General features: G+C 43.5%; 2 protein-coding genes across 9 annotated transcripts in view; both read right to left on the minus strand.

Moving 5' to 3' along the window:
• Positions 1-5,943: 5,943 nt before the first annotated feature.
• PSEN1 (presenilin 1) lies at positions 5,944-74,339 on the minus strand. Of its 6 annotated transcripts, none has more exons than XM_029598709.1 (11): positions 74,218-74,339; positions 71,511-71,620; positions 62,541-62,773; positions 52,427-52,568; positions 50,668-50,735; positions 49,251-49,471; positions 43,929-44,027; positions 34,066-34,152; positions 32,947-33,123; positions 13,521-13,639; positions 5,944-10,574 (listed from the first exon to the last, which is right to left on the minus strand). In XM_029598709.1, exons 2-11 carry the CDS (start codon positions 71,562-71,564, stop codon positions 10,419-10,421), a joined length of 1,356 nt encoding a protein of 451 aa, XP_029454569.1. In that variant the 5' UTR covers positions 71,565-71,620; positions 74,218-74,339; the 3' UTR covers positions 5,944-10,418. The 6 variants fall into 6 exon arrangements, with proteins under 6 accessions (XP_029454569.1, XP_029454566.1, XP_029454570.1 ...); XM_029598706.1 differs by having other exon boundaries at positions 71,481-71,620; XM_029598710.1 differs by lacking the exon at positions 74,218-74,339 and adding an exon at positions 74,043-74,176.
• A 19,175-nt stretch (positions 74,340-93,514) lies between these two features.
• RBM25 (RNA binding motif protein 25) overlaps positions 93,515-144,179 on the minus strand; it is a 287,767-nt gene continuing 237,102 nt past the window's right edge. For all 3 annotated transcript variants that reach the window (XM_029598715.1, XM_029598714.1, XM_029598713.1), the window contains exon 18: positions 93,515-100,588. In XM_029598715.1, coding sequence (XP_029454575.1) covers positions 100,496-100,588 — 93 coding nt within the window. In that variant the 3' untranslated portion in view covers positions 93,515-100,495. The remainder of the gene's footprint in view (positions 100,589-144,179) is intronic.

Raw genomic sequence — 144,179 nt, forward strand, 5'->3', positions numbered from 1 at the left:
CAGAATTAAAATGTCAAAACCGGGGTTCAAACCCTGTCACTGTGGAAAAAGAATGTCGGTCACGGACGGACATGACCGATGTTATCAATGTCTCGGACCACATCACAATAGAGAGAATTGTGAGTTTTGCTCTAAGATGTCAACTAGAGCATTAAAACAAAGGGCCTATAGGCTTCAGGAACTTTTTGCCTCACGAGATCCATCGGAGGCTCATTCATCGCCTGGCCCGCTAACGTCATCAGCTCCATCGAAAAAGAAAACTTTGCCGTCTGATCCTAAGTCCTCCACTCTAGGAGGTAAGGGAAAAACAAAAAATCAAAGGCCAGTGGGTTCTCAAAAATCCCCAGTGCCTATAGAGCCGCAACATACCTCATCGGAAGAGGGACCCTCGGCGCCGAAGACTTCTACACCTATGGCGCTATCTGCGCATACTAATATACCGGCGCCGAGAATGGAGTCTGCGCGCAACCTACAGCTTCCGGCGCGCATGGCGCCGAAGAAACCACCGCGCGGAACAGTTACGCACACGGCGCCGGAGAAACCTGCGCATACGGCGCCTACTATTAAGAAACGTATGCGCATGGCGCCAAACACATCGGCGCCGCATCAAAAATATATGCGCATAAGACCACAACTGCGCATAAAGCTACTTCCGCGCACAGATATACAAGTGCGCATACGCGCATAATTCTACATCTGCGTGTAAGCATATATCCACGCATAAATGTAACTCAGCGCATAGACCAAAATCTGAGCGTGAAAACCATAATTATTCAATTAGAAAATTAACAACGAGCTTGAAGCGAAAACGATACCCTTCACACAGCTCTGCTCCAGACACTGAAACCACGGATACTGATACATCATCTGATGACTATCACAAGTATTCAAGTCACTCCCACCGTACTAAATTACCAAAGAGGAGTGCTACATGGGAGATAAGTCCTTCAACTTCTAAATCATCTCGTAAACCTACCACCTGCTCAAAAAGAGAAATAGTACAAATATTTTCCTCTAACACCTCTTCAGATTCGGAAGATTTAAGGAATACTTCAGTCAATAGACTACAAAAAGATAGGGAAGTTCCTACAACTTCACCTCAAACAAGTATCAAACAGCAACAAGACAGTTGTATGGTAATGCCATCTCATACACGAGAAGCATTTTTTCAACTGTCTCAATCTTTAGCAGAGTTTTACGAGACGTTTCAATCATCATTCAAAATGACTAATATTGCTGTTGACAATGCTACGAAACAAAGCACAGTCTAATGAAGAGCAGTCGGCACAACAGACATCTCCCATGATAAACCAACCAGCCTCGCCAACTCATATCCATGAGACATCTTTAGATTCTCCTTCAATACTAACATCACCATCATCATCGGTTGGATGTCTCTCAGATCTGCAAGACCACATACAGGAGCCATATTCCCCTCCTGAAGACCTTACATACCCAAAATTCCTAGAAAAAATGGGTACCATTCTACATCTAGAAGTCCAAAAAGAAACAGACCCTAGGGCAGAAACCCTCGGTCTTCTAAAGATTTTTGATACTCAGGTGGAACCAACTTCTCTTCCACCACAAGATATCCTGCATTCAGTCTTACAAAAATCCTGGGAGGCCCCTTATACAATAGCAGCCGTTTCCAGGAAAACAGACATAAAATTTCATATGAAGAAAATGTCACTATACACTCTACCACAATTGCCTCACGAATCAATTGTAGTAGAGTCGGCGATGCAAAAGTTCAAGAAAACAAAGTTGCATACCACTTTCCCACCAGGGAAAGACAACAAATATTTAGATGAGTTTGGCAGGAAAATATACCATAACTCGATGTTAACTGCACGAATTATGCAACATCAGTTCTACATGGTACAATACCTCTATGAGTGCATGCAAGCTATGAAAGGTATACATTCCTCCGTTGCGGAACATATAGCTCAGCCTCTTCATGACATGGAAGAGTGTTCGACACCTCTTGAGGTCAATCTACGAAGCACATGAAACATCATCCAGGGCATCTGCAACAGCCATTGCAGCCCGCAGACTAGCATGGCTACGTTCAAGTTCGATACGGGAAGACTTGCACATGAAACTAACAAACCTCCCATGTACAGGAGATAACCTATTCGGAGAGAAATTCCAGGACGCAGTAAGTAAATTAAAAGATGAAGCTCTAGCAGTACAATCGCTAACATCAAATCCTATTTACTCGACTACACGTCGTTATGTGGGATCTACTCGTAGGCAACCATATGCCAGAAGCCCCTATAGATCTTATCAATCTTTTCATACACAGTCATACCCTGCCTACCAGCGTCCTGCTCCATTAAACAATACCTCAAATTAACGAAGAGGTAAACCACGTAACCAGAGACAGCAGGCACAACAGCCGACTACTGCAGCAAAAGCGACGTCATCTTTTTAGTTACTCAGCCACCACCACAACATCAAGCTCCTCCAGGCAGAATTCGTGCTTGCCTGACAGCCTGGGAAAGAATAACATCAGATCAATGGGTTCTGGAGATAGTACGTCAAGGCTACCAACTCCAATTTGTAACAAAACCCATATTGCCTCACCTTTCCACACTCAAGATTTACAGTTCCCATCCACAACTGGGGGAGGAAATTGCTTTACTTCGCAAACAACGAGCAATTCAACAAATCCACCCACACTCCAAATTAGCAGCATTTTATTCCCCATACTTCCTCATACCCAAGAAGTCGGGGGGCCTCCGACCCATACTAGACCTAAGGGAGTTGAACAAATTTCTCACCAAGGAGAAATTCAAGATGGTATCGTTGAAGTCAATTCTTCCACTCATTCAAACCAACGATTGGATGTGCTCCATCGACCTGAAGGATGCTTACACACACATCCCAATCCATCCATCCTCGTGGCGTTACCTGTGCTTTCGCTACAGCCATCAACACTACCAGTACAAAGTTCTTCCCTTTGGGCTATCTGCTGCACCCAGGGTATTCACCAAATGCATGATAGTGGTGGTGGCTCATCTCAGGAAACAAGGTATAACCATTTTTCCATATCTGGATGATTGGCTCATAATAGCCTCAACTCCAAACGTCTTGCTGGATCACCTCCATCAGGTGATACACTGTTTGCAAGAACTAGGGTTAGTGATCAACTTTCAGAAATCACACCTACAACCAACTCAACAGTTGCAGTTCATAGGCGCATGCCTGGATACTACGTGCAACAGAGCGTACCTCCCAAACGACAGAATATCACATTTCCGTCAACTTCTACACACCTTGAAACATACTCAGAGGCCGTCAGCAAGACAAGGCTTGGTAATTTTGGGCCATATGGCAGCGGTGAACTTCACGGTTCCCAACACCAGGTTACATATGAGACGCCTACAATGGGGTCTAAAGCGCCAATGGAAACAGCATTCACAACCATTGACGCAGAGGGTATCGCTGACCGCAGAAATGAAAAAAGATATAGCATGGTGGCTCCTAGATTCCACCCTGTCCAAAGGAGCCTTGTTCAGCCCCCCATCTCACAATGCAGTCCTCACCACAGATGCGTCTCGCAAGGGATGGGGTGCACACCTCGAGATTTACGAAACCCAAGGGTTATGGACGATCTCAAAACAGAATCTACAAATAAATCTATTGGAACTGAGAGCGATTCGCAATGCATTGCGAGTCTTCCAAGACCACCTGAAGGGACGCAGGGTCATGATCTACACAGATAACCAAGTAGCGATGTTTTACATCAACAAACAAGGAGGGTCCGGTTCATGGTCCCTCTGCAAGGAGACCCTGACAATCTTCGAACACGCTCACAAGCATTGCATACATCTACAAGCAACTTACCTACCGGGAGTTGCAAACACAAGAGCGGACAGACTAAGCCGCATCTTTCATCCCCACGAATGGACACTCAATACAGAAATAGTCCAGGACATATTTCTGCAGTGGGGGACACCTTCCATAGATCTCTTTGCAACAGAGATCAATTCTCAAGTTCCCAAATTCTGCTCGATAAGACCAAGCCAATTCAGGATTGCTCAAGATGCCTTCCTCATTCTGTGGACGACAGGCCTTCTGTATGCCTTTCCTCCCATACCTCTCATAACAAGAACAATTCAGAAGTGCATAGTGGACAAAGCTCAACTGATACTCATAGCCCCAGCATGGCCGAGGCAACCATGGTACAGTTTCCTACTTCGACTATCCATCAAGGATCCAATTCTATTACCGAATCGTCAAGATCTTCTCAGCCAAGATCAAGGAACACTACTACACCCGCTACATTCATCTCTACACTTGACAGCTTGGAGATTGAAAGGCTCCTTCTGACAGAACAAGGAGTTTCCACTTCAGCACAATTCATTTTGTTACAATCAAGGAAACTCTCAACCAGGAAAAATTATAGCTATAAATGGAAACACTACTCTGCCTGGTGCACTTCCAACGGTGTACCACCATTGGACTGCTCCCCGGAATTGCTCATTGATTATCTTCATACACTATATGTAGCTGGTCTAGCAACATCATCCATCAGAGTTCACCTCAGCGCCATAGGCGCCTATCATAGACCAATCAATGACATTCCTATATCCAATCACCCATTGCTGACTTGTTTCATGAAGGGTTTAACACACATTCGTCCTCCGGTATCCAAACCTCCAGTTCCATGGAACCTCAACATAGTTCTGGAACAGCTCATGCTTTCTCCCTTTGAACCCATGAACTCAGCACACATTAAATACCTCACCTGGAAGGTGGTATTCCTGGTTGCAGTAACATCAGCACGAAGAGTTAGTGAGTTACAAGCTTTGGTCCATTATCCTCCATACTTGCAATTTCATCAACAGAAGGTAGTTCTACGAACTCACCCATCCTTCCTACCGAAAGTAGTTACCCCATTCCATCTCAGACAATGGAATTACCAATATTTTTCCCTAAACCTCATGCAAACGATAGGGAAAAGCTACTGCACACACTGGATTGTAAGAGAGCTTTAACACACTACAAAGAAAGAACAAACTGACTCCCGTGTTTCTCAACTCTTTGTCTCCTTCGACCCGAAGGCACCTGGATTACCAGTGGCTAAACGTACCATCGCCAGTTGGATAGCGCAGTGCATAAAATTCTGCTATGACAAACAAAATTTACATTTACAATCTACTCCTAAAGCTCACCAAGTTAGAGCAGTAGCAACCTCCTTAGCACATTTGAATGAGGTGCAACCCATAGACATTTGCAAGGCAGCTACATGGTCATCACTGCATACCTTCACATCTCATTACTGCCTTGACCAGCAAGCAGCCACTGATGCGAAGATAGGGCAAGCAATACTGCAATCTCTATCCTCATCTCCACGGTGACTGCCACACTATCAAGGATCACGTCCAAACAATTATATCACTACTGACGTGATCAAGAGCTTGGGACTCCCATGACAGCATGGCTAATTCAGCCCTGCTATCGACGGGAAAAAGCAAGTTTGCTTACCATAAACGATGTTTCCGTAGATAGCAGGATGAATTAGCCATGCTGACCCACCCTCCTCCCTGGCAGTCACCAAGTCTTCGACTACAATACAGCTTAATCACAGACTGAGGAGATTCCGTTACTTTCCTGCGCGGGAACACACGCGCAGCCGCAGAGAGCAAAGCTCTGTTCTCTGCTTTGACAAGCTCCGCCTCCCGGGCCTGATTGACAGATCCCATAACAGCATGGCTAATTCATCCTGCTATCTACGGAAACATCGTTTATGGTAAGCAAACTTGCTTATACTGTTGCTACTTACTTTGTATTGATTAATTTTGGAAAAGGCATGCTATAAAATGCTGCAACTAAATTATAGCTACTGCTGTATACAGTTATACACATTGCATCAGATGAAAAAGAGAGGACTTATGCTTCCTTTATTTGAATAATCTTCAACAAATGAAGGCAAACAATTATAAAATAACTATTTATTCAATTGTAAGGTGGTAAAAAAAAACAAACCCTTGCCTATATATAGCCAGTTACAAGTATTTAGAAACCAGTGCATCTAATTAAAAAAAAAAAAAAGAATGTCAAAGAAAGGAGCACTATTTCGAGTCCCGGTACCCATATCTATTTATGCATAAGTTACTGGCTACAAGACTAATATTACTTTCATACCATAGTCATTCACTGCAGGAGCTGTGACACAGGTTGCATCTAGAGACATCTTGTTCCATGTGCCTGCTCGTGTACTTTAGAGATATGCAGTTCTAGGTTAGAAGATTTTGATACTGCAGAGTCCAATTCAATACGTTTACATTACATAAGCTGCTCCACTCGCCTCTAAGCAAATCTTTATCAAGAAACAGCCAGACAATTCCAGTCATATGCACTAAACATGAGTCCATAGTTTGGTTTATAGCACACATCTGTAGGGGCCTGGTTGCTGTTTTCCTTCTTCTTAAATACACTCAGTACAGATGGTTTCAGCTTCATGTGCAGGTAGGACAGCTGTATAAAGAAATTTTGCTAAGGACAAAATTGTAACATCCAATTAACATTTATCAGCTGTTCAAACAGAAAAGTTGTTCAACTTTATACGTACAAACTTTTAATTCAAAGGTTTTCAAAACAGCACACCTCGAATACTGATCTGCTAGAAAAAAAAACGGAAACAATTGACTACTGCCAACTGCAACAAAATACAAATGAAATTCAGCATACTAAGAGTAAATGTGTTCTCACACATAAGCACAATTTTTTCAGTCACAGGGCAATGTACATAATATTCCTCCTAGCACCAGAATCAACAGTACTATGCAGAAATCAACCTTAAAAATCAAGCCTAATGCATCTTCTATTTATCTATAAATAGAAGAAAAGACTTCTTGATTAGTTTTTTATGGAGCATTCTAGTAGCTTTGTTAGTTCTAGAGATAACTGAATTTTCTCCAAGTTCATATACCTTTTACGAATCAGCAAGAATATGGCAGATATGCATAAACCTTCAAGATCACATAAAAAAAAAAGAAAGAAAAGAGAACCTACATGGCAGCCGAAGCTTATGGACAACAAGATTTTTATTCAAATTAAATGAAAATATGATGTAGAAGGTATCACAATCTGCTCTGGACAAGCTAACAAGCTGCAATATTGAATGTTTTCTCTAAGAATTCACATCATGTAAATGAGACCACATAGCTGCTCCCAGGCCTTGCTGGCTACCTTAAATGCAGTAAAGTTATTGCTAGAGCAAGTAGATAAAACATATAGCTAGCAATCTGGAATGACTGCAGATTTTGGCTGAAACCAACATTCGCCTGTAGACTTCTACTACTGCCCTGGTTACATCCAGAAATCTTACTTGGCAGCTCATGTGTTAAACTGGGCATTTATTTGATTTATATTCTGCTCTTCAGTACTTCGAAGCAGATTACATTCAGATACTGTAGGTATTTCCCTAGTCCCCAATACTTTTGTTTTTCGTGTGCTGTTTTTCTACGCATGCAAATAGTCTCCATAGAAAAACAACCCACAAAGTTCTGCTACCCTAAATTTATCAAAATAAAAATTATACCTCATAGAAGTGTAGTTTGGGGGGGGGGGGGGTGTGAAATTTGCCCCAAAAAGCAAAATTTTGTACATAGTTTACCTACATACTAAGTTAAGGAGCTGCTTTGTATTGCAGCAGCTCATTAACTATTAATTTGAATAAAATTTTGCACATAGAAAACTATGCACAAAGATTTATTACATGAGAAGCCTAAAAATGTGTAAATTGGGCTTCGCAGGCTATCACAAATAACACGCACAATTTCCAGTTCTTACATGCGAAGCTGAATTTGTGAAATTTTATTCTGCTTAGTACATTGGCTTCTTGGTTTATTACTTCTATTTATTCAGTCTTGCTTAAAGCATTATTTTTATTGCCCATTTGGAGATGTAGAAATGCTTTTGGTGTGCAGGTACAGACACTGTGGAACAAGTGTGCACATGTGTGGCTGTATAGTATCAACATTATAAGCTCTCCACCATTATCTTCTGCAACAAAGATAGAAATTAAAACAAAGCAGGAGTAAAACAAACCAATATTTGTCTACGGGGAAAAAAATCAGTAGTTTTCACTTACAAAAATGGCTGAAAATTCTTTAAAAAGCAGCTGGGTTTCTAACCATTTGCTTGCTATAATATTTTAAAAAAAAATGTTATCAGCATAGTTGACTGAAGGCTCCACCCAATATGGTTTTGTTCAGATGTAGAAAGACCTGCTTTCTAAAAAGATTGGTTCATGTTAGTTTACAGAAAAATACACCGTAATTTCTCCATTACAAATCCTGTGGAGAATAGGACTAGAACAGCAATGCAAACCACTAGACCAGTAACAAAGTAGTCTGGACTATTTGGACCCTTGCATAAATGTTTGATTTAAACTGAAGACCACTGCAGTAATGCTTGTGACCCTATAACCCAGCATATTCACAGGCAGTTTTAAGAATTTAAGAGCTCTAAGAAGTATGAAAATATAGATTCACTTTCATGTCACAACTCTGGCGTAGTCTAAAAAGGTGACCAATAGATGGAATACAAACCAGTGACGCTTTTCCACTGAGCTGCATTTGGCATGACTGATGAAAAAAAAAACCCCCCAAAAATAACATTTAATGCAGAAATGAAAATTCATTTTGGGGGGGGGGAGATTGTTTCCATCATTGAAAAGCCCCCCACAATTACTATAGATCTGCAAGTTTAAAATCCAGAACTTTCTGCAGGTGTTTCATTTCCCCCCCACTAAGTTCACAAACCCCAAAGTCAAGAATGTGCATTGTCTGAAAAGCCAGTATTCAAATGAACACAGACCCAAGCCTGTGTTCCACCAGGAGCTACAAAATTCCTCTAGTAGAAAGACAAAAATTAAAACAAAGTTCTTGAAGGAAGCTAGATAGTGGAAATTACATTCAAACTAAGTAGTAAGGTATCTGACCAATAAAAACACTGAAGGGTCTCTCAGGCAGGGAATTCCTCTTATCTCTCAGTCTGGATTGTAGCTTTTAACTTACTACAATCAGTATGCCTGCCAACACAGAAGTTTCAAAGGGCATTGATGCTGTAGCACTGACAGAAAAGTACCCAAACTATGTTTTCAATCAAATCCAAGGGCTATTTGCACCTTCTTATTTCACTGCTGCCATGCACGTGAATTCTCATGAAAACATAAGCAGCATTAGATGAAAAATGCTTAACGCTACCGTTATATTCACTATATTCCACTGAGGAATTTCATTTTGAGCCGGGGAGAAAAAAACCCTCATATACAAGTCCATCTTCTCTTTCAAGCAGCAGGACTGTAGGTTCTCATTTCTTGTTCAGCATCCTCTACAGCTTATTGTCAGCCCAGCAATTGCAGAGGAGAAAGCATTCATAGCAGTAGATTTTATGCAATTATGGAACTATGAACCCGGTTTTGTCTTCCCAAGAATGTGTGTCTGTTCTTGAGGTGCGCCGAACATAAAGCCCCTAATTTCTGGGGTAAAGGCAGTTATCAGGTGCACCAAGGGCCACTCTGGTTCTGTTCATGGGGGACCCTGCAGGCAGGAATGATTTGCATGCCATTAGCTTGTTTTAGCTGTGCATCCCAGTTCTTGTGTACAAACCTAACACTAAATTCAGTTGTACTGCACAAGCAGCAAACTTCAGTCAAAGCCTCACCTTTCCTCATCTCTCTCATTCCTCTCTTTCCCTCCAGCTCCTCTCCTTCCAAATCCCTCCCCTCCCTTTCCCCCCACTAAACTATAACCCTTATTACAAAATAATGTAGATTTGTTGGCATCCAACAAGTTCAACTCAACGCTGTTAGTCAGGAACCTTCCTGGGAATCACACTACTGGCTTTCAACAGGTTCGCCCAGAGGTAGATTATGGCCAGTTTCCTCTGAATATATCATTTGTAACTTATTCTTAAAGCCATCCAGTTCTCTTAACTTCAGCTGTGAACCAATAAAAAAGTTATTAGGAGAGAAAAAAGTTGGAAATGAAAACAAAAATAAAAAAAACTTTAGTAAACTAAACTGTAGCTGTTATGGAGTGTAATTGATATTGATCTGTTGGTGCATATATTTTCCAGTTTCTATATTTTGAGGTGGGGGAGTGGCGGTTTAAAGCACATGCAAGCTGATCGGGTTAGAACTTGCTGGTAGAAGCACTAATTGCTTTCCCATAGACTGAAAATTGTTTTATGGACATCTTTTGAAAAGGAGCTATTCAGTGGTCATTTTATCTAAGGATAGTGAGAGAGACATTCAACAGTTCAGGCTGGAACTCTTGAGTATGAAACTTCTGTGTTTCTCTTTCATTAGCGAGGAAAGTTCTTTTCTTCCAGTTTCTCGGATTTTATATAGTAAGAAAATTGTTTTTACAATATTCAGTAAGTGTTCATTGAATTGAGAGCTAAATATAAAACTGGTGAAATGCCAGCTGGTCCATAAAGGGCTGCACCAGGTTGTCTGTAGCAAAGTAGAACACCAGGCCAAATGTGATTGAGATTGGAAGGGCTGGCAATGCCTTCTTGAAGATGGCTAGAAGCAACAGTGTAAGGCACAGACCCTACAATAATAAAAAAGAAAAAACACCAGTAAGAAAAATATATAAAATAAAACTCATCCATGAACTAGGAAAAAAAAAGTGCCTTTTTTTTTTTTTTTAAATAATCAACTTTATACAATCATAAGTGTTATTTTTAAAATTGTCACTTGCTGTGTAAATGTTGCTGGGTAAATAAGTTAAGCTAGAAGACAGGACCATAAGAAGACAATAACCATTCTGTGGTGGGGGAGAGGAAGGGGTAATACAGCATGTGTCAGTGTCATGTACTCTGGTTCTGTTCAGACAAACAACAATATTGTCATCCTAGATGCTGCATTCTCCATTCCACTTGCCTTACCTTTTACCCAATTTCCATGATCCCCCATCACCCAGGGAAATCACACATCTTTCACCCAAACAGCATAGGGTTAATTTTAAGGCTGGCTCCATAAGTGCAAAGTCTGCAGGTGCTTTTTACCTGCAAAATTTGCACCAATATACTTTCACTTTGAAAATTATCCCAGGAAAAGTACCCGCACGCATTTACACCTAACTTGTGCCGGTAGTTTTCCGGAGAAAAATGATGTGCAAGCTTTGGAAAATGCCCAAGAATGCAGGTAATTCCAAACCCCCTCTCCAATGCTGCCCCTGGGAATGTCTCTTGCCACTGTGAGTAAAGGTACACACACACACACACACACAGAGCCTATGGGTGTACTTTTGGCCAGATATAGGGCAGGCAATATTCAAAAAGCCCATTTCTGCAAGTAAAGTGCTGTTTCAACCATGGCAATGGCTATAAAAATCAGCTTTATTACGGAATGTGCAAGTCACTTCTAGCACAAAATTCTTCCAGCATCACAACTCAATTAAATATGCAGGTAAAACTGCACAACACCTGTCACCACTTTATCCCCTACTTCTTATACTCATACTGAAAAGTCACCAGCTATTCATCGCATGAGCTTACTCAGGGCCAGCTTTCAGGCTGGGCAATCTCTGTGGTGTCACAGGGTCAACTATTAGAGGGCACCGGCCCCCCTTCCTGAAGAAGAGCCACAGGTCCTCCCTCCAATCGGGTCCCATGGACCAGAAGGTGGTTTGCTGCTGCTTTCCATCACCCCTCTGCCTGCAGGGTAAATAAGCTTTTGCCACGTGTTGGCCTTTCCTCAGCGGCCCAGCATGCTGAAGTAGTGCTGCTGCTGCTGCCACTGCCACCACCCTTGCAGAGTTACTGGGCACAGCACTTCTAAACACTGCTTCCCGCCACTGGCATGTCTCTTGCCCCTGTGCGATTCAAATAGTGTACCATGTGGGAGAGAGGCACAGGCAGCAGCAGTTGGAAGTGCCAGTGTTGCTTTCCTGTCAGCAGTGGCAGCACTTAAGTCCAGGAGACCGGGAGGGAGAAAATATTTGGCAGAAACTTCTTCACCGGGTGGGTGGAGGGAAGGATGAAAGAAGAGGTGGGGGCAGGGATGGAAGCTAAGAGTGAGGAGGGGAGGAGGGAAGGTGTTGAGGCAGGGACAGAAGAGGAGGAAGGGGAGAAGGACATAAGAGATGGGGTATGGCTAGAAGGTATGGGGGGGGAGGGTGCAGTGATGAAGCTATGAGGGAGGAGGGGAGGATGGAAGTTAAGAGCAAGGCTGCAGGTGGTAGAATATGTGAAGCTGGTATTTTTCACTAGGGGGATGGGGGTGCCAATTTCAAGTTTTGCACAGGGCACGTGTTAGTCCAGAGCTGGTCCCTGAATCCACTACCTATATATTGACCCCCAGAAGAATGCCACCATCATGCTGCCCGACAACCAGGCATTCCCTCTCCAGAACAACCCTGGCTACTATACTGAACAGCCAGTGACCCCAATAAGCTAAGATACCACCCCATACCTTTCATATTCATAAAATGCACAGGAAAGAGGGTAACTCTTCAGACTTCTTGCAGCACACTGTTGGCTTCCCTGTGCAACCTCCTCTTTTTATATTTGCCTGTCCACCCTGTTGTCCCTGAAAGGAAACTTCACCAACTACCTTTCCCTCCTTGAAGCCTTGACAATTGAGCTACTGCTCACAAGTTTCAAACTTGTGCTAACTGAACCCTTTTTATGTCTATACCTCCCATATTTAATGTATTTATTTTAAAATATTTGTTACCTGCCCTTCCTATGTTCAGGGTAGGTTACAAGATACACATATAATTTAAATCACCAATACACTAAAAACCTCATAAGTCACTTCCTTAAAAACAAAGACAAAGGTGTAGCATGCGGAAATATTCAGGTGAAATACTTAAGATTCACATTTACTTCAACACTGTTTAACTCTTATCTTCTCCAACAAACCCACTCACCATTACTTCATTAAGAATCATTAATCATTTGTATTATGTTATTTATTTATATTTTTTTATCTATATTTTTAGGGGATAAGTTTCAAATCCATTTATGCACATAAAACAATTTCATGCGTTTAAATAGCTGCATTAAAATAGCCTGGTGTCGAATTCATGGTGTGCATAACCCATTTACGTGTCTACCTTTTATACAAACTGAGCAGAGGCCTTCCAGGGAGCAGAGCTGGGGCAGCGTTGGCACTTACATGCATAGCTTTTTGATTTTAAAGAGGTGGTGTAACTTTACACAAGTGAATGTGTGCGTATACTTGGTCAATTACCTGAGTATTTGCAGTGTGAACCTATATGCATTTAAGTTTCCTTTGAAAATACTCCGTACAGTGTAAGTGTGCAGGTGGGCTGTTATCAAATTACCCTAATCACACAACCTCTCTTCCACCCCCATCCTCCAAACCTCCCATTATCATAGCCCAAGCTACCAAACAGTGACAAAACATCCAGAGTTATTCTTGCCTTGCCAGGGGGAGCAAGATAGTGGAACCTCCCCATTCCCCTCTTTGGCTCAATATTCCTTCTGCCTTCTCTGCCTCAAATCCATACCAATCAGACTTTACTTACAATTAATATGGCTACAAAACAGGCCAGTGTTGTGTTCCAGTCGCCGCTGGCTGTTGCAGATGCCTTGCCTACCAGAACACTGTAGAAAATGAAGTCTCCTAAACCAAGTTTCACTCCCCCTGTGGAGGAAAAATGCATAAAATGTCAAATACAGAACATACAAAAAAAAATAAGAATGAAGGAAAGTGGATGCAAACAAAAGGAATTTTCGTTAGTCGTTAATTTAGCAGGAATTACTGAGACATCAAACATCATTCCTCTGCCATTACACAATCTCACAGTACTTTGAATGCCCTTGTAACGTGTCAAACATATGGTACTATATACACCCATGCAAAGCACTGCAATAATCAGACAGGCTAATATGAACAAATGAAAGGAATATTGATAAAAAGACAATAAACCGATCCCAGCCAACCCAAGTCGCCTGGATCTTCTGACAGGCTTCCAAGCTGTCTGTTCCTCTTCCCACCTGGCCTATTGGGTCTTCCAATGACAGCCGAAAGGCTGGGAGCAGCAGGGAGGTGGCATGCTGGGCCACTGCTGCAGAGTCTGAACAATCAGCTACAGCCCCTCCCCTTTTATGCTGTAAACCTAAGCCTAGTGGGAGAGGACTTGGAGCTGCAGGGACACAGACACAGGGAAGGAGAGCATTGCAGTTCCTGGGCTGACCTAGAGGGACTTCCGTTGCTCCAACAGTTTTCTTTCTACATTCCCCCATCTGGCAGCCGGTGCCCCTTCCTCTCCCTCCATATATACCCTTTCAACAAGAAACCTCTGAGTCACTATAGATACAGAAATCAACCTCAAAAAACACAACATCACCATCAAAGACAGATTCTTCAAACTCCAGACCCTCAAAAGACTCAAACCACTCTTCTTCCCACACGATTACAGAACCGTTCTCCAGACCTTACTATTCTCACAAAGCTTGATTATTGCAACTCCCTTCTGCTTGGCCTCCCTGCCACCACAATCAGACTGCCTTAACTACTACAAAATGCAGTAGCCAGATCCCTCACAAACAGAAAGAAATCGGACCACATCACTCCCATCCTCAAGGCCCTCCATTGGCTACCCATCATCTTCCGAATACAACACAAAGTCCTATCACTCATCCATAAGTCACTCCACAATGACAAATTGAATTGGTTAAGCACGCCCCAACAATACCACACACCGCAACGAAACCTCCGATCATCCAACACTGGTCTTCTTCACATCCCCACCCCAAAAGAAGCACATCTAACCATAACAAGAGAACATGCACTGTCCATAGCTGGACCCTCACTTTGGAACAACCTTCCAGCACAACTAAGATCTGAACCCTCAACATAACTCTTCAAAAAACACCTAAAAACCTGGCTCTTCCGACAAGCCTTCCCCCAATGATCCTTTCCTTTTAGCACCTTACTCCTGTCCAATCCTTGTTACACAGTTTGGCATGCTGATTATGTTCATGACTTTTCTTTATAAGAACTCAAAGTCTCACTAAGTTATATTAGAAGAGATTTGCATTCACTTATATTTATTATATTCTATTTTTTATCATGTTGCCTCGTTAGAAATACACAAGAATTTAAGTTATTATGTTGCATAAGAAATACGTTTCACTGTAAGAAATAAGCACCCCCGCTTATTTCCTTTCCGTTATCTGTAAACCGATGCGACATCACTGATCTAATGTCGGTATATAAAAATATATAAATAAATATACTCTCTGCAATGCAGGAAGATCTGCTCTAATCACTGCTGACAGAGGAGAGGGCTGCGGGACATAGTGACTGCTCACATTCATTATCCCTGCATCTCATCTCACCATGCGGCTGGTTTGGAGAAAGGCTGGGGGAGGGGAAAAGAAAGGGTAGAGCAAAGGCAGAAGACAAGACATAGGGTTTCATGAAATGAAACGCCAGTGGGACGACTCAGAACCAACATCAGGAAATATTTCTTCACGGAGAGGGTTGTGGATGCCTGGAATACCCTTCTGGAAGAGGTGGTGAGGTCGAAGACAATAAATGAATTCAAAAGGGACTGGGATAAACACTATGAATTCCTGAGACTGGAAATGAAGAAAACGGTGCATGGGGCTAACCTGCACAGAGCGGCATTTACTACCCTTAACAGAATGTATGGGGGTAACCTGAATGGAGCGGCAATTCGCATCATTATGTATCTTGCTGGGCAAATGGAACATTTAGTCTTTATCTGTCGATATTGTTATGTTTATGATTGATGCGCTTTCCAGACCTCTGAAGAAGGGACCTGGAAGGCCTTAAAACCTCATTTGCTGGTCCTTTAGGTATTATAACCTTTTAAGGACTAAAACTCCAGGTGTAGTAACAGACAGCGTTTTATTTTCATTTGCCCTGCAATGGTTAGCAAATGCGAAAAAGCAGGTCTGACTTAATGGCTCACTAGTAGTGTTGTATATTGTTATGCAGAAGACCAGGGTTTGATTTCCATGCCTGGCTTCTACTCCTAGATACAGCATTGGCAGCCTGCTGGGGGGGGGGGGGGGGGAAGGGGTGCGGACATCAGAAAATTAAAGGGAACATCTCATCCAGACTCACTGTGCATGCATCCCAGGTTTTGGAGAGAGGCCAAGGACTGCCACTGCAATGGATGCACTTTAAAAGGGCATGGGATAAACATGGGGGAACCCTAAATGCTTGAGGTTGGCAATGAAGAAAAGGAGTAACCTATGTTAACTTTAGTGTAACATTTCTGCATGGGAGTAACCTGCACAGAACAGCAACAACTACTCTTAACCGAACACATGGGGGTAACCTGCATGGCACGGCAGTTCCTTTCATATGCCACTTGCTGTGCAGACTGCATGGACCATTTGGTATTCATCTGCCAACTCTGTTATGTCACCATGTTAAGTTGTGTAAGAGGTTAAAAAAAAAAAAAAGACAGGAGTAGTTGTGAACGAAGACTAGTGGCACTTTAGTCCAATAGAAGCTGCTTCCTATTGACCTAGAAGCCCAAAGGAGCAGAAGGAAACTGCCAAGTCAAAAATAAATAAGTAAATAAATAAATAAAAAGCCCAAATATTTCAAATTTGAAATATGTTCCTTGAAAAAATGTGTCTAAACACAGTGTGCCTTTCTCATCATTTCCCTTCTCTATTTTAGTTCGCTCTATTTCTTCTTTTCGTGCCTTTTTTCTACCACTTTTTCTCCTTTCCCTTCTCTCCAATTTTTCTTTCATGCAGTCTTACCCTCTTCTCCCCTCCTTCCAGTCACTTCTTTCCCTTTTAAATGTCTCCTCACCCCGATCCCCCACCCCATGCTAGCACCTTGAAAGGAGTAATGCTGGCCAACACGGAGCAGGAAAGACATCTCCACAGGTTAGCAGATAATAAAGAACAAGAAAGCCAAGAATAAGTGTGCAAAGCCAAGAAGCAGCAGCAGCCAAGCTAATCCCAGCATCAGCTAAAATATTTTGGCCATAGAAAATTTCAGTGCTGATTATGATTTCTATTACATTGTTTGAGTAAGCAGCTGCAGAGCTGACCCATGATTTCTCCAGTATTTTTTCTTGGGGATCCTGCGTTTTCCCTTTACACTATCACAAGGGATGTTAAAATAAATAAATAAATATGAAAAGGCCAGCACTTATTTGCATCAGGCTATCCTATCATGAAGAGCTTTTTTCTTCTTAAAGGGGAAAACTGTATTACTATTCCATCTGCTCCAAGATCTTGAACAGTTTAGTGATTTCCCTACTCCTTAAATGAAGGGCAAGCCCAGGACTGCATTCAGTAAAATCTCCATTATAAGCAGCTCTGAACTATGCATAATTAAAGAGGACCATGATTTAAATGAACTGTTAAGGCTACACAACTGCTTGTAAATCCTGAGAACCCGTGCATACCAACAGTAATTATATCCTCGGTCAAGTCTTTAGAAGAGGAACCTTCTATTAAGAGTTCTGCTGAAATGAACAATGTCAGGAAAGTTTTCTGGGCTTTTCTATCACCTCATTTGCTCAGAATAAGATGAGAAACTAAGCAAGCTACTTCTCCGCATTGCTGTGTTTCTTTAGATTGAAACTTGCATGATTATTACCAGAATAATCTGTTCCTTCCACAGAAAAAGCCAGTTTTGTACTTGGAATCATGACACACCTTATATTAAATACTAAAAATAAACAAAGTTTAGCTTAATGAAGCAATTAGAAGATAAATATTATGTTAACTGCAACCCAACTAGTTGAACCAAATGGTACTAATTCACTCGAGGTGCCCTATCTGGCTTTGAGTGATCTGTCTGAGGCCAGGATAGCAGTACAGAAATTTGAAAAGAAAAATATAAAAAAAAACCCAAAAAAAACTTGAGTGGCATATATGGTAAAGAATTCTGCTTCCATGTTTGATATTTCTTAGGGCACCCCCATTATATCCCCCACCCCACATTAGCTAATAGAACTGGTTGGGCCCTGTGAAGGGGCACTTATTGGACATGACAATACTCCTGAAGGGAATATGGGAGAATGGTGAGTAAATAAAATGCACATAACTTTACAATAGACCGTACTTGTTTAAAAACACTAGTTTAATGATTATAGTGCTAGGAGGTAGTCATATACACTTTAATGATGTATGTGTTAACAGTAAATAATTCCATACAATGGGGACAACTGCAAAGCAAATTCCTCTAGTAAATGCATTAAAGGTCAATAAATATCTTATTCTGCATAGATAATGGGTAGAGCAGCTTAAACCAAAAAACTCAACCCAACAAAGAAATTTGCTTTGGGTGAGTAGGTGAAAGAGGAAGTTAACTTTCCCACAATCTTGAGCTGCAGCCTAGAACCCAAGGCAGTGGTTTGTATTTTTGGCATACACCTCGATTCTCAACTACTAGGAGGCATAAATACCCCATGTTGTCAGGAGTTTCTTCCTGTCCTTGAGGTACATTTGCCAGGTACAGGCATTGTTTGGACAGGAAAGACTTTTTCTAGTGGTTCATGCTTTAATACTAAGGAAAACCGATTACTGTAGTATTCCTGGCTGTAAGACTGAAGGGGTTGCAATTGTTGCAAAATACTGCAGGGAAGGAAAGAAGAAATCAAATCATATCACCCTCCTTCTTCATGTTTTGAATTGTATTTCAATAGAACAGAGTATTCAATTTAAAGTTTGTGCATTGGTCAAGTGCCTATGGCATGCCAAACAGATCTGGCAGAACTGCTCCTGAGATATGAGCTATTGAGATCATAAAGATCTTCCCTAAAGGTCTTGTTAGCAATGCCTGCATAATGAAATACTTTTTTGTGCTTTGGTTCAGTAACTTGGAACTCTATGCCTTTGGAAATATGTTTAAACTGGTTGTTTAAGCAGGTTTTTGGTCAGCTTGTGAGAACCTTTGATAAACAGAGAACTCCATAACAACAACTAGGGGTTAGCTGTCTGCAATGTACTCTGCCTCCATCTGTTGGTAGGGAGATACAACCTACTATATTTAAGTGGTGCAGTACAGGAAGAATCTAGTTTCTCTGTGACAAAAGCAGTGAAACTACACCAAACACATAAGAGAGAACATTGCTAACGAAATTCTCAATTTAGCAAACAAGAAATCCTTGTGATTTTGTCCACCTGTTCAGGAGTACTAAAAACAATTGATGGAAACAGGACAGAAAACTATATACCATATTGAATTTACACTGAATAGCCTTTGTGATATATATATATATATATACACATATATACACACACACACACCTGAGCTATATACTCTGTATAGCCCCAAAGACACAACTTCCTGGGAGGATAACAGAAGGATAGGGGGTACTCCATGAATTTAGCAAGTAACTCATTTAAAACAAATCAAAGAAAATTCTTTTTTCACTCAGCACATAGATAAGCTCTGGAATTCATTGCCAGAGGATGTGGTTACTGCAGTTAATGTAACTGGATTTAAAAAAAAAAGGTTTGGCTAAGCTCCTCGAAGATAAATCCATAAACTGCTATTACGGTATCAATAAGCAATAGTAGCTTGTGATCAATCTAATGCTTGGGTACTTGCCAGGTACTTGTGACTTGGATTGGCCCTTGGAAACAGGATACTGACTTGGATGGACCCTTGGTCTGACCCAGTATGGTATTTATGTTCTTAGGGTCCTGGACTGGTGTAGCAGAGCTCCTGGAAATAAAATTAACAGGCAAAAATGTCTCCTTCAATTTTGTCCTGCTATACCAGACTCGTCCCAACAGGTGGGAAGTACCAATGTCATTACTCAGGGAGGGAGGAAGATAATGCTACTTTGAGAAACAACTAGCTCTGAAGAGGGTATTCCCTTTAGCAGAACTGACTAATCAATGATGTCTTGAAAAAACCTCAAAGATGACCAAATAGCCACCTTATAGATAAATTCTGGTGCAACTACCACTTCCAACCAGGAGGAAGACTGAGCCCTCGTTGAATGAGTCCAAATTAAATTAGGAGCCCTACACACCTTAAACAAATATGCGGAAGCAATGGTGTCCCTAATTCAGTGAGCAATTGTGCCCTTGGAGGCTGCTTCACTCTTCTGCAGCCCCCCAAAGAACATGAACAATTGATTAGTTCTTCTGAATAAGTTAGAAACTTCAAGATACTGGAGGAGAACCTGGTGCACATCCAAAAACTACAGAGACCTGTTTTCACCCCAACATTCAGACCTCAAGAAAGCCAGAAGGGTAACATGCTGATTCAGATCAAATGGTGTCAAAACCTTGGGCAAGAAGAGGGCACTGGCTGAAAGGACACAAAATTGGAGCAATCAGAAAAGGATACCTACAAAACAAAGCTTAGATCTTGGAAACACACTGTACCGAGCAAATAGCCACCAAAAAAACTGCCTTGAGAGTAAGATCCCATAAGGATATCTGCTTCAGTGGCTGGGGGGGGGGGGGGGGGGGGGAATGGGACACAAGGGCCTTGAGGACCAGACTGAGATCTCACTGAGGAACCCAAACTGAACAAGGTCTAGATAAGTAGCTATTAACACCCTGCAAATCTTCCCCCATAACAGGATAGAGTTGTAGCCTGAACTTTAAGGGAACCCAAGGCTAGCCTTTTATCCAGCTTCTGCTAAAAGAAAGCCAAAATGCTAGGGACATCAGAACACCAGAATGACAACAGCCAGCCCCTACAGATCTCTTCAAAGATGTGTCAGATTCCATTATAAGCCAAAGTAGAAGAACTCTTTGGAGTCCTCAAAAGGGTGGAAACACCTGAGGATGAGTAGCCCTTCCTCCTCAAACATGCCCTTTCAAGAGCCAAGCCATAAGAGAGAACAGAGAAGGGTCATCCATGAAAATTAGATCTTAAAATAGGTCCCTGTGAGATGAAAAGGAAGGTCTTCATGGAGCCTCATGAGATCCGTATACCAAGGTCTTAGAGAACAATTGGGTGACTTAGTTGGCTTTAGATTGGCCTCAATCTCTATCTGGCATATAATCTTGCCCACTAGAGGTCAGAGAGGAAACACAAAGTAGCATCGTTTGTAGCCACAGTTGAACTAAGGTTCTATTCTCCAGGAACCAAACTCCTTGCAACAACTGAATAGTAGAACTTTGGTATTCTTGTGATTTGCCATCAGATCTACATGAGGTACTCCCCATTTGGGCACAATAAGTAAAACAAAACTTCCTGACCATGTTCCCACTCTCCAGGATCAAGGCAATTTCTGATTAGGAAGTCTGCCTGCACATTATCCTGCTTGGTAATGTGCACCACTTACAACAGCCAGAGATTTTTCTCTGCCCGGGGGGGGGGGGGGGGGAAGCTTCATCTCCTCCAACAACCCTAGACTCCTGGTGCTGCCCTGTCTTTTCATATATGCTCCTATTTCACATTGTTGGCAAGAACATGGTCTGCTTTTCCTTGAATCAATGGCTGAAAATGTAACAGGGATAACTGAATGGCCCTGGTTTCCAACCAGTTGATAGACCAGATTGATTCCTCGAGAAACTAAATCCCCTGCACCATCTGGTCCAAGCAAATGGATAGACTCATGTCAGTCAAGACCAGCACCCAAGACGGCTCCAACAGACTAACACCCCACAACAGATTTTGAGAGACTGTCTACCACTGAAGTCCTTGACTTAACATGGCTGGAATGGGAAGATTGAGTTTACAATCCTGGACTGAAGGAACCAACGAGACAGAAGAAAATGCTGAAGGGGTCTCGTATGAGTCCTGGCCCAAGGCACCAGATTCAGAGCTGTTGCCTTGGACCCCAAGAACTGCAGGTAGCCCCAAGTCCTTGGAGACAGAAGAGCCACAAAATTTAGGAGTCTCAGTTTGTTTACTCTCTCCGGTGTCATGAAGACGCGGCCCACCTCAGTACTGAAGTGAGCCCCAGATACTCCAATGATTGAGAGAGAACCAGACTGCTCTTTGCAAAATTGTCCACCCAGCCCAAACTAAAACTTGGACCACTAAGCAAATGCTTGAATACCTTCTTGATAAGACTTGGCCCTGATCCGCCATTCGTCTAGGTAAGGATGAACCCTGATCCCTTTTTGCTGCAGTGATGCTACTTCAACCACCACCATGACCTTGGTGAACACTCGCAGTGCCATGGCCAGTCTTAAAGGAAGAACCCAGAACTGAAAATGCTCCTGGAGGATACAAAAACTGAGGTACTTTTGGTCTTCCTGAGAAATAGGAATATGGAAGTAAGTTTCCAACACATGCAAGGAGGACAGAAACTTGTCCTGACAAACCGTCAAAAGCACTGAACAAAGTATCTGCATCTGAAAATTAGAAACACAGAGGTTGGAATTCATCCATTTGTGATTTATCTGAATGAACCATCCTTTCTGGGGAGTCCTCACTTCATTCCAGGGATGAAACTGGCACCAATGCTTTTAGCAGTTGAAGTCACATCAAAGTCTCCATTGCCCTCCTTTTTATGGGAGAGGTGCAGGAAGAGATCATAAAAGGCATTGAGAACAGTGGAACAAAGTTTCAGGGAATAGCCAAGACAGTTCAGTTCTAACACACTCTGGTCTGTGGTAATATAGGTCCACTCCTGGTTTTAAAAAAAAAAAAAAAAGGAAAAAAAAAGCTGAAGGCAACTGCCCCACTGGCATCATGAGAGAATGGACCTGCTGAGCTTCATGGACAAGACTTACTGCCTCCCGAAGAGGCACCAGAGTCAGGCTGTGGCTTGCAGAAGCTACAAAAGGGCTGATCCTTGTTTTATGAAGCCTGAAAACCTCAGAACAAAAAAATCTAACTACTTTCCCAGCCTATATTGCCTGAAGTTCCGAAACGGACCTCGACCTCTTGTGGACTGATAAGAGGAGCATGGCTTAATCAGGAAGCTTCTGAGGCTTAGATTCTTGACTAGCTGACCAAAGCCGGAGGAGCATCCTCATCCATTGCAGAGGCTCGCCCTGGAGCTGAGTCTCCGAAATGGCCATGGAAGCATGGTCCAAAATGGCTGACATTCCCATCAAAACTGCAGCCTTGGAAACCGCAGAACGTGGCAGCCCCAATGCACAGTCAGGAGAAGAAAGCTGCACCAAGCATGGAATGGACTTAGAAACCCTCCTTCCACACAAGGCAATCAAGCACTTGCCGGGAATTTCCGCTGCTGTGATGCAGAAAAGGTACAGGGCTCGGCTACTGACGCAGACTACCTGCAGCCGCAGACCCAACAGCATCTGCCCTTTCCAAGCCTGTCCATATTGCCATCCAAAACCTCCTCGGCTGAATCAACAAATTTGAGGCCCCAGAGCCCTCCTCTAACAAAAGGCCATTTACCCAGCAAATAGCCAGTAAAGAACTCTTCTCCCCCAAAGAGACTGCCTAATCAAAGGCTCAAAGTTCTGCTGTCTTGAACAGCCCGCTCCTCTTTTTTTTTTTTTTTAAATTAATTTCTTTTACTTAGACCTTTAACTCAAAGAAGCAGGGCATAGGGAGGAAGGCCAGGGAACAGGATGATTAGTAAGGACAAATCCAGGAGGATTCTTTAAAGAAGCCAAAGGCAATAAACCAACCTAAAGAATGTTTCTCTCCTTTACTCCTGTTTTTCTCTTTTTTTTTTTTTTTAAAGGAGAATATCCCCTTCCCATTTGGGTTCTATCAAGCCCCCCTCCAGGACTGAGAACTCCTGTTCCTGGACTCACAATAACTAGCACACCAGTGGCCTGGTCCAAAACAGTTTTCAAAAAAAAAAAAAAAAATTGCTGAAGCACCAGTTCTTCCTACCATCTTCTAGAGATAGAGAATACTGGATTCCTCCCTGTGCTGCATTACCTATACATAGTAGTAAAATGTCACTGGAGAAACCAGTGCACTATGTCTCCATCTGCTGGTAGAGGGGTACAATCCACCTGTTGGGACAGGACCAGTGTATCAGGGTGAAATGGAATAAATGATTATGTCAGATAGTGTTAAAAGCAGGTTCCAAATGGGCTAGATGCCCAGGATTCAAGAGGCTAGAAAAAGAAAAACAATATCTGCCAAATGAATCATCATACAGCTTTAACAAAGGCAAATAATTTGCATTATTCTCTCTGTTCTGGGTCCAAATGTCATCTGGGACATTAGAATGAAATTTTAAAAGTACTGCTGTAAGAAAACAAACGAGTACAATCAGGATATTGAACATCTGTGTAATATCTGTGCTTCTTATGGAGAAGCTTTCTTCTGACAGGTCAGGATCCGAAAAGGAAAATTGGTTCTTACCTGAATTTTCGTTCCTGTAGTACCACAGATCAGTCCAGACTCCTGGGTTTTGCCTCCCCTCCAGGAGATGGAGACAGAAGATTTGACAGACTCTGCCCTATATCCTAAGGTGCCACCTACAGTCCATCAGTATTACTCAGTATCAAAGCAGAATGGTTCAAAACCAAACAAACTATATGCAATTAACACATTACCTGAACTGGCTCACTAATCCCAAATGGGAACAGAACCCGTTGAACATTGAACAAAATTGATCTGCAGACCAGAAATAAACAAATGCTGAAGGAGTGGACTCTCCGTTACCTCTATGCATAAAACGGGTGGACTCTGGACTGATCTGTGGTACTACAGGAACGAAAATTATCAGGTAAGAACCAATTTTCCTTTCCCTGTACATACCCGGATCAGTCCAGACTCCTGGGATGTACTAGAGCTTTCTTACCTGGGGTGGGACCTGGAGACGCCCATTTGGAGCACACCTTCTCCAAATCCCCCAGAACCCGGGGCCTGGACAACCAGTCAAGTAATGCCTCGCAAAGGTGTGTAAAGACTTCCACGTAGCCGCCCTGCAAATCTCTTGTGGTGAGACTTGATGGCATTCCACCCAAGACGCTGCCTGCAAACAGGTAGAATGGGCACAAAGTCCAATCGGTAAGGGTATACCACTCAGCAAATACGCTGAACTTAAGCCTCTTTCAGCCAGCGGGCTATCGTTGTCTTAGATGCCATATTACCTCTTTTTGGACTACTCCACAGCACAAAAAGATGGTCAGACATACGAAAAGCATTTGTAACCTCTAGATAAACGCAGCAAAGCCCTGCGAACATACAGCTTCCTTAAGTCTTTAGAAGGGGAATCCGACCGGTCCAGTTCTGGAAAGGACGGGAGCTCCACTGATTGATTCAATTGAAAGGAGGAAAACTACCTTTGGAAGAAAGGAAGGAACCGTCCCCCTAAGGAAACTCCAGAATCAGAAATTCTCAAGAAAGGTTCTCTGCAGGAGCGCCGACACCCTACAAGCAGATGTGATAGCTACCAGAAAAATCACCTTTAAACGTGAGATCTTTCAGCGTCGCCCTTTTTAGAGGCTCAAAGGGCGCAGCACACAGAGCTGTGAGAAACAAGTTCAGGTTCCAAGAAGGGTAGGCTGTCTGCCTGGGGAACACAAGTGCTTTGCTCCCCGAAGGAAACGAGCCACATCCGGATGCACAGCTAACGCTACTCCCTGTATTGAACTGCGTAAACAACCAAGAGCTGCCACCTGCACTCTCAGGGAGCTACACGATAAGCCCTTGGTTAGTCCGGCTTGTAGGAAACAAAATATCCAACACCGACGCCCGGGTAGGAACAACCTCACATTCTACGCACCAAGATTCAAAGACTTTCCACACCCGGACATAAGCGAGGGAGGTGGACGTTTTACGAGATCTCAAAAACGTGTAGCCACTACCACGTCAGAATAACCTTTGCCCCTCAGGCGCTGTCTCTCAAAAGCCATGCCGCTAGACAAAAGCGATCAGCCTCTTCGAAACAGATAGGCCCCTGATGTAGAAGGTCCGGGAGATCGGGAGAGCCCTGTCACCACCAGATTGACCAGATCCGTAAACCAGGACGCCTCGGCCACTCTGGCGTTACGAGGATTACCTCTGCCGGGTGGAGTTCTATTCGCCTGAGCACTTTGCTGATCAGAGGCCAAGGCGGAAACACGTACAGCAAGACTTCTGTCGGCCAGGGAAGAACCAGGGCATCTACCCCTTCTGCGCCTGTCTCCCTGCGGCGACCGAAGAAGCGCGGGGCTTTGGCATTCCTGAATGTCGCCATCAGATCCATGCTGGGTATGCCCCATGTGTCGCATATGAGCTGAAAAGCCTCGTCGGCCAAATCCCATTCCCCAGGATCGAGATGGTAACGACTGAGAAAGCCGGCATTGACAACATTCACGCAGACTATGTGAGACGCCGCAATGCTGACCAGATGCTGCTCCGCCCAGCTTATCTGCTGTGGAGCTTCCACCACCACTGGTCGGCTTTTGGCCCTCCTTAGCGATTGATAGAAGCCACCGTGGTCGCATTGTCTGACAGTACCCTGACCAACTTCCCCTGGAGGAGTGGAAGGAAAGGTCGTAACACTAAAGACATGGCTCTGGTCTCCAGACGATTGATCGACCACTGAGATTCTTCCTGGGACCATTGCCCCTGCATGGATTTCCCCAGACAAACCGCTTCCCAGCCAGAAAGGCTGGCATCAGTGGTAACCACTGTCCACTCGGGCACTACCAAGGGAACTCCGAAGGGTTAAGTTGTCCGAGAGAAGCCACCAACCGAGACTGGACCTTGCAGAATCCGTAAGAGGAAGGGGCAGATGAAATTGCTTGGAGACTGGGTTCCATCGAGAAAGCAAAGCTGACTGTAAAGGACGTATGTGAGCAAAGGCCCATGGCACTAACTCCAGAGTGGAAGTCATCAATCCTAGGACCCTCAAGTAATCCTGCACTCTGGGAGGATGCTTGGACAATAAAAGTCTCGAACCTGTCCCTGCAAATTGCAAACGCACTCTGCGGTAAGGAAAACTCTCCCCTGTTGCGTGTCGAACAGGGCCCCCAGGAATTCCAAGGACTGGGAGAGTACCAGACGACTCTTGGCAAGGTTGACCACCCAACCGAGCGATCTCAGTAGCTGAAGCAGTCTGTGGACCACTGCATGGCAAAGCAACTCAGATTTTGCTCGAATCAGCCAGTCTTCCAGGTATGGATGCACCAAAAATCCTTCACTCCGGAGTTGTGCTGCTATCACAACCATTATCTTGGTAAAGGACCTGGGCACGGTGGCAAGCCCGAAAGGCAGAGCTCGAAACTGAAAATGACGTCCCAGGATGGAAAACCTGAGGAACATCTGGTGGGCGGCCTGGATGCAGATGTGTAGATATGCCTCAGTTAGATCCAGTGATGCCAGAAACTCTCCCTTTTGCACTGAGGCAATGACAGATCGTAAAGTCTCCATGCGGAAGCGGGGCACCCGAAGGCATCTGTTGACCCATTTTAAATCTAGAATGGGCCAAAAGGCCCCCTCTTTCTTGGGTACCACAAAGTAAATGGAATAGCGGCCTCTTCTCTGTTTCGCAGGAGGAACTGGCATAATGGCGCAGAGTTCAAGAAGGCGCTGCAAGGTGTCTTGTACTGCCTTTCATTTCTCCATGTAAGCGCATGTGGAGACTAGAAACTGGTCCCGAAGGCGACATGCAAAATCTAAAGCGTAGCCTTGTCTTATTACGGTGAGGACCCACTGGTCCGAAGTCAATTTGGCCCATTCCTCGAAAAATAGAGACAGTCTGCCCCCTATGACTGGCACCGAGGAATGGAAGGTGTCCCTTCATTGTGGAGACTTCACCCCAGGCACAGACTGGGGGTTACCGTTTCTACCAAAGCATCGGCCTCGAAAGGACTGGGACCAGGACTGCTGTCTGCTCGAATTTTGCCTAAAGGAGGAACTGGTAGACCGGGGCATTCGAAATCTTTGATTCCCACGGAAGTGAGAGAGTAGAAAAGGAGCCCCTTGACTTGGGTCTATCCTCTGGCAATCGATGAACTTTATTCTCTCCCAGGGATTGAATCATGCCCTCCAGGTCCTTTCCAAAAAGCAACTTGCCCTTGAAAGGCAGAGAGCCCAGCTGAGCTTTAGAAGAAACATTCGCAGACCAGTTCCATAACCACAGATGTCCTCGTGTCAAGACAGCCAAAACCATGGACCTGGCCGAAGTCCGCAACAGGTTGTAAAGAGCATCTGCACTATAAGCGACTGCAGCTTTTCCAGGTGGCCCACCTGGAGCGCTTCCCCTTCTGAAAGAATGGCGTTGGCCTGCAGTTGTTGCACCCATCGAAGGCCATTTCTCAAAGAAAAGCTGCTGCACATGGCAGCTCGCACTCCCAGTGCCGAGACTTCAAATATTTTCTTGAGCTGAAGCTCCAACTTTCTATCCTGGAAGTCCTTGAGGGCTGTTGCTCCTGTGACCGGGATGGTGGTCTTTTTGGTGACTACTGACACTGCCACATCCACCTTGGGAACTCTAAGAAGATCTAAAGCTTCCTCTGGCAGAGGATATAGCTTATCCATTGCTTTGCTACCCTTCAACCCTAGATCAGTTGTGTCCCATTCTCTGAACAGCAAGTCAGTAAATGAGAAATGAAAAGAAAAAGAAGTGGTCAGACCCCGCAGTCCCAGCAACAACTGATTTCCTTGTGGGATTCCTCTGGCGGCACTTCGATGCCTAACTCCCCTAGTATTGCAGGGATAAGCAGACCCAGCTCATCCTTTCTAAAAAGTCGGACCACCTTCGGGTTGTCTCCTTCCACAATATGGGAGCTGCGGACTGAATCCTGCTGTTGATCTGCATCCCCGTCTACTCCCAGCGGAGGCTTGGGTTGCAGGGTCTGAAACCTGTGAGGAAGAATCTGTCTGTATGGGGCACCATGGACCGTAAAGGGCGCTTCACTTTTGCAGACCCAGCACTCCCCCCTTCGTTTGGACTGCTTCTGTGAAACTAAAATTGGCACCACAAAAGAAGATTTCTGCCCCAGCCTGCTTTTTCACTGACTTCCTGGCCTTAAAGGCCTTATGAAGCAGCAAAATAAACTCTGAAGAGAAGGAGGAGGAGGAGTCTGAAGCCCCCTTGGGGCTCTCCTCAGACACAGGCGAGGCATGCCCCGTTGGTTCGTGTCCCCCCCCCCCGAGGGCCATTTGCTGCGGGAATAAAGAAGGCGGGAAAATCCCCTCCCCCACTGAGGCTCGCGTCGCTGCTCTGATCGTGCTTAAAATGGCTTCCGTTCCTGTGCTCAGCGAGAACAAATCAGGAGAAGGGGGCCGCAGTCCACTAACCCCTGTAGAAGCTTTGCGAGCGCTCTGCATATCGTCCCTGGCTGCAGCGGAGGTTCCTTCCCCCCCCCCGGGGAGACATGAGGAACAGAGGCCGTCCCGAGAAAGACGCTCATACCTGACATGCTGATCTCTGCGGCATCATTAAAGGAAGAAAAAAAAACCGACCTGGAGCGGTGAAAACTGCAGCGAAACGACCGGCAGCAGCAGCGAGGGAAGGGAGAGTCCAAGCACTGAAAATAAAGATGTTTTATTTATTTATTTTTTACTTGCCTGGCAGCCTTTTATGGGTCCTGGTCCTTCTGGGGTGAGTGAGCCGGGCTCCCTGGAATCACACTTAGCGCTGCTTGAAAGTGGTAATAGGGCCCTCCACCCTTAGCCGCAGCTGCTTCAAGCACCAGGGAGGATGGTCCCCCTCAGGACCTGACAACCCCCTGGGAGGCTGAAGAAAATCTTGTCTTTTTTTTTTTTTTTAAGACCTAAGTTTAAGGTCAAGAAAACAAACTCCCTGCTTTGTCTACTTTTTTTTTTACACTAAGTAAAAAGTACAGACTTGTAGGTTTTGCACCTCCACCATCTGCGGGAGACAGAGAAATACTGGCGGACTGTAGGTGGCACCTTAGAATATAGGGCAGAGTCTGTCAAAACTTCTCTGTCTCCATCTGCTGGAGGGGAGGCAATACCCAGGAGTCTGGATTGATCCAGGTACATAGAGGGAAAACAGGTTTCATGCTTTACAAACCTATCATGTAAAACTCATTCTGGTGATAGAGAACTAAATGCTACAATCAGTTATAAAATATGAGGTTTTACTTTCCTATATAAAGAGAAAAAAAAAAAAAAAAGACCCATGATTTATTATTAATGGTAGAACTTGGCTCTCTATCATCCGAAGTAGTTTTATTGCATGAATGGCTCAGAATTGAATATACTGAAGCCTGCATCTAATCAGTCTATATGGTTCACTTGAATCAAAGAGGACAACAGATTTACATCATGTTCCCTAGGAAGAAATCTGTATCATCACAGCAAGCTATGAAATTTGCAACATCCAGCCTACTGGATAAGATCAAAAACAAACACTTGGGGGGCTAGTTTTCAAAACAATTTACATGCTTAAAACTGGGTTTTATGCGCAGGTGGGCTTTTGAAAATTGTTCCAATATTCATTGTTGAGTTGTCCATAGGTTTTACATGTACAAGTGCACTTTAAGCATGTAAATGGGCTTCTGAAAATTGCTATGATAGTATGTTACATTTACTTGTATAACTCCTTTGAAAATTACCTCCTAATTAACTGAAGTATGCTTCAATTACTTGAATATGCCTTTTATTTACTTATTTCTTTGTCCCAGTAGTTTCCTTCTCTTCCTTTCGGCTGAATTGGAAACGGTAGAGGCGCTCGTGAACCTTCATTCACAACTACTCAGGCATTTTCCCTGCTGTTTTTATATCCCACATGCAAGTGCAGGGACTCTTCTTTGCTGGGAGGGGTATGGCCACAAACCAGCTAATGTGGACCGCTAGCAGCTGAGTGTTAAGACTCCCTCTTTCCCAGCATCCTCAAGCCCTGGCTGGCACAGTGACTCAAATGCAGGTCCTTCTCATGGCAGGTCACAGTACTTGCCACCAAACCACTGGGCTGGCCCTCTCTTTTTAGTTTTAGTGAGATTAATCTTTAACTATTAAAATAAATGTTTCCCCTCACCCTCCTTCCCTGCCTGTACAAGGAATAACACCCCCCCCCCCTGTTTACTATAGACCATACAAGAAAATGTAGAGTTGCACTATTTGTGAAAGCAGGGAAGAAACTGAAGATGAACGGCAGTAGTCTATTTATAAGCCATCTTAAATAGTGGATATTGCTGAAATGAATATTCAACCAGTAATTGAATATATGACAACTTTCTCAGTAATTCACAGTTTGGAAGATTTGAAATGTTTACTCCAGAGTCTTAGGTTTCTACCACATAACAGCTTCAGAAGCTGGGGCAGACATATCTGCATTAAGTGCATGTGAACTGTGGTCTTGGGGATCCACAGAACAAGCTGCAACAACCCCCAAACGTTCTGTAATTAAAGTCACAAGGAGTCAAATATACTTCTGCACACCACTGTTCAAAAAGGCACCCTTCTTCTGACCAAAGACTGTGCCAACTGGGCTTCTTGCCACAGCAGAGCGCATGTGCAGAGGTTCTGTGTGGATTATCAAACTCACAATCTGGATGACACTCCAGGATTGCCAATCTCCCCCCCCCCCCAAGAACATGGTATTTTTTAAAACCTGTTTCAAAGCCTATATTTATTTGCCAGTTGACTGCATACAAAAGTTTTTCACTGTACTGCTAAAAAGATTACTAAAACAAAGAATAATTTTAATCTTTTTTAACAAGGTTGTCAGACATGATGATGCATTTTAGAGAGGTTACTCAATATCAATGCAAGGTTTATATTGCTCTTTAGACCTCAGGATTTCAGGCAACAATCATTCTAGATTTGTCTAGAGCCATATACACAAGTAGGACCTCAAAATGTTCACATTTATAGGTATCACAATACTATTATAGTATCAGTTAGGTAAAATTGAGGCACAGGAAGGTAAAGTAACTCCCCCAAGATCACACTCTAGGATTGAGAAGCAGTAAGGATTTGAACAAACACTTAATTTGCTTGAAAAGTTGTAAAACCATGTGGAGAACTTGCACAACATTCCTGTGAGACCCCAGTGCTACCAAGTAGAGCCAAAGAAAACCCTTTCAGCCTTCTTTCATTGTACTTTTAGGGATGGCACTGTGGGATTTCAGACTCCTCATCCAAATTCTGTGATCAGCAAACTTTTTTTTTTTATATTCCGCTTTTCACACTTTTTTCAGCATTTCAAAGCGGATTACATTCAGGTACTGTAGGTATTTCCCTATCCCTAGAGGGCTTACAATCTAACGGGCCCATACAGTTAACCTGTCATTGGATGCACGTTTTCCCTTACCCCTTATTCAGTAAGGGGCAGAAAATGCGCATCCAACCCGCCGAACCTAATAGCGCCCTCAACATGCAAATGCATGTTGACGGCTAGGTATTCACGCGCAATTCAGAAAGTAAAATATGCAGCCAAGCCGCACATTTTACTTTCAGAAATTAACGCCTACCCAAAGGTAGGCGCTAATTTCGTCGGGCACCGGGAAAGTGCACAGAAAAGCAGTAAAAACTGCTTTTCTGTGCACCCTCCGACTTAATATCATGGCGATATTAAGTCAGAGGTCCCGAAGGGTAAAAAAAAGTAAAATAAAAAAAAAGAAGGTTTTTGAAGTCAGCCAGCGGCTGTTGGGTCGAAAACTGGACGCTCAATTTTGCCAGTGTCCTGTTTCCGAGCCCGTGGCTGTCAGTGGGCTCGAGAATCGACGCCAGCAAAATTGAGTGTGGGCTGTCAAACCTGCTGACAGCCACCGCTCCGGGCCAAAAGGAGGCTCTAGGGACGCGCTAGTGTCCCTAGCGCCTCCTTTTGCCCGTTTCTACTGCCAGGCCTAATTTAAATACTGAATCGCGCAAACAGGCAAGTGGCCTGTGCGCGTGCGGACTTTACTGAAATCGGCCCGTAAGTTTGTACCTGAGGCAATGGAGGGGAAAGTGACTTGCCCAAGGTCAGTAGGAGCGAGTGTGGGACTTGAACCCTGATCTCCTGGTTCGTAGCCTGCTACTCGAACCACTAGGCTACTTCTTCACTCAAAACCAAAACTCAAAAATAGACCACAGATGACCTTGGGTCCCATTTTAATGACATTACTCAAGTTATAAAAACTGTTACAAAACATCTTTTCCTAAACGAGACACTGCTTATGGCACCCTCCCAGTTGAAAGCTACTCACTCTCCTCAGGATCTTCAGCAGTTGAGGCATTACTCGGGATTGCCTGGACAGCAGCTCGTGATTCCGGTGTTGATTCATGAGATCCTATTGTTTGGTTTCTCTGATTTACCCATTGTGAATTAAAGCCTCCATCATCATCGTCATTAACAGCACCACTTCTTCTTTGGTTTGGTGTGCCTGGACAGAAGAGGACAATATTCTAATATATATAGTCCTATTATGAAGCAGCTAAAAAATGTTTGTTTTCTGTGTATGCATCTTTAACATTTCCTTATAAACATCTGGTTGAGAACAATCATGCAACCAACCTATTGCCACCACAGTATGGAAATACTTTTGCTGCACTTTATGCTGAATACCAGGAAATATTTACATTTTGATGTCCTGGATGTTGATGGCAAACCATTTCCTTGTGGTTGTTCAACTGATGTTTTGCACTGACCCACCAAATTCCAAGTTTTGTGGCCAGATAATTCCAGGGACTCTGACAAAGATTCAATCAATATAGCTTATATGTTTAGTTTCAAATGAAGAGCTGCTCCATCGCTGCCCTCAGATTTTAAATTGCCATAGGCAAATACATGTGCAACATGTGTTTTCCAACTTCCTAGTCTATTGCAGCATCCCAAGCCCACTCAGGGAGCAAACGATCTGAGCTAAGAATTGTAGCCAGGTCCCTCCCACGTGGACGTGCACAGCACTGCCACTGAGCCAGACCCAACAGTAAGCATTATGCTGCCTTAAGCAGACACTCTAGTACTTGCATGGAAAAGCCGACCCTATGTTCTATAACTGCAGCAAGATTTGATCCGATGTGTATTAACTGGGTATTAAAACATGCCTTGTGGGCCTTATGGGAACATATCTAATGTTTAATAACAAAGCAATTTGTTTTGTATCAAAGCAAATTATGTTTACATTCTGATTTTCAGGTCAGCCTTGCCACTGCTTTTCGGGACCGTTTCATCTCCGTGCCAGACAGAGGACATGAAAAAAAAATCTAACCAACAAATAAAACTGAGGAGAATGTTCTTCTGCAATAAGGTTTTCATGAAAAAAAAAAAAAGCTAGCGTTACATGATAGGGAGGTATCTGGACTAGAAAGCCTTCTAAACTTACCTTGTGCAGCATAGCGGGGGCCCTTTGAAGTGGTTTGCTTGGCTTCTGGATCTGCATCTGCCATGTTCACCAGCCAAACCATCGTAGCTGTTAAGGAAAATAAAGCCTTGGTAAACAGAGTAAGATGTGGGAACAAAATACCAATGTCTCCCAGCCATCTTTTCCTTTTAAAAAAAACTGGTGACTAATTGGTTAACCTTTTAATTGTGACTCCTTTAGGTGCTATAAAATTAAAAATAATAAATTAAAAAAAAAAACGCCACACCACACTGGCATTTGTTGATATTCAGATATAAATCAAAATATCCACTTCTGTGTTGGATCAGATTATTTTTCAGTGTAGATGGTCTAAATAATTTAAGTAGTTTTTCCTGCGGGAAAATTGGAAGTAGATAAAACAAGAACTCAATTTTATATTTTAAGGGGGCAATTTTTTTGTGACTCCAGGAGTTTCATCTTACTGCTTTGTACTTTTAGATCAGCTGGAACCAGGGTAGGGATTTGGTGCTATAAACCTTCACTCAACTTACCTGGGGATTTTCCCCCTATTTTATTGCTGCCTCCCAACATACTTCATTTGGTCATTGTAGCGAGGAACCTGGCTAGGGGCCAGGCACTCAAGTTCATTCTGGCCCTGCAATCACAGGCCTTGAATCTGACACTAGATGTCAGCCTTAAGTAATGACTAAGACTGCCACCCTTCTTCAGGGGGACCATGAACACAGCCTCCTCAGCTCCAGTAGATCCAGGGAGCAGAAGACTCAGGGACCTTGCACATGATCACAGGCAGCGCTGCCATGGAGCCACTGGGTCTGCCCTAGGGTCAGGCGGGCAATATTCCAATAGCCTGTATGGTTGCAAATTACGTGCACGCTTTTAATGCAAGTACATTGCGCAGCTTTTCAAAAAGAATTTACCCCTGTTTTTCTTTGAAAATTAGCAAGTACAAAGTGGGCACAATAGCACAAGGACCTTTGAAAACTTGCATGCATAGTACGGTAAACATGCCTACAGGAATGCCTCTTTCCCCCATGACTAAAAGCAGGCACACTGAGCAGATAAGCCCCTGCCCCAAAGAGCCTAAAATCTAAGTGGATACCTGAGGCAATGAGGAAATAAAATGACTTGCCCAAGGTCCTAAGCAATGTTAGTGGAAGAAGTGGGATTTGGACTCTGGTTTTCAGCCATTGCTCTTACTACTAGGCCATTCTTCCTCCCATACAATGCACAATGTGCTAAAATAGGCAGTAAAGTAAAATAGTGGGCTAAAACAATATTTACTTAACTTTACATCTATTCCTGATGCTAATCCTCCTGAATCTTATTCCCTGTCGCAAACCAATCTACTATCAAGTTCACCCTCCCCTATCTCTACATTCTGTCATCTGTACAGAGTTTTCTAAAAAATTGGACGGTGGTGGTTTGGTTTATGATTATATATACAGAATTGAGTACACCCTGGCTGGGGCTTGAAACTCATATATATGAAACCTGCCCTCCGTCTCTTAAAAAAATTTTTTCAGCCTTCAGCAGTGAGGTTGGTTTGGGTCAGACACTAGATCCGCCGACCTCCTGCATGAACAACGCTGGTTTATTGACAAGATTCACAGATTGTGAGCTATTAAACGTTCAAATATCTTATTAAAAATAATTCAAAAAGGGGGTTTTTTGAATGTGAATTGGATTTTACAGTGTGATTCCCCCAAAAATTGTTTTGGGTGCTTTTTGATATTTGGTATCTTTTTTTTTTATAACATTACCAAAATCCATTCTTTCCTTTCTGAACATACTATCAGAGCCCTTATCCACTCATATCCTCCCTCTCCTCACAGGTTTCTCAGCAAGTCATCACTTTCCATTGCAATCTGTCCTAAATTCAGCTGCAGAGCTTATCTTTCGCCTAAGCTGCTCTGCATATGTCCTGCAGCGAGACCGCCTGGCTTTCTGCCCAGGAAGCTGCTTGAGCACGGAGCAAAAGAGCCTTGATGCCCTCTGGAGGTGGCCAACCAGCACCAACGTACGCTGAAGAGATTGCTTCCTTTAATTAGAGAGAAATTGTGGTTTTAGAAGCCTTATTCCCACTTTTTGGGTCCACTCCACAGGACAAAGAGATGGTCCGATAGGCGGAATTCATTCGTAACCTCCAGATATTGAATTAGGTCATGCTTGACATCGAGCCGTCTAAGTTCTCTGGGATCCTCATCAGGGAAGGATGGTAGCTCCACCGATTGATTCAAATGAAAGGCAGAGACCACCTTTGACAGGAAAGATGGAACTGTGCTCAAGGATACTCCCGAATCTGTGAAACGGAGGGAAGGCTCCCCGCACGACAAAAGCTTGAAGCTCCGAGATCTGGCGGGCAGAACAGAATGACACCAGGAAAACTGTCTTCCAAGTGAGGTCTTTAAGGTTAGCTCTTCTCAGCGGCTCGAAAGGAGGACCACCTAGAATCCGAACTCCTTTAGAAACCGGAGTATATCAGGATGTGACGAAAGAGGAGCTCCATCCAGGTGATGGACGAGGGAACCAAGGACTGCCACCTAAACCCTCAGGGAATTGTATGCCAACCCCTTCTCCAGGCCTCGCTGTAAGAAGGATAGTATCTGGACAACTGAAGCGCGACATGGAGATACACCTGTGGATTCACACCAGGCCTCAAAGACTTTCCACACCCGCACATAGGAGATGGAAGTGGAAGCCTTCCTAGCCTTGGTTCAACCCCACTCTAAAAAACATGAAAACTGCCCTCAGGAAAATCGAAAAAGAATGGCAAAAAAACAAGCTGCCCGCAACACAACAGAAATACCGCACACAACTAGCCGCCTACAAAAAATCAATCCAAAACACAAAACGAGACTACTATGGTAAAAAAATAATAAACTCCACTAACAAATCGAAATCCTTGTTCAACATAGTAAATAACCTCATTACAGATAATTGCATCTCCAACGCTTCTATCACCAAAAAAAACCTAAGCCAAGATTTAGCTACTTTCTTTAAGGACAAAATCTCCAAAATTACAGACTCCCTCAACTCTACATCAAGCTTCCAAATGCAAACTTCATCAAATAGCAACTCTCCTTGGCCTGACTTCAGACCTATCTCCATTACAGAAACTGAAAAAATGATTTAAAAAATCAACCCTGCATGCCATGACTTAGACTCCATTCCCACTTGAGTTAAGGAAATTGCTTATCCATTAGCCCCAACAATTGCAGCAATCATCAACAAATCTCTAGAAGAAGGCGAGCTACCTCCCATGCTAAAAATCGCTACAATCACACCTCTTTTAAAGAAAAAAAAACCTCAACCCAGATGACCTTAACAATTACCGCCCAATTTCGAACCTACCCTTCTTTGCCAAATTGACAGAGAAGGCGGCACTGAAACAACTCAACGATCATTTAGCTGACAACAAAATCCTTTATCCCACCCAATTTGGCTTTAGGAAAAACCACAGTACTGAAACCCTCTTACTCAACCTTTCCAATACCATTCTAAGAGGTCTCGAGAACAAAAAAGGATACTTACTGATTCTTCTAGACCTCTCCGCAGCCTTCGACACCGTGGACCACAATCTGCTTATATCTAGTCTTGAATCCATCGGGCTCGCTGGAAAAACCCTAAGCTGGTTTTCATCCTTCCTTAAAAACAGATATTTCAAAGTCTCCTATAACAACATATTATCAAATGCCATCCCCCTCGATACAGGTGTACCACAAGGATCGGCACTCACCCATTTTATTCAACATCTACCTTATTCCGTTATGTCATCTCCTATCTAAACTTGACATAACGTATTACATGTACGCCGATGATATTCAAATTCTCATTCCAATCTCCTCCTCCATCGAAGATACAATGTCTAGAGCCGCCTCACACCTCTATACAATCAGAAACATGTTATTCCAGCTCAAATTGTGTTTAAATATGAACAAAACTGAATGCATACTAATCTCCAGAAAAAACGCCAGGCCAAAAACTATCCCACCTTTCCAATTCGATAATACTCTCATCCAACTCAAAGACAACGTTAAAGACTTGGGCATTTGGGTTGATAATGACCTAAATTATAAAAAACACATCTCTACAAGAACAAAAGAAGGATTCCACAAACTACAAGTAATCAAACACCTAAAACCACTGCTTCACCCCCATGATTTCAAAACCATCCTTCAAGCCCTAATCTTCTCCGGTTTGGACTACTGCAACTCTCTGCTAATTGGCCTACCTAAGTCATCCTTAAGACCTTTACAGCTTCTACAGAATGCTGCGGCCAGAGTCCTGACGGGTAAAAGAAAATCCGATCATATCACACCCGTTCTCAACCAATTACAATGGCTCACAATTGAAAAAAGAATCGAATTTAAAGTCCTCAACAATCCAGAAAGCAATTTACAAAGCAGACTACACAGCACTTGATGACATCATTCATATCCACTATTCTCCACGCACAACAAGATCAACTAGTAAATTACAATTAGTGACTCCATCACTCCCACATGCCAAACTCTCTTCCACCAGAAACAGAGCCATTTCCATCATCGGTCCAAAGTTATGGAATTCATTACCCCAATACCTCTCCGCTCAAGAAAACCCTAAATCTTTTAAGAAAGAACTAAAAGCCTGGCTACTCTGCCAATCTCATAATGTCAGCTTACACAATGATCTCTAAACATAATACCACAGCCTTTCATAGCTTCCTATCATTCAATCCTCCCCACTGACAACGTATCCTGCCTCCTACAGATGTCTACTACTGTTCTACTATTATGATTGAACTCAGTTTAACTCAGTCTTCAATGTACCTATCCTTTGGTATATTTTGCCTTGTTTATATTAATATTATATGACAGTTCTCATCTTGTTAAATGTAAATGTTTTAAATCTTTTTAATGTAACAGGTTGTTATAATTGTAAACCGGAGTGAAGGCAACTCTGCTATACCTCGGTATATAAAAAATGCTAAATAAATAAATGTGCATGTGAGAAGTCAGATCATCCTGGTCCAGCCCCAGAGCACCCTGGGGAGAAGGATCCGGATAGGGGACCAACCTGATTCAGGAGGACCCCTGAGGAATTGCCGCGGACTGTCAATCTAATCACCTTAGGAGGAGGGGGGCCTGAAGATGCATCCTGGCGCTGTTCCAAACTGGCCAACTAAGCATTGTGTAAAAGAAGCACAAAATCTGCTGAAAAAAAGGCTGGGGGTGGAGGTCCCGATGGAGGTCCTGAGTGAGGAATGGTAGGAAGGTCCCCTGGCCTTGGGGTTAACCGGAGTTAAACCAGTGGGGAAGGAGAAAAACCATCGTCTGAATCCTCATTTGGCTGCCTAGGAGCGTCCGGCTCTGAAAACAAAATGGCCGCCGTTCCCGTGCTAGACTGAATCGGGGCCGGCCCCCCAGTGAGCACAAAGCCGAATGTCCAGTCGGCTTCGAGAGATCCTCCCCACCGGGGAGGCACCTCGAACAAATGCCTTCGCTGGAGAGCCGCGTCCTGGGCTCTCCGCAGGCAGCACATCGCTCTGAGCGCAGCATGGGGGAAAGGAAAGTCTGGTAATAAATGAGAAACACCCCCGGAGTCTGGCAGGAGCAGGTAAGAGAACCTCCGCTCAGAAAACAACAACTTGGCTTTTTACAAAAAGCAGAGGAATGTCGCCTCTCTCTAGCGCTACCCCGAGGAAGGCGGAGTCTCAGGGCAGCGGGCCATAATAAGGGGGTAGCTGTTGGACCACCAACATTCACCCCTGGAAGTCAGATAAGCCTGAGAAGGAAGTACAAAAAAACTTACCAAATCTACTCTGAAAAATGCCAGGTAATAGGGAAGTCACAAACCCTTTTTTTTTTTTTTTTTTTTTTTTTTTAAGAAAGGATCCATCCAGACAGTGAAAAAATTTAAGAAGGAATGAGAGAGAGAAATCTAAACTTCTATCCTGCTGTAGCTGAAATGGGGAACCTCATGTTCTGCAACCTTCATCTGCTGGAGTCAGAGAAATACTGAAGGGATACAGATGGCACTCCAGGCTAAAAGAGAGCACCCTTTCAGCTTTTCTCTGACTCCATCTGCTGGAAGGGAGACACAACCCACTGTCTGGACTGATCTGGGTACGTTCAGGGAACTGTGCCGTTTAACATATTCATAAATTATCTAGAAAAGGGAACAAGTGAGAATCAAATTTGCAGATGACACAAACTTATTAAAAACAGCAAAAGTTAAGAAACTGCAGAAGGACCTTCCACGACCAGACTGGATATCTGAATGGTGGATGAAATTTAATGTGGAAAAGTACACAGTGATGAACAAAGAAAAATAATCCCAGAGTACAAGAACATAATGCTGAGTTCCGTATTAAGAGCCATCACCCAAGAAAAGGACTTTGGACAAAAAAACAAACAAGACTGTTGGGCAACCAGTATTTAAGGAAATAAAGAGACATTCATATGTGGAATCAACATTAAATTTGCAATAATGATTCCCAGGTGTAACCATCAGTCTCATAAAATGCCCTTTTTTTTTTGGATTTACACTTGTAGTTAAAAATACAATATGCAATACCCTGAACTTGAGCTTATCTGATTCTAAAGCTCCCAACACTGTCCTGTGTTATGCCACCCCCTACTATTTCTGATTTAGAGTTCAGTCACCCATTGATTACCTCCATCTTTATTAGTCATTGGTTCATTTTATAACTAAATATAGAAGTTAAAATGGCTGCTGTCCTTTTCACTATACAGGAATGTGGGACAAGAGTGGTGGCCTGACAATCTCCCAGAAGCAGAGACTGAAACACAGGACAGTGTCAGTAGCTTTAGAATCAAATAAGTGAATAATACATATTCTTTGTTAACTGCAAGTCAAAATCCTAAAAAATGGACATTGTATGAAACCAATGATTATACCCAGGAATCATTATTGAAAATTCATGTTTATTCTACATATGAAGGTCTCTTCATTTTCTTAAATATTGGTTGCCCAATAGGTCTAACACACAGGTAGACCTGCATTTAAATGGTGATATTTCTACTAGTTAAATACATAATTACCAAAAAGGAATAAAAAAGAGAATATCATAATGCTTTCTATCAAGCCATGGTGTGATCACACCTTGAGTACTGTGCAGCTCTGCTTGCCTCATCTCAAAAGAGACATAGTGGAACAGGAAAAAGAACAGAGAAGGGTGTGATTATCATGCTCCCGGCAGGGGTTTCGGGGAACCGGGAAGGGATCTTGATTTAAGTTGAAAACAAGGGAAAGGAGTGGGGGCAGACTCAGGTCACTAGCATCTGCTGAATTTTTTTTTTTTTTTTTTTTTTTAATTTGGCGGGCTCGTGGGAGATTGGAGAAGGGATCGAGCACGATGCCAACAATTATTTTATGTGTTTTCAGGAGTGGGGGCTGGGGAAAGCCCCAGAGTAGTAGTTTTGTTTTTTTTTTTAGTTTGCAGCCACTTAACCAGATATATGTTGAACATACCTGGTAGAGTGGCAAGTTATCTTGGTACACATAAATGGATAAAACTTTAAAGCTTAACTGATTATATTCAAGCATAGCTACTTAGGTTTTTAAGTTATCCAGCATTCATCGGTATTGTTCTGGGGGTGGTCAGGAGGCGTTTCGGGGAGGAGTGGAGTTAGCCACATAAGTTAAGCAGCTAACTCCGATATACTGAATTAGCTGCTTAACTCTGGTTGTCCTAATTGCCTATGGTTGTGCAATCGCTCTGCTGAATATACCCTGCTAGTTAGCTTGATATGTTTATCCGGTTAACTAGTCGAGCTGCTTGGCAGCTGAATATTGGCATCAAGCTTACTAACATTTATAGAAAACGAGTGAAGAAGGTAAGTACAACAGACAAGATTGGAAAGGTGAATTCCAGAGTATCTCCAGCAATTACACACCAGGGACAAAATACAGTTATCCTGTATTTACATCCCCCCCCCCCAACCAAACCAATTATTTGTTTTGTGGGGGTGGCTGGCAGGAATACAAGTTGCTGCATTTATTTCCTGGTGATTGAATATGCCACACTCCCAGGCAGCTCTCTCTTATCTTCAACTTCTTTCCTCTTCTCCTACCCACTCATCTTCTACTCTCCACTGTCCCTGCTGAAGCATTCCCTGCATTTTGTCCTCCTGGCCCCTGGCACCTTTTTCTTCAACTCCTCTTTCTAACGCTCCTTTTCTCCCACCCACTTTCTACCCCTCTCATCCACTATCTACCACCTCCCTTGTCTGAAGCATCCTCTATACTCCTGGCCCCTGTGACCATATCAAGAGGGGAAGGAGTGGAGAGTGGCAGTAGGAGACAGCGGATGTCTTTGGCTGATGGGGGATTGGGGAACCCCATCATTCCTGATATGACTACCATCTTCTTCTGCTGGCAAGTTTTGAGGAACTGACAGCCCTGCTGATCCTGCCACCTCTTCCTACTCTTCTGTGTGTGTCCTCTCTCACCTGCACATGCTTACAAATTCATTATACCAACTAAAAAATGAGGTGTAGGGGACAACATATCCATATACCAAAAACCTTTGTTAATACTTCTTAAATATTACTTTATATACTTTTTATTCATTTAAAAGGAGAAATGGTAACAGATCAATTAAGGTGCTATAATTTAATTCCCTGTCTCCTGCCTGCAATGGGTTTCAGTATTAAGCACCAGTTCTCAAATCATTTACCTAACCTCTCATTATCATAAGAAAATGTGTATAAAAAAAAAAAGTTTTCCCAACAGTTAACCATGAAGCATTTTCCCCAAAGTGATTTGCTGAAATGTACTGCTGAAAAACAAAAACACTTATCTTGAGTGGTGAAAAGAACCTTAAACACGACTCAACATGGTCCATGTTTCGGCAAATCATAATGGGGTTTAGGCAGACATTTCACACACTTGTTTCATTATAACCAACAAGAAAAAATGAAACACCATTACTGAGAGGTGTTGCTCTTTTGTTCTATTTGTATTTCCATGCTTAGAAATTTACATATGTAACTTTCTCACTGCCTTGCAACTTTTCTTTGGTCAAGAAAGTTATGCTCATAAAGGTTCTGCACATGCACAGATGATAAATAACATGGAAAGACACGATCAGGCACACAAGACCTAAAAACTACCTCTACTTTGCTCTCCCAGTACTATTGAACCAGGCCTCTCGCCTCAGATCTATTAATGCACTAAAAGGTAGTCAATATAATGCTCTCATACAGAAAGTCAGTTTTCCCTTGTATAAATCAGGAGTACTCAATCCAGTCCTACGAGTCCCCCAGCCATTCAGATTTTCAGGATATCCCTAATGAATATATGTAAGAAATATTTGCATGCACAGGAGACAGTGCATGCAAATAAATCTCAAGGCATATTCATTAGCCTGTAGGATTGGTTTGAGCACCCCTGGTATAAAATATACTACACTGAATGAATCTAAGCTTCTAGAGGTGGTTTCAAGAATGAGCTCTAGCTCCTGGTGACACTGCTATGAGCAAATGCACTACAGGCAAAATTTGTTTCTGGAACAGACTATGCTTGGAGCAAGAGGACCTACTAGAATCACTAGATCTTTAGGGAGACAGAGCCCTGTAAAATTAAAATCCAGAATATTATTTCCAACCAGACTTTAAAAATTTGTCTTTTGGTTTTTCTAGACTGCCCCAAATACATCTCTATAAACAGACTCCTGAATGTCAAGGATAACAATATATTTCCTCTTCTTTGCCTTTTCTATTGTGGGACCAGTTACAGCACAGCTGGAATGAGGATGGTCGGCACTCATTTTGTATGCAGATGTTCAGAGAATGAGGGTACAATAGACCAGAAAAGATACTCAACTTGTGCTAGAAGCCTCAAAGACAAAAAACACTTACAAGAGTAAATTAGAGCTGGGAAGAGTGTTTCATTTCTTTCTTGGGCTGTTTCAACCAGCATCCGAAGTGGTCCCTTCGGACACAAGACAGCAATAAGATCTGCAAAGAAAAGAGGAAAAATAAAATACAATTTACACCAATATTTCCAATTAAATATATGAAGGGAATTCAAGAGACAGAAGTGACATAACTATTACATTTCTCTGCTTTCTTCCAAGAAGGCCATGAAGAAAATACCACATCTGTGAGGTTTCCTAGAGCTTTGTAAGACCAGTGCGACTTTAAACCTTCTGAAGAAAGCAGGCAGCCTGAGAGAAGGGTGCAGAGGTTTGAACACACAATTCAATTCTGTGGTTAGCTTTATATAATTAAAGATTAAATATCTTTTGAATATGCTCTTAAAAATATAGCGGTCCCAGAAACATATGACTGACTAAATGTCCACCTACAAAGAAATGACTGCAACAAAACACTTTAAAATAAACCTGACCTATTTGGGAAAGTTTGGGGAGAATTTTTTGAAAATGAAAGGCAGATGATTTCTGAAGAATAGCTCTGAAATGTTCTAAATGTGTGGGCTAAGCTACCTGAAGTGGTATATCACATTTTGTGACCTCTCAAGGTGGGCTGGGTAGAAAAAAAAATAGATAGCTTTGTTCTTTTTCTATTGCAAATAGGTTAAATATGAAACAGATTGTTTACCTTCAATAAAAGATGTTTTATGACAACATTTTCTTTTTTAAAATACAGCACCCTTACCAGTTGCCACAATTTGTAATTAATGCCAGCAGAGTGGCTTCAATTTCACTGGCAATCACAACAAGCTATTACTGACACTCTCTCAGCGGTGGCCAACTCTGGTCCTCCAGAGCCACAAATAGGCCTGATTTTCAGGATATCCAGTATGAATATGCATATGAGAGATCTGCATAAAATGGAGACAGATTTGATGCACTAGCCACTTCTGATCTACTTTCTATTTGTATTCAGTCACTTATCTATCACTATATTTTGGGTCCTATCTCCCAAGCATTTTTCTCATTGAAACAAAATGGAAAACGCTTTAGTGCATCTGGCCCTTCATCATCAGATATGTAGAAATGTGACCTGCTCTGTTTTGGAGGGGAGGGGAATACAGGCAGAGCAGAGAAAATACAATTGCTCCATTGGTTCCAGTGGCTGCATGTATTAATGCTTGGACTAAATTTCATTAACAATATAAGCACTTTGCGGAATTATGCTTTGTATATAAAGCACACAACATAATGTTTTATTAAAAGCATGTTGAGATTACTCTTTTCTGTGCCAGTCCTAGTTATATATATATGAAGAAATGGAGGATTAGCAACTGGATGGCACCAAAAACAGCTTGATGTTTGATTTTAGAAATGCATGTTTCAAGAGAGGCACTAAAATGTCTTAACATCTTTGCATGGGCTTTAGTGATTAAGAAGTACAGAATATCAGAGGTTATAAGGCTAGGAGACAATGAGAGCATTGGTCTGCTGGTCTGAGCATAGGCCTAGGTCGGCAAGTCAGATGGACTGAATCAAATCACGGTGAACCTAGAAGATGTGGTAGGCCTGATTGACAAACTGAAGAGTAGTAAATCACCTGGACCGGATGGTATACACCCCAGAGTTCTGAAGGAACTAAAAAATGAAATTTCAGACCTATTAGTAAAAATTTGTAACTTATCATTAAAATCATCCATTGTACCTGAAGACTGGAGGATAGCAAATGTAACCCCAATATTTAAAAAGGGCTCCAGGGGCGATCCGGGAAACTACAGACCGGTTAGCCTGACTTCAGTGCCAGGAAAAATAGTGGAAAGTGTTCTAAACATCAAAATCACAGAACATATAGAAAGACATGGTTTAATGGAACAAGTCAGCATGGCTTTACCCAGGGCAAGTCTTGCCTCACAAATCTGCTTCACTTTTTTGAAGGAGTTAATAAACATGTGGATAAAGGTGAACCGGTAGATATAGTATACTTGGATTTTTCAGAAGGCGTTTGACAAAGTTCCTCATGAGAGGCTTCTAGGAAAAGTAAAAAGTCATGGGATAGGTGGCGATGTCCTTTCGTGGATTGCAAACTGGCTAAAAGACAGGAAACAGAGAGTAGGATTAAATGGACAATTTTCTCAGTGGAAGGGAGTGGACAGTGGAGTGCCTCAGGGATCTGTATTGGGACCCTTACTGTTCAATATATTTATAAATGATCTGGAAAGAAATACGACGAGTGAGATAATCAAATTGCAGATGACACAAAATTGTTCAAAGTAGTTAAATCACAAGCAGATTGTGATAAATTGCAGGAAGACCTTGTGAGACTGGAAAATTGGGCATCTAAATGGCAGATGAAATTTAATGTGGATAAGTGCAAGGTGATGCATATAGGGAAAAATAACCCATGCTATAATTACACAATGTTGGGTTCCATATTAGGTGCTACAACCCAAGAAAGAGATCTAGGTGTCATAGTGGATAACACATTGAAATCGTCGGTTCAGTGTGCTGCGGCAGTCAAAAAGCAAACAGAATGTTGGGAATTATTAGAAAGGGAATGGTGAATAAAACGGAAAATGTCATAATGCCTCTGTATCGCTCCATGGTGAGACCGCACCTTGAATACTGTGTACAATTCTGGTCGCCGCATCTCAAAAAAGATATAATTGCGATGGAGAAGGTACAGAGAAGGGCTACCAAAATGATAAGGGGAATGGAACAACTCCCCTATGAGGAAAGACTAAAGAGGTTAGGACTTTTCAGCTTGGAGAAGAGACGACTGAGGGGGGATAAGATAGAGGTGTTTAAAATCATGAGAGGTCTAGAACGGGTAGATGTGAATCGGTTATTTACTCTTTCGGATAGTAGAAAGACTAGGGGGCACTCCATGAAGTTAGCATGGGGCACATTTAAAACTAATCAGAGAAAGTTCTTTTTTACTCAACGCACAATTAAACTCTGGAATTTGTTGCCAGAGAATGTGGTTAGCGCAGTTAGTATAGCTGTGTTTAAAAAAGGATTGGATAAGTTCTTGGAGGAGAAGTCCATTACCTGCTATTAAGTTCACTTAGAGAATAGCCACTGCCATTAGCAATGGTTACATGGAATAGACTTAGTTTTTGGGTACTTGCCAGGTTCTTATGGCCTGGATTGGCCACTGTTGGAAACAGAATGCTGGGCTTGATGGACCCTTGGTCTGACCCAGTATGGCATTTTCTTATGTTCTTATTAACTCTCCGTAGCTTTAGTCTTGCACAAGAACTAGGCAAAAGTCTCACTGCCTACTTCTGAATCTTTTCTACAGCCTGACCCTCAACGCACTGTGATGGATGAGTCTTAGGGAGTTTCAGGGAAATATATTCTGGAGAAAGAAAATTGTTTACAATATTGAATAAAAATGTCTGCAACTTTATGCACCCTATACTGAAAACACTCTTAGAACACATTGGCTGGAAAGGTAAAAAAGAATTAAATGTGATAAATTCTGGAGGATTCAATGCTTGGTTATTCTAGATTTCGGGTGACATCAAATTACACCAAAGTGCAAAGCTGCATATAAACTAAAGCCTTAATGACTGCTGGTTTCCCTTGGCTCTAATCTGGTGAGATCTCAGAAACTAAGCAGGGCCAGGCCAGGTCAGTACTTGAATGAGAGGCCACCAAGAACACAGAGGGCTGCAGGAAGATGTGCCAGGGTCCCGGTAGGGGCACTCTTCCTTCCAAAGTAGTACTGAAAAACAACACATCAGAATGGTGTTTGCATAATACAAATAAAATATATTTTCAAGATTTCTTCTTTAGATGCAGAAGAGGAGAAATGAATGTATTCCAAAAAGAATAGTGCTATGTGTTTGCTGAGAAACATCATGGCCAGAAAAGTTGTATATGTAGTTTGTGAATACTCTTTGGAGATAGTAGAAAACAAACAGAAGAGTATGTGATGGATGTTTGCATTCAACATCATGCAAGAACTGACCACCAACCAAAACAATTTACTTTTCCAATTGAGGAAATGGGATTAAGCATAGAATACTTTGTAATGCACAGACTGGACAATTACTTTTTGGTGGACCCAGAATCAGCTGGACAATGGAATCCTATATTCTGCCCTTCCTTAAACTTTGTATAAATGCACTGCTGGTTGGTGCTCACCTTTTGCATTACTTTAATCCTGAAAGAGAAAGTACAGTGCTCTCTAGAAATGGTCCAAATAATTAAATTTTAAACCAAATAGTGTAATTTTTTTTTTTTTTTACCTTAACACACATTCCAAAAACAAAGGCCAAAATAGTCTGGCAGAAGTCTGAGAAAACATGATTATCAGCCTTGCCACCTTAAGGGGATCCAAGCAATCTGCATGTTACAACAAGGTAACATTCTATGGTTTATAACAAGTTACAAGACCAAACAGAGCAGCAGCAACCCAGACAAACCCATTCAAGTGGTTCTTTTTGTTGCATAACGTAGTTTTTTGTTAAGAGAAGCTGTAGCTGTGTTCTCTTGAGAATTAACAGTTCCCAAACAGAAAAATATAACCTACTACTATTTCTAGACCCTGGAGCTGATACAGATTGCACTTCAGAAGCTATGGAAGAGTCAGATTCAAAAAGGAAAACAAGGGAAAGAGAAGGTCCTGGATGTACAGCTGAAAACATTTGAGAAGACAGTGGGATGGGATCTCAGAAAATCTCTAGACAGGACAAACCATTGAAAAATGGGGATCATATCATGCTGAAATGCCCCTTTATACTGTATATTAAAAGGGGTGGTTAGCTGTCTTAAAAACACTATTGTGCAGCCAGTGTTTCAACTGATGCTCACATTTCAGGCGGAGTTTTGTTTGTAAACTTCTGTCTCCATCTGCTAGAGGGGGGGCATAACCCAGGAGTCTGGACTGATCCGGGTACGTACAGGGAACATTTTTAAAACCAATAGTTTTAACAAATGTAAGGAATATCATCATGCAGCCAGTTTTAAAAAGGTAGTCAGCCACTATTTTAAAGGGGCGTTAACTTTTTTTTTTTTTTACTGCATCTTTCAAGACTCTGGTTAGTGCCAACAATCTAGTACAATACTTTAGACAAGCCATGTCTTATCTCACATGAGACATTTTCAGACCAAACCATATGAAATGTGAAATAAGGAATGATGTATTGTTCTATGCCCCAATGGGTAGACTGGCTAAACAACCAATTACACTGTTTTGGTTTTTTTTATTCTTTAGTGAGCATTATGACTAGCTAGCTCAGGAGTACATTCAGGCTTGTGGCCACACATATATGTAGTAATATACCCTACTCTGTGATCTTACCGTATACTGAAATTACAGCCAGAATGAGCCAGGCAGTCCACTCGGGCAGGTACTTAATGAAGACCAATGCCATCAGGGCACTGATCATGATGAGATACGCCTGCTGCAACCGGAGAGGGCCTTTCCAGTGAATACAGATCATCCCCACCACACCAAAGTTCCAGATTATCAGGGCCAGGGTGATGTAGTCCATGGCAACATTATATGTTTTGAACACTTCACTGAGGGGCAAAAAGGGTATGTGTGTTAGAGAACTGCAGAGATTAACAGATGTGCACCCACTTCTCATAAAACAATTATTTTGTATTTTTTTTGTGCTCTCTGCAATGCATTTTTTCCATCGTCTCTTACTTATCTCAGTTGGACACCTTTCTGAATATCAGTGTTTCCCAGGAACCTCCTTGGTCAGAAGCTTCAACATTTGATGCCTAGATAAGGTTGGAGGAAGAGGCACCCTCAGAACTCCAGGTACATTCTTGGGTGATTTTCACCTTCCATTACTGCTCCTCCAAGATACAACTAAAAAAGCTCAATGCTGCTCTCTGGAAAATGACTTCCAGTGCCTCCCCTTACACAGACTACCAGGCAATACCATAAAAGCAGCATCTGATTCCACCCAACAGCTCAGGATCAACAGTGCTGTTCTGCTTGCGGTGTCACTGGCTCACAGGGGCCTGGCTTCAGTTTACATAAGACTTTCAATGCTGCAGTTATTTTCAAATGAATAGAAATAGAACTTTTCTTTAAATCTTTTTTAAATTATTTTTTGGCCCAGCTGTTTTCTGCTTCCACTTTGGGCTTCCATCTCAAATCAGATTCAGCCACTATTTGGCTACAGCATCATGAGCTTTCATTCATAACTAACCATGAGGTTTTTTTTTCACCCTGTTTTATAGCCCTCTCATCTAGCCCAACCATTGCAAGGATAGTCCTTGAGCCACATTCACCTAGTAGCCAAAATCGGATACCTGTCAACCCTAAATCTGGCCAGTAGGTGTCACTACTGAGTGATAGCCAAGACTCCCTTCCCCCAGAGCATCTTCAGCCCAAATGACCCGGGAATCAAAGCTCTCTCTTTGCATGGCACTGTTACTAAGTCACTGGGCTAAGCTCTACATTTTTAAATACACTGCAAAAACATTTAGTGGGACAAAGGTGGCAAAAATGTGTACTTGCCACAACACCCGAATGAGTAGAATAAGCTTAATCAAAACCTTAAAAAAGTCCTCTCTTTCCCCTTCACTCTGTTCTTTGGTCTGTATAGTTATTATTCAAGAGTTAACAATTTAGTCATTCATTATACTAGACTTTAAAAACATACACTGAAACACCTGAAGGCATTATAAGGGCTATGTGTGGACAGAGAACATAGTTGCAACGGATATAGTACAGTAATGGCAGATCTCTGCTAACTTACCCCAAGTAGATGAATGAAAAAAAGAAAAGCAGAAGAAGAGAGGAAATAATCAGCCAGCCATGGATCACCTGCAAAAGAGAGAAACAATTATCCACTCACATTCACCTGGCAGAGCTAGATCTTTAGTACTTCTATCCACATTGCAAAATCCTTTCCTGCAATACTTTTAATCTGCTCCCTTGTAGGTCTCCTGAACTGCAGGAAGCAACTAAATTAAGACACAATGACCTCACGTGGATTGGAATTGATTATTCCACACACTGTGCGATTCCATTTGTGACATCACAGTTTATATTAGCTATTAACTCACACTGGGTCAAAGAGATCCAGTGTGAGATAATACAGAAACAGAGCATCACGGTAGATAAGGACCTCAAGGTCAATCTGATCTGCCCAACTCCATTCCTGCTGCAGTAACAGTGACCCCACTTGATCTATGGCTTGCCTCTCACTTCATAACCAGGAATCTTCTGTGCTTATCGCATGCTTTTTTGAATTCTGTCACTATTTTGGTCTCTACCACCTCTCCCAGGAAGCCATCTACCATGCTTTCCAGCCACTGCAACAGTGCTTGGCCAGGAGCCACAGACTGCACAACTCCTATGGGAAGCTGGTATGCAACACCCCGAGTCTGGCTACTATGGATTGCTACTGTGCAATGGCTGGGTCTCTCTCCCCACAGGGGCAGTGAACACTGCTTTTGCTGCATCCTCAGCTCTGGGCAGCCTGAGTATAGAGAGTCTTGGCCTGGGAATCAAAGCCAAATCTCCCACATGGCAGCACACAGCACTGTCACTGAGCCACCATTAAAATAGTTTGGTTTTTTTTAAATTACACTCTTCACTGCTGGCTTTGTTTCACGTTTGTTTAGTAACCTATCACTTTAATTGAACTTTTACACAACATTCTCCACTTCCTATTAAACACTTCAGGAGTTAACCAAAATATCTCAGATGAAAAAAAAGAACCTGTAACTACATGTTTCTATGCTTTTTGATTAAGACATTCTCATGTTGCTCCGCACCTATGATAATTTATCTATTGCTACAGAGTCAGAGTTGCCTGCTGCAACCTGAATTAAATGGGAGGAAAATTTAAAAGCCAAGGAAATTCTCTCCACAGGAAAAAACGATTTTGTTTAGATTAAATGTTGGCAACAGCAATAGTAATAATAAAAAAAAAAAAAATGCCAACAGATGTTACTGCAACAATACCAATGGATATAAAGGGACTATGCCATAATGTTAAAACACATCACATTCACTTATGCATTTCTATTGAAATTTTCCCTATCATTTCCCACCCACCTAACAAACCAAAATGTCTTGCTTTCTAGGGGCTGGATAGGAAGCCTCTGGGAGTTGCTTGGGGATATTAGCATCTCATCCTTCAAAAAAGCCCCACAACATGACTGCTGTCTGCCAGATTTGGGCATGTTTTTAAAAGTAGCGGAGTGACTCTTGATTGGCACAACAGTGTACTAGAATACAAGTCATCTCTCAGCAAGAAAGTTGTGTTTAAATGGAAAAAAATATATTTCCATTCTTCAAGAACTGGTTCAGTACAAGGTGATTCCTTTGTGACAAAAATTATACCATACCCAAAACATTACTTTTTAGTTTGAGCAGCATGCAAATACTTTGTAATTTCCAACACATCTATAATTGAAACCATTAGGTAAGCTATTTTGACACAGCAGGGTACGGATTGAGGTGAAAGAATGCGAACACACTGGAAGTGCAACCCTTCCACTGCTCACCTTATAACACCTATACTTGTACAGCACAACCAGCAGGATGGTCATCACTATGATAACGCTGATCATGATGGCAGCATTTAAGATGGAATTGAGGGCTCTCTGTCCCACGGTATCAGTGTCTTCAGTGAATGGTGTATAGATCCTAGAAAGAGAAATTCCAAAAATGGGAAAGTCCAGGATTAAAGTCAGTCAAGTGCCACATAGGTTTTATTTAGGGGCCTTTAAATTTGAGAAATTCAGAGAGGAGCAAAAAATGTTATGACATACAGAAGTAAAACGCTAGATAAAGAGGTGAATATCTGCTGAGTGAGCTGGAATGTCACTTTTGCTGCATGAGAGGAAAAAAAAAAACTGCCATAAGCTGAATATCTCCAGATCTCTGGCCAATTATATGGCTCAGGAATTTTATAGAACAGAGGCCAGGAATGGTAGGTGCAATTGGAAGGGATGTGTCTTTTCCCACAGTGTTGTATCCAACCAAATGTATAAGCTCAGATAAGCAGGGGCAAGGAAGTTGGAATAATTTTTATAGTGCAGAAATTATTTTTGCCCCCATATATAATGGAAGCCTCCACCCTTAAGAGATGCTGCAGCATCCCAAACACTTCTGGTTCCAATACCGATAAGTAAAGAGCAGAGGAAAAGAGAGGAAGTTATATCCCCAGTCACAAAAGGAACTACACAAAAGGAACCAATGAAACTAAGAAAATGCTAGGCCATAGCCCTCCTCACGCTCTCCTGATGACTGGTTAGAGGCTAGTTAGAGCCTCTAAAAACAGCAGCCAACTTGTGACTCAGCCTGTGACTAGTCACTGACAAAAGCTATGCAAACCCAGATGTCAAGGGAGCTCTAGTTTTCAGTTTCCTTGTTTGCTTTTAAAAATAACCTCCCAAAAAACAGAAATGTCATCATACCCTTTATTTTCACTACAAATTTAGGAGGCACTACAGCTTCTCCTTCTACTATTCTCTTGGTAAGGCATTTCATGCTATGATCCTGAGAAACTTAATACTGCAGGTTCACAGGACTTCTCACCAGGCTGTACACTGACAAGCAGGAGTCATAGGTTTGATTCCCGAGCAGGCCTTTGCTACTCATGCCAACTGAAGATGTGGAAACAGTGTTCACAGCTCCTGAAGTGAGAGAGTCTCAACCATTGCTAGATGGTCACAGTAAGAGACCAGACTTAGGGTCCAAGTTAACAGAGTAATGAAGGGAACAGGATGTGTGACTCTTGGCCGAGGTCTGTCGTTGCGATGGCTGGACTAAATTGGGAGGGAGATATAAAAATACAGGAAACAAAACCCTTGGGTAGTTGCAAGTGAAGGAGCAAAGTGCCACAGCACAATGGAGGCTGGTAAGTACTGAGATGGAAATCTGGAACAGGAAAATTCTCTCTTGAAAGCAGGGATACAACCACCATGTGATTTATCCTGACCAAGGATCTTGACCACTGTTGGTGCTACATAAATAATTATTTTTCCACAAGCCAGTCACTACTCTGTTTGATTGGTAATAAAGTTCTGTAATGCTTCTTCATGTACTAAAACCTCTCACAGTAGCAGAGTTCTTTACAGATAATGCATTAGAGATAACTGATGAAAATCCTTTTCACTCAACACAATTAAGCTCTGGAATTTGTCACCAGAGGATGTGGTTAAGGCAGTTAGCTTATTGGGATTTAAAAAGTTTAGACAAGTTTCTGGATGAGAAGTCCATAAGCTGCTATTATTCAAGCTGACTTAGGGAATAGCCACTGCTTATTAACGGCATTAGTAGCATGGGATCTATTTAATGTTTGGGTACTTGTATCCTGGATTGGTCACTGTTGGAAAGAGGATACTGGGCTTGATATACCCCATGGTCTGACCCAGTAAGCAATTTTGATGGCAGGGTGGGGGAAAAAAAAAGGGTATTGGATTCTGATGACAGCCAACACTGGGCGCCAACTTTTAAGGTCTGGGGTACTGATATGCTGCCATTGGGGATAAAGCTTCTACGGCCAAGTCCACAAGCAAAGAACATTCAAGCAGCATTATCTGAATTATCAGGCAGGTGCTCATTATGTAAAAATGTGGCAGTAATTTTGTTATGGGTTTGACAGTTGCTTGGTTTTGCTTGTAAGTATTAATATCCTTGACATAAGGCATGAGAGTACCCTGGACGGAGTGGCATTTACTACCCTTAACAGACATGGGGGTAAAATGCACGGAGTAATAGTTACTGCCCTTAGCAGACACTTGGGGGTAACCTGTACAGAGTGGCAGTTACTACCATGGGCGTCATCCTACATACATCTCTGTAGTGACCTCAGACCTCCAGTATTCTCTTCAAAAGCCACTGTGGACATACTAGTGAAAAAACTTGATTAAAAACGGATAACTGTAACTGTACTCAACCAGTCAAACACTGAACCCCCAGCAAGAATATAGGAGCCCTGATCTAGGAACTGGAAGAAGGCCTACCCATAATCTCTTGGATTCTTCACCCCATGGGCGAATCCTTGGCACAGTTCTTGGGCAGCCAAGGGCGGGATGCTGAGTCCGTCTGTCTACACTAAGGAAATCGAAATTATCAGCTAAGTAATTTCTCCATTTCCTAGCATGCAACCAGATGGACTCAGGACCAAAGGGATGTACAAAAGCCACTCCCGATTGGGGCAGGAGGCTGCCCGCGGTCCAGTCAACACCGCCTGTGCAAGGCTGCAACCTCTCGGGCCTGCATGTCCAGGCGATAAAACCTGGAGAAGGTGTGCAAGGAGGACCACATTGCCACTCGGCAGATATCAACGGGAGACAGCAGTCTAACTTCCACACATGAGACTGCTTGAGCCCAGTGGAATGGGCTCTCATCTGAGAAGGTAATGGCTTTCAAGCCTCCACATAGGTTCCCGCGATCACCTCCTTAATCCAGTGAGCTATGGTAGCTTGTGAAGCTGGTTCACCCTGTTTCCTTCCACCATGAAGAACAAACAAAGAGTCTGTCTTTTGGACCAGTTCTGAGACTTCCAGATAACACACAAAGTCTCTTGACATCCAAATGATGGAAGAGACTATATTCCTCCACATCATTGAGTTTATCTAGGGACGGCAATGAAACAGACTGATTCAAATGAAACTCCAAGACTACTTTGGGCAAGAAGGAATGGAACAGTACGAAGCTGTAAATCCCCTGGAGTTATTCAGAGGAATGGCTCCTGGCACAACGCCTGTAGTTCTGAGATATGACGTGCCAAGCATATATCCACCAGGAATACAGTCTTCAAGGTCAATAAGTGCAAGGAAAGACTATGCAGCAGCCAAAATGAAGTACCTGCCATGAATTCCAGTACTAAATTGAGATTCCACAAGGGGACCGGTGAGTGTAAGGGAGGTTGAAGGTGCTTCACTCCCTTCAGAAAACGGGCCACGTCAGGGTGGGCCAAAAAAGGAGGCCCCCATTCAACTTACCCTTAAAACAGGAGAGAGCCACTACTTGCACCTTCAAGGAGTTAAGGGCCAAACCTTTATTCAAACCATCCTGCAAAAGTTCCAGAATTAAGTGGGACTTTGATCGCCCGAGGGTTAACACCATGTTCCTCGCACCAGGCCTAAAATACCCTCTAGATCAACACTTATGCTAGGGACGTGAAGAACTTCTGAGCGTGGAGTAACGTGACAATTACCGCCGCAGAATATCAGGCGAGCCCTCTCAAGGGCTAGACTAAGACAGAATAGAGTCAGATCCTCATAAAGGACCGATCCCTGCTGAACAGGTCCCTGAGTGGTGGGAGGTGCAGGGGATTAACCACCAGGAGTTTCCACATGTCCGCATATCACGTATGCCTGGGCCAATCCGGAGCTACCAGCAGGATTAGTTTCCTGTGGCGTTCGATTCTGCGATTGACCCTGCCCAGCAGGAGCCATGGAGGGAAGGCGTATAGCAATTCCCGGCCAGAAGACAGCATCTATTCCCAGGGACCACTGATCTCTTCTGCAACTGAAAAATCGAGGAACCTTCGCATTGCGGGATAGGGCCAGCAGGTCAACCGATGGGAAGCCCCAACAATCTATCAGTTGAAAATGCTTTAGCCAACAATCCCTACTCTCCTGGATCCAGACTCTCTCTGCTTAGAAAGTCTGCGATCATCTCTAGATGTACTTTTGCCCACTCCATCAGGAGTTCTATTTCCTGTGACACTTGTTGGCTCTTGGTTCCCTCCCTGGTAGTTGATGTAGGCTATCATTGTCTGAAATCATGTGGATCGCCTGGACCTGTAGTCTGTGGCTGAACTGTAAACATGCCAATATGATTGCCCGGTTCTCCAGGCAGTTGATATTCCATAGGACCTCTTCTTCTGTCCACCATCCCTCGGCAGTCAGCAACCCAGCCCCGGAGGCTCACATCTGTCGTGAGAACCAGCCAGTCCGAGGACGACAGGGACACACCCCTGTTCAGATGAGCTTACTGTAACCATCACTGGAAGCGACAGCAGACTCCCATCGGAAGGTGAAGACAAACTGAATAGTCTTGAGACTATGGGTTTCGTGATAGCAAAGAGCACTGAAGAGGACATGTGTGCCCTTGCCCAAGGCACTACTTTCAGGGTTGCCACCATCAACCAGAGTACTCTGAGATAGCTCCACACCATCAGGTGTTACCGTGTTCACCTGGTGACGCATCTGGTATATCAACTTCTGTATCCATGTGGGTGGAAGAAAGACTTTGCCCCGCCTGGTGTCGAACTGGACTCAAATATACTCCAAGGACTGGGAAAGCTCAAGGCTGCTTTTGGTGAGGTTTACTACCCAGCTGAGTTCCTGTAACAAAGATCACCCTGTTGGTTACTAGGAGGCTCTCTTTCACGGACTTGGCTTAGATCAGCCAAATTGTCCAAGTATGGGTGCACCAGGATCCCTTCTTTTCTCAATGCTGCTGCCATGACCACCATGAAGAAGGTTCTGGGGGCGGTGGCTAAGCCAAAGGGTAACACCCAAAACTGATAATGACAACCCAGCACCGCAAAGCGTAGGAAACTGTGTTCCTGCCGGATTGGAATATGCAGGGAGGCCTTGGATAGAGCCAGGGAGGTTAGGAACCCTCCCGGTTGAACAGCCATTATTACACAGTGTAAGGTTTCCATGTGAAAATGAGTTACTTGCAAGTGATGGTTGATGCTCTTGAGGTCCAGGATGGGGTGAAAGGAACCTTCCTTCTTGGGGACGACAAAGTAAATGGAATAACGCCCCTTATTTTCCTGGGGCATAGGTACTGGGACTACCGCCCTCATCCTGAGGAATCTTAGAAGTGTAATCTCCACTGCCTGCTTCTTGAGCTGGGAGTGGCAAGGGGACATCATGAAAACATCCCAAGGAGTGCTGTGGAATTCCAGTGCATATCCTTCTCGAATGACTTCCAGTACCCATTTGTCTGAAGTAATCTTGACCCACTATTGGTAAAAGAAATAGGCCACCCCCTATCTCCTCGTCCCGAAGGTGGGTCGGTAAAATTTCATTATGGGTTTCGGCATGAGATTGAACCCGAACCTGTCCCTCTCCTGGGCTGTCAGGTACGAAAGGACTGGGACCTCCCAAAGGTCAAGACCTCTGAAATGTAGAATTTCTGTAGAGGTGAAAGTGTTGGAAACCCCTGGAATGACCCCTCATAGGCGAGGGGGCGCTGTGGCTGCTTCTTATCTTATGGTAACTGGGGAATTGGAGACTCGACCCATTTCCTGGCCAGCTTTTCCAACTCACTCCCGAATAGGAGTGATCCTTTAAAGGGCATCTTTGTAAGATTAGCTTTGGAGGTTGCGTCAGCTGACCAGTTTCGCAGCCATAGCTGTCTGGCCGCCACCACCGAGGCCACTCCACTGGCTGAAGTATGGACTAAATCAGAGCCTGCATCTCCTAAAAAGGCGGCAGCAGGTTCCATAACCACTCTGGAATTCACCCCGGAGTCATCAATCTCCTGAGAGAGGATTAGACATGAACAAGCCACCAGAGTGCAACAAGAAGCAATCTGTAAGGTCATTGCTATAGCATCAAAGGATTATTTTAAGGATAGATTCAAACCGTCTACTATTTACATCTTTTAAGGCTGCTCCTCTTTCCACTGGGATAGTTGTTCACTTAGAGACGGCACAGACCAGTGCATCCACTTTAGGAAAACACAAATGTTCCCCTACCGCTGGGTCCAGAGGGCATAGAGCTTCCAACACTCAGCCCCCTTTAAAACTTGCTTCTGGGGCATTCCATCCAGATCAGTCAACTCCTGGTTGGCATCCATCACTGGAAAGTAGCAGGAGGACTTCTGCAGGGAAATCAGAATGGGATTCTTCTTTGGTTCCATCAGAGTCCACCCCAGGGACTCCTAGCATCTTCAGGGTCTGGTAAACCAGGGCCGGCTATTCGTCTCTATGGAAAAACCATAACATGGTCAGATACGGTTCTAACCCAGGGGGAATTTTCCCATCTTCCAAGGAATCTGTATCCTCCTCTTTGTCTGTGCCATCTGGGTCCCTGCCAGGGATACCCTTGGTAAGGCGAGGCATACCTCGGGGCCTGCCAATAGGAATGGGAGAGGGAGGGGCCACCGGCTGAGGTTCCATCTGGACTGGGGCAAGAGAGGCAGTAGATTGCGCCGGGTCCATGCCTAATCCAGGTGGTACTGGGGTGGAACCAGCTGAATTTCCCTCTCCCATGGATGAACCTGTCAAGGGGATACTTAGGTCCAGTGTACTTCCAGTTAAGGCAGTGGCCAACCCATCATTCTGAAAGAGAGGAACCTGGCTTCGCAAAGTCCAAGGAGATCAATTCCCCTTGGGCTTCCTCGCATAAGTTGGAGTCCAGGTCAGACTGACAGACTAATGGCAAGCGTTGCAGAGAGCAAAGCACTTAGTTTTCTTGGTTGGCAGTGCCATTTGCGGCGGTAACTGTGCGTCCTATTGGCTCACACTTAAAAATGTATGCACACAGAATTCAAGAACCTAGGCAGGACACAGCTAGGCACACACACAGCCCCATGCTCCAGGCTTTTCATGTGTTCTGTGCCTAGTAAGTTGTGAGCATATGTACGTACGCAGCGCCAATATACCATGCATAGCGATGTTCTATGGAGGGCAATGCGGCATGCGCAAGATGGCGCCACCATGGCCCACCACGCAGTGTGCCAACCCTAAAGTGGGTCCTAACCCACTCAGAAGCCCACTTCCCCTTACTCCAATGCGATCAGGAGCAACGTCGGTACAGTACACCAAGCAAGGAGAACAGAGGAAGTCTTGCGAAACTCCTCCAAAAATCTCTGAATCAGGAGGAAAAGCATCTTTTTTCTTTTTTAAGCTTATCTGGGCTCAGCGCTTGTGGGCTTAGTACAGAGACTGACTCTGGCTGCAGGGGGAGAGGGCTTTGGCTGTCGCTGCTGCACTTGGCTTCCTGCAACCACTGCCTTTCAGCTGCTTAAGCAGCAAAGTCTACGCCAAGAACCAGCTACCGGACCAAGGCACACATCTGAGGGATCTCGGAAAAGTCTCAGGAATTCTCAACTGGGGGGGGGGGGGCCCTTTAGGTATCACCGCAGAAGAGTGGGGCTCAATTTTCCTTCAATTTAGAAAGTAGAATTTCTCCTTCCAAAAGGTACAACAATCCCCATAGGGAGAGATACGTCCACCATCTGCTGGAGACTGAGAATACTGGAGGACTGAGGTCACTACAGGAATGTATGCAGGGTGATGTCAGCTTTGAAATCTGACTCCATCGCCACCTGCTGGCAGGGGAGCATAACCCATTGTCCTGAGTCCATCTGGCTACAAGCTAGGAAAACTCTGTTACTATGTTAACTTATGTTCTTAACTGTAGGTTACATTTTGAAGTATGCAATAAAATCTTTGCAAGCATGCCACCTATTGGCTGCTCAATATAAATTGTCCAGGATGTACTGCAAGTTTCTGGATTTATGAAGTAGCAGAATAGAAGAATATGTAAATAAACAGAATTGACTCAGGTGGAATATAAGTGTTTTAAATAAATAAACAATCAGGCCTCATCAGAAAAACAGATTTCTTAGTGGAGAATAATGCATGTGAGGATAATTATAAAAACAGCATAAATTTTTTTTAAATGGGGGAAAAACAACATTTGGACTTTTTATTCTTAAAAAAAAAAAAAAAAAAAACCCTATAAAACAATCAAAAGGTGTACATCTTGGCTTCAGTCTGTCAGTCCAGCTTTTGCGCAACTGTAGGATGCACTTATACAAGTAACTTTTCAAAGGGCTGCGCACGAAAAAATGGGTTATGCACGTGGCTGGGCCTTGTGCGCAATTTAAAACAAGCCCAGCAATGCACATAACCCCTGTTACGTGCAGAAGTTCCGGGCCCTGAAAAAAGGGCGGGCCGGGTCAGCAGCCATTAGCTGCTGTCCCGGGGAAGCACACGCCGGCAGCCGGCCGTCATGTGGAAAATACTTATGCTCCAGAGGAGCAGTAAGTAGTGAAATAAAAAAATTGGGGGTAGCTACTTAGGGGTTAGGGGGGTAGGGAAGTTCCCTCCCAGTTCGCTCCAATTAAGGAGCAGACTGGAAAAAAAAAAAAAAAAAGCCAATCCATTGCCGTGCATAATTTGAAAATCATGAGCATGTTATAAAATCGGCGCATACGTTTTTGAAAAAAATCGACCCCACAGTGGGTTTCACATAAAATCCTGCATGTGCTCAGAAATTGTTCTGGGCAAGTCTGTGCATTTAGGGCTCAAATTTTAAAAGTTTAGTTGGGATTTAAATGAGAAGTGCCAAAATTGTGTCTAGTAAGTCTGGCATTGTAATCCTAGGCCCAATTCGAGAGAGTGAAAGGGAGGAAGTACTTTCTCTGGGAAGGTTTATATAATATTATTTCTAGCAACATGCATCAACTTTTTTTTTTTTTTTAAATTCATAATCCACCTATCTACCAATCTACTTTAAAAAAAAAAAAAAAAAAAAAGAGAACCTTTACCTGCAACTATCCAATCTTCTAGGATCTTTACATAAAAATGTTTGTATTGTTTGACTTTGTAAATGTTTACAGATATTCTGATTTCCTCAAGTGTCTTAATTCCCATGGGGCCTCTGCTATGACTATCTGGATATTAGAAATATTGAGAGTAAATTTCAAACAACTCTGCGCAGCCCCATATATGCACACATATGGCCGCACGGAGATTTATTACAGTATTTAATAACCTGTGTATATCAGATAGGCGCAGATTATAAAATACACACTTCTACCCCGTAACAAACATGCATATGTTTCCTTATGCACAAATATCTGCAATGTATTGAAAGCACATTCTTTCCCTATTTTAAAAACATGCACGTGTACATTTTAAGAACAAAATAAAATTGACTTGCTCGAGTAAAAGCCTGTTTATGCACAGAAGTCGGTATATTTTCAAACATGCATGCATAATTGAAATCAGTTTGCTGAGACCTCAACTAGGTCACCCAAGTCCTTCTCCAGGTCATTGAGACCTAGTTCTTCACTCTGCACTCCACCCAGTTTACCCAAACCTCCTATCCAACTAATAGTAAACAATAAACGAGTCTGATATCAACTGTGCAAAATTAGGTGTAAAATTAGGCAAATAACTTGCCAAACGTACACAGGTAAGTCTCTCATAAAATAGCAACTTGCGTGTGTACTTCTTGGGCCAGCCCGGAATGTCCTCGGCTGTCTTTTTTTTGTGCATAAATGCGTGCGAGGGACCGAATATACGTGCACACTTTTGATGTTTCTAAAACAGCGTGTATGAGAGTACAAGCTACTTACACATGCATATGCTAATTTTACACATGGAAATGTTTGAAGATTCACCCCATTAGTTATAAAGTGCTTTGTCATATTGTCATAATACCCATACTTCTAATGTCAGATTACAATTAGTCTGGATTATCTTTGGTTCACATCACTTATGTCAGCTGTGTGGGCCTAAAAATATATTTTGCTCCAACTAAGAACTCTGTATGTCAAGAAGAACATTTTTCAGATCTGACAACCATTTTCAAAACTAGGATTTGTGTGTTTACCACAATTTGTGCTTGTGTGTGGCTTGCATGATATCCCAATCCAGCAACCTAAAGGGAATAGCAAAGTCATACATACAGCTGCCCATCTTTGCGTGTGTAAAAGCTGACCGACTTGATAGTAGCCACAACCACCACCATGCAGAGAGTGACAGGTACAAAGAGCATGATGACATGCTTGGCTCCGTATTTTAGAGTCAGCTCTTCATCTTCTTCCTCATCCTGTTCAACCACCTGCTGTCCGTGGCCCTGCGGCTGCCCATTGCTCTCTGGCTCAGAGCTCTCATTGCGCCTTCGCTCACTACTTTCACTCTGGAAAAACAAAACAAATCCACAAAAGAAACTTGCTTCTCTCTTTTCATCGGCTATTTCTTCTGCATGCTGTGATGACAGGGAACATGTTATTCTATGTTGTTTACTGCTTGCTCACTAGGGATTCTTGTATAATACATGGTATACTCAAATATTTACTTAAGTAGATGAGAAAAAGTGCATGTGCAGAAGATGTACTGATCAGATACATATGGAATCATTTTATATGATCATAGAAAAAAAAAAAACCACACTGTCCTGTGCGCCCACAGGTGAAATGCAACAGCATAATGATGTCGAAAATACTTTTTTTCTGATACCAAACCAAAATATTTCCTAATCCAAAAAAGCCCTCGTAAAACCTAATTTGACTATCTCCCATTAATAGAAACATTTCTACTTTTACCTATGATGCTGATAACAGGTGGAGGACTATAAGCATACATTACTGGTGATCAGAAGACCTCCATAGTTATTCACCAAAATTGCACAAGTCAGCCTGAGGATCTTCATACAGGTCAACACCATCTTCCTATTCCAGAGTGTGACACTGCCTCTCTAACTGGGGTTGATCTCAGGCAAAAAAAAAAGTTGTTAAAATGTTGATAACAAAGAATGTTTCTGCATTTAGTTTCTGATCATCAGTATTGTGTCATTTAAATTCTCATTTGCAATGATAGCTAAAATACAAATTGTTAGTTTGGCCATACCTAGATTTCACCTCTTTCTTTCAAAAAATTACAGTTTACCTGATTTATTACCCCAGCAGTAAAAAGCCCCTGCAAAGTACTTAAGGGAACTCTTCTGAAATGGAGGAGTACTGTATCTTGCTAAGAGTTCTTTTTCCTTCCAATTAGAACTGTACTTTTCACCAAGAGCTGCAACCGGTAGAACACAAATGTACAGAAACAGTCTTCCATCACTTCATACAATGAAAAATAAGGACATTAAATTTAACTTTTGTAAATTTAAAGCTTGAAAAAGTCTGACAGTAATAATGAATGATATAATTGCAATGTGGACAAACCCAGAACTTTAGGGGAAGTAATAAACCAATTATACAGGAAAGTTAAATGAGAGTGGGTCCATCAGACCCTTGTTTGGACTGTCCGAGGATGGGGAATTGGGAAGAAATTGTAAATAGGGTCAGATTATGTGCTTATAATTTTTTTGCAGTAGTACTTTAATAACAATCCAGACAGAATGTATGGAGGCCATTGTATCGCTCAGGCAAAAGTTTTCACTGCCATAAAATTAGCTATATATAAAATCGCATGGATTACCATGTTGATGTTGCTGGACAATCAGAGTAGGGTTCTCTGGACCTCTGGTCTTCTTTCAACATAAGTCAACTACATAACTCTTCTGAATTTGTGCAATTGATTCTTGGATTCTTTTGGGGGGGGGGGTGTCAAGCGGATCTAACAGTTTTTGCCTACTCGTCTTGGCTTCCAGTTCTACTGGAATACAGCACGATAAGCCTTTATCTGGAATTAGCTGGTAATTTTTCCATATTTTTTTAACCCTCTACCCATTCCAACCTAGCCTAGCTATTGCAATGTAAGTCCTTGGCCAGGGCCCAGTGTCACCACAGCTTCTTCTAAAGCCAGTAGGCATGCACCCCGAGTCAGGCTACTAGGTGCCGACATGCTAGTGTGCGATGTTTGGGACTTCCTATCCCCAGGGGACTGGGGATGCTGCTCCAAGGCATCCCTAGGCAGCCAAATGAGCAGAAGCTAGATTCGGAAAGCAAGTGAAATTCTCCTGCATGTGCACTGCCACTGAGCCAGCCCCAGTTTATAACTTACTTTACGATGGACTAAGCAGAGATAGCAACAAGCTGAAAACTTAAAAATAAAAATCAAGCAACCAGAAGCGCCACATTACCATGCCATTTGTTTTCATGAGTTCTATCTATTTTATTTTTCTCTTATACAAGTGGTCAAGCTTCTACAGCTGGCAGCACAGATATATCTTTGGCAATGAACTGTAAGAACTAGGGAGACTGGATGGGCCAATTATTCTTTATCTGCTATCATGCTCTTACTAAATTTTGTACAGTGTATTGTGGTTGCCATGTTAGTCTGCTGACTTGACAAAGGAAGCATGGCCTTCAAAAGCCACACACAGATGTCTGAAGTTAGTCCAATAAAAAGGGATTGATGTCCCTTATTGCTAGATTTTTCACCAAACAATTCTTGTTTCAATCACTTTGAGTACACTGTAGTTTAAAATGTGTTTGTAAAGTTCTCAGCACTTTCACTAGCTCAGTGACCTCATCAGTACCGAGAGGATTTTCTCCCATCTTACGCCTGTGGATCATATTTCTTTTACAAAATGTGCATTATATAAAAGGGATTAAGGATGGGCCACAACAGAAAATGCAGGCGTAAATGGCACCTCAGGGATCTTATACATTCAGAACACCCAACCTTCAGCCAATCACAACCACAGAGATAACAAGCATGCAAATCCCAGATAGCTGCCAAACATTTGCTTAAACACAGAAATAAAGAAACTTCTCTGTTATAGAGAAGTGTCAACACAATTTAAAATAGAAAATCCAGCAAGGGAGAAATTCAGTCAGGATAAAGTAATTTTATGTGCATCCCCACAGATGCCCCCCACCCTTCTCCCTCAAACACACCAGCTGGTGGCAAAGTCTCAGCATTATAAGTAACCAATATTCAGCATAAGCAATCTGTTCTTTATGTGTGTACAGCCTGCTCTTACAACCTAGATAAACAAAACTGGTTTTGCCTGTCCTAAAGTTTACTGTTGCGTGTATTCAGAAGTCCTAAGCAGTATTTAAAATATTGCTAGAAGTGTACTGTTCAAACTCAGTATGAGAGTACATGGGGATAAGCTTTAAATGCATAGCAATAAGGGTTAAAAAAAAAAAAAAAAAAAGTTGTAGGTGATCCACTTCTGGCTAGCTTTCCTCTGACTCGAATTAAGATTCATTCAAGAAGGCGGCATCACCTACAGCTTCTTTACTGATCTTTATTTCCTCATATCCAAATGGAGTACCACAGCAATTGTGCTACTTTTCTAAAAACTAAATTAAAATTATAATGAAAGGGTTGGCCTGGGTCCAATTCTTCTGCTCCCTGTGGTCGGCGAGTGCTAAAGATGCTGCAGGGGCAGTGTTTACAGCTCTTGGGAGTAAGGAATCCCCAGTCAGCCTGCAATGCCGACACCTAGTAGTTGGATGTAAACCCAAGATTACAGGAATCCGGAAGGAGTCCTGCCAATTGGCTCTTGGCTGAGGATAGTTGCTGGGATGGCTGGGCTAGGTGAGTTGGGAGGGGAGATTCCAGTTTTGCACTTGGATTCTTGCAAGCAAGCCACACAAGTTTACAGGGGTTCCGCTCTTTCTGCTTTTACAACAGAGATCTCAGATTCTGAATTTGCCACACTGGCTCTAAAATGTAGATGTCTACCATGGGCCTGAGCAACAGGTTCTCTTGATGATATAAGGCACTTATTTAGCACAAATGTCTCATTTCCCTCTCCTGGCTAAATTTTTCAAGTGCTCAAGATCCATGAAACACAAAACTGGCAAGGTAGATTATTTTCAGAAATTTATATTGCTTAATTTTTAAATACTTTATCAACCAAAGGTGGTATAGTGCTCCAGTGTCTTGCTTTATATGTAGGACACTTTTTGATAGTACAATACATCTGCAGCAATTTAGGGTAACACAGACAAAATATTTTTCAACACAGAAAATATTTTTCAGATCTGTGACTAAGAGAGGAATAACCAGTAAGAACGAGGAGGTGATAATGCCCTTGTACAGGCCCTTGGTGAGGGGGGACGACAAAGCCAATGTCAGGAAATATTTCTTCATGGAATGGGTGGTGGATGCCTGGAATGCCCTTTCTCCGGAGAAGGTGAAGATGAAAAAAACAGTCAAAGAATTCAAAAGGGGCATGGGATAATCACTGTGGATCTCTAAACACTAGAGGATGGAAACGAGAAAAGCATGCAGCGGGGTAACTTGCTGGTGTGGCAGTTACTACTCTTAGCAGAAGGCACGGGATTACTATCCTTAACCAATAAGCGTTAATGCTTTCAATGCAACTGAGCATTGTTCCCTGCTTAGATGGCAGGACTAGAGGATGGAAATGGATAGCATGCAGAGGGTAACTTGTTGGTGCAGCAGTTTCAACCCTTAACAAATGATCCCCGCTCAGATGGCAGGGGGAAAAAGAAGAATTGGTTTCAGAGGGCCCCAACTTCTATGGTCTGGGATATCAAAACACAAACATAAGGGAAAAAAGCACAGGCTACTTCGACGGCCAAGTCCATAAGCAAAGCACATCAAGCAACACTATGAATTTTCCAGAAAACTCATCACCCAGTAAAAAAAAAGTTACTAAATTTAAGAGAAATATGGAAGTAACCTGCACAGAGTGACAATTACTACCTTAAACTTACTGGGAAGACTGGATGGGCCATTTGGCCCTTTTCTGCCATCACCACTATGTTACTATGGAGGGAGGAAAGAAGGTTACAATCCTTCAAACACAAAAAGACAGTTTGTTGGCTCCAAGCATTATTCTAAGGCATTGGAAAACAGTTGGTGCAGATCTTTTTAGAGTGATATAACTTAGTTTAGTCTACAGCTTCTTATAAAGCAGGTAACAGTAGAAATGTAAGGCACCAAGGACAAATTTGAAATAATTTAAAGTTCACAAAATTATAGGTACTTATAAAGTTTAGTCTAATACTTCTCATAGCCAGAGTCCAACATCTGGTGAAGTTTGAATTTTGACATATTTGGAACTGTTCTAGTGGTTAAATGTGTAAAACAGGAGAGGCAATGGGAATCAGATATCTAGAGAACAATTTGTTAATTCTTAGGTTTTATTGATATCTGACTATGTAAATAATATTTGAAGTTTCTTAAAATGTAAAAAAAATATATATATATTTCCTGTTGGCTTGTATTAATGAATCATATTGCTACAAATATTACACCAATTACATAAAATAATTTGAACTTTATAGGAGATTGCAAATCCAAGTCACAGAATTCAGGAAAAAATGTTACTATTTTGATTTCATTAATAGATTACAAAAGCACTTACAATTTTGTAGGAAATCACCAAAGAGGTTGAAAACCCATAAACACATGGGATTACTTGGATTGAAATTAATCTTGCTAAAGCATCTAAGCAAATTACAAAATAAATCTGCTTAAGTGTAAACCAGATCTGTGTATTAGTGCCTAAACCTGAAGAACAAATACAATTTATTTTGATCCAGCTGTACTATGCACTTTCCTCAGACACAAAATGAGAGAAACCCTTTACTACTTTTGTTCCATAATCTGTAACATCATAAGATGTTTTAAATAGTTTCAGCAAACCAAAAACAATACTCTCAGAGCATCAAAGTTTGACTTCTTATTCTGAAAGTTTTCCATAACAACTTTTGCGACAGATCTTTAGAATGTGAGAAACATTTCATTCCCCTCTAGATACAGAAACCCTCACCAGCAGGATTTAACCTTACCCAGGTGGGGACACAGCCAGACTGCAGCAAAAGCAAAGGGACAGATTCCTCACTGTCCTCGGCCATACCCCGTTCTTTAGGCAAAAGTAAAAGTCAAGCCCCACCAAGCTCTTGTGATTTTCCAGACAGGTGCTGTCTACATCCTGTATTCTCATGGGCTAACAGCGGAGAGCATGATCCTTGGAACACATATCTCCAAACAGCATAAGACTTCGTTAATAGCAAACTAGTGCATAATTCTTGAACCCAGCGATAAGACACTTCCTTACCTACATTTGACTGTACTGGGCCTGCTTGCTATTAGCTCTACACTTTCACAGTTATAAAAGGTTAAAAGCTTTGCTGGCCAGAGACTTGACTTAGCAGCAAGATTACACACTGTTATATTATATATCTGGGTAGCTAATAAATTAGATTGTTCTGGGCAGACTGCTTTAGTAGTCAAAGTATATAACCACAAACAGACAAGGAATTTATTTTTTTTTTAAATAATCCTTAGTTCCCAAATATTTTTGCATCTGAGGGAACAGTGTGTGTGTGTGTGTGGGGGGGGGGACGGGGACGAACCCCACAAGGAATGCTGAAGAAAGTACTGGGATGTGCTGCACTTGGGAAGGACTGTCCACAAGTGGAATGAGGTAAATTTTAGATCTCTCTCACTTCTAGCATAACTGAAGGACAAGGGTTTGATTTCCATACTGCTTCAGGCTGAACAAGTTTCAGTCATCTAAGCAGCTTTATTATGTTATGTTTTCATGCAACTTAGCAAGACACACATAGGAAATAAAATAATGTCCAGATTCAATTCTGCCTTAAAAAAAAAAAAAAAAAAAACACAAGGCACCCTTGGCGAAAGGCTATCATGTTGAAGGTTACTTACCTGGGGGCTGTAAAGATTAGTTAAATAATAACACAAAATTATGAGAATAAATACCAGACAAGTGACTTTTCCTTATTTGCATTTTAGATCGTGTAAAAAAAAAAATAAGCCTAGAAAAATCACAATGAAGGTAAAATCTATGCTTGATATAGGACTTTTGTTCATTTTATTACACTTTTTTTTGGATCATTTCTATGTAATCCAAGCCCCCAAGCAAGAAAAGAGAAAAGAAATACTGCTTTCCCTAAATGTATTGCTTTCTGATTTTTATATCTCAGGTTTGACTGGGTTCTGTTTAGGGATGGTTCATCTCACATTAAACAACATGGCATGTCTCCTCATTGTACTCCACTAGACAAAAAACTGGGGGGGGGAGGCTGGCAAAGTTAGCAGGATAACCTTATCTGGCTAAATTAACCAGGCTATTCAGAGGCATAGGCACATACCCAGCAGGAGGGCCAGCTAGTAACTCGAGGTGAGGTTTTGGCGGTGGTGTAGGGTTCTGGGGACAGTTTTACATGCAGTGAGACGTCCAAACAGCACAGTACACCTCAGTGAAGATTTGACGTCATTTGGAGTAAGGGAAGTCAGACTAAGAAGAGATTACTTCAGAGTTCTCTTGTCCTAGCTTGATAGTACCCTGGTAGAGAGTCCATCAAGCTAGGGGACGAGAGCCTGACTTTCCTCACCGCAAATGACGTCAAATCTTCACTGAGGTGTACTGTGCTGTTCGTATATCTCACTCTGCATGTAAAACTGGTCCCAAAACCCTACACCACTGCCAAAACCTCACCTCGAGTTACTAGCTGGCCCTCCTATAGTGATATAAATAGTTGACTACTTTGTGTGCCACCCCAGAGGCTCTCTCTCGCTACTCCATTCTCTCCCATGCCCAAAAAGGAATTTGCAATATTTATCACAAATTGCGCTACAGCCGTTTCAAGCATATCGCACAGCTTAATGCCTGCAAAAAAGGTGTAGTTATTTCTGGCATTAAAAGCGTGCAATAGTGTGCGTTACTGTCCCTCATTTTCATTAATCCCACCCCTTTGAATAAATTTGCATTCATGCTAACGCATGCAAAATTTATCCAACATACACGGCGATATTGCGGGCATTAATGTCATAATGCACTTTGATAAATGACCCTGTTAGCTGGATACCACCACTCTGCCCTGAATGCCCCTGGCATTGCCAGGTAAGTTTTCAACCAGCTAAAAAATCATTCAACTATTTCAGGTGCAGTCAAACTGGCAGGATTTTCAAATCCGGAGTTTCTCCAGCTAAGTATCAAACTTAGCCCATCAAACTCCCTGAATACAGATCTTTTCAAATCATCATCCAAGAAGCTCTTTTTTCTCTTAAAAAAAGATGGCCCTGGCCAAGGGCTGTTGCTTTGTTGGCCAAATATATATCGGGGAAACTCCTGGTGAGTTGTAAATAAAGGCTTATGGACCATAACCCAACAGAGGCCAGTTCTGATACAACTGAGACCAAAGGGAGCGAGAAGGAACAATCAAATACTCTGTTGGAATACAACTGATACTGTTCAAAGTAATTAGGTGAGTCAGTATTATGACGTATAGATTTTTGTATCTAAGATGTGAATGGGCCCATGGAGTAGTTAATTTTTGATGTATGGTTATCAGAAATGTATTTATAACAAATTATTTTATTTATTTTTTTGTAAGTATGGCTGATTACTTGTAGAATTGATGTAGGAACACAGAGCCTCCCATTTCATTATTTCTTTGTTTTTGTTTTCTTAATTATTTATTTATAAGATTTTTACATTTACAAAGTGAATTGCTTGTACCAGAAATACTTGGATAGTTGACAAATAGAAATCTGAAAAAAAAAAAAAAAAGGAAAAATGAAAATATCCATTTCAAAACTGAAAAAGAAAAAGAAAACTAAAGTTGGGGGAAGAGAAAAGCAAGGGGAGCATGCTAAAGAAGAACTAAGTCAAGAATTGGCAAACACATAGTATATTACTGCTGGCTTAAACTAACAGCACTAAAGTATTGGAGGTGCAGAGGAGGAGGTAAGTGGTCTACGGGCCTCTATAAAAGATTGTAATTGTTCAGCCTGGAAAAAAAAAACCATTTCATTATTTCAAAGAACCAATACCTCACAGATTTGCAAATCCAAAAGCACGTTCTGTGTACTGATATATAAAACAGCATGTTGTAAGCTCACTTTTGCTCTTTTTATATGCAGTGCACAACCTATCCATCCTTTCTGAAAATAAAATATCTGACCAGGGTTGTTAGTAGTTCTGATCTTCACTGCTCAGCACTTACTGAGTTAGGTGAGTGGTTATCAGGGAATACCTCTGTCAGCTGTCCTTGCTGGTAGTGAGGTAAAGATGCTGTTAATTCCGTCATTGGGACAATCTGTTCGGAAATACGATCTGTCCTCCCTTACAATTGGTGAGATTTTGCTGGCACGGGAAAAGAAATAACATACACCAAAGGAAAATAAAAAAGTTATAAGACATTTGAGTACAAACACTCCCTTATCACTTTGACCTGGACAGAGAGAACTCCTAAGCATAGAATCCTTAAATTCAGGAATGGTCCAATCTCAAAAATCAAATTTTTTTCCTCTGTCCTTGTTTTTGTACACTCAAAACCCTCAAGATACACCAACTCTAACCTATTCTTAAACATATTCGTCCCTGTCCCTCCAACAAATTCCTCAACCTCATTCTTGCCTAGAGATGCAAAGGCCTGGAAAAAAAAAAAGTTTCTATTTTTTCCCCCCAAGGCCAGAAGTGGAAAAATTGGAAACTTTGGAAAAATTTAAAAACACATCTTTTGAAATACTTAGAATGATTTAAAAATATCATTCCCTGCCTATTAATCTCTGAATATGCTTGCCTTTGTAAAATAAAGATGCAAGATAAATATTAGATAATTACAGTTCCAATCCTGAACAAAGAATTGTGGTTGCCATGTTAGTGCTCTTGAATACACAGAAATAAAGGAGATTACTTTTTATTGGACTAACTCAGTACATCTGGACTAGCTTGTAGGTCACCAGCACTGGAGATATTTGAAATAAATGACATGAAATTTTAAAGTATAAATGCCTATTTTTATATTAAAAGAGATCTTGTGCTGATCTGCACATAGCTTATTTTGTCTTGAAAACAGTAACGCTTAAATATTATACAAAAATAAGTAATGTGTACATTTCAATTTTCCCCAAAATTTCTATTTTTATTTAAAAAAACAAAACTCAAATAGTTTTTCCTATTACTTCAAAATTTCTCAAAAATTTACATCTATTTTTGCCACCCTTGAGCTCTGTCTTATGTTCCACTCTTGACATTCTTGCTGCCAAAACTAAAGGATGACAGGCCCTGAATGTGTTTGGTTGGTGGAGTAAAGTGTGTGTAGATTGCATGTTCAAATCTTTGCAAGAACTTTCCATTCAAAAAATACCCGCAGAAAAAGCAGGCATGAAGATCCTTAATATGTTGCACCCACAACAAGTTTCAAAGTGAACATTTGAGTATACCCTCACTTTGAAAATCAGTGCAAAGTCTGCAGGTAAAGTGTACCCAGGGACTTTGTCCAAGTGCAGACATTTTAAAAATTGTCCTTAATTGATAGCAACAGGAGACTGAATTATGTTAATGACAAACATTTTTTACTTTTTCTGAAGGCAAACATTGTTTACAATACACTTAGATAACAGAAATCCTGCATCTAAATGCTGGTTACTGCTAGTGGGACCCCCCACAGTCCCAGGTTCCTCCTGATTTAAGAACCCACTCTCAGTTACTTATAGAATCTTCCCTGGCACTCAACATGTTTCTATGGCTTCAAAAACCTGTTAGGTACATACCCTGCACCCATTTGCTCTAATTTAGATCTAATTATCTGCCCCAAGCCTCTTGTCTCACACCTGGGAAGAACTGTAATACTAAGCGTACTAAATAATCTTAAAACTAAATCAAATGATAATGTAAGTTTACATACTTAAAGTGTCATTACTGCAACAATTTTGAAGCAATTACAGTAATAAAGCGGTAAAACAATCTTCTGAAGCATAGGGTCCATTAAACCTGTCCCTCACAATCTCTAACAGACACTACAAAGAATTCATAGAAGAGTACCTTAAATTAAATTCTAAAATACATTTATGCTGTGCAAAGTTATAAAACTAACAGTAAGGAAAGGAAAAATAGAAGATCCCTAACGGCACGAGAATAGAATGAAACCTGGGGTGACATGGTAACTTTTCTGTATATGGGGGACCTATACTGAGTGCCAGTTATAACCCTGAGCACTTTCCTAAGCAAATTGGATGGGCTACTTTGATCTTTATCTGCCGTAATTTAATATGGTATTATCGGTCATTGCTCCGGCAATTGAAGACACAAACCATCCTGCTCTTCCCAGGTGAGCTAGCTCATTGGCACAGAGGCCCGCGACTCTTCATAACCTTCTCCAAAGAACCAGTTTGTTTGAATACACGACGCTATTTATATCTTCTACTTCTTAAAAAAAAAAAACGCAAACAAAAAACCTTACAATATATGTATCTTCAGTACAGTCTTACAAATCTTTCTAGTCCTGCAACTAGGCAGCACTGGGTATTTCACTGATCACTCCTCCCATACTGAAAAATCATTCATGATCTCAACCTTCTCTACAGATTCTACCCTCTTACCCCCAATTCTTCCCCTCTACCCATCCTATCCTCCCTTCAGCACTACATTATGCCACCAATCTCTTCTTCTTTATCTACAACTACCCTACCCTCCAAAATTGGACGAACCCGGAAAAAAACCCCAAAAACAGGCAGTGCAAAGCCAAAATAATTATTTAAATAAAAGGGGCATCCCAACCAACCAAACAAAAGCCGATGCTGAGCGCTGTGTGAGTGTATCACAGTAGCTAAGCACTCCTGAAAGAAAGCAGCACACAGATAACTCAAAAGAAATTTAATCACACTTCAAGCCCCCAGTCCCTACAGCAGAAATTTTCATAAGAGCAATCAAACAACGCCACAGGCAAGTTTAAATACCTTAACCGCAGCACTCCTGCCCCTGCAGTGCCAAACCCGGAAGAAACTCCCTCGCAAGCAATACGGTGACATCACCAACAGGTTCAGAGTGAAGTATGATACGCTGTATGGACCAAAAAGCAAAGCAAAGCTGTAAATACGGTGAGACCGCTGATAGTTGATTTCTCGTAGCTAGAGGAAACTCCTAGAGAATTCTAAAGCTAAATCAATAAATAAAACGAAGAGAGCATAATGATTAGTGAATCTGATTTCTCGTAAGATGAAGCTTTCCTTTTCATTCTTTTTTTCTATGTAAGTAAAAGTAAAAAAAAAAAGTATACACACACACACATATATATCCTAAAGTGTATTGACATTCAGAGGACCACAGGCAAAGAGTGGTGAAAAACGAGTTAGCCCCATCCTCCTAGATTTCACTGAAGAACAGTGTTAAGTGTCTTCAAAGTGAATCTTATATGCTGCAGTCGGAAAAAAGGCTTCCAGATTGTTAGATCTGCTACTCTATTATTTTTGTGTATTAATCTTTTTTTTTTTTCTGTGCATTAAAATGGATTAACATGGAGCACACATACTACTTTCTTCCTAACTGGACTATAGTTTCCACTTCAGAAACAAATGGATAAAATAGTGTGGTTGCCATATTAGCCCATTTAAAGCTCATTCTGTTTTGCCATGATGAAATATGGCTCCCACAACCCAGTGGGAGATATATATATATATATATGTAATACCTTTCTATTGGACTAATTATGTTTCGTCACTGGGTTGTGGGAACCATATTTCATCAGGTCAAAACAGAATGAGCTTTAAATGGGCTAATATGGCAACCACACTATTTTATCCATTTGTTTCTGAAGTGGAGACTATAGTCCAGCTAGGGAGAAAGTAGTATGTGTGCTCCATGTTAATCCATTTTAATGCACAGAAAAAAAAAAAGATTAATACACAAAAATAATAGAGTAGCAGATCTAACAGTCTGGAAGCCTTTTCTCCGACTGCAGCATATAAGATTCACTTTGAAGACACTTAACACTGTTCTTCAGTGAAATCTAGGAGGATGGGGCTAACTCGTTTTTCACCACTCTTTGCCTGTGGTCCTCTGAATCTCAATACACTTTAGGATAGTGTGCCAAGGCTCAATGGAGGAGCACTAGCGTACCCTCACGTTAGCAGTTTTTGTAATGTCTTAAGGCAATGGTATTCACTCCCAATCCTTGAGGATTAGCAACCGGTCAGGTTTTTAGAATATTCATAATGAATATGCATGAGGTAGATTTGCATACATTGGAGGCAGGTGCATGTAAATATATTTCATGCCTATTCATTGGGGATATTCTAAAACCAGACCTGTCGGCAGCCTTCAAGGGCTGTTAGCCCTTGAAGGTTGCCGACATGCACCTGCCTCCAATGTATGCAAATCTACCTCATGCATATTCATTATGAATATTCTAAAAACCTGACCGGTTGCTAATCCTCAAGGATTGGGAGTGAATACCATTGCCTTAAGACATTACAAAAACTGCTAACGTGAGGGTATGCTAGTGCTCCTCCATTGAGCCTTGGCACACTGCTCGGACAGGAAGTGGAAGAGAAGAACAGGAGCCAAGCTAGGCTAAATAGCTTTATAGAAACACACTCCCATTCGGGTGTGTCTGAGCTACATCACATTCCTCTTTCATATTATTACCCAATGTCTGTGAAGTGCACCAATGCAATTAGTAAGGGACATTTTTGTGATACTCTTACAACTTTAGAGACCACTTTGGGATCTCCACTAGCATTTGGCCCTACTCTTAGAACCTGGGAATAAACTAATTGTTACAGCACCCCTGTGAGGTTGCAGCAGTCATATGCTCCTCACCTTGAAATGAACCTTCATCTCCTGCACTCTACTATTGATCCACACCATCTGGTGATCACGGGATCCAAGATGATCATGCATTATAAAATGAGAGAAACTGTTCCCGTTGGTAAGCACCAGCTCCAGTATCCCGCACCTGCCCCCCCCCCCCCCCCCTTTGTGGGTTCTCTTACCTGTTGATAGAACAGTTCTTCCTACAGATAATCCAGGATTTCCCTGCTTCTAGAAGACACTGCAGCCCTGATGTCCCAATCAACATCTGGCAGATTGAAAGCCCCTAGCAATAGCACCTTCCCTTTCATAGTAATTTTGTGAATATCCTCCATTAAATCTCTATCCATTTTTTCTATCTGTATTGGAGGTCTTTATACTACACCAATATAAACAAAATGTTCCATGGCCTCTTTCCACATTAACCCACAGTTCCTCCTCATTACATTGTAAGTATTGCAATTCTGTTGCTTTAATGGGTGTTACAACTGCACCACTGAGGGACACTTACATGGACTTAATCACATCTGAATCTGATACTGGGACATGACTGTAACAGTGAAAAAATGCATTTGGTGTCAGCTTCTCAGCATTGAAAAAGTAACCCACTAAACTTGTTGGAATACTCATCCTGAGTGAGCAGTCTAAATCTTTGGTACCTTCATCTACTAGATACTTCTACTGATTTAGCATGCACAGAGCAACTTACATCCTACACCTTGGGTCCTGGAGGTCTATCCCCCCCCCCCCCCTCTGCTTTGGAGAATCCAGTCTAGGGCTGTGAAGCCTTTCCACCCTGCCTATTTGCTCCAAATGCCTCATCTGTTGTTTCACTATCGCCTTACAAGTAGCACATAGGGTGAATATGATCAATATCATACACTGGACATTCACCTGATGTCAGTTACTGAGACAACTCTGGCAAAGAATATCATCTGCTACAACTAGCATATCCTTATATATAAGATGACACCGATTGCACTCATTTAACAGAGTGACTAAAGTCTTAAGTAATCATGCCATGTGTCTGTGATAGTTTTTCATCTTTTTAAATTTGCAGACAAAACCACTTATCTTCAGTGACAGATTTAGGATTTTGGCATCCCCCTAGGCACTGTTGGTGCTCTCATTCCCCCACCCGAGATTGGACAACAGGAAATAGGTCTAAGGCACAGTCCCCTAGTTTCTTGTGGTAGCTCAAGGGTAGATCCTGTGGCATAAATTACAAAATTCTAAAGCAAATTTGGCAAACATTTCCATCTTTTATATTACATTATAAAAATAAAGTAGTTTTATAATTAAGATAGTAATGATGGCAGAAAAAGAGCAAATGGTCCATCCAGTCTGCCCAGAAAGTTTCTTATGGTACTACCTGCTGCTCCATGCAAGTTATCCCATGTTTCTGTTAAGGATAGTAATATTTACAATCAGTACTAAGCAATTGTCAAACCCATAACAAAAGTACTGCTAGCAACATTTTTACAGGGTGAGCAGCTTTCTTGATAATTCAGACAATGTTGTTTGAATGCACTTTGTTTTGGGATTTGACTGTAGAAACTGTCCTATGCTTTATCCTTAATGTTTCCATATCAGTACCCCAGACCGTAAAAGTTGGGGCCCAATGTTGGCTATCATCTGAATGCAATTCCCCTTTCTCCACCGTCGAAGCAGAGCGTGATGGTGCAGTTCATCACAAGCATCAAGGCTAATCAGTTAAAGGTAGTAATCCTCATATTTTATTTTTATTGAATAAAGAAACATAATCTCACATTTCAATACCGGGAGATCTCAAGGAGAGGAGAAAGGGGGAGGAGTGTGAGAAGGAAAGAGAACTAGGGATGGGGAGAATGGGGAAGAGGTGGGAGAGAAAGGGGAATAGGAAGAGTTGAGGAGTGGGTTCTGGGGAGAAGGAAGGAAGGGAGGTTCTAGGATCTGGGAGAGAGAATTCAAGATCAAGGGAGTGAAGATTTGAAATGAAGTAGGTGGGGAAGAGAGGAGGGAGGTGTCCCTACCATGCTCCAGCCCTGTTCTTCCTTGCATTCCTTCTCTAATATCCTATCCAATATGGTATACACATACAGACACACACACCTGGCACCAATCCCTTCTCTCTTACATACAAACACTGCTCCCTACCTCATACACCCCTCAACCAATCCCCCTCATCTCCCAGCCTCTGTTCCCACTCTCCAATCTATTTATTTATTTGTTTATTTTAACGGGCTTATTTCCCACACCCTCCAAAGTTCAGGGCAGGTTACAACTAAAACATGTACAATAACATAAAATAAGGACACTAGATAACATAAATGTAAACTAAAATGAAGTAAAATAATAAAAATAATCAAATGAGGATAAAAATAAAAAAGATAAAATATGGTTCAAGGAGAAGATCAGGGATGGTAAAGAAATAATTAAATGATTAGGATATACATAAGTCTGGGAAGGCTTCTAACCTCCCCAAAGTGATCGCCCTTTGCTTTGTCTGCTGCAGGCTCTCCTGTTCCCCCCCCCCCCCCCCCCCCATGCTGCCTGGAGGGGACGGACTGGATCAGGACTATTTAGGGCTGTTCGCTGGTGAGTGAGATTCAGCATAGCTGAAAGGCAGGAAATCTTCAGCCAGCCTACTGCTCCCTGGATTTTTGCTACCCTAGGCACAGGCCTAGTTTCCCTTTTGACAAATCCAGGCCTGTCCAACAGTATGAATATTGCTAAATGCTCAAGCCCTCAATAATATCTAAAAACCTTCTGGTCACCAACATTTCTGAGCTCAATGTATATATTAAAATCACCTAGTAAAATAATTCCCTCTTGGCAAAATGCCTCTTGGAAGGATGATGCACATATTTTTGACACACAATATACTAGTATAGACTTCATAGCCCTAATTTTTTTTAAAGTCAGGACTATATATTCTGATGCACTCAGCTGTCATATCTCACTGAGGAGTAAGATTTGTTATTTTTTTTCAAATGGGAAGAAAAAATATTGCTTCTTGAGAATAGAACAAGCCTCCAATGAACATAAACTACAGTGTTGGGTTCAGACTGGATTTTGGAGAGTTTATGACAAATCCTAGATGTTCTAGGAGTTTCGCTACTAGTTTCAAGGGCTCCAGTTTTGAGGCATATGAATTGCTTTTTCATAGAATAATCTTCTAGGTATGGAACAAGGTGAATCCCATGTCAGATGTGTTCCACAACTATTATTAGACACTTTGGGAAGACACAAGACAGATGATAGGCCAAAGTATATTAAAAGTAAGCAGATCCCACTACGAATCTGAAGAATTGCCTGCAGTCCAGCAGTAGCATTATAATGATGTATGTATTCTTTAGGTCTAGAGAGCAGAACTACGCTTTCTTGTTTAACAGTGGTAAAATCATGGCAATATTATCATTTGCATTTTCAAATCTTCCTCGTGTGGACATTTGTTTAAAGCCTTGAGTTTCAAGATAAAATAAAAACCTCTCATTTTCTTTCAAATTATTTGAAATAGAATCCACTTCCTCTTTCTTGAACTAGGGAATTCTCCATGGTTCTTGTTTTGAGTACAGATAAGCTTTCTTCCTCCAAGAGGTTCTGAATTTGGAGCTGAAGGAGATTCTTCTTCGGGGGATAAATCTAGAGGAATTGTAGTCTACCCCCCCCCCCCCCCTTGCTGATATGAAGGACCTACAAACTTATAAGAATTGATTGCTAATCCATCACAACTAGATTAAGTTTTTCCCCCAACTTGCATTTTCTTCTGCTCTGAAACAGGGGGCTCTAACATAAGACTCTACAAGGAGTCAAAAAGTTGATTTTGACTGGGAAAGTCAAAGCTATTTTCTTTAGTTTATGGCAATGTGATCTCAATTTCTGCTGTTGAGAATACCCATCTTTATACTAAAGCACTTTTTGGGCGGATCCTTGGAATCTCCGAGTAGTAGCTGAAGGATCTGCAACATCGAGCAGTGTTTCATACGTACAGCAAGCCCGTCGCATCTTCAGGATGAAATACAGCACAACCGCTCACCTACTGCCTGCCTTTCCACCGTATAAGTGTCGCCATTGGCTTTTACAGAAAATTAAGAGCCAATGGCGACACTTATACAGGGGAAAGGAGAGACCCAGTGCATGAGCGCGTGGCAGGTTCCCCCCCCCCCCCCCCCCACCAGCGAGGAGAGGTTCCGTTATGGGCTCGCTGGTGGGGTTTCCATCCCTCATCAGTAAGGAGAGGCCCGGTGCTGCTGTGAGGAGTAAGGGGAAGGAACGGAAAGTGTTGAGGATGCTGAGTGTGTGAAATGGAAGGACATGAATGAGTGGGAAGGAGAGGATGAGTGACAACAGGAGGTGGTGAATGTGAGGGAAGGGAATAAGTGAGTGGGTGGGTATTAGAGAGGGCTAGTTCCTGAGTGGGAAGGGGGTGAGATGAGAAACAAAAGAGGGTGAGTAACAGAAAGAATGGGATTGAGTGGGAGGGTGCATGACAGAGGGAAGTAAATGAGAACATAAGATATGCCATATTGAGTCAGACCAAGGGTCCATCAAGCACAGCATCCTGTATCAACAGTGGCCAATCCAAGTCACAAGTATCTGCCAATTATCTAAACATTAAACAGATCCCAAGCTATTTCTTATTGATTAATAGCAGTTTATGGATGTCTCTTGTAGGAACTTAACAACACCTTTTCAAACCCAGTTACACTAACTGCCATAACCATATCCTCTGGCAATGAATTCCAGAGCTTAACCATGTGTTGAATGAAAAAGAATTTTCTCCAATTGTTTTAAATGAGCTACTTGCTAACTTCATGGAGTGCCCCTTAGTCCTTCAATTATCTGAGAGAGTAAATAACCAATTTACATTAACCTGTTCAAATCTTTCATGATGTTGTAGACCTCTAGCATATCCACTCCCCCCTCAGCCATCTCTTCTCCAAGCTGAAAAGCCTTAACTTCTTTAGCCTTTCTTCATAGGGGAGCTGTTCCATGCCCAACATCATTTTGGTCGCCCTTCTCTGTAGCTATATTTTTTTGAGATGCGGCAACCAGAATTGCACATCGTATTCAAGGTGCAATCTCAACCCGGAGCCATACAGAATATCAAGAGTAATAGTAAGTAACTGAGATGGGAGGGAGTGACTGAGGGGTGAGTGGGAATGAGGGGTGAGTGGGAATGAGGGTTGAGTGATTGAGAGGGAAGTGTAATGAAGCAAGGATAAGGGGACTGAGTGGGAGGGTGAGTGACAGAAGGAAGGGAAAAGGGTATGGGGGTTGAATGGCAAAGGGGAGGAGGTTGAATGACCCATGATGAGTGAGAAGGAAGGAAAAAAGGAGGAAGTAGAAGAGGGGTGTGAGAAGAAAGGTGAGAAGGTTGCATGAGTGTGTGTATATAAGAAAGGAGGAAGTTCGTGTTTACCCTCCTCTCCTTCCCCCTACTAATCCTCTACAGTCTCAGGGTGACTGTAAATTAAGTTTCCAAGTGTGGTAGGGAGGGGAATTTTTTATTTTTATTAGTTTAAATTATTGGATTTTTGATATGTTTGCTGTTTTGAAATATTTGATTTTCAGGAAATGTTTAAAGCTTTTTTTTTTAAATCCATATTAATTTTAACTATTAGGTGTTCTATTTGTCATCTGTTTGTTAGAAAGGTTTCCTCACTGTTATGATTGATTTCTATTTCTTGATTTTGTTTTATGAGGAATGGTGATATTTCTGTTTTTGCATGATTGCACGGCCTATGAGTCTGGCTTTTAGTGGTTTCCAGTTCAGTTTTTTGTCTGGACCTTACTATTTATACTTGATGGCCTGATTTTGTGACTGAGGTGATGAAGTAGTCTGCTAGCTAGGAAAATACCTTGTAGCTGTTGGGTTGAAGGTTTTTCTCATTAGGGTAGAGCCTGGGATCCATGATTGAAGAGGTTCCTTGGGTGCTAAAAATGATAGCACTTAAGCCTGCTGCTTAATGAAATGGCTGGAGCAAGTGAGGGATAGTTGATTGCTGTGTCAAGAACCTTTCCAGCCCACATTGTACTCAATAACTTATAAAAGGGTTCCAGTACTATGTATACCATTCTTGAAGTCTATCCGCATATGCTTTAAAATGAAGACCACTAACCATTTTAGTAGCCAGGCCATGGCCAGACTCCATCCTCTTTATATCCTTTTGCAAGTGCAGTCTCCAGCATTGTACACAGTAGTCCAAGTGAGGTGACACCAGGACCATATACAAAGGCAGTATTATTTCCCTTATTCCAGTGACCATTCCTCTCCTTATACAGCCAGGCATCTTTCTGGCTTTTGTGTTTACTTTATGCACCTATTTGACTATCTTAAGATCATCAAATACAAGTACCACCAGATCCCAATTTTCCTTTGCACTAATAATTTCACCTCCAATACAGTATCTTTTGCTTGGATATTTGCATGCTAAATGCATTACCCTGGTGGATGGCATAGCAGGCTCTATCAGATAGAAATTGGACATTGAGAGGAATCACACTGTCAAAAGGAGAGCTAGGAAAGCAGTGAAAGCCCCACCACACTCTCCCCCAATTTTTAAAACAAAGGGAGAGAGGGGGTAGAGATACACATGAACTCATCAGAATGGGACACATGCACAAAAGAAGAAAGAATTCAGTGAGAGAAGTGGAGCTGGCTGGGTTAGTGACTGTGGCTGCCCCAGCTCCACCAATGCTGTTGCACCCAGTACTTACAATGAGTGACATCCAGTACTCAGTGTATGCTTTCCCCATCTAACTGTGCCTGGGAAGAGAGTGGAAGGACTCAAAGGATGAAGCGCAGGAGGCAGTGCTGGGTGCAATGTGTGTGCCACACAAAGCAGGCCCTGCCAGCTGCTCATTAATTACCATAGGCTAGGGCTCATGCTGTAGTTAGGAAGAAAAGGCATGCAGGATTAAGCAGAGTTGCTTACCTGTTACAGGTGTTCGCCAAAGATAGAAGGATATTAATCCTCAAACATGGGTGAAATCATCAGATGGAGCCCTGATACAGACAACTTATGTCAAAGATTAGAACTTTGACTGGGCACACTGAGCATAGCAAGCATGCTCTATCCACATGTCCATATAGGGTCTCTCTTCAGTCTCGTAACAGAATTACGATTAAAAAAAAAAAAAAAAAAGGAGAAAACCAACTCCACAAGGTAGCAGGCAGGTTTCATTCAGTGCAACATGCTGCTGTCCTCAGAGAACAACTGCTACACGTAAGCAACTCTGCTTTCTCAGAAGCAGCAGGATGGTAGTTCTCATACATAGGTGAAGACCTAGCTACAGGCTGCCCCCCAACACAAAAGGGGACCAACAGACATTCACCATGGTGCCAATGGGTACAACATCACCAGTGCTGTTGGTAACGGAGGGGGAGAGAACCTGAATCCTCAACTATAGACAGTATAGAGATGGATATACCATCTACATGATGGTAATATGCAACAATTGCACTCAGATGAACTGAGTGCGTTTTCAAGCCAGCCTCTGATATGTGTAGCAGGTAAACTGGCAGTTTTTGTGAGGGGCATGAGAACAGAACTAGGGCCTTCTGCTCACACCACACGGAAAAACTACTCCTCGTCAGGCCTTAGGACTTTCTAGTGAAAGGCTTTCTAGAAGCCACTAGGACCCAAGAGGCATATTCTGAAAGATCAAGAGGCTGTAGAATCAACCTCTCAACATCCAGGCTGTGAGAGACAGGGCCTGGATGTTGGGATGCCAGAACCTGCCCTCATTTTGCAGGATGAGATCTGGGGAAGGCCCCAGATTGATCAGTTTCCGGATGGACAACTCCAGCAGGAATGGAAACCAGACTTGTCTTGGCCAATATAGTACTATGAGGTAGGGATGTGCAGAGGGACGCCATATGTTGCATTCGTGATTCGGATTCGACGGGGAGCAGATACGTTGCATTCGGCCGTATGGCGCCCCGATGCGTTAATATGGCGATTTCTATTCACGTCCCAGCTAAAATTCAAATTAACTACAACCCCCCATGCTCCTGACCCCCCCAAGACTTACCAAAACTCCCTGGTGGTCCAGCAGGGGGTCCGGGAGCCATTCCCTGCACTCACACCCTCGGTGCCGGTTTCATCATGGCGCTGATAGCCTTTGTCACAGGGGCTACCGGTGCCATTGGTCAGCCCCTGTCACATAATATGGGCAAAGGCTATCGGCGCCATTTTGAGTACTGGCATCGGACAGCTGGAGTGCAGGAGGTTGCTCCGGGACCCCCGTTGGACCCCCAGGGACATTTGGCCAGCTTTGGGGGGCCTCCTGACCCCCACAAGACTTGCCAAAAGTCCAGCGGGGGTTCGGGAGCGACCTCCTTTACGCCGGCTATCCGATGCCAGTACTCAAAATGGCGCTGATCGCCTTTGCCCTCACTATGTCACAGGTGCCAACGGTCGGCCTCTGTGACATAGTGAGGGCAAAGGCCATCTGCTGCCAGTATTCAAAATGGCGCCAATCGCCTTTGCCCTCACTATGTCACAGGGGCCAACCGCCAGTACCTGTGACATGAGGGCAAAGGCGATCGGTGCCATTTTGACTACTGGCATCGGACGGCCAGCATGCAGGTCGCTCCCGGACCCCCGCTGGACTTTTGGCAAGTCTTGTGGGGGTCAGGAGGCCTCCCCAAGCTGGCCAAAAGTCCCTGGGGGTCCAACGGGGGTCCCGGAGCGACCTCCTGCACTCCGGCCATCCGATGCCAGTACTCAAAATGGCGCCGATAGCCTTTGCCCATACTATGTCACAGGGGCTACCGGTGCCATTGGTCAGCCCCTGTCACATGGTAGGAGCACAAGATGGCGCTGATGGCCATGTGACAGGGGCTGACCAATGGCACCGGTAGCCCCTGTGGCAAAGGCTATCGGCGCCATGATGAAACTGGCACCGAGGGTGTGAGTGCAGGGGATGGTTCCCGGACCCCCCGCTGGACCACCAGGGAGTTTTGGTAAGTCTTGGGGGGATTCAGGAGGGTGGGGGGGTTTGTTTAAATTTTTATTTAGGTGGCTGTATAATTCGGCGAAGATTCGTGTAATCGTGGAGAATCGCGATACGTTTCGCTTCCCCACGAATACTACGAATAGTGCAATATACGTTGCGGATCGCCAATACAGCGAAAACGAATGCACACCCCTACTATGAGGATCATAGTCCCTCTGTCCTTGTGAAGCTTCAAGAGAGTCTTTGCCACTAAGGGAATCTGAGGATAGGCATACAGAAGACTCTTGCCCCAATGACTGGCAAGGTGTCTGAGGCTGGTTTGCCATCTGACCTGTACAAGGAGCAGAATCGAGGCACCTTCCTGTTGCAGAGGGACACAAACAGATCTACATCGAGGCTCCCCCAGAGGCAGAATATATGATTCACTTCCCCCTGGTTCAGGGACCACTCGTGGGGTCTGAAAGCTTGACTCAGCCTGTCCACTATCAGCTTCTCCATCCTGGCCAGGTACATGGCCCTGAGCACCATCCTGTGGGACAGGGCCCACCACCAGATCTAGATCACTTCCCGACACAGAATATGATCCTATGTCTCCCTGCTTGTTGATATAGCACATGCCTACCTGAAAGCCCATAGCATGTATCTGATTGCCCGAAGCTCCAGGAAGTTGATTTGACAAGAATATTCCTAAGCGGACCAAAGACCTTGAGTACGGAGCCCATCTACATGAGCTCCCCACCCCAGGACAGATGCATACATGGTGAGGATAATTTGAGTTTGGAGACTCTGAAACAAGATCCCCTGTTAGGATACAACCTAAAAACCCACCCGACCCTTTAAAACCGCTCCCTTAGCCTCCACACCACCCTCCCGACCCCCCCAAAAAACATTTTAAAATTACCTGGTGGTCCAGTGGGCCCCGGGAGCAATCTCCCGCTCTCGGACCATGGGCTGCCACTAATAAAAATGGCGCCGATGGCCCTTTGCCCTTACCATGTGACAGGGTAACCGTGCCATTGGCCGGCCCCTGTCACATGGCAGGAGCACTGGACGGCCGGCGCCATTTTTAAAGATGGCAGCGGCGGTCCACTGGATGGCCCTCGGCATTTTTAAAGATGGCGCCGGCCGTCCAGTGCTCCTACCATGTGACAGGGGCCGGCCAATGGCACGGTTACCCTCTCACATGGTAAGGGCAAAGGGCCATTAATGCCATTTTTATTAGTAGCAGCCGATGGCCCGAGAGCGGGAGATCACTCCCGGGGCCCACTGGACCACCAGGTAATTTTAAAACATTTTGGGGGGGGGATGGGAGGGTGGCGGAGGCTAAGGGAGAGGTTTTAAAGGGTTGGGGTGGGTTTTTTGTTTAATCGGATCGGGCGCAGCCGATAAAAAAAAACAAACCGATCGGGCTGGACGAAAAAAAATGCACGATTTGAATCTGAACCGGAACTGAACCGATTCTGGTTCCGATTCACATCTCTAGCTTCCAGATGTTTCGCGAGTACTGGCTCATGTAGAGCTGGTAGGCAGCAATGCAGGTAATAAGCATGGTGGCTTGGAACACCTTCCTCCCAAGAGTTCTTGGCCCTCTTGAGAGTGGATTCAACTACCACCGAGTGGTAAGGCAGCTGATATTTATTGAACGCGACAGCCTTCTGGACGAGTTAAGAAGGCAGATGAGGTTTGTCAACAGGTGGCACCTGTGAGGGTGTGTTTCCATATCTTCAGCAGTAATGCCTTAAGGATCTTGTGTACTGGGACTACCACACTCTCCTTAGAGGCTCCACAAACTGGAGGATCTCAAGCATTTTGTACTTGGCACCCTCCTCTGTGAAAAGTTGAAATGGAATGGCTTTCATTATCACCCTCACAAACCCTGTGAATGTCAAGTCCTCCTCAGAGGAGGATTCTGTCAGATCATTCCACCAGGGGTCATAAAGACCCTCATCCTCACTGTATGCAACAGGAAATGGGGCCCTAGGTGCTTGGCCTTCGTCCAGATGCAGGCACCGGTGAAACTGGATTGGGGAGGGGGGGCTACAGGCCTTGACATCTTTGCCGGCCTTGGTGGAGCTTCTTCAGAGGAGGAATCAGCAATGATCATTGGGTCGGTAGGAGGAGGATTCAGTGCCCCACCAAGCACCGATGCTGTACAGGGAACCAGTGCCAGCTGGGTCAGTAACACCGATGAGCATGTTCAGCTGCTCTAGAAGTGTACAAGGATGGGTGGCACCGGGTCTGGTGCCATCGGTACCAGAGGTCTGAAGTCCTGCAGTGCCTGCTCCACTGCCAGCTGGATTCGGTGCTCTAGCTCCTCCTCAAACGTTGCTGATGCCAAAACAGACGGAGAAAGAAGGGGTGGCCAGATGGTCTTCGGATCCTCGAGGGGAAGCGGCAACTGGCACCAGGACCAGTAGCGACTGTCATAGACCCTGGGCACAGAGGATGGACTCTCCTCACCAAACGGTTGCTTCAGGGGCATCACAGCAAAAACCAGTGCATCCCCACGCCTGGTACCATACATCATTGGGGACTGGTGCCAATGCTTCTTAGGCTTCCCTTGATGCTCAGTCCAGTCTTTCCTTGGTGCCAAGGTCAAAGACAACAAACCTGGAACCCTCAGCCGGGGGGGGGAGGGTCAACACCGGCAGCGACGGAACAGACAACCCTATCAAAGGCATGGTGTCCTTCCGTGTAGCTCCAAGGTCCTTCAATGCAATTGCCAATTCCGATGGCTCAGACTTCCTCGACCCAAAGAGCTGATCCATCTTGTCAAATTGAAGCAGATGTCCCTTCGGGGTCATTTGGGCACATAAGTGGCAATCCCGGACATCATGTGATGTCGCCAGGCAGAGAATACACATCTCATGAGGATCAGTAATAGACATGGTCCTCAGGCACTGGCAAAAACCCAATGTGGCCATGATGGGGCAAAACAAAAGGGCCACAAAGTTGAAAGCAATGGCGTTGGGTTTTGGTGGCCAGCAGGCACCAAGGCACTGCCACTATGGGGAGGAATCAACTACAAAAGGAAACTTACCCAAAATGCTGAAAACCCTGACTAGGGACACCATAGGAAGGCATCGAGAAGGAGCTGGTGATGGATCGAAGGAAAAAAACACGAAAAACGCGAAAAGTAAATAAGTTTTCCACAAGACTAAAAACAGCCAAAGTGAGCTCAATCACACCGCAAGGCTTGCAGCTCTGTGGAAAAGAAGACTGAAGAGGGACCTTGCGTGGACACATGGTATAGGGCATGCTTAGTGTGCCTAGTCAAAGTTCTAGAACCTTTGACATAAGTTTTCTGCATTGGGGTTCCGTCTGATTATGTCACCCATGTGTGAGGACTACCATCCTACTTGTCCTCAGAGAATATACATTCTCAGAAGAGTTTCACCACTAGTATCTCTTGTTGCTGCAGGTTGTGGAGAGCAGAGCCCAGGTGCTGTCCTGGATCTGAGCATTGGGCAGTGGTGACTTCTGTGGCATACCCGATCAATTCTGAAGGCACACTCGTTGGGGAAACACTGATGTAGAGCAACACTCCTTGATAGAAGTCTGCCATCTCCTTTGTTTCCCAAAATGTTTTCTCCTATACACGGGGAGGCTTGGCAAGCTGTTCTGTATATCTTATTTAAAGCCTGAAGCTCTAAGCCAAGCCATTCTATTAGCCCCTTTGGATAATGCAGATCCTCTCTCTAGCTGCTGTATTAAAGCTGCCATAAGCAGATCTTACAAGATGCTTACTGCATTCATCTCCTGCAGAAATTATGAAGAAAAAAATCATTCTGCTTAGCTGAATAAAGGTTATCAGAAAATTTATTAAGCTTCTCCATAACTGAGGGCATATATTGCATTATAAAGAGCTGGTATGTAGATATGCAAATAGAGAGCTTGATGTTTTGAAATAGGCTCCTGCGAAATATTGTTTGTGGATCCTTTCCTGGCAGAACAAATATGTGGGATCTTCATGACAGATCTTTTGAGCAGATTCTACCACAATTAAATGATGTAGTAATTGTGCTCTCTCAAACCTACCAGAAGCTTTAGATGGTAGACCCAGAGTGACATCTTTGTCAAAATTAATTTCCATGGAGTTACTTACTACATTGATCAAATGTTCCAACTCAGATTCAGCCAAGTGGAAAAGTAAAAACTGGAGCTACATCAAAATCCAACAAAGATAGAACAAGAGACTATGCCACACTCCAGGCCAGGATCAGTGATAATTTTCTATTTAAAAATTAATAGTACCAGGACAGAGCAAGAAGTGGCTTCCATTTTCCACTCCAGCTGCAGTATGGAAAAAGGAAAATTTGATGTAATTCAAACAAATTTCAGGTTGATGTTCTGGCATTAAATCAGCACTGGTCCAGATGTACCAAAAAGCTTTCCCCTATTGTGAGTCTATGGGATAAGAGTGAGAATATCTGGCTCTGACAGTTTAATGGAGAAATTACTTACCTGATAATTGTTTTCCTTAGTGTAGACAGATGGGCTCAGGACCAATGGGTTACATGCTCCCCTGCTAGCAGATGGAGACAGACTCTGGTTTCAAAGCTGATATCACCCTAGATAGACCCCTGCAGTGACCTCAGCCATTCAGTATTCTCTTCAAAAGCCATTGTATACATACTATTGAAAAACTTGAATACAATTTAATAACTTAAGAACTTGATTAAAACTGGTGACCATAACTGTACTCAACCAAAACATAAGCGCTGAATCCCAGCAATATTATAGATGCTCAGATCTAGGGATAGGGTGATGGCTTACCCGTAACATCTTTGGGATTGAGATTCATGTGTGATTCCTTGGCACTGTTCATAGGCAGCCGTGGGCAGGAAGTTGAGTCCATCTGCATTGTCCATCTGCAACTTGGTACCTGTGCTGAAGTTTTTCCCTTTTGTGACTGGAGGCATAAGAAATGTTCATCAAGCTAGAGAGCAGAAGTACTGGTGGAGTCCCCTCAATCATAGAACAGCAAGGGGAAGGGGTGAGAGGAGAGCTGCAGAGGTTTCTCTTCTGGGCCTTTGCGTCTTCCTGAGGTCTGTCATTTGCTGCAGTCCAGTGTGCTGCTTATCCCAGCAGCAAGAAGACAAGGGACCTGAAAGTAAGCTGCTCGTGGCTTCTTTCACCTCTGCTAGCTGAAAATGCCCTCTGGACCATTTCCTGTCTCCACTAAGGGATGTTTGAGTAAACAAAGTGGACAAGGAAAAACAACTCAGAATAACACAATTATCAGGTAATTAATTTCTTCTCCATTTCCTAGCATGTAGCCAGATGGACTCAGAACCAATGGTATGTACAAAAGCTACTCCTGAATCGTGCGGGATGCTGCCCATGGTCTGGTTAGCACCGCCCTTGCAAAGGCCGCATCTTCTCGGACTTGGATGTCCAGGCGATAGAACCTGGAGAAGGAAGACCACGTCGCTGTTCAGCAGATGTCGACAGGAGACAATAGCTTAGCTTCCGCCCTTGATACTGCCTGGGCCCTAGCGGAATGAGCTTTAACCTGAAGGGATAAAGGCTTCTCTGCCTCTACATAAGCTCCTGTGATCACTTCCTTGATCCAGCGAGCTACGGTAGCTCGTAAAGCTGCTTCGCCTTGTTTCCTTCCACCATGAAGAACAAACAAGCGGTCCATCGTGTGTTCCAGTTCTGTACACTCTAGATACTGTACTAACGGCCTACTGCCGTTGAAGTGGCGTAGGAGGTGGTAGTCTTCCGAGTCTTTATATCTATCTAGGGATGGTAAGGAAATGGACTGGTTCAGGTGAAACTCCAAGATTATCTTTGGCAAGAAGGAAGGGACTTTGCGAAGCTGCAGCGTACCTGGAGTCAACCGGAGGAACAGCTCCCGTGACAGCTCCTGTAGTTCAGAGATGCAACAAGCAAAGCATATCACCACCAAGAATACAGTCTTCAGTGTTAACAGGTGTAGAGACAGAGCATGCAGCGGCCGAAAGGAAAGCCACGCTAAGAGGTCCAATACTAGATTGAGGTTCCATAGGGGGACTGGCCACTTTAAGGGTGGTCGGAGGTATTTAACTCCTTTTAGAAAATGGGCCAAGTCAGATGTGTCAACAGGCGGGCTCCATTCACCTTGTCTCTGAAACAGGAGAAAGCCGCTACCTGGATTTTCAAGGAGTTGAGGGACAGTCCTTTGTTCAGGTTGTCCTGTAAGAATTCCAGATTTCTGGGGATCTTTGTCGGCTGAGGGGGCACCCTGCGTTCCTCACATCAGGCCTCAAATATTCTCTAGATCCACATGTATGCCAGGGACATCGAGAACTTCTGTGCACAGAGCAAGGTGGCTACTACAGCTGCCGAAAATCCACGCTTCATCAGGAGAGCCCTCCTTTAAAACTGGCTTTCAGGGCAGCCCATTCCAGGTCAGTCAACTCCTGGATGGCTTCCAGCATTGGAAATAGCAAGAGGCTTTCTATAGAGACACCATGATGGGATTCCTCTTTGGTTTCGAGATAGGGTCCATGCCGGGAACTCCCTGAATCTTCAGGGTCTGGGAGACCAGGGCCGGCAATTCATCTCTGAGGAAAAACCGTAGCATGGTCCAGTATGGCTCCAGGCCTGGAGGAATTTCCCCGTCCTCTAATGAATCTGCATCCCCATCATCCTCCATGGTGTCTGGGTCCCTGTCAAGGATACCCTTGGTGAGGCGAAGCATGTCCCAGAGGCATGCTGAAAGGGCTGGGAGGACGAGGCCTTCCCAAGAAAAGGTCGCCGGGTCCATACCTAGCCCAGGAGGAACTGGGGTAGGCACCACTATACTGCCCCCTCTCTCCTGGGGAAGACACAGCCCCAGGATTGCTCAGATCTGGGGTACTATCAGATAAGGTCGTGGCTGACCTGTCCTCTGACTGGGAGGGGCCAGGCTTGGAGAAGTTCTGAGAGTCAGCTCTCCCTGGGCTTCCTCACAGTGATGACACAGGAAGGATTCTAGGTCAGACTGTGCAGCCCTAATGTGGCAGGCAGCACAAAGGGAGTGTTACTTGTGCTTCTTTGTTGCCGGAACTATAGTTAACAGTAGCTTGTGCGTTCAGCCGGTTAGCGCCCGAGCTCAAGCGTGCACAAATCTGCCCTGATGCCTGTCAGCATGTATCTGGTTGTGTATGAATGTATGCGTGTACTTATGCACATTATGCACACAGGTGTGCACGCACTTATGCATGCATTAGGCACACAACAGGGCTGGCCCGCACTGCTCATACTGACAGTCAATGGGGGGGGGGGGGGAAAAGGCGCTGCACCAAACCATGTGCAAGATGGCGCCACCGCGGCCTACCATGTGGAGTGCCGACCAAGTCTGAAGCAGGCCCAGCCCATCGGGGGGCCACTCAACCCACTCAGAAACCCCCTTCCCTTGCCCTAATGGGGTCAGGAACGTCGTCGGTACGGCATGCCAAGGAGACTGGAGGAAAGACTTACCGAAGCCCTTCCACGTCTCTGAATTGAAGGAGTAGTTCTTTACTTACTTGAGCTCAGCGCTTACAGGCTGAGTACAGAGAAGGTCTCCGGCTGCGAGGTGGAGAGGGCATAGGCCATCACTGCCACGCTCAGCTTCCTGCACCCACTGCCTGCAGTTGCTTCAGCAGCAAAGTCCACACCGGGAACCGGCTACCGGACCAAGACACCCTACTGAGGGATCTCTGAAATCACCTTAGGAATTCTCAACTGGGACAGGGACCATTAGATATTACCACAGGAGAGCGGGGCTCAATCTTTCTCCAATTAGAAGAGGAAATTTTATCTTCTAAAGAGTACTGTGTTCCCGATAGGGAAGGCACACTCCACATCTGCTAGGATAGGAAGAGATACTGAATGGCTGAGGTCACTGCAGGGGTATATCTAGGGAGATAACTTTGAAACCTGACTCAATTTCAAACTACTAGCAGGGGAGCACATAACCCATTAGTCCTGAGTCCATCTGGCTACATGCTAGGAAAAGGTTATTTAACACTCTGGAAAAAGTACTACTCTACAGATGAGGGAGGGTAAAGTTGTTAATACACACAAAAAAATTATCAAACTGTAGCAATATTATCACTGAGAAAATCAGTTCCATTAAATGTGTTGCAAGTCATGTCTGACAGTAATTTAAAGAGTCATTTTTAGGGCCATTCTAAGCTTAAATAATGATGCCATTCTTGGTTCTCTACATTCTGGAAGAAGCCATAAGTTTGAGGTAGGGTCTATATTTGCAATAAAGTCTAACCTAGATTAGTCCTTGGAGAAACAGTTATTGGGCAGAAAAAAAATACTTCCTTTCAGTGAAGAAAACTGCAAAACTGAAGTGTTTTTTGCACTGGAGAAAACAAGTAAAACATTGTTATACTCATCCTGTGTGTTAAGAGAAGCACACACAATTTTTAAAAATATACAATCAAATGTGTCTCCAAAATCTGATTTCATAACATCCATTTTGGGATACAAATCTTTCACAGTGTGACTATAATCAAATAAACTATGAACAAAAAGGAAAAAAAATCAATTGTCTTTATTAAGAATTGTACAACACTATCAGGAAACAGATTTTCCTGAAATTTCATTCAGAAGCAGCACAATTTTTTTTTTTTATTTTGTATCTGTGATGTGAAATTCAGTCAACAAGAAAATACATCCGTTAAACAAAGGAAAAAACCCTAGAACTTTGGATCATTTTAATAAATAAATTTTTATACTTGCAGCCAGGATAAGGAAGAGTGAATAAAGCCAAAAGTGTAAAGGCCACCCACACAAAAAATGAACCCTTTGCGACCTGTATTTAGTTTTCAAAGAGTTACATACGAGTGACATACTCCTGTATCAAATATTTTAAGAAGATAATTTACAGCTATTATGGCTCACTAAACAATGTTAACATGTTGCACTAGGTATGAAACTGCTGAAGCTATAGAAGGAATATTTTTATACCAGTACTGCACTTTTTTTTTTTTTGTAATACTGTGAAAAATGCAGATCTGACCCTTCAGAATTCCAAGCTTTCTATGCACGCGCCTTCTTCCATGTAATCAATGAGTGTAGTGGTGTTATAAACCATTGGTTGTATTTCATATAAGGAATGCCAGTGTAATCCATATCACAGTGATGATGTTTTGCTAGTATACACAGGGAGGCAATTTTCAAAGGCATTTTCGCAGGCAGTGCTTTCCCTTAAGAAATGGCCTGTTATAAAACTGTTTGCCTGATATATGGGTAAACTATGCATATATAGCCTTTTTGTGCATAAGTTTACCCAGAGAGCAGAGTTGTTCCTGGGGACTGAAAATGGGGAGAGCTTGGCACTTACATGCATACTTCTGCATTAAAAAAAAAGTATACATTGAAATCTCAAAAAACTTCTGCACACATTAGCAGGAATAAATGCGTGCTGGTAGTTTGGTGGGGTAATTTTCAAAGGGAAATTATGCATCTACTTTCCATTTTAAAACTGATGTAACTTCTATACATATATTTGCTAGAAAATGTATGTGGGCTGTTAAAAAGTTATCCCCCTAAAGAGTTCAATGCCAATAACTAGAGACATGCATGGAGTAACTACAGCTAATAAATATATTGCAATGAATTCTTCATAACTGCATTAATAACGTACTGTAACTATGTTTGGCAATAATTCTGCTGGTCCACTTATAACTGTAGGAGAAAAATGTGCATGACAATTCGATATGTACATTATCCCATTGCTTGCAAATTGCAAATGAGATTTTCTAATGATTTGGTTAATTAACAGTAGAGAAAATGTACAATGTGTGTTAAAGTATAAATCATTACAGATATAAAATCTGAAGTTTTTGGGGGAGCTGGAGGGGGATGTTTCTTTAGGCTTCCAACAGAATCCCATCTGCCTCCTTTGGCCTATGGCACCATGAGCCTTCATTCACAATTACACAGGATATTTAACCTTATCTTTATAACATTCACCAGCCTAGCAATTACGATGACTGTCCTTGACCAAGAGCCACAGCCTGATTCTCTTTGAAATGTGCACTCTAGATCCAGCCAGTACATGTCATCACTGAACAATTCTAAGACCTTGCTCTTTCCCCCAGCTGTTAAAACTGCCCTCCTGTAGCTTCCCCAGCTGTAGCTGGCCCAAAGTTAAAGCAGGGATTGAAACTCAAACTCAGGTCTTCCACGTACAGCGCACACTTGCCACTGAGTCAATGGACAAGCCCCAGTTCTTTTTTAAGGTGATACTTCTGAAAATATTCTGGAGTTGCTTATTAGCTTATATATTAGTGTTTCACAATTACATGCATTCACAGGGGGTTGACTTTGCTGTATTTCATCCCAATGAAACATTCTTTTAATTTTTGCAACAGCATAAACTCCTGTGCATCCTCTTCCCTTTCCAACACGTATGTACTATAACCACTCAGCCTTATCTCGATAGGTACATATGTATGCAAAAGTTTAGGCACTCTGGTCAAATTGTATGTTTCAATGAATCCCTAAATGAACAGAAGCTAATACAACTCTACTTATACAAAGTTAAACACAACATCTTTCTGCAATGTTTAATGCAAGTTATTTGCTGATTTTAGCAGAATAAAAATAATAAAACAGTGAAAATGGCATGTGCAAAAGTTTGGACACCCTTCCATTTGATTCATTACTACTTAAAAAAAAAAAGTTAATAAGGCCAAAAAAGTTGATTGACTTATTAAGCCTTCAATTAGTCAGGTGAAGACAATTCTAGTTTTTAACAAATACTCTGACCCTTCTCAATCTTCAGGTTGTGATGATTGTTCTACTTTCAACAACCCTGGGCTCTTCTAAGCAACAGCGGTTTCAGCATTTGAAATTAAGAATCACTCACTCTTACAAAGCAGAGGAAGCTATAAAAAAAAATGGAAACAGAACTGTTGAAGTCAATGCAAGATCTGGAAGACGAAGGAAAACTGCCTGAAACGTGGTCAGATCTGTAAAACAGAACCCAAAGATCACTGCAAATGCCTGCTGAAAAGTTTAGCTGTCAATGGAGTTGCTATCGACAGTACAATTTTAATGGGGGAGAGTTGTCAGAAGAAAACCTCTCTTATGATCTTATCACAAAATTCATCTACATTATGCAAAACAAAACCTTGATAAGCCTGAAACTTTAAGGAACAAAATCCTTTGGTCTGGTGAATTAAACTGAACTGTCCAGCCACAACCACAACCACAAAAGATACATTGGTAGGAAAAAAAAAAAAGTATTTTGCCAACTGTTAAGCATGACGATAGATCTATTATACTTTGGGCTTGTATGTCACCTCATGGCACAGAAAATTGTGTGTGTGTGGAAGGAAAAATAGATTCAAGTAAATATCAACATATCCTAGAAGTTAATGCCCTATAATTAGTGAAGAAATTGAAAATGAAAAGGGGTTGGATATTTTAGCAAGTAATGTTCTGAAACATAGTTCAAAATCAACCATGAAGAACTTAAAAGAAACAGAGCTGATTTGCCATGGTCTTCACTGCTTCCAGACTGATTATTGAAAATCAATGGGGAGATCTCAAACATGCAAATGCACGTATGAAGCCCTAAAAATATTTCTGTGCTAGAAGAGTGGGAAAAAATTCCAAAAACAAGAATAGAAAATTGGCTACAAGAAAAGTTTGGGAGCCGTAACAAAGTACTAATTGAAAGGATGTTCAAACTTTTTCATGTCACTATTAAAATCAGCTAATAGTAATTTTGCATTAAAAATTGCAGAAAGATGTTCTTAACTTTGTATGATGTAGGGGCTGTGCCAGTTTCTGTTCACTTAAAGACTCATTGAAACATACAGTTTGAGAAGGTGCCTAAACCGTTGCACATTATTGTATCTTTTGAATGTAATTGACCAGTCAGTACAGCTTTAGGGAAGCCTTATAAAAAGTCAAATGCTTATGCAGTATAACAGAATGCAAACAGCAAAGATAACTGCAGAGGCTTAAAACATTGCAGCACTATGTCCACAGGCTCTGCTTTAGGTACTGCAAGTATCATACGTTTTGGGAAAGGGGATGGCCCACTAATTTATTCTTGTTCCTTTGGGATTCCAATTTAATTGGACTTGCTCTAATTGGGCTAATGCACCATAAGCCTTCATTCACAGCTACTCCACTTTTTTTTCCCTCTTTCCATATAGCCCAATAATAATGACAATCCTATGGATGAGAAGCAAGGACTACAATTCATTCAAGAAGTCAGCAAAAATGCACTCAAGCTAGGCAGTATGACTGGGACTTCTTCTCAAGAACTGTTAACACTACCCCTGCGGTATCCCAAACACTGGCTGACTGGAGGAGCTGGAAGTGTACTCTGGAACTAAACTTGGGTTTTGCACTTGGCAGTGTACAGCACTACAGCTGCCAGGTCATCCAAGCGGCCCCACACTTAAAAGTTTATCTACAAAAGGTATGGATTTTAATGGGTAGCACTGCCTACTGAATTTAAAGACAAAAGAATCATTATAAAACATGAAATGTTAAAAATAATTCAAATGATTACACAGCTAAACATCCCACTGCAGCTTACAAGCAGCATTTCATCACAAGTGAAATCAATGGAAGAGTATTTCTATTTTCTCTTCAAGTAGATCATCATGAAATTGTAAAAACTGGTAACAGATACAATCCTTTTCATATATCCAATGTTTGCAGCTATGGAAAAGCAGATTTTTTTTAAAAAAGAGTTTGAGGTTTAATCTAAATCTGATTTCACTAATGTCAAATGAATTTACAGAACCAGACTTCTCAAGCTAAATAAGAGCATAATTTCAGCAAGGGTATCTTGGAAAATTGACAATTATCCATCAGGAGATTTCTCCACTGAAAGTGAGCTCCCATTATAATTAGAAACTATTCAGCTTAGTCTTGCTTAATTATAGCAAGACACTCAAGACTTTAGATCATTAGTTTAGTAGAAATGCCACAAAGCAGCAGTACTTGCTTAGTTTTCCAAAGTTATCTCCGTTGGTTCCTTTTTTGTTCTCTCTTTTCTGTTATACCCTAACATGCATTTTTGCAGTTAAAATATAAAAAAAAAAAAAAAAAAAAAAAAAAAAGGTGTGGGCTTGCTTCATGCCCTCTGTTTGTAAAAATGCACTTCCTTGAGCCCTCTCTATCTCTTGCTTACCCATGTGAAGCCTGCATATGGTTCTGATAATAAGGATCAGCACAGGACCATTCTGTTTTACTGATGTTTTTAGTGATGGAAATGGCTATGGAAGAACTCTTACAAAATTTAACATTTAAAACCCTAACCACACCTTAGGAATAGACTAAATATAAAAACCAGAAAGGTCCTAATGATTTTAACTGCCAGTGAATTATGTAAACCCTGCCCTCTCAAACAACCACACCCCCTTCTTTACTGATTTAACATTAGAGATGATGAAAAGAAAGCACCAAGGCAAAGTGGTTACTGAACTAATAACCCTTCCAAAACATTAATCAGAATGCATTTTGTAAAGAGGACTCTGCACTGCAAAAAGGGAGGAATCCATTTTTGGGGGGTTTTCTTAATTTTTCATTAAAAAAAACCAAAAAACTATTTATAGCAGTTTTCTGCTACCATGAACAACTCATGTTTTTACTCTCCATATAAGGCTTAGAAGCAAGAAAGTGGCATGTTCCTTTAAATAATGTATCTAGAAAACAACTGCCTATGGTATGTACTCCAACTGAATCATTATCTACCCAATCTCAGAGCATGTTGTATGAACTGCCTCATAGCACTTGGAACACAACCTGTGCAGCACACTGCTCAAAAACAGATCTGCTGCAGAATAGCTAACTGACTTTAGTATTGAACTCTTAATAACTGGTGCGATGAATAAGGGAAAGCAATATTATTACAGTTTTACTTCCTTGGAAATATGCCACAATGATAGGGAATCCATCACATTTGGCTAGAACCCACTAAAGGAAAAAAAATACATCCCAAAGGCTTCCTCAGCAATAGTGCCCTCATGTGAGAAAACGCAGTTTCATAAAGTTGATACTGAACATAAATTTTTCTTATCTTCGGTACACATGTGCTACTTTAATGTCATTTATTAAACAAGTCTCTGAAAGAATCAGAGTTCCCAGATCAAATATATACATTTTTTCATATCTGAAATATTTACAAGGTGGAACCGTGTTACGATTCCATTTGTTAAGAAAACAAATTTTCAAATGTCCTCTTAAAATGCAAGTCTAGCAACAGGTCACAGCTTGGCTTTCTAAACAGGCATACTATCACCCTTCTGTTTAATACAGTATAAAGATACTGGAACAGATTTACTGATTTCACTATAAGGACTGAGTTATAGTTTAAAAAAAAAAAATGAGATACCCTTTTTTGTCCTGCAATGAAAACTGCCCATACACACACCTCTTTGCCTGGGAATATTGCAATAAAAATGTAATGTACATCTTGCCAGTCCTGTCAATCACTTTATGCATAAATAAAACCCATGTTCAGACAAGGCAGCAAAGTATAATTTTGTTTCAATGTCATGACAGATAGCCTATCAGTATAAATAGAAAGACCATGATAAACTTGTGGGGCCTATCTGTCTGGGGCTGGTCTTAAAGCAGATAAAAATGTACTGCTTTAATTTGAATACCTATGAATTGCTGTGCTCTATTGTATTCTATCTTTTCCTTCCCCAAGTTTCATGGATTTCTTAAAATTCACCAAGAGGGTGCTGGCAAAATTACTAAAATGGTGCATAGAACCACATCACTGGGATTTTGCCCTAATCTGCTCCGATATTTGGAAGGGAAAAAACCTACCTGGAAACTACTACCTGAAATGAAAGCACCAAGTAACTGGAGGAGTTATCTAGCACAAACTAATGTAAAAACACATTTGCAGGCCAATTTTCCAAGAGTTCTAAGCAAATGCTACCACTTTTCCTGCATTGTTCAGGAAGGAAGGAGGGCTTTAAAGGTGAATCCTTGTTTTTAAAGGAGTCAAGGACATCTTACAAATAAAAATATGGATCAGTCACTGAAGCAATTTTTTTTTTACATTCCAAATGTAAATTCTAATCCTTCAAAAAGCTCGTTCTTTGTGATCACTCTTTAAAACAAAAAGGGTGAAAGCACAAATTTTAGGAAAGAAATCCATTATCTTGATGTTAACTGATATTGTTCAACATTAAGTGCATACATTTTGCAAAACCAATTGGAGTCATTTTAATATATACAAAGGAAAAAAAATTAACAAAACAAGATTACCAGAGTGACAGACAATAGCTGCAGCTTAAAAAACATCCCAGTAATTTTACTTGGTGACTCAAAGATAACCGATGAAGAAACAGATGGGTTTACACCCAGGAGGGCGGCCATGAGCAGTGGACAAAAAAAAATGTTCACATTTTCTACATAAAAAATACAGATCTCACAAATGTCTGAGGACAAAGAAAACTCGAAGTCCTTAAATGATGGAAGGAAAAAAACTGAAGATTGAAAGAGCTCGAAATGTTGAGTGAAGCTCTACTTCACAAGACCAATCTTCTTGGCTTCGGTTTCATATATCAATAGCCTCCACATTTTCACTATAAAAACTTCTGCTTCTTCATCTAGTACCTACAGGCAAAGAATAAGAATCAAGTGAAATTACACTGAACACCAAGCACAGCATATTCGCAAATTAGTGGATTAACCAAATAATTCCTATAAATGTTAAAGTTTATGGACTGACATCTAAGGATATGCAAATAAACTGAAGTAGGACTAGATACTGTGCTTCCAGCAGTTTTTAATATATCAAAACTCAAACAGCTTAACATTTAAAAGTTTCTCATAGAAGATATATAACTGGTATAAAAATATAGGATAATACTCAAAATATATCTACCTGCACACTAACTTCTAAAATTGAGCATAACACTAAAATTAAGAACATGGAGATTCTCATACATTTGAGTATGAAGACTTAGCTGTTATATTATTAATTTCGCAACACTTTTTCTTAAATTTCAGTTTATTTGTGGTTAGGGACCTTTGTTTTCAGTTATTTTATTTTTCCTGGGAATTTCAATGCTATAACAGTAAAAACAAAAATCAGAAGAAAAAATACTTTTCCGCTGATTTCTCTCCAGTTTGTAAAAATCATTTTTCCACTTTTTTTAGAACATTGAAATTCCTGGGGGGGGGGAACAAAAACAAAAAAATTTTGTGGTGTGTGGCCCCAGAAGCAGGCATGACCACTGCTAAAATACTGTAGGGTTGATGTATATGATCAGAGCTGACAACTTCCAGAGTTATGGGAGCCCCAAGTCAAAAAAAAAAAAAAGAGAAAAGAAATAAAGACAGCTAAATATTTTACCTTCTTAGCAATATGATTGTGTTATATCTTTATCAGATCACACCATAAGAACATGCCATACTGGGTCAGACCGAGGATCCATCAAGCCCAGCATCCTGTTTCCAACAGTGGCCAATCCAGGTTACAAGTATCCAAACATTAAGTAGTAGGGATGTGAATCGTGTGATCAATCGTCTTAACGATCGATTTTGGCTGGGGGGGGGGGGGGGAACTGATCGTCATGGTTTTTTTGGTTAAAAAATCGTTTTATCGGGGGAGGGCGGGAAAACCGGCACTCCAAAACAACCCTAAAACCCACCCCAACCCTTTAAAACAAATCTCCCACCCTCCCGAACCCCCCCAAAATGTTTTAAATTACCTGGGGTCCATGTCACATGGTAAGGGCAAAGGGCCACAGGCGCCATTTCTATTAACGCAGCCGTGGCCCGAGAGCGGGAGATCGCGCCGGGACCCCCCCACTGGACCCCAGGTAATTTAAAACATTTTGGGGGGGTTCGGGAGGCTGGGGGATTTGTTTTAAAGGGTCGGGGTGGGTTTTAGGGTTGTTTTGGTGTGCCGGTTTTCCCGCCCTCCCCACTATCCCGATTTATGATTTTTTGACGATAAATCGGGGGAATTGCTATTGTATCGCGGCTCTAACGATTTTTGACGATTTAAAATATATCTGATGATTGTTTTAAATCGTCAAAAAACGATTCACATCCCTATTAAGTAGATTCCATGCTACTAATGCTAGTAATAGCAGTTGCTATTCTTTAAGTCAACTTGATAAATAGTTAATAGACTTCTCCTTCAGGAACTTATCCAAATCTTTTTTAAACTCAGCTACACTAAGTGCCCTAACTATGTTCTCTGGCAACAAATTCCACAGCTTAATTGTGCGTCGAGTGAAAAAGAATTACCGCTGATTTGTTTTAAATGTGCTACTTGCCAACTTCATGGGGTGCCCCTTAGTTGTTCTATTATCCAAAAGAGAAAATAACCAATTCACATTTACCTGTTTCTAGACCTCTCATGATTTTATAGCCTTCTATCATCTCCCCCTCTGCTGTCTCTTCTCCAAGCTGAAAAGCACTAACCTCTTTAGCCTTTCCATCCCTTTTATCATTTTGGTTGCCCTTCTCTGTACCAGTGCAACTGTCTTTTTTGAGATGCGGCAAGCAGAACTGTACAGAGTACTCAAGGTGCAGTCTCACCATGGAGTGGTATCAATACAGAGGCATTATGACATTTTCCATTTTATTCTCCATTTTCTTCCCAATAATTCCTAACATTGTTTACTTTTTTGACTGCCCCAGCAATTTCAATGTATTATCCACTATAATGCCTATATTTTTTTCCTGGGTGGTAGCTCCTAATATGAAACCTAACATCATGTCACTACAGCATGGGTTATTTTTCCCTATATGTATCACCTTACACTTGTCCACATTAAATTTAATGGAGAAATTACTTACCTGATAATTTTGTTTTCCTTAGTGTAGACAGATGGACTCAGGACCAATGGGTATAGTGTACTCCTCATAGCAGTTGGAGACGGATCAGATTTCAATCTGATGTCAGCCCTAGTACATATACCCCTGCAGGAAGTGCAGCTCTTCAGTATTCTCGAAAAGCATTGTGGATATATGTATGACTGAATAACTGGAATAACTTGATTAACTTTATAACTTGGATAACTTGATTAACTGGAACTGGTTGAATTGGCTATAGCTGGAGACCGCCAGTGCCCTCAACCGAGAAACGTGGACACCTGGTAGGATGGGTGTCCTAGATGAAGGAAAGCATGGCTTACCCGTGAAACACTCGCTCCGGGGATGTCCCCCGAGAATTCCATGAGTAACGGTAGCCGTGGGTGGGATGCTGAGTCCATCTGTTTACACTAAGGAAAACGAAATTATCAGGTAAGTAATTTCTCCATTTCCTAGCATATAGCAGATGAACTCAGGACCAATGGGATGTATAAAAGCTACTCCCGAACCAGGTGGGAGGCTGCCCGTGACCCACTTAGTACTGCCCTTGCAAATGCTGTGTCCTTCCGAGCCTGAACATCCAGGCGGTAAAACCTGGAGAAGGTGTGGATGGAGGACCATGTCGCTGCCCTGCAGATCTCGGCAGGTGACAGCATCTTGGTTTCCGCCCAGGACACTGCCTGCGCTCTAGTAGAATGGGCCTTGACTTGTAAAGGCGGTGGCTTGCCTGCTTCTACGTAGGCTGCCTTAATGACTTCTTTGATCCAGCGGGCTATGGTTGCTTGCGAGGCCGCTTCCCCTTGCTTCTTCCTGCTGTGAAGGATGAATAGATGGTCCGTCTTTCGTACAGATTCCGACTTTTCCAGGTATCTGACTAGGAGTCTGCCGATGTTGAGATGGCGTAGATTTCGAGCCTCTTCAGAATTCTTATGCTCATCTGGCAATGGTAGTGAGATGGTTTGGTTGAGATGGAAGTGAGACACCACTTTGGGGAGGAACGACAGAACTGTGTGTAACTGGATGGTTCCCGGGGTGAGTCTGAGGAATGGCTCTCAGCAGGACAGTGCTTGTAGCTTGGATATACGACGGGCTGAACAGACTGCCAAGCAGGAAGGCTGTCTTCAATGTTAATAGTCAGAGAGAGAGAGGCCGTGAAGAGGTCTGAAGGAGGTTCCTGCTAGGAAATCTAGGACCAGGTTGAGGCTCCAAAGAGGCACTGGCCACCTTAGGGGTGGTTGGATGTGCTTGACTCCTTTCAGGAAGCGGGAGACATCCGGGTGAGAGGTTATGCTGCCGCTCTCGCTCTTGGTTCCGTAGCAAGACAATGCGGCCACCTGTACCTTGATGGAGTTGAGGGACAATCCTTTCTGTAGGCTGTTCTGCAGGAATTCCAAAATTGCAGGAATTTTGACTGAGCGTGGTATGATGTGGTCCTCGCACCAGGCTTCGAATACTCTCCAAATCCTTATATATGTTAGGGATGTGGAGAACTTGCATGCTCGGAGTGTCAATTACTGCCCCCGAGTATCCTCTCCTCCTTAGGAGAGTCCTCTCAATGACCAGACTGTAAGAGAGAATCGAGCTGGATCCTCGTGGAGAATCGGTCCCTGTTGGAGCAGGTCTCTGTGTGGAGGCAGCGGCAGGGGGTTCCCTGTCAGTCTTCGCATGTCTGCGTACCACAGTCTTCTTGGCCAGTCCGGGGCCAGTAGAAGTACTGGTCCCCTGTGGTGTTCTATCTTATGGATGATCGCGCCCAATAGGGGCCACGGTGGCAAGGCGCATGACAATTTCCTGTGGCCAGGTTTGTACCAGGGTATCGATTCCCTGGGACTGGGGTTCCCGTCTGCGGCTGAAGAAACTGGGTACTTGGGCGTTGGACTGGTTTGCCAGGTCCAGGAGGTCCATGGTTGGTGTTCCCCATTCCATTCTCCTGGATCTAGACTTTCTCTGCTGAGGTAGTCCGCCGTGACGTTGTATTTCCTGGCAACGTGGACGGTCGAGATCTCTTGAAGATTCACTTCCGCCAATGACATTAGGAGGTCTATTTCCAGAGACACCTGTTGGCTTCTGGTTCCTCCCTGACGGTTGATGTAGGCCACTGTTGTGGCGTTATCTGACATTACTCTGACCGCTTTGTCTCGGAGTCTGTGACCGAACCTTAGGCAGGCTAATCTGACTGCCCGGGCTTCTAGGCGATTGATGTTCCATCCCGACTCTTCTTCGTTCCATTGCCCTTGGGCAGTTAGCTCCTGGCAGTGTGCTCCCCATCCTCATAGGCTGGCATCCGTGGTGAGTAGGATCCAGGTTGGTGAGGATAGTCTTGTTCCTTGGCTCAGATAGGCTTCTTGTAGCCACCATCGTAGTTGGGCCCGAACTCTGTTCGAGAGCTGAAGCCGTACAGTGTAGTTCTGGGACAGTGGATTCCATCGTGATAGTAGTGAGCATTGTAGGGGTCTCATATGAGCTCGTGCCCATGGGACTACTTCCAGTGTGGATGCCATGAGGCCGAGAACTTGTAGGTAATCCCATGCTGTGGGGCAAAGTTCGCTCAACAGGGTTTGTAACTGGGTCATCAGTTTTGATCTCCTTGTCTGTGTCAGGATGACCTGGTCTTGTTTGGTGTCGAACCGGACTCCCAAGTATTCTAGAGATTAGGACGGCTGCAGGCAGCTCTTTTTTGTGTTGACTACCTACCTGAGGCTCTCCAGTAGAGTTTTGACTCTGTTGGTTGCCTGGTGGCTTTCCTCTGGGGATTTCGCTCTGATCAGCCAATTGTCCAGATAAGGGTGCATGCGGATTCCTTCCTTCCTCAGTGTTGCTGCCACCACCACTATGATCTTGGTGAATGTCCGGGGTGCAGTGGCTAACCTGAAAGGTAGTGTCCGGAACTGGTAGTGAAGGTCCAGGATCGAGAAGCGTAGAAAACGCTGATGCTCTTGATGGATCGGAATGTGTAAGTAAGCTTCCGACAGATCCATGGAGGTAAGAAACTCTCCCGGTTGTATCGCCCTTATTACTGAATGTAGGCTTTCCAAGTGGAAGCGAGGAATCTTCAGGTGACGGTTGACAGGTCTGAACGTTCCTTCTTTCTTGGGGACGATAAAATAGATGGAATAATGGCCAGTATTTATTTAAGAACATAAGAAAATGCCATACTGGGTCAGACCAAGGGTCCATCAAGCCCAGCATCCTGTTTCCAACAGTGGCCAATCCAGGCCATAAGAACCTGGCAAGTACCCAAAAACTAAGTCTATTCCATGTTACCATTGCTAATGGCAGTAGCTATTCTCTAAGTGAACTTAATAGCAGGTAATGGACTTCTCCTCCAAGAACTTATCCAATCCTTTTTTAAACACAGCTATACTAACTGCACTAACCACATCCTCTGGCAACAAATTCCAGAGTTTAATTGTGCGTTGAGTAAAGAAGAACTTTCTCAGATTAGTTTTAAATGTGCCCCATGCTAACTTCATGGAATGCCCCCTAGTCTTTCTACTATCCGAAAGAGTAAATAACCGATTCACATCTACCCGTTCTAGACCTCTCATGATTTTAAACATCTCTATCATATCCCCCCTCAGTCGTCTCTTCTCCAAGCTGAAAAGTCCTAACCTCTTTAGTCTTGCCTCATAGGGGAGTTGTTCCATTCCCCTTATTTTGGTAGCCCTTCTCTGTACCTTCTCCATCGCAATTATATCTTTTTTGAGATGCGGCGACCAGAATTGTACACAGTATTCAAGGTGCGGTCTCACCATGGAGCGATACAGAGGCATTATGACATTTTCCGTTTTGCTTTTTTGACTGCCGCAGCACACTGAACCGACGATTTCAATGTGTTATCCACTATGACACCTAGATCTCTTTCTTGGGTTGTAGCACCTAATATGGAACCCAACATTGTGTAATTATAGCATGGGTTATTTTTCCCTATATGCATCATCTTGCACTTATCCACATTAAATTTCATCTGCCATTTGGATTTCCAATTTTCCAGTCTCACAAGGTCTTCCTGCAATTCATCACAATCTGCTTGTGATTTAACAATTTTGTGTCATCTGCAAATTTGATTATCTCACTCATCGTATTTCTTTCCAGATCATTTATAAATATATTGAAAAGTAAGGGTCCCAATACAGATCCCTGAGGCACTCCACTGTCCACTCCCTTCCACTGAGAAAACTGTCCATTTAATCCTACTCTCTGTTTCCTGTCTTTTAGCCAGTTTGCAATCCATGAAAGGACATCGCCACCTATCCCATGACTTTTTACTTTTCCTAGAAGCCTCTCATGAGGAACTTTGTCAAACGCCTTCTGAAAATCCAAGTATACTATATCTACCGGTTCACCTTTATCCACATGTTTATTAACTCCTTCAAAAAAGTGAAGCAGATTTGTGAGGCAAGACTTGCCCTGGGTAAAGCCATGCTGACTTTGTTCCATTAAACCATGTCTTTCTATATGTTCTGTGATTTTGATGTTTAGAACACTCCACTATTTTTCCTGGCACTGAAGTCAGGCTAACCGGTCTGTAGTTTCCCGGATCGCCCCTGGAACCTTTTTTAAATATTTGTTGTGGAGGCACCGGTGTTATAGCCTCTAAGGTTAGTAATCTGGTCAGTGTAGCTTCCACTGCCATTCTCTTGGAAGGGTCGTGGCAGGGAGATTCCACAAACTTGTCCGGAGGGAGCTGGTGGAAATCCAGGTAATATCCCTCTCGAATGATGGATAGGACCCACTTGTCTGAAGTTATCTCAACCCATCTTTGGTAGAATAGGGCAAGTCTGGCCCCTATGGCTTTTTCCTTTGGATGGGTCGGCTGATTTTCATTGTGGGGTGCGGGGTGGGGCCAGGGCCCAAGCTGGCTCCCCTTTTATTGTGCTTGTTCCGAAAGGACTGGCTCCGGCCTGCGGGGCGGGCCGCTTGATATGAGCTTCTATATGGGTTGAAGGCGCTGTGATCCTCTGCCCCTGGAGGTCCGGGGGAAGGATTGCTGGTTTCTCTTACTCCTGTCCTCTGGTAGCTGCGGCAGTGGGGACTTGCCCCATTTGTTGGCTAGTTTCTCTAGTTCGCTTCCAAACAGGAGTGTTCCCTTGAAAGGCATCCTTGTGAGTCTCGGTTTGGAGGATGCGTCGGCTGACCAGTTTCGGAGCCAGATTTGTCTTCTGGCTGCCACGGCAGATGAGACTCCTCTAGCTGCTGTGCGTACCAGATCCGAAGCGGCATCCGCGAAGAATGATACAGCTGGTTCCAGGGCCTCCCCAGGAGTGTTGTTCCTGGTCTGTGCTAAGCAGGCGCGTGTCACCACGGCACAGCAGGCTGCGATCTGTAAAGACATAGTGGAGACGTCAAAGGACTGTGAGGATAGATTCCAGACGTCTGTCTTGAGCATCCTTCAGTGCTGCTCCTCCTTCCACTGGGATAGTAGTGCGCTTCAAGACCGCGCAGACCATGGCATCCACTTTCGGACATGACAGATCTTTGGTGGCTGGGTCCAGAGGGTACATGCCTGCCAGAGCCTGGCCCCCTTTGAATGTAGTTTCTGGGGCATCCCATTCCAGGTCTATTAGTTGCTGGACGGCTTGTAATAGTGGGAAATGGCAGGAGGTTTGACGGAGTCCCTTCTAATAGTGGGCTCATCTTAGGTTCCCCCGAGGCACTTGTGCCCGGGATGGCAAGTTCTTTTAAGCTGTGTGAGACCAGGTCTGGAAGCTCGTCCTTGGTGAAGAAGCATCTCATGGTTCTGTCCCCAGGAGTTCCCCTTCCTCCAGGGGCTCTAACTCCTCATCTGAGATGTCTGTGTCCCCGAAGGTGGGGCTTCTGGGTGGTGGGATCACTTCCCTGGGCATAGAGGGTCCCGGCATGTTGAGGTCCTCTGGTGGAGCCTGTGGCCGCATTATAGGAGGCCCCAGTTGCATGTGGACGAAGGTATGCAGACCTTTGAAGAATTCCACCCAGGAGATAGATGCTGGGTCTAAACTAGGGGGTGCCGTGTCCCTGGGGAACCCCGTTTGAGGGGGGTCCTGCTGTGTAATGCCAGGTCCAGCGTACTGCTCGAGAGGCTAGGGTCCGGTACCGGCTGGGGGCCATAAGTTGGGTCCCCTAGGGCCTCTTCGCACTAGATACACAGGGCCGTGACCTCCTCATGCTGTGCAGCTCTAATGTGGCATTCTGGGCAAAGGCCCTGAGCTTTGAGTTTATTTTCAGGTGGTGCCATGGCTTGCGTACAATACAGTTGTGCGCTCCGGTGTGCGTCGAAGATGCGCGCGTAGGTTTGGTGCACCTGTGAAGGGAGATGTGCGCGCTGTTGTGCGCACAGGTCGAAATTATGTGTCCGGCACAGTTAAGCGCTTGGCTATGCGCGTCACTTGTGCGCCCGGTACTTGTGCGTGTGACGTTGTGCGAACAAGGGATTTGTGCGCACCGATTGAAATGGCGAACAGAGCCAAAATGGTGACAGCGACCACGCAGACAATATGGCGACCACCTCGGAGGGTCTCCACGTGGGAGGGCCCTCGGATCTGACAGAGGTCTAGCCCTGCTAGGGCAGATCAACCCGGTGGCACTGGTCCTGGCTGGCGACCTGTGCGTCTCCTCGAGCTTCGGAGACCGGAAACTTTTAAAATTTAGTATTAGAGCTGTAGATTTACATATTGTCCCCCTTCCAGTCATTAGTTTAAATTTGATAATGTTATGATCACTATTGCCAAGTGGCCCCAGCACCGTTATCTCTCTCACCAAATCCTGCAATCCATTAAGAATTACATCTAAAATAGCTCCCACTTTTGTCAGTTCTTGAACAAATTGCTTCATGAAGCAGTCCTTTGAGGGGGGTCCTGCTGTGTAATGCCAGGTCCGGCGTACTGCTCGAGAGGCTAGGGTCCGGTACCGTCCGGTACCATCCAGAAACTTTACATCTCTAGCATGTCCTGTTACATTTACCCAGTCAATATTGGAGTAATTGAAATCTAGTGTCACACAACTCAATATCAAGGAGAGTCATAAAGTTACCCAAGCAAGGAAGCAACCTAATCAAAACCAAATGGGAACTGTAAATCAGAATATTAGTAAAGCCTAAATGTAGGTGTCAGCAAGCTTGACGTTGTATGTTTCAACCAAAACCAACCGGTCTTCTCAATCATTCACATTCATAAAAAAATCACTTTACTGCAGTATTAAAAAAAATCATCCAAAATAATTTTTTTCAAAATATATTTTTTGATTTTAATCCCCAGTCCAGAAAGTATGTTAAAAGATAATCTCTTAGAATCACTAAATAATGCACAACACGGCTGATGTTTCGCAACAGCAGTGCTTCTTCAGGGGCAAGTGAAAATTCTGTATCAAGTTGAAATATGTGCCTAAAACATGACATCAGAAAGTTTTTTGTTTTTTTAAAACTGTGCAATATTAACAATAAAACACAGCAGTACTTATCTTTTTTGAATGGCTACCATTTCAGTCTGGACTCTGCATCTCAGCCGTCTCTTCACACGAACGGAGGAACCGAAGCTCTCCAAGAGCTTCGTTCAGCCGAAATTTTTCTCTTTTGATGGTTTTTCATCTAAACATCAGTTCTAACTAATATGAACAACTCTTATTGCGATCGTTTATATGATGGGATGGGTCCACTACCTCTCATTTGCATTTCAGTGACGTGAAGGACTTACGTCCTGCATCAGCTGTGTATTTAAAGAGATGTTGACGTCAGCTTTGGTTCCTCCGTTCGTGTGAAGAGTCGGCTGAAACGCTGAGTCCAGACTGAAATGGTAGCCATTCAAAAAAGATAAGTACTGCTGTGATTTATTGTTGATATTGCATGGTTTTTAAAAAAAAAACTTTCTGATATCATGTTTTAGGCACATATTTCAACTTGATAAAGAATTTTCACATGCCCCTGAAGAAGCACTGCTGTTGCGAAGCATCGGCTGTGTTGGGCGTTACTTAGTGATTCTAAGAGATTGTTTTTGAACATACTTTCTGGACTGGGGATTAAAATAAACTATATTTTGAAAACATTTTTGAAAAAAATTATTTTGGATGATTTTTTGATAGTGCAATAAAGTGATTTTTTTATGAAGGTGAATGATTGAGAAGACAGGTTGGTTTTGGTTGAAACATACGTCAGGCTTGCTGACACCTTCATTTAGGCTTTACTAATATTCTGATTTATAGTTCCCATTTGGTTTTGATTAGGTAATTGAAATCTCCCTTTATTACTACACTGCCAAATTGATTAGCTTAGTTGATTTCTCTTCGCATTTCATTGTCCGTCTCATCATTTTGGCCAGGTGGATGGTAGAATAATCCTATCACTATACCCTTACCCAACACACATGGGATTTCTACCCATATAGATTTGATTATGCATTTAGTATCTTGTATGATCTTTATCCTGTTGGATTCTATGCCCTCACAGACTTAAAGAGCCTCACCCCCACAAAGTTGACCCTCCCTATCATTGTGATATACTTTGTACCCTGATATAGCACTGTCCCATTGGTTATCCTCCTTCCCCCAGGTCTCTGAAATGCCAATTTATCTATCTCATCCTTCACTGCTATGTACTAACTCATCTTATTTCTGCGATTGGCATAAGACATTTCAAAGTGTGTTTTTTGTTTGCATTAACCTGCTTTTCAGCTGATAGGGATAATCTGGAATCCTTTAGCTCAGGTGATTATTTATAGTCACATGGACTACTTTTGCTTTTATTGTAACCTCTTTGTTGGGATGCCCTAACTCTCCTGTTTCATTAGTATCCTTCAAAGATATTTTCCTCCAAACCATGCACTGTTGAGTGACTGTTGGCTTTCTTCCCTTGTTCTAGCTTAAAAGCTGCTCTATCTCCTTTTTAAAAATTAGCACCAGCAGCCTGGTTCTACTCTGGTTAAGATGGAGCCCATCCTTTAGTAAAAGTCTCCCCTTCCCCAAAAGGTTGCCCAGTTCCTTACAAAACTGAATCCCTCTTGCCTGCACCATCATCTCATCCACGCATTGAGACTCTGGAGCTCTGCCTGCCTCTGGGGACCTACATGTGGAACAGGGAGCATTTCAGAGAATGCCATCCTGGAGGTTCTGGATTTCAGCTTTCTATTTAAAATCCTAAATTTGGCTTACATAACCTCCCCCTCCCACATTTTCCTATGTTGGTGCCTACATGTACCACGACAGCCGGCTCCTCCCCAGCACAGTCTAAAATTCTATCTAGGTGATGCATGAGGTCCACCACCTTCGCAGCAGGCAGGCAAGTTACCAGGTGGTTCTCACATCCACCAGCCATCCAACTATCTACATTTCTAATAATCAAATCACCACCTTGATGTTTCGTTACCTGGCTTAGGTACTTTAACTGCAAAAATAAAAAATATAGCTTCATAAAGAAGTTGTACATTTTTGATATATGATTATAAAATGTGCTTGAGAAATCATTACTGGTATCTGTTTACTCTACCATCCAAGAAGTTTACAGTTTCTCGACTAATTACTAATTCTATTACACTGTTCTTTAGCTGATATTTTATAGGCCTTACTTGATTGTGGCACATCCTCAAACACCAGACCCAGATATAAGCCAATGAAGTAGAATTCTTCAAGGCCATCAACAGGATAGAAATAATAGTGGAGGGATATTCTTTTCTTCATATCCATGACCTTTCAAGGGCCAAGCTAGTATAAAATATACTCCTGGGGGAATTCTGCACAAAAAAATGTAAAATTCTGCATACTTTATATTGCTCAAAATATCAGTATACGTAAGTCTTTTAATTAATTTAAAACATAATATAAAAAAATTATTAAAGATGCAGAGTTTTAAATATTTTGAGCAGAATTTCCCTAGAAGCTCACTATAAATTTCCCTTCCACCCTCTCTCCTTACTCCCCTGTCCGGTCTCCTTTCACTTTGCCCTGTCAGGTCTGAACTCCTCCAGCTGCGACTATTACTCCACTCCCTCTCTAAGCTCAACCCCTTCCACTCTATCTCCACTCCCAGAGTTTGACCCCTCTCTCAGTACTGCCCCTCGCACAGGCTTCCTCTCTCTCACACAGAGGCTCCCTCACTCTAATGCACATACACACCCCCTCAATACAGGCTCCCTCTCTCTGGCACTCCCACCCTCATATAGGCTCCCTCTCTCTCTCGCACACAAACATCCCCTCATGCATGCTCCCTCTCTTACTTGCACGCACACACACACACAGAGGATTCTTTTTTTTCATGCATATACCTTCACACAGGCTACCTATGTGTCTCTCATATACCCTTGCACATTGGCTCCCTCTCTCACACACACCCCTTCACACAGGCTCTCTCTCAAACATTCACAATCCCTTCACACAAGCTTTCTGCGTCACATATACCCTCACAAAGGCTCCTTCTCTTACTAACAAGCACCCTCAATCCCTTTTTCACACATACCAGCTCCCAGTCTCTTTCACATAATTACACTTCTTCACAATCTCCTTACACAGGTGTCCTCTTTCTGGCACCCACACTAACGCACCCTCACATTTGCTATTTCACTCTCCCCACAAGCTCGCAGTCTCACACACACACACACACACACACTTCTACAGGCTTACTCTCACTGGGGCCTGCACCATCTTCGCCACAAGCGAGATGGGCTCCGCTCGTGGCATGCTGGGGCCTGTTTCATCTTTTGCAGCACGCCAGGGCCTGCTCCATCTTTGCCGCGTGCAGGATGGGCTCCCACTCGCAGCATGCTGGGGCCTGCTCCATTTTCACTAAATTCTGTCCAGAAAATGGAAATTCTGCATGCCAAAGTAGCGCAGAATTCCCCCAGGAGTAAAAATAGAACGGTGCTGGTTTCTCCATGAAGACCAGATCTTGAAGTTTCTCATAGAAGTTAGTTGTTGGAATAGTATATTGAGTAAGGCATATGATAAGAGTAGTCCTAACAAAAAATAAAAATAAAGATCTCCTCCAGTTTAATAAGGAACTAGTGGCGCTTCGAACTGTAATGCGTTGGGAGGAAAGGAGATGGGGGAAGTTAAAAACTGAAGAGGGGGAAATACAGGGATGTCTGTATGCATATAAGTAGAGCGTTTTTGAAGTTTGGAAAGATGCTACACTCAAAGTCTTAATGCCTCCTTAAATAATTCAGGGGTACTTTTTAATACTGTTCAAAATCTTCTTTGTGGTCCAAAATTATTAGAAGACAGGTTACCAGATTATGAAAATTTAACAAAAGACATCCAATCTGTGATCCTCTTTAGGGAAAAAATGTTAGTAGTTACTGAGATACAGCTTTCTTTCCTGAAGCCAAAGTCTGTGGAATTCTCTCTCCTATCCCCTTGTTTGATTGGGGGATGTGATTGCCCAGATAAAAACCACATTCTCCCTTACTGAGCCATGTCCATTTGCAATATGTAACATTTGGCCAGTCATGGAACAGCCCTGCAACTGGCTGCACTCAGCTCCGATGCCATCACTCATACCGCAAGGGTGCTGCCATCTTGTCTCCTCCTTTGGTCCCCTTAGGTGTGCACGCTGGATGGTAAGGACTCCATGGTGGGAAACGGCAGCAGCGCTGGCAGATGACATCTACGCGGGTTGGGTATTTAAACCCCAACCATGATTCCAGCCAGTGCCTCAGCAACAGATCCTTCTTGCTCCTACAGTGCATATTGCTTTGCTGGTTCTTTACTTGCCTTGATTCCTTGTCTCGCCTTGCCTCCCGTGTTGTTGCTCTGCTCTGCCTATTCCTGCCGTGTCTGGGTTCCCTGTTCTTGTCTGAATGGTCGTCTTTGCCTGACTTCTGGATCTGACCCTGGTCTCGGACCCCGATTACACTTTTGGACTGCTGCCTGCCTTGACAACAGGTTGGACCTTGACACTGCCTAATCTCCGCCTGCTCCGTCCTCAGCCTGAACCTTAACACTGCTTGCTAGCAGGCTCGCTCTGACCTCGGCTCAATACTAGACTTCATCTGACCGTGCCTTATAGGACTCCTGCCTAAGCCCTGCCGGCTCCTGGAACCCAAGGGCTCAACGTGTGGGGAAGAGAGCTGGTCTAGATGAAGCTCCTGTCCCAGCCCTTGTAAGAGTGAGTCCACCTGCTGTCGGCATGGGCCTGGTGAGTTCACTTACAAGGTGTATCAACCACACCAGAGTCCAAAGGCTTACATTTGTGACACAATGGTCTGCATGTAAAAAAGGTCATGTATATCATGTTAGAGCAAATTAATAAATGCTTCATTATCTGAGGGGTATTTGCCAGATTATTTAAAACAGGCATGTATTCAACCACTTAAAAATAACTTGTCTTTGTAAATTTCAAATTATCATCCCATCTCAAATTTTCCAAAAAGAGCCAAAATTGAGGAGTGGGTTTTGAGTCAATTGTACAATTTTCTTGAAGAAAAAGATGTATTAGACAAATGGCAGATTGGTTTTTGGAAGTACTATGGGACAGAGTCCTGTATGAGAGCTTTGTTAGATGCCTTATATATTGAGATCGATGCAGAAAAGCTGGTTTTGCTGGTCCAGTTAATGTAAAACCAGCCTTCAACACACTTAACCATACTATATTAAAGCGCCTATGAGAGTTAGGGATTAGATCAATAATATTGCAATCATTTGCAGCTTTTTTGACTAATAGGATGCAGCAGTTGAGAGTTGGTGAATGTATGTTATCTTGGAAAGTTATGTCCTCTTGAGTACCACAAAGTTGAGTTATCAGCAGTTTTATCTAATGTATATTTACAGCCTTTGGCCAAACTTTTAAAAACACAATATACATTTTTTTTTAATATATGCTGACAATATATAGCTTTTAGCTCCCTGCGACAAAGGCAGACAGCTACCACAAGATACTTTTAGGGATGTGATGTCTGCAATTGATACTTGAAGGTCAACATGTTGGTTTTAAATGTGCAAAAAACAAAGCTTGTGGTTAGAAAAAAAAAAAAAAAAAAAGAGATGTGTTTTCCTATTTCTTCTATTATCCAGATGGATAATGTGAACATTCCTGTTGTTCATGATACCAATCACCTTGGTATAATTTTGGATTCTGCTCTCATATTATAGGCCCATATTAGGCAAGTTGTGAAAGTGTCTTATCATTTGAAGATGGTTAGATCGTTAAGGTTTGTGAAATGTCTTACAAGGTCTGGTATTAAGTAAAATAGGTTATTGTAATTCATATCTCAGGTTACCAAAAAAGTGGTTGCGGAAGTTTGATTTAGGATACAATATCACTGGTGCAAGTCAGAGACCAAATTAGCCCATATTTACAGTAGCATTGGTTCCCTGTTTATCAGTTAGTACATTTTAAAGTATTGACACTAATTCATAAAGTTACAGTATATACAGTGATATTCCTAATGGTCTGAATTCTTCATTGGAGAAATTACTTACCTGATAATTTTGTTTTCCTTAGTGTAGACAGATGGACTCAGGACCAGTGGGCTATGTGCTCTTCTAGCAGATGGGAGACGGAGTCAGATTTCAAAGCTGACGTCACCCTAGATAAACCCCTGCGGTGACCTCAGATCCTCAGTATCCTCCTCGAAAAGCCATTGTGGACATATATATTTTGGCTAACTAAAACAAACTTGATTAAAACTTGATTCAAACTGGAGACCGCCAGTGCACTTAACCAACATAATGCTGACACCAGTCGTATTGCAGGTGCCCTGGACTAGGGGTAGGCATTGGCTTAGCCGTATTTGTATAGCATCGAGGTTCGCTTCTCAGGCTCTTCCTTGGCGCTTCTCTCCTGGGCAGCCGTGGGTGGGATACTGTGTCCATCTGTCTACACTAAGAAAAACGAAATTATCAGGTAAGCAATTTCTCCATTTCCTAGTGTGTAGCCAGATGGACTCAGGACGAGTGGGATGTACAAAAGCTACTCCCGGACGGGGCAGGAGGCTGCCCGTGGCCCACTTAGCACTGCTTTTGCGAAGGCTGTGTCTTCTCGGGCCTGGACATCTAGGTGGTAGAACTTGGAGAAGGTGTGTAGGGAAGACCATGTTGCTGCTTGGCGGGCGACAGCAGTTTGATTTCTGCCCAGGATACTGCCTGGGCCCTAGTAGAAAGAGCCTTAACCTGCAGGGGTAAGGGCTTCCCTGCCTCTATGTAGGCTGCTTTGATTACTTCCTTGATCCAGCGAGCTATGGTCGCTCACAAGGCCGCTTCGCCTTGTTTCTTCCCACTGTGGAGAACAAACAAGCGATCCATTTTGCGTACCGGTTCTGATTGTTCCAGGTATCGTACCAGGAGTCTGCCAACATTTAGATGACGAAGAAGGCTGGAGTCATCCGAGTCCTTATGTCCCTCCGGAGATGGCAGGGAGATGGATTGATTCAAGTGGAACCCCGAGACCACTTTTGGTAGGAAGGAGGGGACGGTGCGAAGCTGTATCGTTCCTGGAGTAAACTGAAGGAATGGTTCCCAACAGGATAGTACCGTAGTTCCAAGATGCGACGGGCCGAGCATATTGCCACCAAGAATACAGTCTTCAAGGTTAAGAGGCATAGTGACAGACTGCGCGTTGGCCTGAAGGAAGACCCTGCTAGAAAGTCCAATACCAGGTTGAAATTCCATAGGGAAACCGGCCACTTTAGGAGTGGTTGGAGTTGCTTAACCCCTTTTAGGTTAACGGGCCAAGTTCGGGTGTGCCGACAGATGGATTCCATTTACTTCAGCTCTGAAGCAGGAAAGGGCTGCTACCTGAGCCTTGAGGGAGTTGAGTGACAAACCTTTCTTCATACCGTCCTGAAGAAATTCCAGAATCATGGAGATCTTGGCTGTTCACAGGCGTACCCCGAAGCCCTCACACCAGGCCTCAAATATTCTCCAGATCCGTATGTATGCCAGAGACGTTGAGAACGTCCATGCGCGGAGCAAGGTGTTGATCACGGCCTTCGAGTAACCGTGCTTCTTCAGGCGAATCCTATCAATGGCCAGACCGTAAGAGAGAAGAGAGACAGATCTTCGTGAAGGATCAGGCCCTGCTGGAGAAGGTCCCTGTGTGGAGGGAGGCACAAAGGATTCCCCGCAAGGAGTCTTTGTATGTCTGCGTACCACGGTCATCTGGGCCAATCCAGGGCCACTAGTAGGACTAGTCCTCTATGATGCTCTATCTTGCTGATGATCTTGCCCAGTAGGGGCCATGGGGGGTAGGCGTACATAAGTCCCTCCTCTGGCCAGGTTTGGATGAGGGCATCGATCCCTTGGGAGTGCTGCTCTAGTCTGTGGCTAAAGAACCAGGCGACTTGGGCATTGTGAGATGTTGACAGTAGGTCCATGGTCGGGAGGCCCCAGTGATTTACTATCAGTTGGAAGCCTCTAGTCAACAGCACCCACTCTCCCGGGTCCAGGATTTCTCTGCTGAGGAAGTCCGCTGAAATGTTGTCTTTCCCTGCGATGTGGGAGGCCGAGATCCCTTGTAGGTTTACCTCCGCTCATGCCATGAGGGGGTCTATCTCCAGAGACACCTGTTGGCTCCTGGTTCCTCCCTGTCGGTTGATGTAGGCAACCGTTGTGGCGTTGTCAGACATCACTCAAATTGCTTGCCCTTGGAGCCTGTAGCTGAACTGCAGGCAAGCTAGTCTGACTGCTCGAGCTTCCAGGTGGTTTTATGTTCCATTCCGCCTCTTCCTTTGTCAATTGTCCCTGGGCCGTCAGCTCCTGACAGTGGGCTCCCCACTCTCAGAGGCTCGCATTTGTGGTGAGCACGATCCAGTTCGGTGGGGATAGGCTTACTCCTCTGCTTAGGTGGTCTTCCTGTAGTCACCACTGAAGCTGAGAACATACCTCTGCTGGTAGGTGGAGGCGAATCGAGTAGTCTTGGGACAGTGTGTCCCAGCTTGACAGCAAGGAGCGTTGGAGTGGCCGCATGTGAGCCCTTGCCCACGGTACTACCTCCAGAGTTGATGCCATGAGCCCGAGGACCTGAAGGTAGTCCCATACCTTGGGGTGCGTAGTGGTCATCAATCATTGTACTTGTTCCATCAGTTTCCTCCTTCTTGGGGGGGGAGAGGAAGACCTTGTTCTGTTTGGTGTCAAAACGGGCCCCCAAGTACTCTAAGGACTGAGAGGGCTGCAGGCTGCTCTAGTTGGTGTTCACGACCCAACTGAGTTCCTGAAGGAGGGTCTTGACTCTGCTGGTCACCTGAAGGTTCTCTTCCAAAGACTACGCCTAGATCAGCCAGTCGTCCAAGTAAGGGTGTACCAAGAGCCCTTCCTTCCTCAGTGTTGTCGCCACGACTACCATAATTTTGGAAAATGTTCTGGGGGCAGTTGCCAGGCCAAAGGGTAGCGCCCGGAACTGGTAATGATGGCCCAGTACTGCAAAACGTAGAAAACACTGGTGCTCTTGATGGACTGAGATGTGAAGGTAGGCTTCGGAGAGGTCCACGTTCTTGAGGTCCAGGATGAGCCCTCTTTCTTGGGAATGATGAAATAGATGGAATAACGCCCTGTATTTTGCTGGGGTGTAGGTACTGGATTTATAGCCTTCAGACTAAGTAGTCTTATCAGAGTGGATTCCACTGCCAGTCTCTTGAGGTGGGAGAGGCAGGGTGATATAAATTTGTCCGGATGGATGCTGCGAAACTCCAGAGAGTAACCTTCTCGAATGATGTTTAGTACCCATTTGTCCGACGTGATCTCGACCCTTCGTTGGTAGAAGAGGGAGAGTCGACCCCCTATTTCCTCCTCCTGTGAACGGGTCGGTCCATCCTCATTGGGAAGCTCAGGTCGAGCCTGCCCCCGGACCTGTTCCTCTCTTGGGTTGTCGGTTCCGAAAGGACTGGGACCTCCCGGAGGGACAAGATGCCTGGAACGACGAATTTCTGTAGGGTCGAAAGTGTTGGGAGCCTCTGCCCCTAGCTCTTCTGGGAGAAGGATGCTGGGATCTTTTTTCTTCTGTCTTCCGGTAGCCGAGGCACTGGAGATTCACCTCACTTGCTGGCTAGTTTCTCCAATTCACTTCCGAATAGGAGAGATCCCTTGAAGGGCATTCTTGTGAGATTGGTCTTAGAAGTCGCGTCTGCAGACCAGTTTTGCAACCATAGCTACCTTCTGGCTGCCATTACCAAGGCTACTCCTCTGGCTGAGGTACACATCAGGTCTGAGCTTGCGTATGTCAGAAAGGCTGCGGCAGGTTCAATCACTTCTCCGGAATTATCTGCCTCTCTAGAGAGGAGCAAGCAGGAGCGTGCCACTAGCGCGCAGCAGGAAGCGATCTGCAGTGTCATTGCTGTTGCGTCAAAGGCTTGCTTAAGGATGGATTCTAATCGTCTATCTTGAGCATCCTTCAATGCAGCTCCTTCCTCAATGGGAATGGTTGTTCGCTTCGAGACTGCGCAGACCATGGCGTCCACTTTTGGGAAACACAGGCGTTCGGAAAACACAGGCGTTCCTTGGTCACTGGTTCCAGAGGGTACAAGGCTTCCAAGGCCCGACCTCCTTTAAAGTTTGCCTCTGGGGCATCCCATTCCAGGTCAATCAGTTCCTGGATGGCTTCCGGCATTGGGAAATAGCATGAGGCCTTACTAAGGGACACCAAGATGGGGTTCTTCTTTGGTCTGTGCCTGCAATCCCCAGAGTCTGGGAGACAAGGGCTGGCAATACATAGTTCTGTATGGTTCCAGGCCTGGAGGATTTCCCCTTCCTCCAGTGAGCCACCATCATCATCTGTGGTGTCTGGGTCCCTGTCAGGGAAATTCTTGGTGAAATGAGGCGTCTCTCGAGGAACCCGAGCAGGGCCGGGAGGGTCAGTTGCTCCCAGCTGTGGTTCCACCCGGATCGTGGCCGGGGCTGCCTGCGCCTGAACGAAGGCTAGCTGATGCCTCCTTTTATGAAGAACTCAGTTATCTCTGTCTATCTATTCAGTGTATATGCCTATGCATTCAGCTTGGTCTCCACCATTCATTCTTACATTCAATTTCTCTCTCATGGCGACTTCATCTACTTTCATTAATCTCACTTCCCTAAATGTTGGGGGGTTTTCCCACCCTATAAAGCGGAAAAAGATTTTAACGTATCCATTCAGCATCCATTTGCCCTAATATAATTTCAGACCACGCCGCTGTCCTCCTTCGCCTTGAATTGTCATCCCCTCTCGTACTGGATTGTCAATGGTGCTTCAATCAAACTATTAGCTGATTCTTCTTTCATGGACAATATTCGCACAAAAATCACTGAATACTTTCAGATCAACAGAACTCCAGATATCTCTTCATTGACTCTGTGGGAAGCGTTCAAAACTACCATACGTGGGGAAATCATCGGATACACCATTTGTACTCGAAGGGCTCAAACTGTAGTTACTTCACAGTTACAGGATGAAGTAGCGGCATTGGAGCGAACTCATATCGCCTTCCCATCTTCGACTTCGCTCTCTGCCTTACTGAAAGCAAGATATCAATACAATCTGCAACTCAGATCTCAAGTTAAACTGGGCATGTTTTGCTCCAAAGCATACTATTATGCAGAAAATAACAAGAGTGGCAAACTACTTGCCAACTACTTAAAAAAAAAAGACTGGAGAAGAAATGAATTGCTACCATCATCTCATCAACAAAATCAACCCTTATCAACTGATACTGATATCCTTCAGTCAGTCATTTCGAGACTTTTATGATAGCCTCCAAACATACCAGTAACTACTGCATCCAACATAAGACAACCTGAGCAACATAACCCACACACATGGACATGAACAGCATAGGCCACAGATGCAAAGGAATTTTTCAAGCGAGACTCAGTCTTCCTATCCTGTGAATCCTTAATGGCTGTCTCTTTCCATCAACGAAAACCAAACATCCACCTGTGCAAACAGTAAAACTCTGATGTCCACTGATAAAGGATACAGTTTGCCTACCTCTGGGACCGCCTTTAAGGACTCCCATTTTGCTGAGATCATGCCCTACACCGCCTAATGCACAGGAAAAGCTGTGGATGATTCACAGACTCCCTCGAGAATAGATCTTGCATTGGAGGCACCATGACCTTGGAATCTGACATCCAAAGGGACATAAACTGGGAAATAAGGTAAGTTACTTCATCCTTACAGAATAACTAGATAACACTGGGCAACAAATTTTCATAAAAGTCATGTTACGGAAATGAAATTAGTCAATTCTTATAAATTTCCATGTGCTAAACACGAATGTGACTGTGAAAATGCAAAATTGGCTCTAGTTTTTTTGTAATATGCAATAATATAATTACATCTTGAACTGTATGCCAATAGTAGGAGACCTACGGTTAATACCGTTTGAAAAATGAAGTAATAGACTATGTCTTTGATTTCTTTGCTGGTCTCTTGTACACCTGTTCGGGAGCATCTCTGCGGAGTGTCCAGCAGTAGTCAGCCAGCATGAATATTTCAAATGCTCACCCTTTCTGACTGGGCTTCATATAGTACACTGCTAACGTCAGCTTACTCGGCAGCAGCATGGCAGTAGAACTGCATTGCATCAGAAAATGATGTAAACAACTCTGGATTATGTGTGCATGATGGTATTATGCAATATTACATCGTTCTAGGCTTATTTACAGTCCTACTGGATAAATTTACATGACTAAACATAGAAAGTGAACTATATTAAATATCTTCAAAACGAGAGCCAATAAAAACTTTTCATGGTCATATTAGTGTTCAGCACATCAAGATACTACAGAGTAGGACCTTTTTAGGTCAGTAACACTTTCATTGTTGCCCAGTGTAATCAAGGAATCTTCTCCATCAGAGTACAACTCTTTTTCCTCCAGACTATCTACCTCCAAGCCTTCTACGCCCCAGACTCTAAAAAAGACCGTGGGGAGGTCAAATCTACTGATTCTCTCAATCTAAGTCGCGTAGGTAGTGAAGCCCACTGCAATGCAAGATCTAGCGCCCCTCTTCCACCACGCCTCTGCAACATACAGAAGGCCTGATGTAATACCACAATAAAATCTGGGGACAACAGACTGAGGTGTAACAGGGGAGGCCTGGAGGGACTCTCAATAAGCATGCCCCTCATTACAAACCTAGCAGTCCAACAAACCAAAGCCACCATCATCAAAAGAAACTGCGGGCTGGAACGAACCACATGATATATCCAAGATGGCTGCTGTTCTTCAAAGGATACTAATGATGCATTAGAATTAGGGCATCCAGACAGTGAGGTTCCAATAATAAGAAAAGTAGTCCAAGTGCCTGTAACTAATAACTCACCTGAGCTAAAAAATTCTAACTTATCCCTATCAATTAAAAAGCAGAAGCCATTAAGCTTTTCTGGACGAAAATTGCAAAATACCTGGCCACTATTTTAACCCTTTTTATTCCAGTAACGCCTCTGTGGCTTTTGTTTGGTTGTATACCGTCCTCTGCGGATCCATGACCCGGGAACTCGCTTACTGCTACAAAAGGCCAGCTTGGTGGGGGAAAGAGTGATTCTTCTCGGCTGGTGGGAGGTGGAGCCGCCATCATTTTGGACCTGGAGGAACCTTTTCTACTCGCTTACGCTCATGGAATATCTCTCGTCTCACAGCTTGCCTCGCCAGAAGAGTCGTTTCCTGACTGTTTGGGAGACCTATATCCAGACTCTTCCATACCGGGCCCGCAGTCAACTGCTAAATGATTGAATGCCAGGATTTCTGTTGGGACGTTTAGTCCTCCTTATAGTGATTTTTTCTAGACCATGATGGACATTTCTCTTTGTTGCTTTTGAATCTGCCAGGGAACAAGGGGGTGGGTAGGGGGAATAGGAATTGGTATTCTCTGTACTGTTAGGTTGGAATCATGAACTGGGGGGTGTTGAAGTGTCCCACACCTTCTAGTACAGTAGTTCTCAACCAGTGTGTCGCAACACACCAGTGTGTCGCCAAGAACACGCAGGTGTGTCGCCACACTTCTCAGTCCCCCGCTGACCCGGCTGCTCCCCGGTCCTCCTCCGCCTGGACTTAAAATGCTGTCAGCCCGGGCGGAACGCAGTAGAACATCTGGAGTCAGTGGCACCGACATGGTCTCTTCTTCCCACCCCACCCCCCCGGGAAGAGGAAGTGGTGAGTAGCGGGTGCGTGCGCGGGAAGAAGAGACCATGCTAGTGTAGTCAGCGTTGGCCCGAAGAACAGAAGAGAGGCGCGGCCGGAGGAATGAGCAGCGCGGCTCAGAGAAAAGTGAAGAAGAACTTCAACCCCCGCGGCCAATGGGACTCCTTGCTCCGCAAGGGCTGAAAATGAAGGAGGTTAGGGTTAGGAGGAGGCTGCTGCTGCTAGTTCCGGGGAGGGAGGGAGAGAGAGAGTGAATGAGCAAGCAAGCATGTGTGTTTGAGATCCTGTGTGTGAGATAGCATGTATGTGAATGACTGAGAGCCTGTATATGTGAAAGAGAGTATATGTCTGTGATTGAGAGCCTGCCTGTGAGAGAGAGAGCATAAATGTAAGTTTACGATTGGGAACCTGTATGTGTAAGTTTGTGATTGAAAACCTGTTTGTGTGAAAGAGTGTGTGTGTATGATTGAGATCCTTTGTGTGTGAGAGAGATCATGTGTATGTATGATTAAGAGCCTGTGTGTATAAGTAAGAGAGAGAGCATGTATGTCTGTGTGTGACTGAGAGATGATTTAGGTGAGGGAGCATGTGAGTATGTGATTGAGAGCCTGTGTGTATATGAGAGAAAGAGAGAGAGCATGTTTGTAAGCATGTGAAAGAGTCTGTGTGTGAGAGAAAAAGACAGCATGTATGTGTGTGATTGAAAGCCTGTGTGTAAGCCTGAAAAGATAGACAGCATGTGTGTGTGTAATTAAGAGCCTATATAAGTGAGAGAAAAAGCATGTGTATATGTGAGTGACAGAGCATGTGTGTATAGGTGTGTAATTGATAGCCAGTGTGAGAGAGCGCGCTGGTATGTGACAGAGAGAGAGGAGAAAGTTCCAAGCAAACCACCCCTCCTCCTGCTAATTCAAAACAATCTCAGGACACCTGGATATCAATCGTTCCCAGGTATGCAGAGCAAACAAAATTTTGTTTCCTTATTTTTCACTACTGGGTCTTTGTGTCTGCTATTTTGAAATATTTTATTGGTATCTAGAAATTTTTTATATGAGTTTTTAATTATTGGATATTCCACTCATCAGCTGTTTCGAAATAATCTGTTCTTTTTGTTAGTATGGTTTTACTGCTACTGATTTTATATTTCTTGATTTGTTTTATAAGGATGGGTGATGTTTCTTTTTTTCCTTTGTTGCACTGCATACAGAGACTCTGACTTGCTGCAGTTTCCAATTCAGTTTTTGTCTGCATGCTTCTAGTTATGTGTTTTAGTCTCTTTATTCTTTGTTAGGTGAGGGTTAGCACATGTGATTTAGGTGAGGTTTTCTGCTGGCGTGTAGTTTCTGCGTAGGGCTCTCTCTCTCTCTCTATATATATATATATAAGCTGCCTGCCACACAACAGAAATACCGCACACAATTAGCTGCCTACAAAAAATCAATCCAAAACACAAAACAGGACTATTACGGTAAAAAAAAAATAAACGCCACCAACAAATCCAAATCCTTATTTAACATTGTAAACAACCTCATTACCGATAACTGCATCTCCAACGCAACTATCACCAAAAAAAACCTAAGCCAAGATTTAGCTATCTTTTTCAAGGACAAAATCTCCAAAATAACAGATGCCTTCAACACCTCATCATACTCCAAAATTCTAACATCAACAAACAACATCTCTCCTTGGCTCGACTTCAGACCTATCTCCATCACGGAAACAGAAAAAATGTTGAAAAAAATCAATCCTGCACGTCACGATTTAGACACCATTCCCACCCAAGCACTTAAAGAAATTGCTTATCCTTTAGCCCCAACAATTGCAGCTATCATCAACAAATCGCTCGAGGAAGGCGAGCTGCCTCCCAAGCTAAAAATCGCCACTATCACACCTTTTTTAAAGAAAAAAAACCTCAACCCTGACGACCTAAATAATTACCGCCCAATCTCTAACCTACCCTTTTTTGCCAAAATGACTGAGAAGGCGGCTCTGAAACAACTCAACGATCATCTAGACGATAACAAAATTCTTTATCCCACCCAATTTGGCTTCAGAAAAAACCGCAGTACTGAAACCCTCCTACTTAACCTTTCCAATACCATCCTAAGAGGTCTCGACAACAAAAAAGGATTCCTTCTGATTCTTTTGGACCTCTCTGCAGCCTTCGACACAGTGGATCACAAAATTCTGATTTCCAACCTTGAATCTATTGGGCTTGCTGGCAAAACTCTTAGCTGGTTTACTTCCTTCCTTAATAATAGATATTTCAAAGTTTCTTACAACAATTTATCTTCGAACCCTATCCCCCTCGAAACAGGTGTGCCACAGGGATCGGCTCTATCACCCATTTTATTCAACATCTACCTTATTCCTTTATGCCATCTCTTATCAAGACTTGACATAACTTATTACATGTATGCCGATGATATACAAATCCTCATTCCAATCTCCTCTATGATAGAAGATGCCATGTCAAAAGCAGCCTCTCACCTTGATGCAATCAGAAACATGCTAATCCACCTCAAATTATGCTTAAATATGAGCAAAACTGAATGTATCCTAATTAACAGAAAAAACCCTGGACAAAAAACAATACCACCCTTCCACTTTGACAAGACCCTCATCCAACTTAAAGAAAACGTTAAAGACCTGGGCTTTTGGTTAGACATTGATCTAAATTACAAAAAAACACATCTCTACAAAAATTAAAGAAGGCTTTCATAAACTACAAGTAATCAAACACTTAAAACCTCTACTTCACCCCCAGGATTTCAAAACCGTACTACAAGCCCTCATCTTTTCCGGTTTGGATTACTGCAACTCCCTTTTGATTGGCTTACCAAAATCATCTTTGAGACCCTTGCAGCTACTTCAGAATGCTGCCGCCAGAGTTCTAACGGGTAAAAGCAAATATGATCACATTACCCCTGTGCTCAACCAATTACAATGGCTCCCAATAGAAAAAAGAATTGAATTCAAAGTTCTATCAATAATCCACAAAGCAATCTACAAAGCCGACTACACTGCCTTTGATGACATTATACACATACATCGCTCTCAACGCACAACAAAAACATCTAGTAAACTTCAACTTGTGATTCCCTCACTTCCAAATGCCAAACTATCCTCCACCATTGGACCAAAGTTATGGAATTCGCTACCCCACTTCCTCACCGCGCAAGAAAACTTAAAATCCTTCAAAAAAGACCTAAAATCCTGGCTTCTCAACCATTCTCTTAAAGACAGCTCTCAATGACTTTAAATTATAATCCCATAAACTGCCAACTTTCACTATTCCCCTTGGACAATCTCTCCTGATTCAAGCTACTGATGCCTCCTTTTATGAAGAACTCAGTTATCTCTGTCTATCTATTCAGTGTATATGCCTATGCATTCAGCTTGGTCTCCACCATTCATTCTTACATTCAATTTCTCTCTCATGGCGACTTCATCTACTTTCATTAATCTCACTTCCCTAAATGTTGGGGGGTTTTCCCACCCTATAAAGCGGAAAAAGATTTTAACGTATCCATTCAGCATCCATTTGCTCTAATATAATTTCAGACCACGCCGCTGTCCTCCTTCGCCTTGAATTGTCATCCCCTCTCGTGCTGGATTGTCAATGGTGCTTCAATCAAACTATTAGCTGATTCTTCTTTCATGGACAATATTCGCACAAAAATCACTGAATACTTTCAGATCAACAGAACTCCAGATATCTCTTCATTGACTCTGTGGGAAGCGTTCAAAGCTACCATACGTGGGGAAATCATCGGATACACCATTCGCACTCGAAGGGCTCAAACTGTAGTTACTTCACAGTTACAGGATGAAGTAGCGGCATTGGAGCGAACTCATATCGCCTTCCCATCTTCGACTTCGCTCTCTGCCTTACTGAAAGCAAGATATCAATACAATCTGCAACTCAGATCTCAAGTTAAACTGGGCATGTTTCGCTCCAAAGCATACTATTATGCAGAAAATAACAAGAGTGGCAAACTACTTGCCAACTACTTAAAAAAAAAGAGTGGAGAAGAAATGAATTGCTACCATCATCTCATCAACAAAATCAACCCTTATCAACTGATACTGATATCCTTCAGTCAGTCATTTCGAGACTTTTATGATAGCCTCTACCAATCAGAATCAATGGTTTCCCCTGCAGAGACTGACAAATTTCTCTCTTCAATTTCTCATCCAGTCTTGACCACTTCACAAGCTTCAGCACTGGACGCTCCCATAACATTGAAGGAAATTGACTTGGCTATTGGATCCCTTTCCAGTGGGAAAGCGCCAGGCCCAAACGGTTTCACCACTTTTTACAAGCTTTTAAAAAGGACCTCACTTCACACTTGCATGCCTATTATTCATCCTTACTTGAACATGTTGGTACTCCTTCTGCCTTGTCTGATGCATGTATAGTGGTACTTCCAAAGCCAGGGAGAGACGACAAATTGGTCTCCTATTATAGGCCCATTTCACTACTGAGTACTGATTACAAAATATTCACTAAAATCTTGGCCACCAGATTATCTCTATCTCTCAATTCCCTTGTATACCCTGACCAATCTGGCTTCATTAAAAACAGTTTAATTGCCAATACCAGACTTTTCTTACACATACAGAATCACGCATCTACCCTATCAACGCCGGTTGTGGCCGTCTCCCTAGATGCCGAGAAGGCGTTTGATAGGGCAGAGTGGCCTTTTCTCTTTTCTGTCCTTCAGTGGTTTGGCTTAGGGCAGACTTTCATTTCCTAAATTCAACTTCTTTACCATTATCCATCTGCATACTTTTATATTAACAATAGAATATCTCCTCGCTTTCATCTCAATAGGGGCACCAGGCAAGGATGCCCCCTTTCTCCCCTATTATTTAACCTGGCTTTGGAACCACTACTTTTGGCTATTAGGCAATCCTCTACTATTGAAGGTATTACCATAGGCTCTGATACTTATAAATTATCCGCATATGCGGATGATGTTTTGTTATTTCTTAATAACCCGGAGTCCTCTATTCCGTCCCTATTTCACCTAATCTCTGGATATTCACAAGTGTCTGGATACAAAGTTAACTGGAATAAGACCGAAATGTTACCACTCAATATGTTGGGTTCCCTGGCAAAACTATCCCACCTCCCTATCCAGAAAGTGACTAAAGGTCTCAAGTATTTAGGAGCTCACTTCTATACTGACCTGGTCACCACGGTTAGTAACTGTGAATCCCAAATTTTACAGCAAGTGCAAGATGCCTCCCTACACTGGTCTCCTCTCCACCTCTCTTGGTGGGGCAGACTAGATACAATTAAGATGGTTTTGGCACATAAAAATCACATACTTGCTTTCCATGATCCAAGTATTTTTCACTACAGATTTTTATACACAAGTAGATAGACCATTAATGCGCTTCTTGTGGAATCATAAGACCCCCAGAATAACGGTGTCCAAATTGAAAAGACCGTCCCAGGAAGGAGGGGTTAATTTCCCTGATTTTTATTCCTACCATCTTGCATTTTTATTACAACAGGGATATCATCTGTTTAAATCCCATGCTTCCCCATTTGACATCCCACGCTGGCATCCCTTAGAAACCCACTTGTTACTCCCCTATCCTGTTGAATTTTTTCCTACCACATCAATTTCACCTGCGCATGCACTTAATCCTATTTTACGTGCTTACTCATAAGGTCTTTCAAGTAATTGATAAGATTCAGATCCCGGACTCCAGCCCCTGGCTCCTGTCTCGTTTAGCGCCTTTATGGGGTAATCCACACATATGCACTGGGGGCCATCCCATCCGATGGCCAATGTGGCAATCCCATGGTATTTGGTTTTTTTTATCTCTCTTACAGGACAATGGTGTTTTGTCGTTTGAGCAGATGCGCCAAACCTACTCCCTACCAATTTCCCAGTTTTTTTCCTGGCTCCAACTTTGAAATGCAATAAGAGGCATCCCTAAAGCTACCTTAAGCGCGATGAGGTTACCACCGGTCCTTAAGATCTATCAGATGTATGGTGAACTGGGTCATTTAGCCTCCCGCTTCTACAAATTACTGCAAGCCCCCCTCACTGCTTCCCATTCGCTTACCAGCTTATATTCTGTATGGTCATCCGATTCTTTCTTCATGCTCTTCTTTCTCTTTTCTCTACCTGTGTCTTTACCTACCTTCCCCTGCCTATTTCTCTCTCTACCTTTTCATTTCTTCTTGCTACTCTTCTTCTTCCTCCTCCTTTGCTTATCCTTGGAATTAATAGAAATAGGCTTCATGCAATGTATAGCAATGCATCACCATTATGTAAGCTTAAGATATGTTTTACTTTTTATCTAGGCTTATATGTCGTTTAATATTCTGCCTATTTCTTTTCAATAAACAAATTTAAACAAAAAAAAAGCAGAATGAAAATACAAACAAAAAATAAACTTTGAAATGTTTGTATGCTAATGCCAGAAGTCTAAGAAGTAAGATGGGAGAATTAGAATGTACAGCAGTGAATGACAGACTTAATTGGCATCTCAGAGACATGGTGGAAGGAGGACAACCAATGGGATAGTGCTATACCGGGGTACAAATTATATCTCAATGACAGAAAGGAACACCCGTGAGGTGGTGTGGCGCTTTATGTCCGGGATGGCATAGAGTCGAACAGGGTAGTTTATCCTGCATGAGACTAAATGCACAATCGAATCTTTATGGGTTGAAATCCCTTGTGTGTTGGGGAAGGCTATAGTGATAGGAGTATACTACCGTCCACCTGGTCAAGATGACGAGACGGACAGTGAAATGCTAAGAGAAATTAGCGAAGCTAACCAAATTTGTAGTGCGGTAATAATGGGAGATTTCAATTACCCCAATACTGACTGGGTAAATGTATCATCAGGGCATGCTAGAGAGATAAAGTCCCTAATGAGATGAAAGCGAGGAGATATTCTATTTTAATATAAAGGTATGCAGATGGATAATATGATCACATTTGAATTAATGACTGGAAGGGGGACAATAAGCAAATCCATGGCTCTCGTGCTAAACTTTCAAACGGGAAACTTTGATAAAATGAGAAAAATAGAAAACTGAAAGGAGCAGCTACAAAGGTAAAAAGTGTGCAAGAGGCGTGGTCATTGTTAAAAAAATACCATCCTAGAAGCACAGTCCAGATGTATTCCACACAATAAGAAAGGTGGAAAGAAGGCAAAACGATCACTGGCATGGTTAAAAGGGGAGGCGAAAGAAGCTAATTTAGCTAAAAGATCATTCAAAAATTGGAAGAAGGATCCAACAGAAGAAAATAGGATAATGCATAAGTGTTGGCAAGATAAATGTCAGACACTGATAAGACAGGCTAAGAGAGAATTTGAAAAGAAGTTGGCTGTAGAGGCAAAAACTCACAGCAAAACCTTTTTAAAATATATCTGAAGCAGAAAACCTGTGAAGGAGTCAGTTGTACAGTTAGATGATCGAGGGGGTTAAAGGGGCACTTAGAGAAGATAAGGTCATCGCAGAAAGATTAAATTATTTTTTTGCTTCAGTGTTTACTGAAAAGGATGTTGGGGAGATACCCGTATCAGAGAAGGTTTTCATGGGTAATGATTCAGATGGACTGAACCAAATCACAGTGAACCTAGAAGATGTGGAGGCCTGGTTGACAAACTGAAGAGTAGTAAATCACCTGGACTGGATGGTATACACCCCAGGGTTCTGAAGGAATGCAAAAATAAAATTTCAGACCTATTAGTAAAAGTTTGTAACTTATCATTAAAATCATCCATTGTACCTGAAGATTGGAGGGTGGCTAATGTAACCCCAATATTTAAAAAGGGCTCCAGGGGCGATCCGGGAAACTACAGACCGGTAATCCTGACTTCAGTGCCAGGAAAAATAGTGGAAAGTGCTCTAAATATCAAAATCACAGAACATATAGAAAAACATGGTTTAACGGAACAAAGTCAGCATGGCTTTATCCAAGGCAAGTCTTGCCTCACAAATCTGCTTCACTTTTTTGAAGGAGTTACCGTATTTTTCGCTCCATAAGACGCACCTGACCATAAGACATACCTAGGATTCAGAGGGGGAAAATTAAAAAAAAAAATTAATTGTGCTAAACCGGCTCTGCGTCTGGGCGTCTTATGAAGCAAATTAGGGGAGTACATAGCTTTTTTTTTTTCTCCCCATTTTGTTTTCGGGTCTGGGGAGGGCCATTTCGGTCCACTCCCCAGATCAGAAAACCTTTTTCTCTGGGAACCCCTCCCCCCCCCCAAAAAAACCCCATCCCACACTTTAAATTAACAACCCCCACCCTCCTGACTCCCCCAAGACCTGCCGACTTAATTTACCGCAACCCCCCACCCTCCTGACCCCCCCAAGACCTGCCAAACGTCCCTGGTGGTCCAGCGGGGGTCCAGGAGCGGTCCGGGAATGATCTCCTCGGCGTGGGCCGTCGGCTGCCAGTAATCAAAATGGCGCCGACGGCCCTTTGCCCTCACTATGTCACAGGGACCGACCGCTGCTATTGGTCGGTCCCAGTGACATAGTGAGGGCAAAGGGCCGTCGGCGCCATTTGATTACTGGCAGCCGACGGCCCACGCCCAGGAGATCGTTCCCGGACCGCTCCTGGACCCCGTTTGGCAGGTCTTGGGGGGGTCAGGAGGGTGGGGGGTTGCGGTAAATTAAGTCGGCAGGTCTTGGGGGGTCAGGAGGGTGGGGGGTTGCGGTAAACTAAGTTGGCATGTCTTGGGGGGGTTCAGGAGGGTGGGGGGTTGCGGTAAATTAAGTCGGCAGGTCTTGGGGGAGTCGGGGGGGGGGGTTTGTTAGATTTTTGTTTGTTTTTTTTATATTCGCTCCATAAGACGCACATACATTTTCCCCCCACTTTTGGGGGAAAAAAAGTGCGTCTTATGGAGCGAAAAATACGGTAATAAACATGTAGATAAAGGTAGATGTAGTATATTTGGATTTTCAGAAGGCGTTTGACAAAGTTCCTCATGAGAGGCTTCTAGGAAAATTAAAAAGTCATGGGATAGGTGGTGATGTCCTTTCGTGGATTACAAACTGGCTAAAAGACAGGAAACAGAGAGTAGGATTAAATGGACAATTTTCTCAGTGGAAGGGAGTGGGCAGTGGAGTGCCTCAGGGATCTGTATTGGGACCTGTACTTTTCAATATATTTATAAATGATCTGGAAAGAAATACAAGTGACGTAATCAAATTTGCAGATACAAAATTGTTCAGAGCAGTTAAATCACAAGCAGATTGTGATAAATTGCAGGAAGACCTTGTGAGACTAGAAAATTGGGCATCCAAATGGCAGATGAAATTTAATGTGGATAAGTGCAAGGTGATGCATATAGGGAAAAATAACCCATGCTATAGTTACACAATGTTAGGTTCCATATTAGGAGCTACCACCCAAGAAAGATCTAGGCGTCATAGTGGATAACATATTGAAATCGTCGGTTCAGTGTGCTGCGGCAGTCAAAAAAGCAAACAGAATGTTGGGAATTATTAGAAAGGGAATGGTGAATAAAACGGAAAATGTCATAATGCCTCTGCATCGCTCCATGGTGAGACCGCACCTTGAATACTGTGTACAATGCTGGTCGCCGCATCTCAAAAAAGATATAGTTGTGATGGAGAAGGTACAGAGAAGGGCGACCAAAATGATAAAGGGAATGGAACAGCTCCTCTATAAGGAAAGACTAAGAGGTTAGGATTTTTCAGCCTGGAGAAGAGACGGCTGAGGGGGGATATGATAGAGGTGTTTAAAACTATGAGAGGTCTAGAACGGGTTAATGTGAATCGGTTATTTACTCTTTCGGATAATAGAAACACTAGGGGGCACTCCATGAAGTTAGCATGTGGCACATTTAAAACTAATCAGAGAAAGTTCTTTTTCACTCAATGCACAATTAAACTCTGGAATTTGTTGCCAGAGGATGTGGTTAGTGCAGTTAGTGTAGCTGTGTTTAAAAAAGGATTGGATAAGTTCTTGGAGGAGAAGTCCATTACCTGCTATTAATTAAGTTGACTTAGAAAATAGCCACTGCTATTACTAGCAACAGTAGCATGGAATAGACTTAGTTTTTGGGTACTTGCCAGGCTCTTGTGGCCTGAATTGGCCACTGTTGGAAACAGGATGCTGGGCTTGATGGACCCTTGGTCTGACCCAGTATGGCATGTTCTTATGTCTTCTTATGTTCCTGCCATGGCATGGGCCTCAGCTGAAAAGGAAATTGAGTAGCTCAGCCCTGAGTGCTCTTCCAGAATACCAGCCAGGGCATAAGTAGGGAGCTGGTAGCTGTCTTAAGGTCTCCCCCAGGGAGGTATCTGGCCCCCCCACCGCATGCAGAACAAAAGGAGCTGGCCATTGTAGAAACCTGCCAGCAGCCCCTCTTAACAGCTGTCTCTCAGCAGGTCCATGATCCAATTACTTACTGAGATAAAATTAACACCTACTGGCAGGACAAAATACAGACAAAAGACCTGACATCTGGGAATGGAACTCTGTCTAGGACCAGGTGGCTGTGATGAAATCTAGCTGCCTAGCACAGCCCATGGCCAACTTATCTCTTTTGCCAAATGTCAGCCATCCTTGCCTGCTTCTCTAATCAAGCCACTGCTCTCTCTCAATTAGCTCCCTTTTTTTTCAAATTTTATCAAGAGTGCTTGTAAAAGAAATATGAGAAAGAGCATGAACATCAGAGGATACAATCTCTTGGTACCAGACCCCAGATGAAACACTTGCCCAACAATTTCTCCTGATCACCCTCTATCCTCTAAACTCAACCAGGTTCCACAGGGATCCTGGGAGCAGACCTACTAAGCCTTGTTCAACATGGGTAATAGTTTACAAACCGCTGCCCTAGGTAATCAAGAATTCCTGCTCAACCAAAGGAAGACCCAAAGGCTGCCACCCTAGGAACAATGAAAAATTTGTTTCACCAAGGAGACCTAAGCAAAGCCCTGGGAGCTAGGAATCCTGCTGTACCAATTCAGCACAAGCTACCATTTGCTGCAGAAATTTGCTGTGCTCCATTAACCTATATACCAGTGATGATGTCACTGGTACCATCTGCTGGTAGGGCAGTATAAACCCAGGAGTTTGGACTGGTCTAGCAGAATAAAGAAAATAAGCAGTTTATCCAAGAAAATTAGCTCCAAAGCCCACTCTCTCAACATTTTTCTTAAATAATTCCATTTGACTCTATGAAAGCATATCCAGCATCTAAAGGTACTATCACTGCCTCTTATGCATATTTTCAATTCATGGATACTATTTAAGGCTCTTCTAATATTTTTAGAGCCTGTTTGATCTTTATGATTCATGGATTGTTGGAATCAAGGTTTGTAGCCATGATCTTTGCTACAATTTTTGTCACAAAGTAGGGAAACGGGTCAATAAGAGGAATATTCTAATGGAGAAATTACTTACCTGATAATTTTGTTTTCCTTAGTGTAGACAGATGGACTCAGGACCAATGGGTATAGTGTACTCGTCATAGCAGTTGGAGACGGATCAGATTTCAATCTGACGTCAGCTCCTAGTACACATACTCCTGCAGGAAGTGCAGCTCTTCAGTATTCTCGAAAAGCATTGTGGATATATGTGTGACTGACTAATCTGATTAACTTGATTAACTTTATAACTTGGTTAAAACTTTATAACTTGATTAACTTGGTAAGTTTGAACTGGTTGACTTGGCTATAGTTGGAGACCGCCAGGATACTCAACCGGAAAGCTTCGCCACCCGGATGGGTGGGTGTCCTCGGTAAATGAAGACATGGCTTACCCTCGAAACATTCAAAGATTCATGCGTAACGGCAGCCAAGAGTGGGATGCTGAGTCCATCTGTCTACACTAAGGAAAACAAAATTATCAGGTAAGTAATTTCTCCATTTCCTAGCGTGTAGCAGATGGACTCAGGACCAATGAGATGTATAAAAGCTACTCCCGAAGCGGGTGGGAGGCTGTCCGTGACCCACTCAGTACTGCCCTTGCAAATGCAGTGTCCTCCTGAGTCTGAACATCCAGGCGGTAGAACCTGGAGAAGGTGTGGATGGAGGACCATATCGCCGCCCTGCAAATCTTGGCGGGCGACAGCATTCTGGTTTCTGCCCAGGACACTGCCTGGGCTCTAGTAGAATGGGCCTTGACCTGTAGAGGAGGTGGCTTGCCTGCTGCTACGTAGGCCACCTTGATGACCTTCTTGTTCCAGCGGGCTATGGCTGCCCGCGAGGCCGCTTTCCCTCGTCTCTTCCCGCTATGAAGGACGAACAGGTGGTCCATTTTTCTTACAGGTTCCGACATTTCCAGGTATCTGGATAGGAGTCTGCCGATGTTGAGGTGGCATAGGCTGCGAGCCTCTTCCGAATTCTTCAACCCATCCGGCGATGGTAGCGAGATGGTTTGATTAAGATGGAAGTGTGACACCACTTTGGGAAGGAACGAAGGGACTGTAGTTGGATGGTTCCCGGGGTGAGTCTAAGGAATGGTTCACGGCAGGACAGTGCTTGTAGCTCCGAGATGCGTCGGGCTGAAAAACTGCCAGTAGGAATGCTGTCTTTAAGGTTAACAGGTGGAGTGACAGACCTCGGAGAGGCCAGAAGGAGATTCCTGCTAGAAAATCCAAGACCAGGTTGAGATTCCAAAGAGGTACCGGCCACTTTAGTGGTGGGCGGATGTGTTTAACTCCTTTCAGGAAGTGTGAGACGTCCGGGTGAGAAGCAATGCTGTTGCCCTCGCTGTTGGAGCCGTAGCATGACAATGCGGCTACCTATACCTTGATGGAGTTGAGGGACAGACCCTTCTGTAGCCCGTTCTGTAGGAATTCCAGGATCACGGGAACTTTTAATTTAGCGTGGTATGATGTCGTGCTCCTCGCACCAGGCTTCGAATACTCTCCAGATCCTTATATACATTAAAGAAGTGGAGAAATTGTGTGCTCGGAGTAGGGTGTCTATTACGGCCCCCGAGTACCCGCTCTTTCTCAGGCGAGCCCTCTCAATGGCCAGGCCGTAAGAGAGAATTGAGCTGGATCCTCGTGGAGGATCAGTCCTTGTTGAAGCAGGTCTCTGTGTGAAGGCAGTGGCAGGGGGTTCCCTGCTAGTAGTCTTCGCATGTCTGCGTACCACGGTCTTCTTGGCCAGTCCGGGGCCACCAGAAGTACTAGTGCCCTGTGAAGCTGAATCTTGTGAATGATTGCGCCCAACAGGGGCCACAGTGGGAAGGCATATAATAGGGTCCCCTGTGGCCAGGTCTGTACCAGGGCGTCGATCCCCTGGGACTGAGGTTCCCGCTTGCGGCTGAAGTACCTGGGTACTTGGGTGTTGGACCGGTTTGCCAGGAAGTCCATGTCTGGTGTCCCCCACCGGTTCACTATCATTTGGAACGCCGGGGGTGACAGCTTCCATTCTCCTGGGTCTAGACTTTCTCTGCTGAGGTAGTCCGCCGCACTGTTGTCTTTCCCGGTGTTGTGGGCGGCTGAGATCTCCTGGAGGTTTACTTCCGCCCACGACATTAAGGGGTCGATTTCCAGAGACACCTGTTGGCTTCTGGTTCCCCCCTGACGGTTGATGTAGGGCCACTATCGTGGCATTGTCAGACATTACTTTGACCGCTTTGCCTCGGAGCCTGTGAGCGAATCTTAGGCATGCAAGTCTGACCGCCCTTGCTTCTAGGCGGTTGATGTTCCATCCCAACTCTTCTGCATTCCACTTCCCTTGGGTGGTTAACTCCTCGCAGTGTGCTCCCCATCCACGTAGGCTGGCGTCTGTGGTGAGCAGGGTCCAGGTTGGTGAAGGTAGTCTCATCCCCTGGTTCAGGTGGCTGCCCTGCAGCCACCACCGTAACTGGGTCCAGACTCTGCCTGGGAGTGATAGACGGACGGTGTAGTTCCGGGACAGTGGATTCCATCGTGTCAGAAGTGAGCGCTGTAGGGGTCTCATGTGAGCTCGCACCCTTGGCACTACTTCCAAGGTGGATGCCATCAGTCCGAGGACTTGTAGGTAATCCTAAGCTGTGGGGCAAGGTTCGCCCAGCAGGGCTTGTAACCGGTTCCTCAGTTTTGATCTCCTTGTGGGGGTCAGGCTGACCTTGTCCTCTTTGGTGTCGAATCAAACTCCTAGGTATTCTAGCGACTGTGTGGGTTGCAAACAACTCTTGTTTGTGTTGACCACCCATCCGAGACTCTCCAGTAGAGATTTGACTCTGTTGGTTGCTTGGTAACTTTCCTCTGGTGATTTCGCCCTGATCAGCCAATCGTCTAGTTAAGGGTGCACGAGGATTCCTTCCTTCCTCAGTGTTGCCGCCACCACCACTATGATCTTGGTGAACGTCTGGGGTGCTGTGGCTAACCCGAAGGGTAGTGCCCGGAACTGGCAGTGACGGTCCAAGATTTTGAAGCGTAGAAAGCGCTGATGTTCCTGATGAATCGGGATGTGAAGGTAGGCCTCCAACAGATCCAGGGATGTGAGGAACTCTCCCGGTTGTATTGCCCTTATTACAGAGCGTAGGGTTTCCATGCGAAAGCGGGGGATCCTCAGGTGGCAGTTGACCGACTTGAGGTCCAGTATGGGCCTGAACGTCCCCTCTTTCTTGGGGACGATAAAATAAATGGACCCACTTGTCCGACGTTATCTGTGGTAGAATAGGGCTAGTCTGCCCCCTATGGCTTCTTCCCTTGGATGGGTCGGCTGAATCTCATTGTGGGGTACGGCTGGGGCCTGGACCCGAGCTGGTTCCCTCTTGTTGTGCTTGTTCCAAAAGGACTGGTTCCTGCCTGTAGGGCGGGGCGCTTGGTAGTTGCTTCTGTATGGATTGAAGCGATGTGAACTTCTGCCCTTGGAAGACCGGGGGAAGGGTAGCTGGTTTTTCTTATTCCTGTCCTCCGGTAATCGCGGTAACGGGGACTCGCCCCACTTGTTAGCCAGTTTCTCTAGTTCGCTGCCGAACAGCAGGGATCCTTTATTTATTTATTTATTTATTTATTTAACATTTTTATATACCGGCATTCGTAGGACACATCATGTCGGTTCACAATTAACTGAGAAAGGAAATTACATTGAACAAGGGGGGTTTAACTGGGAGAATTGGATAATAATTGGATAAAAGGAACAAGGTAAAAAGCGAAGAACGAGAGAAAAGAGAAAGCAAGCATGGATAACTTAATTGGAAAGATATGGGTTTAAAATTACATATTACATATGTGAACTTATTTACAACGTTGGGGGGAGGGGTGAGGGGAGAGGGAAAGGGGGGGAGAAAATATGCGAGAGGGGAGGTAAAGGTAAAGGAGAGATTGATATGGTAAAGAAGGCGGGGGGGGGGAGGCTGAAGAGGCTAAGAGGCGGGGGGGGGGGGGGGGGGGGTGGGGAGTGGAGGGGGGGAGTTAGGGGGAGCATGGGGTGTGCTGGAAGGGTTACCAGGGTGGGAAAGGTGGGAAGGGCTGTATGGAGAATGCAGGTTCCTGTATGCGTGGGAGGCCTAGGGTTGAGAGGAGTTGGGGTAGGCCTGTTTAAACAGCCATGTTTTTATTCCTTTTTTGAAGTGGCTCAGGGATGGTTCTAGTCGGAGTTTGGCCGGGAGGGAGTTCCAGAGGGAGGGGCCTGCGATAGAGAAGGCTCTTTCCCTGGTGGCGGTGAGGTGCCCAATTTTGAGTGAGGGGGTTTGGAGGGTGCCGGCGAGGGCGTTTCTGGTGGGGCGGTTCGATTGTCGGAATTGAGGCATATCTTCAAGCCAGGGGGAGCTGTTTTTGTATAGAGTGTTATGTAGGATGGTAAGTGTTTTGTATTGGGAACGGAATGCAATGGGGAGCCAGTGGAGATTTTGTAGTATGGGAGTGATATGATCGGATTTTCTTGTGTTTGTTAGGATACGTGCCATGGCATTTTGGAGGATTTGAAGAGGTTTAGTAGTAGAGGCTGGGAGGCCTAGGAAAAGGGCGTTGCAATAATCGAGTTTGGATAACATGGTGGTTTGCACGACGGTGCGGAAATCATGGGCGTGAAGGAGGGGCTTCAGTTTTTTGAGGGTTTGGAGTTTAAAGAAGCCTCCTTTTAGCAGTGATTTAATGTGGGATTTCAAATTTAGTTGGTTGTCTAGGTAAACTCCTAAGTCTCTGACGCTATGTGGTAGTGATTGAGCTTGTGAGGCGTTTTGGATCGTATGGTGGATCGAGTCGGAAGATTGATTTGTTAGGATAAGGATTTCAGTTTTGGAGGTGTTGAGTGCAAGGTGGAGATTGGAGAGGAGTGAGTTGATGGAGGTCAGACAAGTTTCCCAGTACTGCAGGGTTTCGTTGAGGGATTTTCGAATGGGAATCAAAATTTGTACGTCATCTGCGTATAGGAAGAATTTCAGTCCTAGTTTAGAGAGTAAGTGGCAGAGTGGGAGTAAGTAAATATTGAAGAGGGTGGATGATAGGGAGGAGCCTTGTGGGACGCCCTGCGTGAGGGGAATGTGAGCGGATTCGAAGTCATCGAGTTTGATTAAGTACATTCTATGATCTAGGTATGAGGAGAACCACGATAGGGCTGTGTTTGATATGCCTATCTCGGATAAGCGTGATACTAGGATTTGATGGTTCACAGTATCAAATGCGGCTGAGATATCTAGGAGGGCAAGGATGTAGGATTGGCTGTGGTCCATGCCCTTAAGGATGGTATCTGTTATGGCGAGTAGGAGTTTTTCGGTGCTTCGGTCTTGGCGGAAGCCATATTGGGAAGGGTGTAAAATATTGTTTTCTTCTAGGAATTCTGTGAGTTGGGTGTTGACCACCTTCTCCATGATTTTGGAGATAAAAGGTAGATTCGATATGGGTCTGTAGTTTGCAGGATCATTGTGGTCAAGGGTGGGTTTTTTTAGTAGGGGCTTTACAATAGCAAGCTTAAGGGGGTCGGGAACTTTGCCGGTGGTGATGGAGCAATTTATAATGTCTGCTATTGGTTTTGCAATGGCGGTAGGAATGGTAAGAAGGATTTTTGATGGGATGGTGTCTGCGGTGTGGGTGGCTGGCCGCATCTTTTTTAGTATGGATTCAATTTCCTTCAAGGAGGTGAGGTCAAGGGAGCTGAGGGTACCTCTATTGTGGAAAGGTAGTGGGTCTGTAGGGGCAGGGTTGGATGGGAACCGAGTTAAGATTTTGGAGATTTTATTTTTAAAATAGTCGGCAAGCTTCTCACATTTCTCTAAGCTGTTTTCATCTTGGGGGGAGGGAAAGGGGGATTTTGTGAGATCTGAAACGAAGGAGAATAAGGCGTTGGGGTTGAAAGTGTAGTTATGGATTTTGGCTGCATAATAATCACGTTTGGCGAGGAGAATAGCTTGCCGGTATGTATGCAAAGTATGCTTGTAAGCCATATTGAGGGGGGTGTGGGTTGTTTACGCCAGGTGCGTTCCTTGGATCGGAGCTCTTGCTTTAGTGTTCTTAGTTCATTTGTGTACCATGGTTTTTTTTTTTTCAGTGCGTGTCGGTGTTATGGTTTTGTGGATGGTGGGGCAGAGGGCATTAGCGATGTCGGAGATGGACTTATCCCAGGACTGTAGAGCAGTATCTGGATTGGTGAGGTCGAGATATTCACTAATATTGTTGAATGCTAGGGAGAGTTGCTCAGAAGGACATGGTTTACGGAAGGAGATCGTTTTCTTTTTTAGTGGATTTGAGATCGGTGTGTTGGTGTTGATAGTAAGGTGGGCATTGATGAGAAAGTGGTCGGACCAGGGGATGGGGGTGGTGGTGGGTGCGTGTGGTACTATGATGTCTGTATTTACGAAAAGGAGGTCGAGTGTGTGACCAGCTTTGTGTGTAGGCTTGGAGATAAGTTGTCTGAAACCCAGGGCGTTTAAGGTGACGAGTAGGGTTTCACAGGCAGGCGTTGCGGGGAGAGTGTCAATATGGAGATTGAAGTCTCCGAGAATTACTGCGGGTATATCTGGTTTTATGTTTTCAGTGATGTATTCGATGAAGGGGGATGGGTCCTGTTCGAGTATTCCAGGAGGGGCGTAGATAAGGCATATCTGCAGGGATTTCGATTTAAGTAGGCCAATTTCAAGTCTTGGTGGGGGGGAGATGGTTTGTAGCTTAAGGTTGAGGTGTTTCTTGGTAGCTAGGAGTAAGCCTCCTCCTCTTTTTTTAGGCCTTGGGATTGAGAAAATGTCGTATGACTGTGTGGGGAGTTGGTTGATAAAAACATGGTCAGACTTTTTTAACCAGGATTCTGTGATCGCACAGATATCAGGGTTGGTGTCAGTGAGCAAATCTTGGAGTATGGGGGCTTTTTTAAGAATGGATTGTGCATTGAAGAGGGAGATGGCGAGCGTGGCTAGGCCTAGGAGTTGTGTGATGGGGGAAGTCATGATGGGGATTAGGGATTTTTGTTGGGTTAGGAGGTGAGGGTGTACTTGGCGTAGGATTCGCCGGTTGGGATGGTGTATGATAGGTATAGTAGGGAAACACATTTTTTTTGGGGGGGGGGGGAGTGAGGACAGGTGGAGAGGAGGACAAATTTTGAAGTGTTGGCACAGAATGCAATTAAACAAATTGTGAAATGTGGGCACAGAATGCAGATTGTGAAATGTGGGCACAGAATGCAATTAAACAGAGTGCAATTAAACAGAATGCAATTTTAAACAGTTTTACAGCAATTGAAGCAGGTTACTGGGGACATGGACAACTCTGAAGGGGTGTTGAAGGGTGTTGAAGGGGTGTTGAAGGGGTGTTGAAGGGCATCCTTGTGATACGCGTTTTGGAAGATGCGCGGCCGACCAGTTTCGGAGCTAGAGTTGTCTCCTGGCAGCTACAGCTGATGACACTCCTCTGGCCGCTGTGCGCACCAGATCGGAAGCAGCGTCCGCAAGGAATGATACTGCTGGTTCCATGGCCTCCCCAGGGGTGTTGTTCCTGGTCTGGGATAGGCAGGCACGTGTCACCACGGTGCAGCAGGCCGCTATTTGTAGAGACACAGCGGCGACGTCAAAGGACTGTTTAAGGATGGATTCCAGATGCCGGTCCTGAGCATCTTTGAGCGCTGCTCCTCCCTCCACTGGGATAGTAGTGTGCTTCGAGATCACACAGACCATGGCATCCACTTTTGGGCATGTCAGAAGGTCCTTGGCCGCCGGGTCCAGGGGGTACATGGCTGTCATAGCTCATCCCCCTTTGAATGTGAATTCTGGAGCACTCCATTCCAGGTCTATTAGTTGCTGGGCGGCTTGTAAGAGGGAAGTGGTGAGAAGTTTGGCGGAGTCCCTCTAGCGGGGGGTTCGCCTTAGGGTCCCCTGAAGCACCTGCGTCCGGGATTTATTTAATTTTATTTATTTAGTGATTTTTTATATACCGCGGCACGTAAGAAACATCACCTCGGTTTACAATAAACAATAAATTAGCAACAGGCTTTACAGACATTATAAGAATCATATAAGAACAATTTAAGAACAAAAACATAATATAAATGAATAACGAAACCAGTTAAGAACACTAGCGAGCTAGAACACTAGGGATAGCGAGCTCCTTCAGACTGTGGGTGACCAGGTCTGGGAGCTCGTCCTTGGTGAAGAAGCGTCTCATGGTTCGGTGAGGTTCTGTCCCCGGGGGGAGTTCCCCTCCCTCTAGGGTTTCTGTTTCCTCTTCAGAGTTGTCCATGTCCCCATAGGTAGGGCTTCTGGGCGGTGGAAACATTTGTCTAGGCCTAGAGAGTCCTGTGGCATAAGGGTCTTCTGGTGAAGACTGTGGCTGTCTAGACTGAGGCTCCGTCTGCATATGGACGAAGGTGTGTCCATATGTGGAATTGAAGAATTCCACCCATGAGATAGATGCTGGGTGAAAGCTAAGGGGCGCTGAGTCCCTGGGAGTCCCCATCTGAGGGGGTGTCCCGCTGGCATTTGCAAGGTCCGGGGTACTCACTGAGGAGTTAGTACTCGGTCCTGGGTGGGACTGGCCCTGGCCTGGATCTCCCAGGACCTCCTCGCACTGGGAGCACAGGGCGTTGGCCTCTTCGCTTTGTGCAGCTCTGAAATGGCATGCTGGGTAGAGGCCTTGGGCCTTGAGCTCCGTTCCCGGTGGTACCATGGTTGTAGGTGCATCTAAAATGTGCGTGCGGGTTGTGCGCGTAGATGTGCGTCTAAGTCGCTGATATGCGCTCAGGCCGATAGGCGCGTATAACTTATGCGCACGGCTCTTGTGCGTGTACTTTATGCGCACGTGTATTTTTGTGCGCCCAGATCGAGATGGCAGACAGGGCGGCGAATAGGGTCAATATGGCGACCACTGCGGAGGGTCTCCACGTGGGAGGACCCTTGAAACTAACCGGGGCCTGGCCCTGCTAGGGCGGATCAACCCGGTAGCACAGGTCCCGGCCGGCGACCTGTGCGATTCCTCGAACCTC

Source organism: Rhinatrema bivittatum, chromosome 4, assembly GCF_901001135.1.
Source record: "Rhinatrema bivittatum chromosome 4, aRhiBiv1.1, whole genome shotgun sequence".
Taxonomy (NCBI): domain Eukaryota; kingdom Metazoa; phylum Chordata; class Amphibia; order Gymnophiona; family Rhinatrematidae; genus Rhinatrema; species Rhinatrema bivittatum.

Coding starts and splice junctions, on each gene's coding strand:
- PSEN1 (XM_029598706.1), bottom strand. CDS start 71,564: ATGACGGAATTAACAGCATCTTTACCTCACTACCAGCAAGGACAGCTG. Junction 49,472..50,667: donor TTTTCATTCATCTACTTGGG/GTAAGTTAGCAG, acceptor TTTGCCCCTCAG/TGAAGTGTTCAAAACATATA. Junction 13,640..32,946: donor TGCTGAAGATCCTGAGGAGA/GTGAGTAGCTTT, acceptor TTTCCTCCACAG/GGGGAGTGAAACTTGGTTTA.